Source organism: Nannobrachium achirus, assembly GCF_963921795.1.
Source record: "Nannobrachium achirus genome assembly, chromosome: 18".
NCBI classification, from domain to species: domain Eukaryota; kingdom Metazoa; phylum Chordata; class Actinopteri; order Myctophiformes; family Myctophidae; genus Nannobrachium; species Nannobrachium achirus.
In genome coordinates, this window is record NC_137825.1 from 6,298,215 (window position 1) to 6,442,393 (window position 144,179).

The 144,179-nt window shown below is 43.2% G+C and overlaps 1 protein-coding gene across 1 annotated transcript; it reads left to right on the plus strand.

The window, feature by feature from the left end:
* The first annotated feature begins 8,850 nt into the window (after nt 1-8,850).
* ccdc186 (coiled-coil domain-containing protein 186) lies at nt 8,851-105,054 on the plus strand. The gene is made up of 18 exons (XM_080748059.1): nt 8,851-8,959; nt 26,581-26,800; nt 28,339-28,923; nt 30,109-30,386; nt 33,605-33,731; nt 36,123-36,251; nt 45,539-45,751; nt 47,500-47,619; nt 51,364-51,468; nt 53,212-53,310; nt 55,137-55,223; nt 55,884-56,026; nt 59,238-59,493; nt 64,494-64,683; nt 70,416-70,538; nt 74,039-74,324; nt 93,264-93,483; nt 104,605-105,054. The coding sequence occupies exons 2-18, from the start codon at nt 26,618-26,620 to the stop codon at nt 104,686-104,688; spliced, it is 3,228 nt and encodes a 1,075-aa protein (XP_080604185.1). The 5' UTR covers nt 8,851-8,959; nt 26,581-26,617; the 3' UTR covers nt 104,689-105,054.
* Nucleotides 105,055-144,179: the final 39,125 nt, after the last annotated feature.

Sequence of the window (144,179 nt, forward strand, 5' to 3'; positions counted from 1 at the left end):
TGCGTGCGTGCGTGCGTGCGTGCGTGCGTGTGCGCGTGCGCGTGCGCGTGCGTGTGCGTGTGAGAGAGAGGCTACTTGTTTTACTTTTAAAATACCCTTTGTAAAATCTTTAAAATCTTACATTATACAGCATCTTCATATAAGATAAGATGCTCTCACTTAACAGTAAACCTATGCCTAAAAAAAAGAAAGGAAAAAATAAAAACGTTCTTCAGGTAGCCTACCATTGATTTATTGATTGAATACTTTATTAGGAGTTTGCATATAGGAAAAGCACAGCAGTTCGTATACAACAGGGTTGCCCATGTGGCGGAGAGAGTCGCAGCCCCAGCCTGAAGCCTCAACAGTCTAGTATATCTGCCCTCATTCCATTACCCTATTCGGTAGCACTTTACAATAATGACCTGTTATAAATCATTTATAAACATTTATAAGCAGTTTATAGATGAGTAATAAACATGAACAAACTGTTTATTGACATTTGTAAATGTTTAACTAAACATTTATAACTGTTTTAAACATCATTAACATGTTATTAGTAAGGTTTTAGTAAGTAGTAAACTAATCATGAATAAACCATTTATATACATTTGTAAATGCTTACTAAATCATTTATAACCAATGCTAAAATTCACATAATGTGTAGGTAGGAATGCATTTACAAATGTCTGTTAAGGTGACCTCCATGTGTTGTTCATGTTTAATATACGCTTTGTAGATGTTATCAAGAGCCCTAATGTAAAGTGAAGGCTATTCATTGCGACCGTGAGGTCGCAAGTTACTATACAAACCTCCACCGGATGTCCGTCACATCACGTCACGTCACATCACGTCACGTCACGCCACACTTTTGGCCCTACTCTTATCTCTGGAACCGTTGCCCCTATCCATGCCAAACTTTGCACACACTCCTTGGCTGCCAAACCACAACCTCCACCCCTGATTTCTCACATGCCCCTCTTCTAGCGCCACCATGAGGTTGCTTATCTCCTTACTGGTTATTTATATCTGTCTGTTAATGTGGCCTCCTTGTTTGTTCATGGTTATGCTTTGTAAAACATTCCTTAAATATCTATAAATCATTAGTAGATGTTATCAAGAGCCCTAATGTAAAGTGAAGACTATTCATTATTTACAACTGTCTGTTAATGTGGCCTCCATGTTTGTTCATGTTTAGCAGTTTGGCAAGTTTGGCATGGATAGGGGAAACGGTGCCGGAGATAAGAGTAGGGCCAAAAGTGTGACATGACGTGATGTGACGTGACGGACAGACTGACGGAGGGACTGACAGACAGCCGGGGGAGGTTTTCATAGTAACTTGCAACCTGATGGTCGCAATGAATAGTCTTCACTTTACATTAGGGCTCTTGATAACATCTACAAAGCGTATATTAAACATGAACAACACATGGAGGTCACCTTAACAGACATTTGTAAATGCATTCCTACCTACACATTATGTGAATTTTAGCATTGGTTATAAATGATTTAGTAAGCATTTACAAATGTATATAAATGGTTTATTCATGATTAGTTTACTACTTACTAATACCTTACTAATAACATGTAAATGATGTTTAAAACAGTTATAAATGTTTAGTTAAACATTTACAAATGTCAATAAACAGTTTGTTCATGTTTATTACTCATCTATAAACTGCTTATAAATGTTTATAAATGATTTATAACAGGTCATTATTGTAAAGTGCTACCGTTTGGATCACCTCCATTACATTGGTGCCGTGACCCGGATCCGGGCTTCCCCGTAGGAGGAGGTAAAAGGGGGGTGAGAGTGGCGGAGAGAGTCGCAGCCCCAGCCTGAAGCATCAAAAATCTATTATCTGCCCTCATTCCATAGGGAAATCCCTTTGGTATAACAGTTAAAATATTGGACTTTCACGCGGGAGACCCGGGTTCGAAGCTGGTTGAGGACGTTTGCATCACCTCCGTTACATCCACCTATTTTGGACTTGAGAGCTACCTTTAAAATGACCAGCTCAACATTATCTACCCATCCAAAATGTTTTGCCTGAGGGCCTAAGGGGGCTTTGGAATAGCGCCAGGTGTTATATGGAAGAAACAAACTTAAATAGTAGGGAAGAAATTTGGAAATACATGGGGAAAAGAATCTTCATCCCATTCTGTATAGAAGTGGTATTTTTATGGTTCTTTGTAATGCTACTTTAGAAGCCATGAAGGGAGCTGACAGACCCTTCTTGATGTCAATAAATCAAGTCACCTTAAATCTAGGGTATACAAATTACATTTATATTGGAGGTGATGCAAACCTCCCCAATCAGGTTTTGAACCCAGGTCTCCCACATGATAGTCCAATTTCTTACCCATTACTCTAAAGTAATAGACGGCACCCGGGAGCAGGTTGGGTTAGCGCCCCAGCCTGTGTCTTCCGTGAGGAAGAAGCCCAACAAATCCACGGTCAGGCCTTTAGGAGGGCCATTCAACTGCAGCAGCTGAATGGAATGTTTGGATTGGGGTCTGGTGCAACGCACAGGTTCTGAACCTGGTGAGAGCAGGAGAGGACCTGGTGAGACGTAGGAGGAGCCCGGCCAGGAGTCAACCCATAGAGCCTAGTTCTTCCACGCGCCAGAATAGTACCCCCAATCCCAGCAGAGTAGTTCCGGTGCAGCACATTGAGTGACCCTGTCTTTCCCTAATAGGACTGATCGTGGATAGCTACTGGGACGTAAGTCGGGACTTGATCAACCCCGGCTGGGTCACCTGGGCGAGGGTGTATGATGTTGCGAGACCCGAAACACCCGTCGACCCCAGGCTACATCACTGATGATACGTCCCAGTTGCATCCTTGTGATGTTTTTTTCATTAATAAAGGGATATATCTTTATGGAAAGGGGGAGATACTAGACTCTTTTTGACGCTTCAGGCATGGGCTGCGACACTTTCCGCCACATAATTACCGATGTATATTTTTAGGGACATGTCATGTGATCTACCTGCACAGCCTTTGTGATCTACTGGTAGATCACAATCTACCTTTTGGTCACCACGGATATTCAAGGTCAACTAAAAGTATTAAGACCCAAGAAAGCACTAGGCCTATATGGCCTGTTTTCATTGGGGTCCTTTGCACTCAATTCATAGAGACATTACATTACAGACAAATATACACAGAACTATGCAAAAACATCACATCTAGTGTGAAATGAGCAGTGCTATTTATGAGTTAATTTCATTAAGCATCCTGCAAAGCTTGCATGGCCAATGTGACCTGACCCTAAGCGTACAATGAACTTTGAGCACTTTGTGCCAAGATGTAGGCCAGATGTAGGCCAGATTTAGGCCAGATGTAGGCCAGGTGTAGGCCAGATGTAGGCCAGATTTAGGCCATTTGTAGGCCAGGTGTAGGCCAGGTGTAGGCCAGGTGTAGACCAGATGTAGGCCACACTTCAGAGCTCGGACAAAAGCCAGATGTTGGAGCTTTAATAGCTCTTTCCAGGAGCACTGCTAAAAACAAAAGGCCTATTATAACAGTCAGAAATCAGTCATTAAAACTCTGTTGCAGATCAAACATTATCATAGATTTCCTATATAGCTTCATTTACTCATCAGCATTGTGTAAATTAATGTTTTTTTTTTAAATTTAAAACGTATTATTGATTTCAGACATTTAACATTTAATCCTCTACAGAAGGCTAAACTTCACTTTCGCTTGGCTCTATACTTGCTTTGTTCCTTTATCTCCTCTATGTAACGGAGGTGATAAACCTCCCTACCTGTCTTCGAACACGGATCTCCCACATGAAAGTCCAATATCTTAACCATTACTCCAAAGGGCTATACCTATGGAATGAGGGCAGATACTAGACTTTTGATGCTTCAGGTTGGGGCTGCGACTCTCTCCGCCACATCTACACCAAACCATTTTTTCTACAGTCTCTGTTGGGGTTCAAGTAGTTAAAGTGGAGAGAAACACTCGATATGATGAGTATTACCAACAAACTGTTTGCTTTTGAACATCTCCACTTTAACCACTTGGGGGCGTCAGTGGCTCAGGTGTAGAGCGGCTGGCTACTTGGTTTCAAGTCAAGATGTAGCCAGGTGACTCACCGCAGGGGTGTCGCACCAAATCCTGGGCCCTGGGTACAAGGATTCACTGTGGGGCCCCTGCTGTGTGATGTGAATCGAGTGCCGCGATGTGAGCTTGTAGATCTGCTGTTTTTGAAAATTCGTATATTTTTTCAAATCCTTCTAACTTGTCTATGTCAGTGGTGCTTAAACTTTTTTCATGTGTATTTGGCCACGGACCCCCATCTCAATATTTAGTTCCAGGGAAGGGACCCCCTCAGAAGCAAAATTTGAGTTACAAATGTACAAATGTCTAGGCCTATTCAAAGATTTGCACACATTCTCACGACTTTTCAAAAATAGCAGATCTACAAGCTCGCAGCGCTCGACTCGGTGCCACGCTGTGAGCTTGTATATCTGTTATTTTTCAATAGCTAAAATATAAACTAATTAAGGCCCCTCCACCTTGGGCCCTAGCTAGTAACTCAGTCCCACTCCCCCCCCCCCCCCCCCTCACCGCCTGGGGGTGACGACTTCAAATCTGTACATGTCAAGGGTCTGGCGTAGTGGTTTATATGAAGGACTTTCACACGGGAGACCCGGGTTCGTATTAAGGTGCTGCGAAAGTTTATTTGAGCAAACTCTGCTTTGACTGTATTCCTCATGAACAGTTTGACTCTAAATGGAAAGGATTCTGCTCTCTTCCTCTCCTTGCAGAATAGGGCAGTAGGCTATTTTGTTTCCTTGATATGTATTTTTTTATAGATTAAACTAACTAGGTCTGTCACAGTTACAGTAAATTGTAGAAATAGCTGATAGGCCTAGGCCTAGGTATACGACTACAAGCTTGTAGATATAAATACAAATAAATAAAGTAGCCTAGGCCTATAACATTATGAAATAGCATGTGTTGTTTATTTATCTATAGACTATTTTGCATGCGTTAACTGATTTGTCATAATTACAAAGTCTATAGAAGGCAAACACCAATGCCATTTTAGGCTGTTAATTGCAATTATGTGTATGACAAATAACACAAATTAATCATCAAGCGCAAGGTCTGTGCTGTTATTTATTGTCAGGGATGGAAAGTAGGCTAATTAATTCCTAGGCTGCATTTACTCAAATAAATAATGCACTTAAGTTGAGTTAAATAATCTTTTTGATTGTCAACCTCGTCATCTCCACAATAACTAATGCCTCATTCACACTACAGATATAGGGGAGGGTGGGGCCCGTTGTGCAGTGGGGCCAGTTGATATTCTTCATTTAAACCAATAATATATCATATAAAATACTGCCAATCAGTTTTCTGACATCTTTGGACAGCCCCTTCCGGTTCATGACGATTGCAAATGTGTGCCAAGCTGATTTCATTTCATTTTGGGACCAGCTCTCAAGCAAGCAGGTCTTTTCACCAACAGCTTGTCGGCTAATTTTCGTCTAGCACTTTGAATTCAGTCGTCAAACATTCACAATATACCTCATTTTAATCATCTGTCTGTCCTCTTTTATGTCAACCCTCGGTATCAAAAAGCAATATGTTATTTTAGGTCTTACAGTGAATTTAGTCAAAAGGGGTCCGTTGTGCAGCCCCTGCAAAGGTATACAACCGACCCCACCTGTTATGGTAACAAGCTGCTGCTAATGCTAAATGATTAGCATAGAGGCTAAAGAGACTTCTCTCATCAGCTGGGCAGAGTTTTTGGTGGAATTTGTCTTTTCTCATTTTAATTTGTGTCTAATGCCTGCAAAACACTTTACTGCCACTAGTTAGTCTATAGGCCTATGATATGATCAATTATACTATGCTTATTAGGCTACATGCAGTGTCTCATGTGACATTTCAAATCTCTTAACTATTTATTAAATCATTCTAAGAAAATGAGACAGATAATTAGGCTTTTTGCAAGTATAGGCCTACTTCTTATGAATGGTGAGACGACTGCACAGTGAAGATGGTAAGAGGAAATGAGTTTTGCCTGGAAGTTGCAACAATGGCCTACCTGACTTCATGGTTAAGATTAAGAGTAAAACACAAGTTAAAGAAAACATGTCTCTGACACATACTATGAGTTAAAAAATATAATAAATGGTTAACATAACCGTTTTATTTAATTTAGAATGAGCAGAACAATTGGCCCATACAGGGTCACAATGGACCCCGCCAACGGTGTCCATTGTTCCGGTGCACATATTCTTTTTGAAGAGAAATTGTGGCTTATAGGTTTGAGATTGAATCAAATAAACACCACCAATAGTTGACAGACATCTCAAAGTTATTAACTTTGCATTTTTGTCTCAATTGAGCAAGTATTTGTTTAGTAATAGAGTAAAATGTAAAAAAGGTCACAACAGACCCCGCCCTCCCCTATAGTTGAACGTTTTGCTTGGTAATTCAATGTAATCTCAATGGAAACCAGCTTTAAAGGCTGGGCATGTCGGCTGTCCTTGGAATCCAGCCTTTAAAGCTGGTTTCCATTGAGATTACATTGAATTACCAAGCAAAACGTTCAACTATATATCTGTAGTGTGAATGAGGCATTAGATCTTATGAGGCAAGGACAGGCAAATATATTTACTTTTACTCCACTTTACAGTCGTTTTACAGCTTTGGTGTATAGAGTTACTTTGTAGCTTGATATTATTACAAATAGAGGAGGGAGAGGGTTTTAAACGTTGTGAACTCCTCCTGTAAATAGATAGCACAAGGTAATTGTTTTTCCTTCACTCTTTGGGGGGTAAAATAATTACCCCATGTCAGTGTGAAGCAGCGGCCATGTTTGTTGATGTGTCACCGTAGTGACGTCACAGATACATCATGACAGCGGACACGAGATCACAAGGGCCGGAAACCATTGTCATTCTGCTTTTCAAAATAAGAGCATTGGTTAACGCTCAGGACCTGTGGTTCTCAAAGTGGATTCCAGGGACTCTGTGGGTTCCTTTATGGGGGTCTAAATTGACCCATAAAACTCTGACAGTGTACAAATGGAACCAAATGGGCCCTAACAGGTTCATTTGGTTCCATTTGTACACTGTCAGAGTTGCAGGGAGACCTTGAAATGTGAAAGTTTGAGAAACAATGCTCAAGAGTCGCAGAGGGTTGTCAGTTGAATATTAAAGGAGCTATAGTCAACTTTTTCTTGAAAAACGGATGCTAAAAATGTTTCGAAAATATTTTATTAAAAAATAAGCTTCATATATGTGTTTCTATTCAAAAACGACCACAAAAAGTGTAAAATAATGATAAAATAATAATTTTGGCCATTGTCAGACCGACACTTTGTTTACATTTTAGTCTATAGACTAGAATGTAAACAAAGTGCCGGCCCTACAATGAAAAAGTTGACTATAGCTCCTTTAAGTAGGCTAATATCATTCACTTTATTATGATGACTATGAATATGTATCATTAAGTGGAAGCTTTTCTGAAAAGAAGGGGGATAAGTATATTTGTATATTATATTTTATTCCTGTTGAGTATTATTGATTGATTAATGATTCTTTCTTCTATGTGTAACTTTGTTCTGTGTGACTGAGTAGGCTGGATCAGTTTATTATGAGTGCACATTGTTGTCATATATTATGTCTGGTTGAAGACAGTGTCCTAGCTGCTAGAGAATGTAAACATATAGGCTGGTCTAAGGTGGATAAGCGGGGCACCTGCACCATGTTTACTGAGGAAGGAGTCTCTTCAGACAAAACAGCCTACTGCATCAGGGTTGTCTATAATATGGACGTGTGGTTCAACTTCTCACACTGTGGGTTGGGACCCCCAGGGGGGTCCCCACATGATTTTCATTTCCAGATGACAGTTAAGAAAACCTATGTAAGCCATTACATAAGCCACCATGAGAGGGAGTGGGTTGTTGGTTGATTTACCACTGTTTCAGGGTTGTGGCACGAGGCAAAGATGACAACAACCCACGACCCTCGAATGGTAAATTTCTTTTGAAAATAGCCGATCGACAAGCTCACAACGTCTCAGTTTGTAGATTTGCTACCTTCACAATATTATCCCTTTGGCCTATAGTGGTTACAATGGTGCCGTGACCCGAATCGGGTTTCCCCGTGAGAGGAGGTCAAAAGGGGGGGTGAGTGTAGCAGAGTGACTCACTGCCTCAGCCTGATGGCTTCAAAAGTCTAGTATCTCCCCTGGACCACAGAGATAACCCTTTGGACCAGTGGTTAAGAAGTCAGACTTCCATGTGGGAGACCTGGGTTCAAATCCTGGGTGTTTACACATGTGTCAAAAATACCTACCTACCATACTGGTGTACCAACCAGCACTACAGTCAACACAACCCCACTGCACGCAATGGGAGAAGCCAATCAGACCGCCAGTCGATGGGAAATCTTCATTAAAAAAAGAAGGGAAATCTTCATTAAAAAAAGAATTTTAATGAAGATTTTTAATTGAGCTCAAATATGTATATGCGATTAATCAGACAGATAACAGATAAAAATATCTCGTTCTCCAGATATCTTGAAGTGGATGGTAGATACAGATAAAAAATATAGGCTATAGGCCGATATCTGTCACAGATAAAAAAATATATCTGTGACAGATATATTTGTATCTGTATCTACCATCCACTGCAATGGAAACATATCTGGAAGATTTTTTTTTATCTGTTATCTGGCCCAGTGGGAATGGGCCTTTATATATCCCATATGTTGTATCTAAAACTCGGTTTTATTCTGAAATCCGGCTTAGCGGAAGTGCAGTGTGCTTACGCAGCGCGTGTTGTCGTGTCAGGTGTGAACGCTCCAAAACACAACATATCTGATCATCACCAGAGTGTCAGTCAGACAGAACACTGTATGGTAACTACAGTCTGTGGTTTAACACAACATCTCCTTCTCTATCTATCTATCTACCATATCTACTGACATGGAGCTGCCGAGCACGGTGAGTCAACAACACGTTTAACACCCTTCTGTTTGTTTATGTCACACACATACACACATGATAACAATATCACCACACAGCTGATGTTAGCAGACAAGCTAAAGAAGCCACAACAATGCTAACACTACAGCTGTAGAGCTACAGCTAACGTCACTAGTAGGTTACACTTGTCGTGCTGCGTGCCTGTGTGCGTGTGTGTGTGTGCGTGTGTGTGTGTGTGTGTGTGTTTGTGTTGTCGTTAAAAGGACATTATTTATCGCAATGTGATAATGTTGTGCATGGGATTGTGACACTATTGTATTTGTATAGTGAGCATAATGATGCTGTAGCTGCAGCTTCATGCTATAGCTAAAGTGACAGCTTTATGACAGGGTTTCTCAAACTGTCACATTTCAAGGTCTCCCCCTTAACTCTGACAGTGTACAAATGGACCCTCACGGGTCCATTTGGTTCCATTTGTACACTGTCAGAGTTACAGACTTGTATGGGTCAATTTAGACCCCCTTAAAGGAACCCACAGAGCCCCTGGAATCCACTTTGAGAACCATCCACTTTATGACATGCACATTTATGCCAGTGTGATAATAGTGTATGTTTAAGGGACAGTGACACACTATTATAGTGAGCATATAATGCTAGCAACATGCTATAGCTAAAGTGACAGCTTTATGTTTATGACATGCATATAGATAGATAGATGCACCTGACACAGCTCTTTATTTGTGATGATGATGATGAACAGGTCATTTCAACTTCAAATGGGCAAATTTTAAATGAGGATGGAGTGGCTAAATGTGTGTTTTGTATTGTAATTATTCAATTACTCAAAAAGTAACTGGTAACTGAAAGCAGTCAGTCAGACTAATAGCCTACGTGACAAGTGTTTCACATTATAGGCTATTATAACAGTTGCTGTTGTCACATTCAAGTCTTTAGCTGACAATGTTTCTCAACCGCTGTGCCACAGACCTTTGGTGTGCCCTTTGAGAAGCTTTGGTGTTCCCTTTGAGATGCTTTGGTGTGCCCTTTGAAATTTGACAGTGAAGTCACAATTTAAGGACTTTTAAAACCCTGTGTCCTGGGATCTTTTGGCTATGAACAGTGTGCCCTGAGATCTTTTGGCTATGAACAGTGTGCCCTGAGATCTTTTGGCTATGAACAGTGTGCCCTGAGATCTTTTGGCTATGAACAGTGTGACCTGAGATCTTTTGGCTATGAACAGTGTGTCCTGGGATCTTTTGGCTATGAACAGTGTGACCTGGGATCTTTTGGCTATGAACAGTGTGCCCTGAGATCTTTTGGCTATGAACAGTGTGCCCTGAGATCTTTTGGCTATGAACAGTGTGCCCTGAGATCTTTTGGCTATGAACAGTGTGACCTGAGATCTTTTGGCTATGAACAGTGTGCCCTGAGATCTTTTGGCTATGAACAGTGTGACCTGGGATCTTTTGGCTATGAACAGTGTGCCCTGAGATCTTTTGGCTATGAACAGTGTGCCCTGAGATCTTTTGGCTATGAACAGTGTGACCTGGGATCTTGTGGCTATGAACAGTGTGCCCTGAGATCTTTTGGCTATGAACAGTGTGCCCTGGGATCTTGTGGCTATGAACAGTGTGACCTGGGATCTTTTGGCTATGAACAGTGTACCCTGGGATCTTTTGGCTATGAACAGTGTACCCTGGGATCTTTTGGCTATGAACAGTGTGCCCTGAGATCTTTTGGCTATGAACAGTGTACCCTGGGATCTTTTGGCTATGAACAGTGTGCCCTGAGATCTTTTGGCTATGAACAGTGTGCCCTGAGATCTTGTGGCTATGAACAGTGTGACCTGGGATCTTTTGGCTATGAACAGTGTACCCTGGGATCTTTTGGCTATGAACAGTGTACCCTGGGATCTTTTGGCTATGAACAGTGTGCCCTGAGATCTTTTGGCTATGAACAGTGTACCCTGGGATCTTTTGGCTATGAACAGTGTGCCCTGAGATCTTTTGGCTATGAACAGTGTGCCCTGAGATCTTTTGGCTATGAACAGTGTGACCTGGGATCTTGTGGCTATGAACAGTGTGCCCTGAGATCTTTTGGCTATGAACAGTGTGCCCTGGGATCTTGTGGCTATGAACAGTGTGCCCTGAGATCTTTTGGCTATGAACAGTGTGCCCTAGGATCTTTTGGCTATGAACAGTGTGCCCTGGGATCTTTTGGCTATGAACAGTGTACCCTGGGATCTTGTGGCTATGAACAGTGTGACCTGGGATCTTGTGGCTATGAACAGTGTACCCTGGGATCTTGTGGCTATGAACAGTGTGACCTGGGATCTTGTGGCTATGAACAGTGTACCCTGGGATCTTTTGGCTATGAACAGTGTGTCCTGGGATCTTTTGGCTATGAACAGTGTACCCTGGGATCTTTTGGCTATGAACAGTGTGTCCTGGGATCTTTTGGCTATGAACAGTGTGCCCTGGGATCTTGTGGCTATGAACAGTGTGACCTGGGATCTTGTGGCTATGAACAGTGTACCCTGGGATCTTGTGGCTATGAACAGTGTGACCTGGGATCTTGTGGCTATGAACAGTGTACCCTGGGATCTTTTGGCTATGAACAGTGTACCCTGGGATCTTTTGGCTATGAACAGTGTACCCTGGGATCTTTTGGCTATGAACAGTGTACCCTGGGATCTTTTGGCTATGAACAGTGTGCCCTGAGATCTTTTGGCTATGAACAGTGTGCCCTGGGATCTTGTGGCTATGAACAGTGTGCCCTAGGATCTTTTGGCTATGAACAGTGTACCCTGGGATCTTGTGGCTATGAACAGTGTGTCCTGGGATCTTGTGGCTATGAACAGTGTGCCCTAGGATCTTGTGGCTATGAACAGTGTGCCCTAGGATCTTTTGGCTATGAACAGTGTGCCCTAGGATCTTGTGGCTATGAACAGTGTACCCTGGGATCTTGTGGCTATGAACAGTGTACCCTAGGATCTTTTGGCTATGAACAGTGTGACCTGGGATCTTTTGGCTATGAACAGTGTACCCTGGGATCTTTTGGCTATGAACAGTGTACCCTGGGATCTTGTGGCTATGAACAGTGTACCCTAGGATCTTTTGGCTATGAACAGTGTGCCCTAGGATCTTGTGGCTATGAACAGTGTGCCCTAGGATCTTGTGGCTATGAACAGTGTACCCTAGGATCTTTTGGCTATGAACAGTGTACCCTGGGATCTTGTGGCTATGAACAGTGTGCCCTAGGATCTTTTGGCTATGAACAGTGTGCCCTAGGATCTTGTGGCTATGAACAGTGTACCCTGGGATCTTGTGGCTATGAACAGTGTACCCTAGGATCTTTTGGCTATGAACAGTGTGACCTGGGATCTTTTGGCTATGAACAGTGTACCCTGGGATCTTTTGGCTATGAACAGTGTACCCTGGGATCTTGTGGCTATGAACAGTGTACCCTAGGATCTTTTGGCTATGAACAGTGTACCCTGGGATCTTGTGGCTATGAACAGTGTGTCCTGGGATCTTGTGGCTATGAACAGTGTGCCCTAGGATCTTGTGGCTATGAACAGTGTGTCCTGGGATCTTGTGGCTATGAACAGTGTGCCCTAGGATCTTGTGGCTATGAACAGTGTGCCCTAGGATCTTTTGGCTATGAACAGTGTGCCCTAGGATCTTGTGGCTATGAACAGTGTACCCTGGGATCTTGTGGCTATGAACAGTGTACCCTAGGATCTTTTGGCTATGAACAGTGTGACCTGGGATCTTTTGGCTATGAACAGTGTACCCTGGGATCTTTTGGCTATGAACAGTGTGACCTGGGATCTTTTGGCTATGAACAGTGTACCCTGGGATCTTGTGGCTATGAACAGTGTACCCTGGGATCTTGTGGCTATGAACAGTGTACCCTGAGATCTTGTGGCTATGAACAGTGTACCCTGGGATCTTGTGGCTATGAACAGTGTGCCCTGGGATCTTGTGGCTATGAACAGTGTACCCTGGGATCTTGTGGCTATGAACAGTGTACCCTGGGATCTTGTGGCTATGAACAGTGTACCCTGAGATCTTGTGGCTATGAACAGTGTGCACTGGGATCTTTTGGCTATGAACAGTGTACCCTGGGATCTTGTGGCTATGAACAGTGTACCCTGGGATCTTTTGGCTATGAACAGTGTACCCTGGGATCTTTTGGCTATGAACAGTGTACCCTGGGATCTTTTGGCTATGAACAGTGTACCCTGGGATCTTGTGGCTATGAACAGTGTACCCTGGGATCTTGTGGCTATGAACAGTGTACCCTGGGATCTTGTGGCTATGAACAGTGTACCCTGGGATCTTTTGGCTATGAACAGTGTACCCTGGGATCTTGTGGCTATGAACAGTGTGCCCTGGGATCTTGTGGCTATGAACAGTGTGCCCTGGGATCTTGTGGCTATGAACAGTGTGCCCTGGGATCTTTTGGCTATGAACAGTGTACCCTGGGATCTTTTGGCTATGAACAGTGTGCCCTGAGATCTTGTGGCTATGAACAGTGTGACCTGGGATCTTTTGGCTATGAACAGTGTACCCTGGGATCTTTTGGCTATGAACAGTGTACCCTGGGATCTTTTGGCTATGAACAGTGTGCCCTGAGATCTTTTGGCTATGAACAGTGTACCCTGGGATCTTTTGGCTATGAACAGTGTGCCCTGAGATCTTTTGGCTATGAACAGTGTGCCCTGAGATCTTTTGGCTATGAACAGTGTGACCTGGGATCTTGTGGCTATGAACAGTGTGCCCTGAGATCTTTTGGCTATGAACAGTGTGCCCTGGGATCTTGTGGCTATGAACAGTGTGCCCTGAGATCTTTTGGCTATGAACAGTGTACCCTGGGATCTTGTGGCTATGAACAGTGTGTCCTGGGATCTTGTGGCTATGAACAGTGTACCCTGGGATCTTTTGGCTATGAACAGTGTACCCTGGGATCTTTTGGCTATGAACAGTGTGCCCTGGGATCTTGTGGCTATGAACAGTGTGCCCTAGGATCTTTTGGCTATGAACAGTGTACCCTGGGATCTTGTGGCTATGAACAGTGTGTCCTGGGATCTTGTGGCTATGAACAGTGTGCCCTAGGATCTTGTGGCTATGAACAGTGTGTCCTGGGATCTTGTGGCTATGAACAGTGTGCCCTAGGATCTTGTGGCTATGAACAGTGTGCCCTAGGATCTTTTGGCTATGAACAGTGTGCCCTAGGATCTTGTGGCTATGAACAGTGTACCCTGGGATCTTGTGGCTATGAACAGTGTACCCTAGGATCTTTTGGCTATGAACAGTGTGACCTGGGATCTTTTGGCTATGAACAGTGTACCCTGGGATCTTTTGGCTATGAACAGTGTACCCTGGGATCTTGTGGCTATGAACAGTGTACCCTAGGATCTTTTGGCTATGAACAGTGTGCCCTAGGATCTTGTGGCTATGAACAGTGTGCCCTAGGATCTTGTGGCTATGAACAGTGTACCCTAGGATCTTTTGGCTATGAACAGTGTACCCTGGGATCTTGTGGCTATGAACAGTGTGCCCTAGGATCTTTTGGCTATGAACAGTGTGCCCTAGGATCTTGTGGCTATGAACAGTGTACCCTGGGATCTTGTGGCTATGAACAGTGTACCCTAGGATCTTTTGGCTATGAACAGTGTGACCTGGGATCTTTTGGCTATGAACAGTGTACCCTGGGATCTTTTGGCTATGAACAGTGTACCCTGGGATCTTGTGGCTATGAACAGTGTACCCTAGGATCTTTTGGCTATGAACAGTGTACCCTGGGATCTTGTGGCTATGAACAGTGTGTCCTGGGATCTTGTGGCTATGAACAGTGTGCCCTAGGATCTTGTGGCTATGAACAGTGTGTCCTGGGATCTTGTGGCTATGAACAGTGTGCCCTAGGATCTTGTGGCTATGAACAGTGTGCCCTAGGATCTTTTGGCTATGAACAGTGTGCCCTAGGATCTTGTGGCTATGAACAGTGTACCCTGGGATCTTGTGGCTATGAACAGTGTACCCTAGGATCTTTTGGCTATGAACAGTGTGACCTGGGATCTTTTGGCTATGAACAGTGTACCCTGGGATCTTGTGGCTATGAACAGTGTACCCTGGGATCTTGTGGCTATGAACAGTGTACCCTGAGATCTTGTGGCTATGAACAGTGTACCCTGGGATCTTGTGGCTATGAACAGTGTGCCCTGGGATCTTGTGGCTATGAACAGTGTACCCTGGGATCTTGTGGCTATGAACAGTGTACCCTGGGATCTTGTGGCTATGAACAGTGTACCCTGAGATCTTGTGGCTATGAACAGTGTGCACTGGGATCTTTTGGCTATGAACAGTGTACCCTGGGATCTTGTGGCTATGAACAGTGTACCCTGGGATCTTTTGGCTATGAACAGTGTACCCTGGGATCTTTTGGCTATGAACAGTGTACCCTGGGATCTTGTGGCTATGAACAGTGTGCCCTGGGATCTTGTGGCTATGAACAGTGTGCCCTGGGATCTTTTGGCTATGAACAGTGTACCCTGGGATCTTGTGGCTATGAACAGTGTGCCCTGGGATCTTGTGGCTATGAACAGTGTGCCCTGGGATCTTGTGGCTATGAACAGTGTGCCCTGGGATCTTTTGGCTATGAACAGTGTACCCTGGGATCTTTTGGCTATGAACAGTGTGCCCTGAGATCTTGTGGCTATGAACAGTGTGACCTGGGATCTTTTGGCTATGAACAGTGTGCCCTGAGATCTTTTGGCTATGAACAGTGTACCCTGGGATCTTTTGGCTATGAACAGTGTGCCCTGAGATCTTTTGGCTATGAACAGTGTACCCTGGGATCTTTTGGCTATGAACAGTGTGCCCTGAGATCTTTTGGCTATGAACAGTGTGCCCTGAGATCTTTTGGCTATGAACAGTGTGACCTGGGATCTTGTGGCTATGAACAGTGTGCCCTGAGATCTTTTGGCTATGAACAGTGTGCCCTGGGATCTTGTGGCTATGAACAGTGTGCCCTGGGATCTTGTGGCTATGAACAGTGTGCCCTGAGATCTTTTGGCTATGAACAGTGTACCCTGGGATCTTGTGGCTATGAACAGTGTGTCCTGGGATCTTGTGGCTATGAACAGTGTACCCTGGGATCTTTTGGCTATGAACAGTGTACCCTGGCAGAAAAAAGTTTGGGAAACACTGTGTAACCTGTAGCTGCAACTCTGAGTGTACAAATGGAACCAAATGGACCGAGCTTTCTTGTGGTTTAAATCCTATTAGTATAGCCCTTGTATCTAAACTGTACTGTGTTTTTCCTATGTGAACTTCTAATTATGATGAAGTATTCATTCAATCAAACCTGTAAGGGTCCATTTCTAAGGGTGTAAGGGTCCATTTGGAACCACCTCAAGGAACCCCAGGGGGTCCCTGGACCCCACTTTGAGAACCTAGGTCTAGGGCTGTCACGATTATGGCATTTTACATGACGATTAATTTTCTCTCAAATAATTGCGATTAACGATTTAATTGTGTTTTTGTCGTTGACAATTACATTTCTGTTTGGCTTTTAGGCTTTGAAGTTGCACATGGTAGATATGACACATAAACCTAAATATACAAATAAATTACTGACATATTTGACAACTTTATACTTAAAAAAGAACATTCATCGCGAGTCGACGCGTTGTGAGCTTGTAGATCTGCTATTTCCACAATTGTTTACATGGAAACGATTATGACGATTATGAAAAATAATCACGATTATGTCAAATAATCACGATTAGACGATTATGTAATAATTGTGACAGCCCTACCACTGTCCTAGATTTGTCTTGATTTCACACTGGTATGGAGACGGTACTCTGTGTATCCAATATGCAAGTTATGGGTGTCTCAAAGTAAGTATCGGTATGGGGAAGGAGGAAATGGTACATGGATACATCTCTGGTTACATTTGTTTCATGTTGTTTTATGGTTACATAACAATGTGTCATAAAATTGACACAGTAACCTGACTTTGTAAGCACTGTAGCCCAGGGGTATCAAGCTTTAGCCGAGAGGGAGAGGGAGAGTGATGAAGCAGGGACCCCCCTCTAATGCATACATTTGTCTTGCACATTTAAAAAATGTCATACATTTTATAGATAGATTCATAGACTTGTTTGACGACACTACCCTTGTGTAGCGTTGTGTTGGATTCATGTTAATGTGTATTTTCAGACAGTCAAACCACTTAAACCCTCAATACTTAGAAAGCATGTACATAACTTAGTCTGCTCTTTTCAACCGCTATTTGCAAAACCCTTCTGCCTGAAAATAGCCGATCTACAAGCTTACAACGTTGTGGGAAAAGATTTGGCTCGGAGGAGGACCTCCTGTTGAAGACCTAGGTAGCATATTTGTTCTGGCTGTGTACTGCTAGGGAAGACTATGAGTTGGCCTATATCTAGCCCCATAAAGAACCTCACCCGTCGCTGCATACTGTTGTGCTCCGAGATGAGGTCCTAAAAAGATGGCGCAGCGATCGCTGGACTGCCTCCGCCTCAAAGTTGGAAAACACACAAAACAAAACTTTATCCAAAAAGTAAAGGTAGTTCCGAGCTCCCAGACTGTGATGACCTAACCTCGGTACATAAAACATGAACTGCAGTGTTAGGAAACCGGTTTAAATCGCTTATTTAGTCTCATTAAATTCAGAAAAGCCCCCGGCGGCAGGTGCAAGTACTGCATCTTTCCCATTGTAGCAGATACAGGCAACTGCCACCGGGGGAGTTCCAGTTGAATGGGAAAACATTACAAAACTAGCGATTTAAGGGGTTGTTTCATGCCGTAGTTCATGTTTTATGTACCGAGGTTAGGTCATCAGAGTCTGGGAGCTCGGAACTACCTTTACTTTTTGGATAAAATTTTGTTTCATGTGTTTTCCAACTTTGATTTGGAGGCAGTCCAGCGATCGCTGCGCCATCTTTTTAGGACCTCATCTCGGAGCACAACAGCATGCAGCGACGGGTGAGGTTCTTTATGGGGCTAGCCTATATTGTTAGGGAGAAATTCCATGATCTAATGACTCTGTTGGCTTAATTGACTCACAGCACAAACTATGCTTGAAGGCTGCTTGGTTGATCCTTTCAAGTGAACAGAATGTGTTTTTGAACGGTGATAAGCGCTCCTACTGTACGTCTGGCTTTGTGTGTTGGTCCCTATGTCGTTTCTGTTGGATGTGCGTGTGAGACAAGAAGTTTGAACCATCAGGGGTTGACACTAAGGTCTCATAGGCACTTGTCCATCGGGCAAGTACAGGTCATGTTCTACTTGCCCAAAGGTCAAGCCCACTTGCCCGAAAAGTAAATTGTCCAATATAAAATGATAGGTAAGATTTGAATTACCGCTCAATTTAACACTTTTTTTTTTACTTTGAGGCTGTGCGATAAAAAATGTCATACCTCAATACCTCCAAATCCAAATACCTACATAGCTATGATTTAATATGGCTATGGTTTCACAATTGTTACATTCCACAGATCAGAAGACAGAGCGTGCTGGCCACGTTCTGGTGTCAGTGTTGTGTTTATAGACAGTTGCGTCTCCTCTCAAATGAGCACTTGCCCGGTCGGGCAACCTGAAAGCAAACTTCACCTGCCCGAAAGTTTTATTTACCTGCCGGGGGCAGGTGGGCAAGCCTTAGTGTCCATGCCTGACCATCATATCATGTTGTTTAGACAGATGCCAGGTTATTTAGTTTACCTGGTATATCCTATACAGCATTTTGCATAAATTCAATATACATACATATTATTTATATTTTGATATGTTTGACTTTAGACTGACACTATGTCCTTGGCTTACCCGTGAGACTAGATTACTGAGGCACCACACTGTCTCTCTGCATTGGATGTACGTGTTTACATATGGCTTACTGTAAATCGCTCTGGATTAACTCAACCTCTGCCAAAAAATACCCCTTCCCTGCCATGCCCGAGGAACCCGAAGATTTAATAAGCTTTAATAAAAAAAAATGTTTTTATCGAAGCGGAACTAAAATAGGCCGGAACTACCGGTAATGCTCCGTGATAGGTTTCTACACGGACACATTATTGAGCGGACCAGTTAACATTGAGACCGTAAACCGGAAGCGGCTGTCCGTCCTCTATCCTCTATTCGTTGGCTTTCTGTGTAAACACGGCAGCTTACAGACGGAGAACTTATTGATCAATTGAAAACAAATAAAAGGATTTGAGAAGCTGATGGAATACGTGAACACACGATGCATAGCAGTGTCCGATCACGCACGATGGGAACTGGATTAGCGGCCGCTTTAACAGGTAGGAGAAGCCAGCAGTGAAAGACATAGAAAAAACTTCGGGCTCCTCGGCCGTAAACTACGAATGAGTTAAGAGTGTCTGCCAAACGCCTAACTTTTAATTTGTAAATTAGGGTTTTCCACAATTATGACTTATTACTTGATGATAAATTGTCACCCTAAAAATTGTGGTTAATGATTTCTGTCGTTGGAAAATTATGATTGAAAAGAAAAGAAAATGTGCTATGTAAGGTGCACAGGGCATATATGAAAATTCAAATACAAATGTGTCACATCATGCCACACTTTGAGCTTGTAGATATGCGATTTCCTCTATTATTGAACATGTTGGACAATACATGAACATTTTTCAACATAGAAATGATGACGACAGTTATGCAAATAAATATTTGCAATCGTGTCAAATAATTGCTATTGGGCGATAATGTGATAATAGCGGTGGGACTAATTCCAGTACAGTCTGTCAGAAGTCAAGAGGGCCTTGAATCTGATGATGCAATAATGATTTAGCTGTAATGCTGCTGACACAGCACTTTCCTGCTCAAGGAAATGGACTTTTATATTGTAATGGTTTACTGTAGTTGGTTGTGTAGGCTCAAGACTAGTGCTGCCAGTTAACCCATTTAGGCCTGAACACATCATGACGCAATATTTTATGCTTTAAATATAAAAAATAGCAGATATACAAGCTCACAGCGCGGCACTGAGTGCCGCGCTGCGAGCTTGTAGATCTGCTATTTTTGAAAAATCGTGAAAATTAGAATTTTGACCCGATTCTATAAGTGTCTTTTGTTTTGAATCCTTCTAAGGTTTTTTGAAAAACCCTATGTTTCTATGTCAGCAATCTGGCCACCCATCGTCAAAAAAAAGGTCCTTTTCACTTAAATGGAGCTCAGTTAGTCTGTTCTTGAGAGACTACTATGTCAGTGGTTCTCAAACCTTTTCATGTGAAGGACCCCCAAAATGATATTTATTTGGCCACGGACCCCCATTTCAAAATATCTAGTTCCAGGGACCACCCAGAAGCAAAATTTGAGTTACAAACATTCGCTTTGAAAATACACACATTCAAAGATTTGCACACATTTTCACAACTTTTTCCAAAAATAGCAGATCTACAAGCTCGCAGCGCGGCACTCGGTGATCCCGACGACATTTGCCACATGTCATTCCCCATCTCTCTCCCCATTTCCTGTCAGTCTACTGTCCTGTCAAATAAAGGCATAAAAAGCCCCAAAACAAATCTTAAAAAAAGAAAAAGAAAATAAAAATCCATTATCCTGGAGCGGAAACATTTGCCAAAAAATAGCAGATCTACAAGCTCACAGGCGTTGTGAGCTTGTAGATCAGCTATTTTTTGGCAGAGACATTTGATAGAGTGAAAAAGTTAAACTGTGTCTGTAATGACATCAATCAATCATGTCCCTCCATACCAGCATTCTGAATGATTAATGGGGAAGTAAACGGAGGCATGACTCAATACGAAGGGTTAAATGAGGAAGAAATTGAAATATGCGTTGAAAAAAAAGAAAAAAAAAAACTATTTGAGAAATATATCTTGTGAAATGCAAAAATGTGAAATGGGGGCATGACTCAGTTAAATGAGGAAGAAAATGAAAATATGCGTTAAAAAAACAAATGATTGAGAAATATATCTTGTGAAATGCAAGACAGCTTTTCTTATCCCCCCCCCAAAAAAGCTTCCAGTTAAACATGTCTTGAGAAGATGGTGTTACACAGTTAGAAGAACTGTATCCCAATTGTTGCCAATTTTTCTTCAACATGTCTTCGGTTGAATGTGATAGGTGATATATGGGCCAGCACAGAAGGAATCACTTTCAATATTGAAATAAATAACAGATCAGGTTCAGAGAGAACATTGAGAGGGGGAAAAACATGATTTTCTTTTGCTGGATTATGTTTGTCGTGTTGTGGCACAACTTTGGAAAACAAGATGCATACCGGTAGGCTACTACTATTACCTCAGTAGGTCAAGTTCAAACAATCCCCTATAATGTTGTTTGGCACCCATCCTAACCTGGAAAGCATCTGTGTCATGTTAGCATATTGCGTTGGCGATAGCAGAGCTACAAGCTCACAGTGCCTCACTTCGTGCCATGCTGCGAGCTTGCACATCTGCATGCATGGCTTGACAAGGCTTACTTTACAATGCCTGATTGTGGTCGTTTCGTGATTAATATAAATGTGTTTTTAACATTACATTCAAGCACTTTTAAGACTTTGAACTCTTAACGTTATCCAGGCCAGCCAAAGGAAGGTTCAAGTGTCGATTGAAAACGGCTTCTCAAGTTGTGTGTTGTTTGTCCCTGCGTTGATTGTGTAATCTGGATTTATAGTGCTCTGGTCAAAGTATACGAACGCACGCATGCACGCATATACACACAACCCAGTCCTCCTTGGCTGGCAAACCACAACCTCCACCCCTGATTTCTCACATGCCCCTCTTCTAGCTCTTCCTTTTGCAGTGTGTATAATACATGCCTTTATCTCCCGATTAGGGAGTCTTACTGGTAGAAGAACTATGTAATAGCCTTTTGTCTTACGAGTGTCACACACACACAAGCTGAGGTTTTCTCTGAATGGACCAGAGATAGGTATACAGGTAGTGAGTATCAGAGTGCCTGGGGGTGTGTGCGTGTGTGTGTGTGTGTGTGTGTGTGTGTGTGTGTGTGTGTGTGTGTGTGTGTGTGTGTGTGTGTGTGTGTGCGTGTGCGTGTGCGTGTGTGTGTATGTGTGTCTGCCCTCTCTAACACACACCCACCAAGACTGACTTTCACTAAAGACAACACAGCAGCGCAACTAGAATTTCATCACATTTGCATCCATGTCATACGGCACCGCACCCTCTATTGTGTGTGTGTGTGTGTGTGTGTGTGTGAGCGAGAGTGAAGGATTTGACCTTTGTCGCTGTGTCTAGCTGTTAAAAGGACCGTCACTCTTCTCACATTACATAATCACCCCCCCGACGCAAGGCATTTGAGATCGTCACGATTATCTTTGCGTAAATCGTCGTAATCTTTTCCGTTGTCATCTGTATCTGTGGAAGAATCTTCATTCATAAAGTTTAAACGTTTACAAAAACAGAAATGGTGGATCATGGCGCGCTGTGAGCTTTGTAGATAGCTCACTGATTTTCTTTTTTTTACAAAGCCTAAACCCCCCCTCAATCTTGTGTATCATTATTTTGTGCTTTAACTATTGAAAAATAGCAGATATACAAGCTCACAGCGCGGCACCAAGTACCGTGCTGCGAGCTTGTAGATCTGCTATTTTTGAAAAATCTTGAAAATTAGAATTTTGACCCGATTCTATAAGTGTTTTTTGAATCCTTCTAAGGTTTTTTGAAAAACCTGTGTTTCTATGTCAGCAATCTGGCCAGCCATCGTCAAAGAAAAGGTCCTTTTCACTTAACTGGGGCTCAGTTAGTCTGTTCTTGAGAGACTACTATGTCAGTGGTTCTCAAACCTTTTCATGTGAAGGACCCCCAAAATGATATTTATTTGGCCACGGACCCGCATCTCAAAATATCTAGTTCCAGGGACCACCCAGAAGCAAAATTTGAGTTACAAATGTTCGCTTTGAAAATACATAATAGTCAAAGATTTGCACACATTTTCACAACCTTTTCAAAAATAGCAGATCTACAAGCTTGCAGCGCGGCACTCGGTGCCGCGCTGTGAGCTTGTATATCTGCTATTTTTCACTGGTTAAAGCATTCAATAATTCTAGGCCTAAATGGGTTACAATCAAATAAAATATAATACACCGCTTCCTTCGCCCCTGTTGTTTCACAGTCTGTGGTCAGTACTCAGCTCACACACATACGGGGCAGCAGTGGCTCAGGGGTAGAGTGGCCGGATGGGAACCACGAGCTTCCCAGTTCGATCCCGGGCTCCCCCCAGAGTTGGTGCGTGTGGAAGTGTCCTTGAGCAAGACTCTGAGCCCCTAATGGTTTGAATGTGTGTGTGAATGGGTGAATGTAATGCACATTCAATCTATCTAAAGCTCTTTGGATAAATATAAATGCACCATTTACCACATACAGTTGTCTGTCGATTATGATCAGTGTTTTTGTAGTTGACAATTACATTTCTGTTTGGCTTGTAGGCTTTGAAGACAAATTTCTCCCCATAGCACATTGTAGGTATGACACATAACCTAAATATACAAAGAAATGACTGACATATTTGACAACTTTATTCTTTAAGAAGAACATTGATAGTGGAAATAGACGATCTACAAGCTCACAGACACACATCATGTCGTGTTGTGAGCTTGTAGATTTGCTATTTCCAGTATTTCTGAAAATGTTTGAAAATATATGAAATTGTTGACATGGAAACAAACGATTATGACGATTATGACAAAATAATTGTGATTAGACAATGATGTACAGTAATAATTGTGACAGGCCTATGTACAGTATACAGTACAACACAGAGGACTGTAGATGTACAGTAGGTCTGCTTCTATAAAGGTCAGAGCAGTGCTAGCTGTGCTGCCCAGGATAATTAATGACAACCAGTCATGTGTTTTATCCATCAAACTAAAGCAACCATTCCATCTCTGCTCTTCTGACTCACTGACTGTTTGTCCCGTATACACACACATACGCACGCACGCACGCACGCACGCACGCACGCACGCACGCACGCACGCACGCACGCACGCACGCACGCACGCACGCACAGACACACACACACACACACACACACACACACACACACACACACACACACACACACACACACACACACACACACACACACACACACACACACACACACATAGGGCTGTCACAATTATTACATAATCGTCTAATCGTGATTATTTGACATTATCGCAATTATTTTGTCATAATCGTCATAATCGTGAATGTTGAAAAAATTCTGAAATAGTGGAAATAGCAGATCTACAAGCTCACAACGCGTCGCGACGCGTTGTGAGCTTGTAGATCGGCTATTTCCACTATCAAAGTTATTTTTTAAGTAGTAAGTTGTCAAATATGTCAGTAATTTCTTTGTATATTTAGGTTATGTGTCATATCTACCATGTACAACTTCAAAGCCTAAAAGCCAAACAGAAATGTAATTATCAACGACAAAAACACAATTAAATCGTTAATCACCAATTATTTGAGTGACAATTAATCGTCATGTAAAATGTCATATCGTGACAGCCCCACACACACACCCACACACACACACACACACACACACACACACACACACACACACACACACACACACACACACACACACACGCACACACACGCACAGTGGTAATGTAACTCTGAGAGTCGGTGTAGAAATGGAATCATGAATGAATAACAGATGTTGTACTGCGTAGAGGTCTAGAGAGGACGTGGGTAAGTGGAAGTCTGTAACAGCTGAGCTGCTTGTTTCCGTCTGCAAACATTGGCACGTTCATATCCTCCAGGATCTCACACATCTCTGTTTTTGTGAGATTATTGTCACTCAATAAATATGTGTGCAGCAGTAGTAGTTACTGTAAAAAAAGAAAAAAAATCACACCCAATGTGAAGTGAGCGGTGGTCGTGCTTGCATAACATCTTCAGACTAGGATTTGAGTCTAGGATGTACAGGCTATGCTACACACACACGTTTTGCTATGGCAAAACGCTGAGGAAAAAGGCTACAGACATACGACATATGACATCACTAGAAAAACATGATGCTACGCACACACATTTTACTATAGCAAAACGCTGAGGAAAAAGGCTACGGACACACACACAGCCACTTATAGGAGCGGTTTGCACCGCTCAAAAATCACAATGAAAGCAGGGGTAAAAAGCTTTGGAAATAAGTCTAAAGAGTCTAAAGAAATGAGTCTAAAGTCCACTATCAATACTGATCTAAATGTTTTCAGCACGTTTAGTTTTAGTCAGACTCAGAGCCTATCTATACTATAATTTTGCGAATGTCTGAGTGAGTGTCTGTCTGTCTGTCACAGCGTTTCTCCTCAGTGGCTGGAGCAATTGATCTGAAATCGCATCACCATTAGCATATGAACACACCTGACATAACTGTGAAACCCATTTGTCACTTTCACAAATCGTATGCTGTATATTAGCATTTTTATGGTGTATCTACTATCTATTCTGCATCTAGCATGAGGCACATCTATTCTGCATCTAGCTTGAGGCAAAATGTTTAACCAGCTCTGTGTGTGTGTGTGTGTGTGTGTGTGTGTGTGTGTGTGTGTGTGTGTGTGTGCGCAGGCAGGCGGGTGTGTGTGCGGGCGGGTGGGCGGGCGGGCTGGGGGGGGGGGACAGTATCTCTGTAGCCATTAAACGAAACAGGTTTCTTACATTGATGCTCCTACATCATGCAAGCACCAGTTAAAGTTACTTTCCATCCCTCATATACTGTGTGCACAGTGCACATCCCATAACCCACACACTGCACATCATTTTGGAGCTCATATCTTTGAACGGGTAAGGGCTAGTTGTCATAATTTAGTGAAATGTCTGAAATGTTATTGTCCATTTTTTTTTCACAGTTGATTTAGTCGACCAAAATGTATTTTTGGCAGGGCCATGATGCCGTCGTAATGCCTGATTTATTCTTGGCTGCATGGGGAAAAAACACGCTGTGAGCTTGCACTGTAGATCAGCTATGTTTGGAGCACGACAGACACCAGCATGTATGTTATTGTGCATCAGCTTTTTTCCAATAGTTTTGGTCTTGGGGGAGACATCTCTTTTGGATCTCCAGCAAACAAGTTTGGGAATCACTACCCTGCCCTAGAGGGGTCCCGGACCCCCTGCCTGTTGAAGGTCCCTGGGTCTACGTTGTTGTAGGTCTAAGGCAAGGGTCTTCAATGTTTTCAGGCCAAGGTTGAGAGAGAGAGATGAAGCAGGGACCCCCCCACAAGCTGTTCATAGATTCATATAGTTGCATTGTTTGACAGCACAATCATCAGTGTATTTTGGATTCATGTCAATTTGTGTTTTCAGATATTTAACCACTTGAACTGTCAATATTTAATACATTTGACCTTTCACTGTGTACTTGGTCTGCTCTTTTTCCCCTCTACACCAAACCTCTTTGCTGAAAAAGTGAAAATAGCTGATATACAAGCTCAGCTACGAGCTTGTAGATCTACTATTTTCTGCCAAAGTTCTCCGAAAATGGACACTAGGGTGGTTAATATAAAAAGGTTTCTATCACACAAAGATTTGGAGGCCCCCCTGTAGTAACTCTGAGGACCCCCCGTTGAAGACCCTTGGTCTAAGTTGTTGTTCATCTTGTGGTCCTCAGATGTGGAGGTGAGAAGGTCCGTGGCCGCTACGCTGTGATGATGGAAGGTTCCACAGAGAGGAGCTCCATGGACACCTCGTCTCTGTCTCACACACATGAAGAAGAGGAGCAGCTGGACACCTCGTCTCTGTCTCACACTCATGAAGAAGAGGAAGAGGACGTCTGTTTGGACAGTGGAGATGAGGCTGAGAGGGAGCACCCAGACCAATGTGCTCCTCAGGTACTGTAGGGTTTAAAAAGTGAGCCCGGCCCAACCCAGCCCGACAGAACGTTAGCCCGAGCTCGGCCCAAATACATACCGATACATAATTGACAATAATTGGAGACTGACACAGCCCGCAGCCCGACATTATAAACAAGCTTAATTGCTGCAGCAGCCTTTTTTCTTGTTTGGTGATTTGTTAAGAACAGAGTCCTTTTCCAACTTTATATGTATATATATAAAAGACATTGTAGCAAGTACCGTGCTAATAATGGAACAAATAAACATTGGAGCCTAATTCTTCAATCAGTCAATCAAAAAGCTTTGCTGGAAAACACAGCTGACAACCGCCGCTAAATCAGGCAGCAGGCTATTATAGCTGCAACGTTCACACAACGTCTATTATGATTATTAGGATACAAAAAGTGTCTGCGGACTGTTTCAACGATGTCCTCCGCTGGACTGTTTCAACGATGTCCTCCGCTCTGCTCTGCTCGACCAGCGCTGGCAGCGCATGCATGCACACGCCACAGCAGCCAGCCACACACAGCACAGTCACACACACTCACACATCACAGCAGCCAGCCACACACACACACACACACACACACACACACACACACACACACACACACACACACACACACACACACACACACACACACACACACACACACACACAGCACAGTCACACACACTCACACACGCTCAACTGTCAAGTTGCGCAACAGCGCAGCGGTGCAGCCATAGAGTTATGAGCGCGCAGTTTACACAGTCACAGAGACATCATGATACTGCCTACCGGATTATAAAAGTCCGACCCGACCCATAGCCCGTCATATACATGGACGTTTTAGCCCAGCCTGTGCCGCGCCGACCCGTCGGGTCCCGTCAGGCTCGAGTTGAATTTCTAAGCTGTACTTGTGCACCAGCAGAACGTGGCATGAGGTGCGCTCACCAATGGCATCACCGCCTGGGGCCATTTATAAACCAACTGGAGCGTTACATCCTGAACACTCCAAAGCGCGTCCTCTTCGTTGGTGTATTTAGAGCGGCGCTGAGGCTCGGTCCCAAAACCAGCCGCATATCAGCAGAATCAATGATGCCATCGTCCCAAAGTTTAATGCACTCGATAACTGCTATGTGGCGACAGTCACTTTGAAAGTCTGAATGAGCGCAACTGCTACTTGTAAAACGGTATAGCATTATTTGTTCTTTCATGAATAACCAATAATATTTAATGAAGACCGTTGCTTCCCCATTTAAACTTGCCCGTCGGGCAACCTGGAAGCAAACTCCACTTGCCCAAACACTTTATTTACTTGCCACAGGCAGTCAGACAACCATTGGTGTCAACCCCTGATTATTTTATACTTCGATATCGCACAGTGGTGTCATGTGAAAATAGCTTAAGATTGTAGTATTTTCATTTCTAAAGAAATAACTATCTGCAGTATTAAGCTATAATGACATGCCCAAATATCCAAAACACTTTTTCTTTTATAATCAATAAAATGGATTAGTTTGATTAACTATAATCACACCTCCCTCTACAGGTCAACAGCGACGCTACCGAGGTCTCGGTCGTAACGAAAACCCGGACGGAATCGTCACGAGTGCCGAGTCAGAGTGGGACGGAGTCTGAGGGCCGGGGTTTGACTCCTGAAGAAGAAGAAGAAGGAAAAGTAGATGGCGGTAAAGTGTCTGTCGAAGACCACCTACCGCCATCGCCCGCCGTAGCCGTAGCCGCAGGCGCTGTCAGCGCTTCGGACGAGGTGGTAGAGAGCTCTTCACCGTCTGTTCTGGAAGGGACGTTAGAAAGCTCACTGACTCTGGGGACGGGGACGGACCCTCCTTGCACTGCGGACACGAGGACAACAGACCCAGACAGAGCCGCGCTGCAGCCGCTAAGCCTAGCTGAGGGACGCGCCGCAGAGGAGCCGTCGCTAGCAAGCGACCGCGGAACGGCCGCAAACGCCATCACCACCTCCACCATCACCACCTCCACCCCCCCGCCCATGTCTTCCTCCTCTTCCTCCCCCTCGCCCCTACACTCGCCCTCTAACTCCACCTCGGGGATCTCCAACGGACCCTCCACCCCCGGCTCGGACCCCGGCCTGGCCTCCAGCCCGCTGACCAAGGTTAGTGTTAGCAGGGTTCCCACAACGGGCATGAAATTCTTGAAATGTATTTTATCTTATTTTTATTTCAAATATATTTTTTAAGGAATACAATGTCTGGTAGAGTTTGTATGGTAGATTATGTCAATACAATATAATTTATGTGATATATGATATGATATCCACCTGTTTCCGCGAGAATTCACTGTAGCATTATCTGTAAGACACTTCCGGTTAACAACAGACATACAAGCTCACGTCGCGTCGCAGATGCAACCGTTGTGAGCTTGTAGATCACACTCGGCTACGGCGCCGGAAGCTGCCGGAACACCTTCTGTGCAATGCATGATGGGACGTTGGAAAGTTGTGGATAGTACTTTATTGTCTTGCGACCCAGCAGCCACGTATGAGAAGCACATTTGACATAACGCAAAAGAACACAAAGACATGAAGACAAGAACAATGTCCACCGCTCAGCTTTCTACCCCTGGCCAAACTCCTGATTAAGCCTCAAAGTGGACTGATGGACAAAGGACCTTTTTAGTCTGACCTTATTGTATGCTGGAACACCGTATACAATAGGAGTGGTTGTGTTTAGTCTCCCTGCTCTAGAGACCTTTAGATCGTGTCTCACCTGGACACAGGATCTGACACAAAAAGATGGTCAAGATCCAATTTTATCCCCTGAGCAAGCAGCCAGACTAAATTACCTCAATGGTATAACAACATCTGCACAAGCTCATAGCAATTGCCAGGCTATGAGCTTGTAGATCTGCTATTTTTGTAAAATCATGAACATTTTTGTAAATCTTTGAATATACTTTTAAAGCAAACATTTTTGAGTGGCGCAAACCGCTCCTATGTTTCACAGACCAATCTAACGTAGGCTTGTGATTGGTTCGCCAGTTTCACATCGCATTTAACAAAAAAATTAGCATGTTCATTGGTCCGTGTTTTCACACAAACATGAGGTCAGCATGGACCGATCAAAAATGAAACTCATACGAGCTGAATATTACCTTTGATCTGAGATGGTAACCACACTTGCACAGATTGGTCACAGGTCTCAGGTAACACATAGCTCACATAAGCTTAAAACGCGTTTTCTCGTCTATAATAAAGAATTTACAGCATAAAAAACCTTATATAATCCGACCATCGGTCTCAGCTTTTAATGTTTCTCTAACTCTTCTAACCCTGCCCCAGACGCCCACCTCCACCCCCAGCGCTGTGCGTAGCGGTGTGTGTTCGTCCAGCAGTCCGTACGACACGGACTGCAGCCGCAGACTGATGTCTCACATCCAGCGCTGCGGATCCCAGGAGTCCCTGCTGGACGAGCTGGAGGCGGAGCTTCTGCAGCACGGTGGGGGGAAGCCCCCCTCCTCCTCCTCCTCCCCCTCCTCCAACGGTCTGCCTCTGGAGGACCAGGATGGGTCAGCGGTGGTCTGGGAGAAGTATGCACAGCAGGAGAAGGCCATCAAGAGGTGAGGAGGGGGGAGGGCTGCACACAGCACAGCACGGGCAGAAACCTTGTGTGGGGAGCAATTAGCATATTTAACCAAACTACTAGTAACCGAATACAGGAAAGGTCGACCTAAAACAAAGTCGACCCAAACTTGTTTCCCAACAGGTCTGTGGCCTTAAGCTAGATGCAGAATAAACCGAAATCTAATCTTTGCTTCTGGGGGGTCCCTGGAACAAAATATTTTGCGATATGGGGTCCATCCGTGGAACAAAATATTTTGAGATGGGGGTCCGCGGCCAAAAACACATTTTGGGGGTCCTTAACCACTGATAGGCACATTCTACAAATGTATTCTAAATCAGTTTTCTGAAAATAAACTTATGTTGCTATCATTTATTCTCAAACTTTGTCATGTCAAGGACCCCCAGAATGATATGTATTTGACTACGGACCCCCATCGCAAAATATTTTGTTCCAGGGACCCCCAGAAGCAAAGATTAGATTTTGGTCTATTCTGCATCTAGCTTAAAGTGATAGTTCACCTATTTTTGACATAAAGCTGTGTGAAATACTTGCCATTAAAACAGTGGTTAAAAATGTATCAATTGATTACCAGAGTCCTGTGGTCAGAGTTCTGGTCAGTTTTAGATGAATATTAAGTAGTTCCAATGGGGTGGGGGCCATTTGGCGTGGCCCAATCATTGAAAATAGATTAATCCACAAAACTAGCGTCATTTGTATTGTTGGCCTATTTCTACCATATAGAGCGAGGTTTCGTTCTGATCAGCTTACTGCAAAGCACCTTGTTTTGGGGAAATACGTTGCAGCGGCGTAGTGATACTGGACACAAAAAATAGTACCATGTGACAGAGGGGTCAAAGTTGAACGAAAGTTGGTCTATTTGGTAGAAATAGGTCAACAATACAAATGACGCTAGTTTTGTGGATTCATCAATTTTTAATGATTGGGCCATGAGCCCCTGCCAAATCACCGGAACTACTTTATATTCATCTAAAACTGACCAGAACTCTGACCACGGGACTCTGGTAATGGATTAATACATTTGTAACCACTATTTTAATGGCAAGTATTTCACACAGCTTCATGTCAAAAATAGGTGAACTATCACTTTAAGGCTACAGACTCGTTTTGAAACGAGTTTGGGTCGGCTTTGTTTTAGGTCGGCTTTTCCTGTTACCCTAGTAACCACTATCTTACCTTTTCAAGTAGTCACAGATTATGTTCCTATTTTTCAATCGATTCCCCCCCTTGTTCACGGCCACGGACATGCACACATTTTCCCTGCTTCAGTGGAAAAATAAAAACGTCAGTCCTTTGGCCGCTCCTAGCCAAAGTTATTCTCTGTAGAAGATCCCAGTAATCCCGAGATGCGACGCGATACAAGGAAGTCTAGAAATGAAAGAAATCACACTCGGCCGTGAGCACTGAGCCAGGGCGTGAAATTTCGACTGCTTTGGTCACAAATGGTCGCACCTGAAATATATTTGGGAGCACCTGTGCGACTGTCAATAAATGCTGTGGTGCGACCAAATCGGCTTGCCGAGTGAACTGAAACCAGTGCTCAATAACATTCATTCATTCGGGTACAGTTTACAATTTACAGTTTAGGCATTTAGCAGACGCTTTTAATCCAAAGCGACTTACAATAAGCAGATAATACATCACTATAATAAACAAGATAACATGTCAGAATATCAACAACAATATAACAAATGCATAATATGAATATCAATCTAGCTGCTGAGCTGGCAGCTGCAGGGACATATACAGTACACACAAAAAAGTCAAACGTTGGCACGCTCAAAAATAAACTGGAAGCGGACGGGAGGGGTCTCCCGTCCATCAATCTCTAGTTTCTTTTCCGCTGTGATTCCACTTTTTTTTAATACAATATGGGTCTGATCGCTAACTTGTGGAAAATGCAATAAAACTAAAACACGTACGTGGAGATCAGTGTCCGGTGGTCTGAGTGCAACTAAAAAACAAGTGGAAATACAAGTCTGGCAGTGAGTCTTTATCAGGGACACACATCCACGCAAAGCTGGCCTGGCCTGGAATTGTACCTGGGACAACCAGGGACTCTGGCTGTCCAGGCAGGCTCACTAACCACTCAGCCCCCTACTGTATGTGCACACTGGAGACTTGCAACCGACACCACAGATCCCTTTAAGCCAGTAAGCCCAGCAAAAATGCTAATAAACAGCTTAATAATCAGCTTCAATTTCATTCAATATCCAAACTCCACGAGGAGGAAAGTGCACCAGAACGTCCATGCAAGTCCCAGTCCTCTGAGTGCTACTGTGGGTTGGTCCCTGATTCAAGACTCTTTCAAAGGACCCCCCAAAATGATGTGTATTTGGCTGAGGATCCCCCATCTCTCTCTCTCTCTTTTTTTTAATCTACATTTTTATCACATTTTATAAATGATTTTTCACCAAGTGCCAGTAGCCTAAGCTGTAATCCTGGGCTCTGCTCTCCCTCTGCCAACCTGGGGAGAGCCCCGAACTGAGCTCATGCTTCCTTCAGTGCATGAGGAGTGAGCAGGCTTGATACCTTTACCAAGGCTATGGGCACAGATGACGCGGAGGAGAGAACACACGCCCCCCAGCGCCCACATCGTCCCCGGCGGTAATCAAACCAAGGACCTTCTAGCTGCAAGGCGACAGCGCTACCTACTGTACCCCCCATCACAATAAATATTCTTGTGCCAGGGATCTCCAGAAGAAAAGACTTTTGTTAAAATGTAGATGTAGAAATTTTTGATTTGCACAAATGTAAAAAAGAAAAATGCAGATGTAAAAGCTCATGACGCGGCACTTACGTTTTTAAAATGAATGTGACGCTACAGTATCTGAACACATTTAGCTGGGGACCCCCTGGTGGATTATTTTTCCTTTTTTTTTTCTCCTTCACATTAACCACTTCAACCCCAGCATCCCTATTCTGATGAGATCTGCAAGCTTGTAGATCGTCTTTTCTTCAGCTCTAGGCTTTACAGTTAAAAATGCCAAGTGTAAGAATGGCAATTCATATATAAAATTGTCGTCCTAAAATGTGCATGTTTGTGTGCGTGTGTGTGTGTGTGTGTGCGTGTGCGTGCGTGCGTGTGCGTGTGCTTGTGCTTGTGTGCGTGTGCGTGCGTGCGTGCGTGTGTGCGCGTGCGTGCGCGTGCGTGCGTGCACGTGCATGTGTGCGTGTGCGTGTGTGTGTGTCCAGGTTGCTGGATGAGAACAAGAAGCATCAGGAGCTGATCGTAGGAATCTGTTCAGAGAAAGACAAGATGAGAGACGAGCTGAGGAGACGAGCAGAGACTGAGAAACAACACATCAACACTGTACATAAGGTATTAGTTCGATTTTTCAATACAAATAAATAAATGAAAAAATTTTATTGGAAAAATATGGCCCCCTCACATATTAGAAGGCCAATATCAGTCACCAGAACCAGCTGAACTCACAGACAATGAAGCCACATTTTCAGTTAAATCAAATCCGCCATATTGAAGTTCCGGTCCCGGAAAGAAGGAAAAAACAGACGTGACTGCTATTGGCTGCAGCCGCAGCAAGGGCGGATCTTCACTCTCTAGAACCAGTAGAAGCCTTGAAACATATCCTACTTTATCATTCATTAAAACATTAAAAGAAAAAATATCCCTTTAATGGGACCATAATTTACTAAATGCATATGGTAATTGAAAGAAGACTTTAAACTAGAGACATAAAGCATGAAGTATTTATGACAATTTTTATTATTAAGATAATAAAACCAAGTGTAAAGTCCGACCAAAAACCCATTTGCTTGAGCATTGCAAGGGGGAAATCATGGGTGAAACAGTGACATCTGGTGGGCGATTAAAGGGAACTGCAGGCTTTAGAGTTGAAAGAAGAGGAACAAACTGAGACCTCAAAAAAGTAAAGGAGGAGCAGAGGGAGGGTGTAAAATCAAGGTACTTTATTCATTCCAAAAAGGTTCAAAAGCCTACCTGTTTGGACCCACTGGGCTTCATCAGGGCATGTATAGCATTCGTATGCAGGCTTAAGAGATTGAGGAAATGAGCTTCAAATCCAGCCTGGTTTGAACTGATAAGAGGTGTCAAAGATCACCTTACTGTAAACACACTGGACATAAGCTGTTCTCACAGAAACTGTGTTGTTTGTCTTACACTATAGCGTAGCAAGGGTTCCCAAACCTTTCTGATTGCAACGCCCTCAAAATAATCTTATTGTTTAAACTGAGGACCCACCTCCACCATACCCTGACAAGCGCTTGGAATTGTAGTCATTACATTACATTTAGTTTGACTCGGTTCCACAGATAAATATTGTGAAAATAGCTAAACTGCAAGCTCACAACAACCTTGCACTGCATGTAGATCCTCTCTTGATAATTTGGTGAATTTAAAAAGGTTAATAATCATTAAATTGTCACTTTATAAATGTGCAGATACCCTGCATACACTTATACTTTATGTTGGTTTTGTTTACTGTTGAGTGAGAAAACAATGTTGCACATTAAGCTGATCATCTGGGGTATACATTGGGGACTCCCCTGGAAGTTCCTGGCCCCCAGTTTAAATACGGTAGATAGATAGATGGATTGGTTTAGATGCAGTGGTTCCCAAACCAGAAGCCACTGCATGACAGGTCCTGTTAGGCAGGTCATAGTCTCGCGTGACCAGACTGTTGTCTCCTACAATTTGCAAATGCTCCCGTCATACAGTCTGCGAGACAGAAGATCAGATCATGAGTATCCGCCACGATAAAGAGGAAGTGAAGCCTCCTCCCCACTTCCGTTTCATTTTTACAGTTGTGCACATTTATCCTAATATAAATAAAAATCATCTAAGCATATATATTGCTGCTGATCAGAAATTACATTTTATAAATACAGTATATTTTCTCGACTGGAAATGCCAGCTTCCGTTACTCGGATTTCAGGAGGTGTAGTTCCAGACTCTAGTCTACAGTATATAGCATTTGGAGATTGTGGAATAGTCGAATGGCTACGCGAGACTAGGCAGGTTGAACCACTGATTTTAGAGACATTTATAGAATCGGGTCGATATATTCCAAGACTTGCACACATTTTTACAATTATCAAGGTCCTGTTAAACAGGTCAGCACAGGTGTGGTCACTGTACTGACCTGTTTCTATTTATAACCCTGATTGAATGAATCTGAACCACTCCTTTAACACAGTCAATGAATGACCTTTTGTGTTTCTGTTTACACCTTCTTTGTTAAACATGATCAGGAATAGAGGGTATGCACGTCCACTGGGACCCACCCCCCTAATCTAGACTGAGTGGCAAAACATTGAGCAGCTTGGAGCATTGGAGTTTGGAAGTGCTAGTTGCAAATCACTCAATGGCCCAGCATACCACCTGTTTCTAACTTTGCAGATAGAAAGAGGATAATTCAAGCTTTCAGTACAGCCACAATGATGGTGAGTTAACTTTGTTAAATACAATCAGAAAGGACGTTTCTGTTTGGATGTATGGGCTGTCAATGGCAGAAATGAGTTTTTTGCCACTCAGTAGGCGTGTTCCCACATAACTTCCTGCTACAGTGATGTCAAAAGCATTCCCTCTATTAATTCTCCTCTCCTCTCCTCTCCTCTCCTCTCCTCTCCTCTCCTCTCCTCTCCTCTCCTCTCCTCCTCTCCCCTCCCCTCCCCTCCCTTCCCCTCTCCTCTCCTCTCCTCTCCTCTCCTCCCCTCCCCTCCCCTCCCCTAGCTGGAGGGCAGGTTGGAGGACCTGTTGAAGGAGCTCAGGGAGTCCAGGGACCGGCAGGTGCTCCAGGAGCAGGCTGCCAAGGCTGCTCTGCAGCAGGTGCACAGAGACTACAGCCACCGCCTGGAGCAGGTAAAAACACCTGCTATAATAACACTTGTTTCATTGGACCTTACAGTTTTAATGCAACAAAGCGCCAATAGGAATCGAAACAGGGCTGTGTGTTTATGTAGACAACATGGGCCAGGGCCACAGTAGCCTGTGATTGGGCTACCTGGCCAGTATTCAGATGATAGACAAGCCAGTGGGCCAATCATGTGATGTCTCTCTGCTCAGTGGGCCGGTGCTACTGAAGGATTGGCCCTCTACACTTAGTGGCCGCCCAGCCTAAACATTACTGTAACTAACCTATATTAGTCTGGTTGCCCAGCAGGGCAACCACACTATAGTCCTGGGGAAACGTTATTCTCTGTTTCTAAAGTAACTAAATGTTACTACTCCTCCCACAGTTTTCGCGCCACACACTCGCCGCCATATGTCAAATCGACCGGCTTCATCAGGAATTTGGAATTTGCATTTTTCTAAGAGAAAAGTTGTATTGTTTAATTGATATAAATGTATTCGTTAATTAATTTGATTAAACCCATAGACATGTGTACACGTCTACACGGACAAGCTATGCATTTCTCATGGTAAACTGCGACCTTCGGTTGCAAATATTATTTATTAGTTTACTTTTTTTTGGGGGGGGGGGGGGGGGGGTGGGGGGGGGGGGGCACGGCCTAGCCTCGCAACTCCCAGACTCTCTTGACAACGCATTACGCGATGACGTAGTTACTCACTTTGACTGACAGGTCCCGTCAGTAGACACCAGCGCATCAAAACATCGTCGGGAGAACATCAAATACGTCTTTTCCAGACAGAAATTCCAAAGGTGCAAACTGTTCGTTTTTAAGTCCTGAGATGCCGTTGATTTCAGATAAAACTTCGCTTAATGCAGCTTTTATTCGCGATTTGTGAACTCGTGTCGGACATGGGGTCCGCCATGTTTGTTTACAAAATGTGAGAGCTGCAGCAGCCGCTCGACCAATCAGGAGCGGTGTGAGGCGGGTCGCTCCAAATGCAGCCTTTTGATTGGAAATTAGAAAGTAAGTTCTCCATAAGGAGACTCGATGGGAGGGACACCAGACCGAGAAAAGAAGCACATTGGTGATGACGTAGCTCGGGATGGCCTGCGAGGCTAGTCACAGGCCCACTTGTATAGCCGGGCATATGCCCGGTATGCCAGATGCCCAGTCCACCCCTGGCATGGGCCGTATGGGCAAGTGTATTTAATCCACTACAAACTACAACAACAGCCTTGGTAACAGAGCCTTCATTCAACATGTGTTTGACTGGTCTGTTAGAATAACTCTCCTGAAGTCAACACCAAAGACACCTGACTGTTTGTTGACTTTGGCAACGCACGCAGCGCCAGTCCAGTCCAGTGTACACGCTCTGCATTCCTCTCTGGGGTCGGACGGCGGTCTTGTAGATCTGTGGTTGTTTGGAGCATCTCCAAATGATTATTGCGACCGTAGGTCGCACTTACTACAGAAAGCTGCTCGAGGTGTCCGTCTGTCCGTCCGTCCGTCCGTCCGTCACACACGTCACACGTCACACTTTTGCCCTGCTCATATCTCCGCAACCGTTGCCCCGATCCATGCCAGATTTTGCACACACACTCCTTACCTGCCAAACTACAACCTCCAAGGACCCCCAGAGCTCCAGGGACCCCCAGCTCCCTCGGGGACCCCCAAGTGTAAAAAATGAGCACATGTGCAAAAATTACCAAATGACCACCCCAACGGGGCTGCTCACGGGGCATTCCCGGGGACCACCCACTCCTGGTGCTCCAGAACGGATGCAAAAGTGGTGGCGCCCCCAGTGGAGGACCCCCTGCCACTGCAGCTCACATAAAATGCCGTAACTCGGGCTAGGAGCGACCGGGAGAGCCGGGGCCGGTACCTATTCGTCCGCCTTGGCGGCGCGGAGACCCCACCCCTCATTTCTCACATGGCCCTCTAGCGCCACCATGAGGCCGATTCAGATTTTGCCCTAAAATCACGAAAATCACTACACAGTATGTCTACACTCATGTCATCAACATGCTCAGGAAGATTTTGGAAAAACACATTTTTGCTCTATTTGTGGAGATAAGTGACCTACGGTCGCTTATCTCCCGATTAGGGAGTCTTACTGGTTTACTTTGTTTTACTTGCTTGCATTGCGAGGCGTTGTGAGCTTGTAGATCTGCTATGTTCAAAATAGAGGGTATGTGCGTGACATCATCATCATACCCGGAAGTTATGTTAGAACGCGTACTGAGTGGCAAAACACTACTTTCTGGCCTTGACAGTCCATACATCCAAACAGAAAAGTCCTATCTGATTGCATTAAACAACATTAAAACTCACTTTGCCACTCACTTTGCCCACCAATTTACCATTCACTTTATGCATGCACATACCACCTGTATTTATCGGTTGAACCAAGTCAAACTAAATGCAATGCATCGACTCCCACAATTCCAAGGGCTTGTCAGAGTGAGATTATTTTTAATGGGGGTCCCCAGATCAAATATGATTATTTTGGGAGGGTCACAGCAGCCTGAAGAGTTTGAGAACCACAGGGTTAGACCATAGTCTTGTAAATCAAAAATAGAGAGTCTAGTGTTTCTCAACCACTGTGCCTGGGGACCTTTGGTGTGCCCCTGAGAAGGCTCACAACAGTAGTGAAAACAGCCGATCTACAAACACACAACGCGGGCAATGTGTGCTTGTAGATCTGCTGTTTTCACTACTGTTGTGCGACAGCCTCGTACGATGAAGCAGGGCTTTGCTTTGCGAAGAAACGTACACATTTGAAACTTGGAGATACAAGGTTTCTTCCCTACAGTGACGATATTTACACCCCCGTACTATGTTGGTGTGCCCATGGATTCTTGGGACATGAAAAGTGTGCCCATGCAGAAAAAAAGGTTGAGAAACACTGGTCTAGAAAGTCTTCAAGTGGTTAAGTAAGAAATAACACAAAGTCATTCCGGATTACAAAGCTCACTTTCCCCAGCACAGACCTTTTGCTTGCAAAAAGCATCATAATGTCATTCAGACGGCGTTATCTCCAAAGCTTGGAGCAGAACGGTCTCTCACACACTCTGGTTTCCTCCTTTCAACTAACGGCTTGTTCAGTGAATGGTGGAGAGACGCACACATTTTCTTTTTTTTGTACCAAATCTGTAGTGTCAACACGGCAGTGAGACGCTTTAAGCCATTTAGAACGGGTACACAGTATTGTGTATCATTATTTTATGCTTTAGCTATTGATAAATAGCAGATATACAAGCTCACTGAGCTTGTAGATCTGCTATTTTTGAAAAGTCGTGAAAATTAGAATTTTGACCCGATTCTATAAGTGTCTTTTGAATCCTTCTAAGGTTTTTTGAAAAACCCTATGTTTCTGTGTCAGCAATCTGGCCAGCCATCGTCAAAGAAAAGGTCCTTTTCACTTAACTGGAGCTCAGTTAGTCTGTTCTTGAGAGACTACTATGTCAGTGGTTCTCAAATCTTTTCATGTGAAGGACTCCCAAAATTATATTTACAGTATTTGGCCACGGACCCCATCTCAAAAATATTTAGTTCCAGGGACCCCCCAGAAGCAAAATTTGAGTTACAAACGTTCGCTTTGAAAATACATATATTCAAAGTCTTGCACACATTTTCACGACTTTTTCAAAAATAGCAGATCTACAAGCTCGCAGTGCGGCACTCGGTGAGCTGTGAGCTTGTATATCTGCTATTTTTCACTGGTTAAAGCATAAAATAATGATACTCAATAATGTGTACCCGTTTTGAATGGGTTAAGCTGCTTGCCAGCGGTCTGGTCACACTTTACAAAGTTCAATATCACTGTTCAGTGGACGACAGAAAACAGAACATGGGGTTTTTAGCTGGGGATGCTTTCTTCTTGGACAGCTCTGCCTGTAACGTCAGGCCTTCAGAACTACAGTTGGCCAGTTGGAAGCCATTGATGGGCTCTATTGTCAAATAGGGCTGTTAATGGACAACTTTGTTTTTTTTACAGCAAGGGTTCAAATTTTAGATTGTAATTAGAGAAGAGAAAAGATGAGTGTTAAAAATGTTTTATTTTTTATTCAAAAGACGCACGCTTTATATACATAAGTTATTGATCAAATCAGCCCTGTGCAAAAATGTGTTATCCTTATGTTCAATGCCAAAAAAACAACAACCCACAATTAAACCGCTATAACCAGAACATAGCAGCCAGCAGAATGAGACTATAGCAGGACACTGCCAAAGACATCCAGAACTGCCAGCCAGCAAACTGGTGCTGTGGGAACCAACACATGGGCACCGGTCACAACAAGGACACAAACTGGTGCTGTGGGAACCAACACATGGGCACCGGTCACAACAAGGACACAAACTGGTGCTGTGGGAACCAACACATGGGCACCGGTCACAACAAGGACACAAACTGGTGCTGTGGGAACCAACACATGGGCACCGGTCACAACAAGGACACAAACTGGTGCTGTGGGAACCAACACATGGGCACCGGTCACAACAAGGACACAAACTGGTGCTGTGGGAACCAACACATGGGCACCGGTCACAACAAGGACACAAACTGGTGCTGTGGGAACCAACACATGGGCACCGGTCACAACAAGGACACAAACTGGTGCTGTGGGAACCAACACATGGGCACCGGTCACAACAAGGACACAAACTGGTGCTGTGGGAACCAACACATGGGCACCGGTCACAACAAGGACACAAACTGGTGCTGTGGGAACCAACACATGGGCACCGGTCACAACAAGGACACAAACTGGTGCTGTGGGAACCAACACATGGGCACCGGTCACAACAAGGACACAAACTGGTGCTGTGGGAACCAACACATGGGCACCGGTCACAACAAGGACACAAACTGGTGCTGTGGGAACCAACACATGGGCACCGGTCACAACAAGGACACAAACTGGTGCTGTGGGAACCAACACATGGGCACCGGTCACAACAAGGACACAAACTGGTGCTGTGGGAACCAACACATGGGCACCGGTCACAACAAGGACACAAACTGGTGCTGTGGGAACCAACACATGGGCACCGGTCACAACAAGGACACAAACTGGTGCTGTGGGAACCAACACATGGGCACCGGTCACAACAAGGACACAAACTGGTGCTGTGGGAACCAACACATGGGCACCGGTCACAACAAGGACACAAACTGGTGCTGTGGGAACCAACACATGGGCACCGGTCACAACAAGGACACAAACTGGTGCTGTGGGAACCAACACATGGGCACCGGTCACAACAAGGACACAAACTGGTGCTGTGGGAACCAACACATGGGCACCGGTCACAACAAGGACACAAACTGGTGCTGTGGGAACCAACACATGGGCACCGGTCACAACAAGGACACAAACTAGTGGTGCTGTGGGAACCAACACATGGGCACCGGTCACAACAAGGACACAAACTGGTGCTGTGGGAACCAACACATGGGCACCGGTCACAACAAGGACACAAACTGGTGCTGTGGGAACCAACACATGGGCACCGGTCACAACAAGGACACAAACTGGTGCTGTGGGAACCAACACATGGGCACCGGTCACAACAAGGACACAAACTGGTGCTGTGGGAACCAACACATGGGCACCGGTCACAACAAGGACACAAACTGGTGCTGTGGGAACCAACACATGGGCACCGGTCACAACAAGGACACAAACTGGTGCTGTGGGAACCAACACATGGGCACCGGTCACAACAAGGACACAAACTGGTGCTGTGGGAACCAACACATGGGCACCGGTCACAACAAGGACACAAACTGGTGCTGTGGGAACCAACACATGGGCACCGGTCACAACAAGGACACAAACTGGTGCTGTGGGAACCAACACATGGGCACCGGTCACAACAAGGACACAAACTGGTGCTGTGGGAACCAACACATGGGCACCGGTCACAACAAGGACACAAACTGGTGCTGTGGGAACCAACACATGGGCACCGGTCACAACAAGGACACAAACTGGTGCTGTGGGAACCAACACATGGGCACCGGTCACAACAAGGACACAAACTGGTGCTGTGGGAACCAACACATGGGCACCGGTCACAACAAGGACACAAACTGGTGCTGTGGGAACCAACACATGGGCACCGGTCACAACAAGGACACAAACTGGTGCTGTGGGAACCAACACATGGGCACCGGTCACAACAAGGACACAAACTGGTGCTGTGGGAACCAACACATGGGCACCGGTCACAACAAGGACACAAACTGGTGCTGTGGGAACCAACACATGGGCACCGGTCACAACAAGGACACAAACTGGTGCTGTGGGAACCAACACATGGGCACCGGTCACAACAAGGACACAAACTGGTGCTGTGGGAACCAACACATGGGCACCGGTCACAACAAGGACACAAACTGGTGCTGTGGGAACCAACACATGGGCACCGGTCACAACAAGGACACAAACTGGTGCTGTGGGAACCAACACATGGGCACCGGTCACAACAAGGACACAAACTGGTGCTGTGGGAACCAACACATGGGCACCGGTCACAACAAGGACACAAACTGGTGCTGTGGGAACCAACACATGGGCACCGGTCACAACAAGGACACAAACTGGTGCTGTGGGAACCAACACATGGGCACCGGTCACAACAAGGACACAAACTGGTGCTGTGGGAACCAACACATGGGCACCGGTCACAACAAGGACACAAACTGGTGCTGTGGGAACCAACACATGGGCACCGGTCACAACAAGGACACAAACTGGTGCTGTGGGAACCAACACATGGGCACCGGTCACAACAAGGACACAAACTGGTGCTGTGGGAACCAACACATGGGCACCGGTCACAACAAGGACACAAACTGGTGCTGTGGGAACCAACACATGGGCACCGGTCACAACAAGGACACAAACTGGTGCTGTGGGAACCAACACATGGGCACCGGTCACAACAAGGACACAAACTGGTGCTGTGGGAACCAACACATGGGCACCGGTCACAACAAGGACACAAACTGGTGCTGTGGGAACCAACACATGGGCACCGGTCACAACAAGGACACAAACTGGTGCTGTGGGAACCAACACATGGGCACCGGTCACAACAAGGACACAAACTGGTGCTGTGGGAACCAACACATGGGCACCGGTCACAACAAGGACACAAACTGGTGCTGTGGGAACCAACACATGGGCACCGGTCACAACAAGGACACAAACTGGTGCTGTGGGAACCAACACATGGGCACCGGTCACAACAAGGACACAAACTGGTGCTGTGGGAACCAACACATGGGCACCGGTCACAACAAGGACACAAACTGGTGCTGTGGGAACCAACACATGGGCACCGGTCACAACAAGGACACAAACTGGTGCTGTGGGAACCAACACATGGGCACCGGTCACAACAAGGACACAAACTGGTGCTGTGGGAACCAACACATGGGCACCGGTCACAACAAGGACACAAACTGGTGCTGTGGGAACCAACACATGGGCACCGGTCACAACAAGGACACAAACTGGTGCTGTGGGAACCAACACATGGGCACCGGTCACAACAAGGACACAAACTGGTGCTGTGGGAACCAACACATGGGCACCGGTCACAACAAGGACGTCCCACATTCAACATAGTGAATGTACTCCAGAAAGTTGCAGGAGTACAAAGCAATGACGAGCTGGCATGATGTATGGAGAACCAGGACGAGAGGGGGGCGTGTTCTCTCCCCTGTGTCATCAGGTACGAGGGCATTCACCAAATATTAGAATATTCGAATATCAAAGTCACTATTCGACGTTGTTCCCCGAAGTCGAATATTCGCTTATTTTCTATTTATTTATTATTGTTTTCTCTTTAAAAAACGTGTAGTTTATTTAGCTTGGCGAGATAGGAAGTCATAAGAATGAGTTGTCAATGGCCCTGGTGGATGAATTTGTTAATGCTCTATACCAGGGGTTCTCAAACCTTTTTAGGCCATGATCCCCAAAATGAACATATTTGAACTGGGGACCCCCACCCTGACAAGCACTTGGAATTGTAGGTATTACATTTAATGTGACTCGGTTCCGCAAATAAATATTGTGAAAATAGCAGATCTACATGCTCACAACGCCTCGCAACGCGAGGCGTTGTGAGCATTGCTTACTTAATATTTGCTTACTTAATATTTGCTTACTGAAGGAAGCATGAGCTCAGTTCGGGGCTCTCCCCATGGGTTGGCAGAGGGAGAGCAGAGCCCAGGATTACAGCTTAGGCAAGATTTGGCATTGGGTGAAAATGTTGAACCGGGATGGAGGGCTCGTCTGAGGACAACCTAGATATCGTTAATTATTTTTGTGACAACTTAAAAATGTTAAAGTCCTGACAGCCATAGTAGCGGCAGGGTTCTGTCTGCCATGCTGTTGAACAGTGTGGGGTGATGGGGTTAGCATAGGGAGGGAACATGGATAGAGACAGAGAGCTGTCTCTTCAATGACCCGTGCTGGGAGCAGATGTACCGCCTTATTCACAAGGGCATGACGGTGGCTCACAGCAGGGCTTTTCTTTTCTGCACTCTCACTTCACTTCTCCTGTCCTGTCCCGTCCAATGCTGCTGTCTCTGTTTTATAGCTCCTATAATCTGCACACACATAATTTATACGTCATGTCCCAGTATGAGTGAACAGGGGAAAGGCTGGGGATCAACGGCATGTGTTTTTCCCTCGTTTGGCCCCGGGGAAACTCAGTATGTGTGTTTCAAAGAATGTGATTAATTGGCAGAATCGCGGAACGTTTCGAATATTTGGCGTCCAATTTTTCACAAGATCGTGGTTGTTGCAATTACCTGCACTTACCTGCACTAACTATGTGTACAGTATGTTCTGTTATGCACCTCTAGCGGTTAGAGCTGTGTTGTTTCAAAAAAGGATTCGTCCAAGCCCCGAAATACCCGTATGTTCGTCTCAAAGGATCTATACTGTACTGCTCCTATGGAATATAGGCTTTATGCACAGAATCAACCAATTGAGCCTCTTTCTTCACGTGTCAGTACTGTATGAGATGCGACGCGACCCGTTTTGAGCTTGTAGATCGTCAATATTTGAAACTTTAAGGAAATATTTCAGTCCTGATTTACTGGTACTGTAAGTTTGCTTTGACGCAAATACTTTATTTTGCACTTTTACACTCAAGTACAATTTGTCTCGTGTGTGTGTGTGTGTGTGTGTGTGTGTGTGTGTGTGTGTGTGTGCGCGTGTCCGTGTGTGTGTGTGTGTGTGTGTGCGTGTGTGCGTGTGTGTGCATGTCCAGGCCAACAGGAAGTGCGAGGAGGCGCGTCAGGAGAAGGAGAGCATGGTGATGAAGTACGTGCGAGGCGAGAAGGAGGCGTTGGACCTGCGGAGGGACAAAGAGGGGCTGGAGAAGAGGCTGAGGGAGGCCAGTAAGGAGGTGGACCGCCAGGCGCTGAGGGGGAACCAGCTGGCACAGGAGAAGGGAAGGCTGACACAGCTACTAGACGCCAAGGTACCCACACAGCAGGGCTGTCACGATATGACATTTTACATGACGATTAATTGTCACTCAAATAATTGGCGATTAACGATTTAATTGTGTTTTTGTCGTTGACAATTACATTTCTGTTTGGCTTTGAAGTTGTACATGGTAGATATGACACATAACCTAAATATACAAAGAAATTACTGACATATTTGGCGACTTACTACTTAAAAAATAGCTTTGATAGTGGAAATAGCCGATCTACGTTGTGAGCTTGTAGATCTGCTATTTCCACTATTTCGGACATTTTTCAACATTCACGATTATGACGATTATGACAAAATAATTGCGATAATGTCAAATAATCACGATTAGACGATTATGTAATAATTGTGACAGCCCTACCCACACAGTAGGGCAGGGCTGACCAAAAGGTAGATCGTGATCTACCAGTAGATCACCAAGGGTGTGCAGGTAGACCACATGACTAGGGATGAATTTATCGAGACCCGAGTATCAATAATGCCTCTAAAATACGTATATATAATTAAAATATAAAAAGAATACGTCAATATGACATCAAGAAGGGCCTGTCAGCTCCCTTCATGGCTTCTAAAGCAGGCAAACCTCCAATGCAATACTTTGTTCAAGAGTCAGTAGCATTACAAAGAACCCCAAAACCTACCACTTCCATACAGAATGGGATGAAGAGATTTCCCCCAGTATTTCCCATTTATTTCCCCCATACAGTAAGTGTGTTTGTCTAAAATGTAACACCAGTGCTGCTATTCCAAAGCCTCCCTCAGGCCCTCAGCTAAAACATTTTGGATGGGTAGATCATGTTGAGCTAGTCATTTTAAAAGTAGATCTCATGTCAAAACAGTGTGGGCGCCCCACACAGTAGGGCATTCACCAAATATTCGAATATTCAAAGTCAAAGTCACTATTCAATGTTGTTCATCGAAGTCGAATATTCGCCTTTTTTTTTATATATAGTTTTCTCTTTAAAAAATATATAGTTTATAAAGCTTGGCTAGATAGGAAGTCATAAGAATGAGTTGTCTATGCCCCTGGTGGATGAATTTGTTAATGCTCTATACCAGGGGTTCTCAAACCTTTTTAGGCTGTGACCCACAAAATAAACATATTTGAACCCCCACCCTGACAAGCACTTGGAATTGTAGGTATTACAATTAATGTGACTCGGTTCTGCAGATAAATATTGTGAAAATAGCAGATATACAGGCATGTAGATCGGCTATTTTCACAATGTTCGCCTCTTGCTTACTTAATATTTGGCCAGTCCTGTCAAATATTCGACTATTCGATTACTTTGAGGTCGAATAATTCGAATACTAAAAATCACTATTCGTGAATGCCCTACCACACTGTGCCGTCGCTACCATGACGCGCTAGCCTGGCTCCAGCCCATAGAGCAGGGGTCTTCAACGTTTTCAGGCCAAGGACCCCTTAGTTGAGAGAGAGATGAAGCAGGGACCCCCACTACATATCGTATAAAATTGTGTTGCAGATTAAAAATGGACACAACGTGGATCGGCTGTGTATCACGGTTGCTGTTACAGCGTGCAAAACACGAAAACTCAGGGCAAACAGTGGATGAAAGCAAGTTACGATTTAGTGCAACGAACAATGTTTAAAATGCTTGTGTGTGTGTGTGTGTGTGTGTGTGTGTGTGTGTGTGTGTGCGCGTGTGCGTGTGCGTGTGCGTGTGCGTGTGCGTGTGCGTGTGTGTGTGTGTGCGTGTGCGGTGTCAGGAAGGCGAGGTGAGCAGGCTGAGTCGAGATCTGGAAAAGACGAAGGAGGAGCTGAACTCACAGCTCATCAAAATCAAGTGGGCCCAAAACAAACTGAAGAGCGAGGCAGACAGCCACAAGGTGAGACACCTACACTACATTTCCCACAAGCCCCACTAGAACTACAAAACAAACTGAAGAGTGAAGCCCCATACGCTACAAAGTATCCCTGCAAGCCAAATGACGTCATGATGACGTTATGATAACGTCCTCCCATGACGATCAGAACTAGGCCAGATCACAGCTCATATGGGGATGATCTTGACGTCATTACCAGGACGTCATATGGATTATTGTTATTGTTTGTAATGTTAGTTGAAATATGAGCATGTAAGGTTATATTCTGGGATATATCTGACTAATTATGATATTTATCTGGCCTCGATCAGACCCTCTCTGATTAATCCAGGACGTCCATTTTCGTGGGCAGGATTTATGTTGGTTGAAATCAGGTGATGTTCTTGGCCAGATCTGACTGGTTATGGTTTGACTTGATCTGGCCCCAATCGAGACGTCACTGATTGGTCCAGGTCCTGACCGTGCTTGCTGATATATCAAAGCAAGTCCTTAAATCGAAACCAAACCCGGCCGTGCGCCCATATGTCCACTCACCGATCGCACAGACGAGCAGACAGAGTGGTCAGTCTTAATGTGAGACATATAGATATGTGTAGACAAAAAAAACATACTGTCTACTGTTAATTGTCTGTTTTAATGTTATCTGCTCCCTTTGTCTGCTGAATATTGCTTGTACGGACTTATACTGTTGTTCATTTCAATCTTAAGAACTCTCTCTCTCTGTTCACCATTGCTAACTGACAGACGCTTCTAGGCAATCAAGCAAATGCTCACGGCATCATGAGAAAACTGACTTAATTGCAACTTGTAATTTCACTGGATTGTAAACTCGGCACAAAAAGAAAGGAAACTTGACTTTGGTCCATTATATCTCCCCATTAATAATACCAATTTGTATTGTGCTTTAAGCTTTATATAATTTTTATCATTAATTTGTCACCTTTACAACGAGGTACAGCTTGTAAGCTGCGGGCATTCGAGGCATGAGCTACACAGCCAATCATGTGGGTAGAACCGACCAAAGTGTTGTCAAAATGGCTTGCAATATACTGTTCTGCTGGCATTTACTCTCGTTTTGGGCTTCCCTGATGCTGAACGTAAAATTATCAAATGGCCAATTTTGTGTTTGTTCTTTTCCTTATTACTGTGGGAGAGTGCAATCATTCAATGCACCAAGCAACAAAGGTGAACACCAAAAGAAGGTTATTGCTTGCCTGCCAGGCCATTTTGACAATTTTTGGAGGGGCGCTACCCACACGTTTGGCTGTGTTGCTCATTCCACAAATGCCAGATCCTTGCAGTCTGCACTTTGCTGTAAAGGTGACACATCATCGATAACAATAATATCAAACACAATACCATTTGGCAAAATTAAAGGGGGGATATAATGGACCGAATGTTGGCAAATTTTGGGTCCTTGTAAAGGTGATGAATCAACGATAAAAATGATATAAAACACAATACAAATTGGTATTATTAAAGGGGAGATATAATGGACCGAAGTCAAGTTTCCTTTCTTTATGTGCTGAGTTTATGTGGACCAATATATAGTATAATCCTAGTGTTCATTTAAAATGAGATGTTCCTCTACCCCTGGCTAGAAATGTAAAACAAACTGAGCCCTTCTGGACAACTCAGTTGCTGTCCCGCTGTAATTGTCTCTGCCCGTCCCTGATGTACTTTGTTATCTGACCTACAAAGCAGACCTGTTTCTATTAAAACCCATTCAGAACGCGTACACATTATTGTGTATCATTATTTTATGCTTTAACTATTGAAAAACAGCAGATATACAAGCTCACAGCGCGGCACCGAGTGCCGCGCTGTGAGCTTGTAGATCTGAAAATTAGAATTCTGACCCGATTCTATAAGTGTCTTTTGAATCCTTCTAAGATTTTTTGATAAACCTTTGTTTCTATGTCAGCAATCTGGCTATAGCCATCATTAAAGAAAAGGTCCTTTTCACTTATGGTGCTCAGTTAGTCTGTTCTTGAGAGACTACCATGTCAGTGGTTCTCAAACCTTTTCATGTGAAGGACCCCCAAAATTATATGTATTTGGCCACGTACCCCCAACTCAAAATATTTAGTTCCAGGGACCACCCCCAGAAGCAAAATTCGAGTTACAAACGTTCGCTTTGAAAATACATATATTCAAAAGATTTGCACACATTTTCACGACTTTTTCAAAAAGCAGATCTACAGGCTTGCAGCCGCGCTGTGAGCTTGTATATCTGCTATTTTTCACTGGTTAAAGCATTCAATAATTCCAGGCCTAAATGGGTTAAGGGCAGTTCAGTTAGAACACGGAACGTGCTTTTCAACTCAGCCACTAAATGAGAGGGAGGTCTGGGGCCCATAACGATGCCCCATCAACAGAAAACCTTCCCGTTATATTTGTATATGTTCTTTAAACGCTCTGTGGCAAAATGACATGATTGTTTATTTACTCAGACGGGTCGTAATGGGCCGCTTGAAATTGCCTCTGTGAGGAAATAGCTTTTCCTCATTACAGCCACACAGCAATTAGAGCGGAAAGTCATTTTGTCTTTGTTTTGCGTTTGTGTGAGTGTGCTTCTACCTCTTTCCTTCTTTTGAAATATTTTCTTTCACATCAGGACATTGCTATAATGATTATTAGACTCATCATTAGAGCAATAACCCATCTATCTCTCTGACTCCCTTCCCAGTCAGAGTTCAGGGTTTGAATGAATGTGGAATTGTGCTCAGGATGTAATTTCCTGCAAAATAGGGGACTTAATTGATTGACCACAACCGTCAGTTAAAAAAATATATATTTTAATTTAAACCAGAAATCCCCTGTCTCTCACCTATGCCAGTGTGCCAGTGATCACCTTCTCCTGTGCCAATGTTGGCACCGTGCCTAAGGTTGCCTAAACCCCTGGCTTAGAGTTATGCCTGATTTACACTTAGTTTTGCGCTGGTGTCAGGCACCTAAACATAGGTGATTCACAATCCCACATCACAAGTGTTGTGACTCATAGATCACTCATAGGGGGGCTTTACGTTTATGATTTAAATCGCTGTCTTAAAATGTTGATATGCTAGCAAGGGTGGTAATACAAAGCTCTGTGTGTGCGTGTGTGTGTGTGTGTGTGCGTTAGGGCATAAACGAAAAAGTCGACAAGTCGACTGAGTCGTCTTCATTACACAAGTCGTCTCCCACCAGATAAAGTCGAAATCCTTTAAAATCCTTTGTATTTTTTTCGATCATTGTTTTTGCTCCATGTGTGTGTCTGTACAGCATTCAAACAGTAGGATTGCTTATTGTCAAGAACGGAATGATCCAATATTACAGTGCTACATTACATTTAGTATAACATGGTTCTATTGTGAAAATAGCCGATCTACATGCTCACAACGCCTCACAATGTGAGGCGTTGTGAGCATGTAGAATGGCTATTTTCACAATTTCTGCTTGACAATTTGGACAATGTTTATTTTTTTCATTTTAGAGGTATTAAAAAGTAATTAATTTGGCACTTTAGAAATGTGCAGATACCCTCTATACACTTAAACGTTAAGTTGGTTTGTTTACTGTTGAGTGAGAGAACAATGTTGCACATTAAGTTAATCATCTGGGGACCCCCCAAAATAATTGGGGGGTCGTGTGTGATGTGATGACATCATCAAACGATAAAGTCGACTTCAACTCAACTTTTTACTGAGTCGAGTCGACTTGCAAAAATCACAAGTCGTTAATGCCCTGGTGTGCTTGCGTCCATAGGAGACTAAAGACAAGCTGAAGGAAACCACGGCCAAACTGACCCAGGCTAAAGAGGAGACGGAACAGATCCGGAAGAACTGCCAGGACATGATCCGTACCTACCAGGTGTGTGTGAATACCATGATCTGTACAGTACCTACCAGGTGTGTGCGTGAAAATACCATGAGCCGAACCTATCAGGTGTGTGTTGGATTTGAGTGAAAATACCAGGTGTGTGTAAATGCAGAGCGAATAAGTAAGGTATTACAATAAGTAATACATCAACATCAAAACATCAAATGCACATAAATAGTATACTTACGTAGAGCAAGAATAGAATAAAAAAACAATCCAAAGCAAACATTAATAATCTGTACATCAAAGCTATAGGCTATACAGTACACTATTTATACTGTATTCAAAGTTGAAAATGGCCTGAACATCGGTCCATATAACAAATTCTATCTAAATGACATGTATGGTCATTGAGGGAAGGCAAGTGCTATGGGTTTAGGTGGAGTCTGAAGAGGTGCGTCTTCAGACCACGGCGGAAGCCAGGGAGTGAGTCTGCTGATGTTCCACAGTTTGGGGTTGTCCTGAGTGTTTTAGCAAAGGTCTGAGGCCAAGTCCATGTCAACTTATCATGAAAAGGTTTGAGAACCACTGATCTAAAATATGTTGCAGTGTCACTTACTGTTTACTTTCTACTAGTGGTGCTACTGTAGCAGTTTTCCGTTTGACCTTTGGATGGCAGCAAAGAGTCGTCTGCAGTGGCTTTTTGTTTGGTTCTCTCAATGAGGCTTCCTCACAGAAAGTTCTGTTTCATTCACCACTACAGTCACAACACTGATCCTTCCTCACAGAAAGTCCTGTTTCATTCACCTCTGCAGTCACATCACTGCCACCATTCATAGAACAAACATCACATTGAGACACATTTCCTCAATGACAAAAGCCCTGCATGGCTTTGTTCTTACTTCTCGTTTTTATCCTAAAAGCAGGTGCTGTGATCTGTGTGGAAGAATCATCACAGGCATCTAAAATCAGGGATTAAAGCAAAAGAAAAATCACCAAGTCTTGATCTGTGATCTGTGAAACGGCATGGAAAATGTGTAAAACTACTACGACATTTAGTTGTATTCATTCTAATATGTTCTTGTTCTTTTACATACACTACAGCCAACCAGTTGAAGAAATCAAATGTATTTATTTCCTTATTCCCTGAAGTCCTTAACCTTTTCTCTTATGTAATATCTCAGCTGTGGTGACTCAGAACTTAAAAGGATAGTTCAACCCCAAAATGAATTATTTTGTATAGATTACTCACCCCATATAGACTTGAATTTTTGTAAATATTTTGTGTTTGTTTTTGTCACATTCCTAAGCCAATAATTTGATGACAGACAGCAGACCCAGATGGAGACACAAAGAGTCTCCTTTGTGTGTCCATAGCAAACTGTCCTTTAAGCCCATGCAAAATACACAGTAAAAATCCTTAGATAACTTAACTCGCAATAGTGTTCAAATATAACCACATGGACTCGTTACGATCCATTTGGTTACATTTGAACACTATTGCATTTGTTCACTTAAATTAAAGTGTAGTAGTTTACAGTGTTGAACACAACAAGGCACACATTGTAAATCTTTACATTTTTATGCAGCGTGATTAATCTTTATTAGCAGTTTATGAATTAGATGCAGGTTTTATACACAGCATTACCATCCAGATATGACAGCCGTCTTCCCAGCTTATAGAAGCTGCTGTTTGCATACAAACAGACCCCAAATTATCAGCAAAATTGGAGTCATCCTGACCGTAATGGAAATTAAATGTTTTGTTTGCGTGTTGTCCATTTCTTTTCCTAGGAGTCCGAGGAGATCAAGTCCAATGAGCTGGACGCCAAGCTGAAGGAGACCAAGGGTCAGCTGGAGAAGCACAAGCAGGAACAGACAGACATATTAGAGGTGAAACATCACTCTTTTATTACAGGAACAGACATTAGAGGTGAAATATCACTCTTTTATTACAGGAACAGACAGACATATTAGAGGTGAAACATCACTCTTTTATTACCGCCCTGCAAAGCCAAATGCAGTAAACCACCAATTAAAAACCCTGATAAATGAGTTGAACGCTTTCAACTTAGTTGGAACCACTTCAACCATTACTTTATGATTTAACTATTAAATAATAGCAGATATACAAGCTCACAGCTGCAAGTTTGTAGATCTGCTATTTTTTTTTTTTTTTTTTTTTGCAAATCTTTGAATATATCTTTTTCAAACTTCTGTAACTCAAATCTCTGCTTCTGGGGGGTCCCTGGAAGGCTGGAACAACATATTTTGAGATGGGGGGTCTGTGGTCAAATACATATAATTTTGGGGGTCTCTGACATGAAAAAGTTTGAGAACCACTGATTTAGTAGAAGGATTTAGTAGGCTTTTATAGAATCGGGTCAAAATATTCAAAGACTATTCACACACATTTTCAAGATGTTTTGGTGGGCGGGGGAATGCTTACATGTGGCTAAATATGTTTTTTTTTAGACACAATAAGCTGGCAATATCTTTATTACTATCCCCCATAAGTCATATCTGCCCATGAAAGATTGCGGTGCATCTTGGGATTGGGCCACTAGTATAGTCGGCCCACCGGGTATATGCCGGGTATGCCAGATGCCCAGTCCAGCCCTGGTGTTATGCCAATCAGACAAATTGAAACACCTGTGTTGGTCCTCAACATGGCCTGTAGGACTACATTTGGAACCCATCAGTTGTGCCTAAAACATACATATTTAGCCACTTGTATGCTTGCGAATCTGCTACTTTTGATGCTTCTGCATGTGACTTTGTAGTATGATCATGTTTGGCGTTAATTTTCAAACGGCGATATCTAGCAACAACTAAAATTACACAGAGGCGTTCCCAGCTTGAAAGCCATGAACGGGTTAAGAAAAGATAGGCATCTATGGTGCCCTCCACACTAGGTGGCGTTGCCGTCGGGGCTGCCGCTAGGATCAGCGGTGGCCGCACCGCGGTGAGACACAAACACACTCGCTCAGTGAGTAAACGCTGCGCGGTATTTCACAAAGATGAACACAATCCATCTCTCACCGCCCGTGTACACATGCACAAACGAGCACGCTCGCGGTGGATTTCACGGGACCGCGCCCGCTCGCCTCTCCGCCCCCAAAACTTCGCTGCGCGACCGAAAAAGCCGCCCGCCTCTCATTGAAGGAGGCGGTGACCGCGCCTAGTCTGGAGGGCACCTTAATCGAGTTCTGATGACCCCGATTAGGACCGTGCCCCAACAACATCCGAAAACGATGAATAAATTACAGTTTCAAATAATGTATTGCCGGCAAAAATGGCCGCACTAACGCGCATTTAAACGCACATCAGCCTAATCAATCAACAAAGTGACAGCCGGCTGCAAGTCCATTTCAGCGACATGAATAAAACAAACTGACGCCCGCTACAAAACCCACAAAATAAATCTATTTCCAGTGCCTCCAGTGGTGCAGTGAAGCATTTATCAGACCATATGCTTTTATTTCTCCATTTGCTCTCTCTACACTTCTCTCTCTCCACACTGCACAACTCATGCTTGTAATGGAGGAAAACAAACAAGTACCCTGTTTGCTTTCAAAATTAGCACTGTCAACGAGTTTGTGAAAACAACAAAATTTGCACCACCTTTTGGTCGTTTTGTAACTTCTGGCGCTGCTAGTGTGAAGTGAGATGATGCTGATGATGATGATGATGATGATGATGATGTCGTCACGTTGCAGGTTCACAAGATGAAGGCCAAAGAGTTGGAGGACCTGAAGAGAACCTACAAAGAGGGCATGGATGAACTGTGTACCCTACGCACCAAGGTAGGCTATGCTTTCACTATAGCCCCTTTTCCTCTGGCCCAACACCCCACCACTCCACCACACCGCCCACTTGTGCCAGGTTTTCCACTACAAGGACCTGGGTAGAGTGGTGTGAAAGTGGTACTAAATGTGGTTCTAAAAAGTATCCAATCTAGAGTAGGTCTGAGCTATGCCAAACAGGGCCAAAACACTTCATAATGACTGATCACTCACTGACTTTTCATTTAGACCACCAGGATATAGTTGCAATACATGATAATAGATTCTGTGTTATAACCACTATTATAATCTATATTATAGTGTATTATAATTATCATAGCAATACATTAATACTTTATAGTGTATTATAATCACAGTTATAATCCATTATAGTGTATTATAATTAGGATAGTTGCAATACAAATTTATATTGTATTATAATCACAGTTAAAAGGGTAAATTTGTTTCTTACCGATAGGGGCACTTTTGTGTAATGGAAAATGTAGATATTTTTATGTGGTGTGGTGTGGTGTGGTGTAGTGTGGTGTGGTGCTAAAGCTGCAGTCGAAAAGGGGCTTATGTGTGTGTGTGTGTGTGTGTGTGTGTGTGTGTGTGTGTGTGTGTGTGTGTGTGTGCGTGTGCGTGTGCGTGTGCGTGCATGTGTGTGTGTGCGTACTGCAGTTAAAGTGTCATGAGGAGGAGCGTCCTCGCTGGGAAGACGAGCTCTCCAAGTACAGAGAGATCATCAACAGACAGAAGACTGAGATCGGCCGGCAGAGAGAGCAGCTGGGAGAGATCAGCTCCATGAGAGACCTACATGCACGGTACCACCACACACACACACACACACACACACACACACACACACTGCTGGGAGAGATCAGCTCCATGAGAGACCTACATGCACGGTACCACCACACACACTAGGGCTGTCATGATATGATATTTTACATGACGATTAATTGTCACTCAAATAATTGGCGATTAACGATTTAATTGTGTTTTTGTCATTGAAAATTACATTTCTGTTTGGCCTTTAGGCTTTGAAGTTGCACATGGCAGATATGACACATAACCTACATTTACAAAGAAGTTATTGACATATTCGACAACGTTATACTTAAAAAAGAACATTGATAGTGGAAATAGCCGATCTACAAGCTCACAACGCGTCATCATAGAAAAAAGATGCACTTGGTAACTAGTTATTATCGGGATAATCAAAATCCATTATCCTGGGGTGGAACATTTGCAAAAAAAAAAAAAAAAGCAGATCTAACGGGTTGTGAGCTTGTAGATTGGCTATTTTTTGTCCAAGACATTTGATAGAGAGTGAAAAAAAGCCTGTATCACTCACGTATTATTATAAGTACCTTTTACCAATTATAGAGGGTTTAAGTGGTACCGGATATGCAGCTCGGCAAATAATAAAAGGTGAATTGACAGAGGACGATATCGCAATAAATTAAAATCTCCGCGATACGATTATCGTATCGCGATAACATGTTGGTAAGAGAAATGTTAATGTTTTACACTGCATTTGTGAATTTTCAGGGGTTAGCTGACATTTGGTGAGTCAAGAGTAGCCACAATCATGGTAGTTTTGTGTCCACAACTGTTCCAATTTGGGCATACATTTTAGGCGGATTTTTCCCCTGGACCCCCCTGGGGCTTAAGAGGCTTTAGAGCAGAAATGCTTCTCTCCGCTGTGGGTGAGCTGGTGACCCTGCAGATGACCCAGCTCTCTGAAACACTTGCCACACCGTTTACAGACGTACGGCTTCTCACCCGTGTGGACACGCAGGTGTCTGGTCAGGGCAAACGACTGGCTGAACGTCTTCCCGCACCGTGTACAGACGTACGGTTTCTCTCCCGTGTGGGTGCGCTGGTGCGTCTGTAGGTTCGATGAGTTACTGAAACCTTTGTCACACCGTTTACAGCCGAAGGGTCTTTCTCCAGTGTGGACGCGCTGGTGATTCTTCAGTTCACACAACTGACTGAAGCTCCTCTCGCACCGTTCACAATGGAAAGGCTTTTCTCCAGTGTGGATGAGCTGGTGTTTTGTCAGGTTACTTAAATAAGAGAAACTCTTACCGCACCGCCTACAGCCGAAGGACTTCTCTCCGGTGTGAACTTGCTGGTGACTACTCAGACTACAAGACTGACTGAAACTCTTGTCACAGAGTCGACAGCGGTACGGTTTCTCTCCACTGTGGACGCGCTGGTGCTTGGATAGGTTACCGGAGAGACTGAAACTTTTGTCACACTGTTCACAATGGAAAGGTTTTTCTCCCGTGTGGGTGCGCTGGTGTTGCGTTAGTTGACTTAATTTACTAAAACTCTTCTCACACTGATTACAGACGTGGGTTTTCTTTCCCGTGTACGTCGCCCGATGCGTATTCACGTCTCCTCCAGGCTGCGTTGAATTATTGGTAAACCGCTGATGATAGAGCGATCTCGGTGGGTCTGTGTCCGTGTGTTTCTGGCTGGTTGCAGGGCTGGTTACAGGGCTGGTTGCAGGGCTGGTTACAGGGCTGGTTACAGGGCTGGTTACAGGGCTGGTTGCAGGGCTGGTTACAGGGCTGGTTGCAGGGCTGGTTGCAGGGCTGGTTACAGGGCTGGTTACAGGGCTGGTTGCAGGGCTGGTTACAGGGCTGGTTACAGGGCTGGTTACAGGGCTGGTTGCAGGGCTGGTTACAGGGCTGGTTGCAGGGCTGGTTACAGGGCTGGTTACAGGGCTGGTTGCAGGGCTGGTTACAGGGCTGGTTACAGGGCTGGTTGCAGGGCTGGTTACAGGGCTGGTTACAGGGCTGGTTGCAGGGCTGGTTACAGGGCTGGTTGCAGGGCTGGTTGCAGGGCTGGTTGCAGGGCTGGTTACAGGGCTGGTTGCAGGGCTGGTTGCAGGGCTGGTTACAGGGCTGGTTGCAGGGCTGGTTACAGGGCTGGTTACAGGGCTGGTTGCAGGGCTGGTTGCAGGGCTGGTTACAGGGCTGGTTGCAGGGCTGGTTGCAGGGCTGGTTGTCAGCAGACAGGCTCCAGAGGACAATAATTGTCCGTTGCTCAGCATTTGGCAGTAGAGGTCATTGTGACTCTTCTTCATGTGTTCATGGAGGAAGACCTGAGACACAAAGGCGTGTGAACACATTGGAAGGCAGACCTGAGTCTGGTACGACTGAGTCCTCCTGACTCCCTCCAGGAGCCCTGGTTCATCATCAGAGCTAATGCTAGACATGGACGGAGATGTGGACGGAGTGGAGGTCCTTTGAGGATGAAACATCTCTCTCTCAAATTCCTCAGGGCCCTCCTAAGACAATGGGTCAGAGACTTGGAGAATCACAAAGCTCACGATGAATAACATTCAAACATTCATCAACAAATGTGATCCAGGAACATGTTTGGATGTGACTAGAATACTGCCTTCGCCTCTCTCAATCCTTGCTGGTCTCTTCTCTTCAACTAATGCAGTGGAAGGCTGAAAGCATTTTCACTCGGTTTTATATACTCTGAGCAGCTGTGGTCTGACGTCAACCACTAACACTGCATGCCTAACGACGTCGGTTTACGCAGGCACCGTTGCAGGTATATAGTCACGAGTAGCCCACATTGTTTCGTAGGAACAGTATTTCTAGTTTACAATTACAATTTAACTATTTAGGTATTTAGCAGACGCTCTTAATCCAGGGCGACTTACAACAAGCAAGGACTTCACAAGGTAATGGATCAATACATCAACATCAATACATCAAATGCATAGAACTAGTCATCTAAAAAATGTAGGCAGACCAAGAAACTAGAAATCAAAAACAATCTATAGCTTCTACTGTATGTACAATAGGATGCCAAGTCGAAAAAGGCCTGAATGGTTTTCATGTTCTCCCCGTGTCCCCTTGGGTTGGTACCCTACTACCCTCACTACAGACATGCAGTAATCCTGGTCTCTATACTGCTTTTTCACTGGTTAAAGCATTCAATAATTCTAGGCCTGAATGGGTCAAAGCACTAACCGTGTTGTGTCTGTGTGTTTTATTGTTCCAGGGACGAGCAGGAGATGGCGGCGCTGCGCGAGGAGGTGTCGTCGCTGAACGGCCAGCTCCTGGACCTCTCGGCGGACGTGAGCGGCTCGCGGGAGCGCGAGGCGGAGCTGCTGGGCTTCACGGAGAAGCTGAGCAGCAAGAACGCCCAGCTGCAGAACGAGAGCAACGGGCTGCAGGCGCGCCTGGACGCGCTGCAGGGCTGCAGCGCAGAGCTGCAGGCCAGGCTGGGGGAGAGCAACTCTCTGCTGGCTGACAGGGTGAGTAGTAGTAATCTATCTATAAATGTGACAAATCTCTGCGTGTGTGTCTGTCTGTATATAATCTGCGTATCTCGAGAACCGCGGTTTTCCCGAAACGGCGCGAAACGTTCGGAATCACTGTATGCGGAGATGATTGTTGACATCAGGCTGTTTCTGAGGAAACCGGCGCAAGCGCTGACTCATTGTGACATCACTTCATAAAAGGCTCTGACATCACGTACTGTACGCTACATGAGTCAACAAAAAATGCCATGGTTACGTATTGAATGTCATCAGTATGACGTGTTCTGATGTTCATATATGGGCTTAAATGGACACAGGCAAACATATGGCCTGTGTCCATATATGACAACAGGTATAATGGGGTTTGCATTAAAGGGGGAACCGGCACTGCGTCTGCAACACAGTCGGAGGCACAGACAGATACAGAGATCTCCATAATGGGAATAAAGGGACACAGACAAACAGATACAGAGATCTCCATATATGGGCATAAAATGGATGCAGACAGACAGATACAGATATCTCCATATATGAGCATAAATAGACACAGGCAAACAGATGGTCAATACGGGTCCTACAGAGATCTCCATATATGGGCATAAAATGGACGCTTAGAGACAAATAACTCCATATATGGGCATAAATGGACACAGGCAAACAGATGGTCAAAACGGGTCCTACAGAGATTTCCAAATATGGGCATAAAATGGACGTAGACAGACAGATATCTCCATATATGGGCATAAATGGACACACGCAAACAGACTAGACGCTCGGGCGGCCGAGCTTCTAGTAATAATAATAATACAAGTTTATTTGTACAGCCCCTTTCATGACATGAAATGCAGCTCAAAGCGCTTTACAGAGCAGAAAATGAAACACAAGTGCTCAACAGAAAAAATACACATGATTACAATAAAGCAGAGAAAAATAAAAACATAAAACATTGAAGAACATTTAAAACATTTTAAGAACAGTGCGGACTTCAATAGCAGCAAATTCAGCTGAAAGCAAGAGTAAAGAAATAGGTCTCGAGTTGTGCTTTAACCCTCTAAGGCCCACGGTTGTAATATTACAACGTTTGTATTTTATCCAAAAAAAGGTTTAAATCATTTTATTTTAGCTCCCCCTACCACCTAAACACCACCATTGGATTCTATTGTTTAGTATTACAATGCCATTGGCCACAATATTTGCATATAAATACCCCCCACAGGGGCTGACATTCACACCCGCCACACCCGCTGAAATTCCAGAGTTTTGACGAACAACATCTCACTTTTTCATGGAAGCTATACCTCACAAAAACATAAGTAAAATGCCTGTACTATTTTTTTTGGTGATCATTAGAATGTCTAGAACATGTACATATGTTATTATTGTGAAAAATATCCCCCATATGTAAATTAGAGCATGATTTATGATTTTTGATTTATGGCTATAAAATCTTACAAAAACATTTTTTTGAAAAAAACATTACATTTTCCTCTTAATAGGACTCCTACAACACCATCTGATTTTTTTCAATTTTTTATTTCAAGTATTTCTTAATGCGGGCCTTAGAGGGTTAAAGCTATCCACAGAGGCTGCCTGTCTTAGGTGTAGTGGGAGTTTATTCCAAGCTGTCGGTCCGTAGAAGCAGAAAGCTGCTTCACCATATTTTTGATGTCATATTAGGCACATCAAGCATCAAATCGTCTCATCCCCAGCACTGAGTAGTAGCCTGAGATTAATGCCATGTTCAGGGTTTCTGATCTGTCGGAGAAGAAATGACTTCACGTCATCAGGAACCAACAAAATGTTTGTCGACTTAACTTTTCACTAAATAAACGAAATAAAAACTAAGCTACGATAACTAAAACAGTGTCTAAATGTACTGTACACTTAGCCTGACACTCAGCCTGAATTGACATTTCGTTTCACTTCATTATTCAGTCTGAAGTCAGTTCCGCCCACAGCCTTTGCAGGGATGGGCGTTGCCAAAATGAGGCACTGTTCAGTGATTGGTTCACCGACCAACACATGACATAGTGTTGTTATGTGTGCCTGGCTGGCTAGTGGCTAACCTGTTGCTTGCTAGTGCTACTTGCTAACCAAAGAAACAGTCAGAATAGGAGCACTACGAACTAGTAATCAAACACAACATAACATGCCTGCTACTGGTGTTTCATAGCGAGATCGATACGATTGCATTTTACCGCGACACGATGTGCGGTACGGTACGGCGGCGGCGCTGGTGTACTTGGAAACACACATGAGTTCTGGGAAACCCCCACCCACGCTGATCACAAGACGCTGATTCACGACGCTGATTCGCCCGTTTGGATTTTCAACCGAGGCAGGCCTCCTCATTGAGAGCGATTCTAGACCTGAATCGCAGAAACAAAAAAAATAAAGGGGTGTGGCTAGCGATTCAGGGTCTGGAACTAGGCTACTGTACACTTGGTCAACAAATAAAAACTAGACTAAAATGTCCGGGAGGGACCAGTGGAGAAGAGATCCAGTGGAATTAAAAGACAAGTCATTTTATGTTTGAGAATAGCACGCTGAAAATTGATTGCTAGCAGATTGTGCTGCGACACGTTATGAGCTTGTAGATCGGCTATTTTCAGCATGCAACCATGTGTAAAAGCAGGCGTTACAATGCAATCAAGGCCTGCCTAAATTCATTTTTGTAGACAAAATCGACTAGTTTTAGTTGACTAAAATGTTATGTGATATTTAGTTGACTAAAATTAGACCGTTGGACTAGGTGAGTAGCCTGGGATCAATACTGTAACATATCTGAGTTTCTGATCGGGTCGGAGTGGAAATGACTTTACGTCATCAGGCGGCCCGGAACCAACGACCGGAACCTCGGGTGCCGTGCTTCTTCAAGATGATTCCCCTAGTTTAAAATGTATTCAGTTCAGGATAATTGTTTTGTTTCTTTTGGTATAATAACGGTCTTGTATTCGAACTCGTAGCGCAACTAGCGAGACTAAACTGATTTATTTGTATCACGGGGGGGGGGGAACAAAAACTATGCAACGCCAACCGGAACCAACCATCGGAACGCAATTATTAATTTATTTCCTCTAAAGCGAATCAAACGGGCCAGTTTAGAACCAATACCAGGCTTTGCTCCGCTGTGGAAAAGGGGGGACTCGAACCCATGACCCGTCAGGCTACTTTAGAGCCTACTGTAGGTACCCAGACCCCTACGGGCTGGATAAAATGTGATTTTGTCATCTGAAAAGTTTAACTTTTACTCTAGCTTTGCCTCCAAGACACACGTCTCCCGAGGGTCGAGGGATAGGAATAAATGTAACCTTGAACCTAGAGTTCACTAAATATCCATATTCCACTTAGGTTGACTAAATATACCTTTTATATACGTACGTTGTGGCTTAGTTTTTAATCACACAATCCTTATACCAGATGGGGGTCGACGGAGGGCCAAATCCATATCAGTTTGGGAGACCTTGACGTGAAAATGTTTTTTGAGAATCGCTGCACGTTTTTGTCTGAGCCCAGCGGGCTTGACCTTGCACCGTGCCAAGCTGCACAGTGGGGTGTTTTTGATGACCTGGAAATATAACACGCCAGCACTGATGGAGAGATATTTTTAGAAGTGTCACCGCTTGCAGTTGTAAATCATATCACATTATTTACTATATGATAGGGCATTCACCAAATATTCGAATATTCGAATATCAAAGTCACTATTCGACGTTGTTCACCAGTCTCGGCAAGTCGATTTTTTTTTTTTTTTTATATATAATTTATAAAGCTTGGCTAGATAGGAAGTCATAAGATGAGTTGTCAATGGTTGTCAAACATTTTTAGGCCGTGACCCCCAAAATAAACATATTTTAACTGGGGACCCCCACCCTGACAAGCAGTTGGAATTGTAGGTATTACATTTAATGTGACTCGGTTCCAAAGATAAATATTGTGAAAATAGCAGATCTACATGCTCACAACGCCTCGCAACGCCGAGGCGTTGTGAGCATGTAGATCGGCTATTTTCACAATGTTCGCCTCTTGCTTACTTAATATTTGACAGTTTGGCCAGTCCTGTCGAATATTCGACTATTCGAATGCTTTGAGGTCGAATAATTAGAATACTAAAACTCACTATTCGTGAATGCCCTACTATATGACATATTTACTTTATGACTATACGCGTCTGTAAACCAGTAGGCTACTTTGAAAGCAGTCCATGAGTAACAGTTAATAACCACATGTAAAGGATTACTTGTTTTTGTCACATTCCTGAGCCAACTATCCACTATTTGACTAATTGAAGTGAATCACTTGAACCACTTGATTCTTATTTCGAGGAGAACTCTAGCCAGAAATAGCCGATCTACAAGCTCACATCTTGCTATCTAATCAAAGCTGCTGGGTACCAGCCTGTATGCATGCAGTTGTTCTATTCTCTCCCAACTTGCTAGAAAGATCACCAATGGTTCTGGCTAGGAAACCACCTTCACAAGTGTGTCCACTTCTCACCAACATAAGTGTGTGTTTGTCTGCGTGTGTGTGTGCGCACGTTATCGCCTAATACTCTTCAGTTACATATTGCTTGTATATCAATTGACACAAACACACAGTTATAAGAGGCGTTGTGAGCATGTAGATCGGTCATGTAGGCTATTTTCACAATGTTTGCCTCTAGCTTACTTAATATTTGATAGTTTTGGAAAGTCCTGTCGAGTATTCGACTATTCGAATACTTTGAGGTCGAATAATTCGAATACTAAAAATCACTATTCGTGAATTCCCTAATAGAGAGTGTGTGCATCATCATCATACCCGCAAGTTATGACTGAACACCTACTGACTTGAGTGGCAAAAAACTACTTGCCTACTTGCCTTGACAGCCCATACATCCAAACAGAAAAGTCCTATCTGAATGCATTAAACAACGTTAAACTCACTTTGCCACTAGATTTGCCTTTCACTTTATGCATGCTTTCTGTTAATGTCTCTGTGTGTCCGCGACGCAGACGGAGCAGCTGGCGCGCGAGGAGGCTCGGCGGCAGCAGGAGGTGCGGGCTCTGCAGGAGGAGCGGCAGGCTCTGCGGACGGAGCTGGAACAGCTGCAGACCCGCGTGGAGGAGCTGAGAGATGAGCTGCTCACGCAGAAGAGGAAGCAGGCTGCCAACATCAAGGACCTCACCAAGCAGCTGACGCAAGGTTAGCAACTCTTCAATTTATAGGAGACAATTATTATTGTCTCCACCAGCCGAAGGCATGGGGGAGAGTATGTTTTCCTCTCCGTCCGTCCATGAGTGTGTGCGTCCGTCCTCCGTGTGTGCGTCCGTGTGTCCTCCAGTTTGTTACCAGCTAATCTCCGGCTCCGTTGGCTCGGTCGCTGCCAAACTGAGCACACACACTCCCTGGATGCCAATTCAGAACCTCTGCCCCACATTTTTCACATGGACCTGTTCTAGCGCCACCAGGAGGCCAATTTGTGCAAAACTACCTTTTGGCCAGTACTCCTACAGATTTTGTCCAAAAATCATGCAAATCGGTAGACAGTATCTCTACAGTCATGTGATCGGCATGGATCTGTCTGATTGTCCATATTCCATCCTTATTGGCTGAGATTGGTCAGTTTTGAACAAAATGCCTCAAATCACGAACACAGCGTGCAATTTTTGTGAAATTGTGCACACACATTCCCACTAGGCCGAGGAAGAAATGCCACTTCAAACTTCTCAAATCAGCCTCATGGGGGCGCTATAACAGGCCGCCTGGCCTGGTGGAGACCTGTGCTCGGAAGAGCACTGCTTCTAGTTTTAATCTCTTTTTCCACCAAATGATTACCTCCCCCCACACACAGCCATGAAACCTTAGGGCAAGTGGAGTTTGCTTTCAGGTTGCCCGACAGGCAAGTGCTTTCCATCTTCATATTAACTCATTGACTGCATAGGCCAGAGTTTCCCGAGTTATACCATAAGTACAGGCCGCCAGGCCCGAGTTTCCAGAGTTTGGGCCTTTTTTGATATATATATTTTTTGAATGTAGTAGGCATGATCGCAATCGCGAAATTGCATGTTTAACCCCCATTTCAACCCCAGCTTTCAAACGTGGCAGCCATGTTTGTTTACATAACAAGAAAACATAATGGCTGCTATCTCATGAATGCCTGAACGGATTTCCAAGCGGATTTTTATGTTTGAAAGCTGTGAACAGCGTGCACACACGTGGTGCATGATCTAGGCATGTGTGTGCATGATCTGTGCAATTCTGTGAATTACATGGAAGTCTATGGAGACAGAGGCATCCTGGTACCATTTTGAAAAAGGCAGCAAATTAGTTAAAATATAGGTTATTTATGAATACAACTAGCAGTTTCACTCATTCAGTTTTTTTCCAAAAGTGACTATTGGATTTAACATTCTTTTTCTACAAGTGCAAATTTGACCTATCATTTCATAATGGAAAGGTTATTTTCTGGCATGATCTTTGGGCAAGTAGAACATGACATGTACTTGCCCGACAGGCTCTGAGACCTTAGTGTCAACCCCTGCTGCAGTCCTTACCCTATACTACCAGTATACCTTTGTTTCATCCTGCAGCAGTCCTTATATAGTACCTGTATACCTTTGTTTCATCCTGCAGCAGTCCTTACCCTATAGTACCTGTATACCTTTGTTTCATCCTCACTGCGGTGCCGATACCACCGCTGAATATTCCCACCATAGCGTCTACATTCATTAGAAATGTTCACTCTAGATGTGCGTAGTCCGGAGAACTGACTTTGAATTAACCCATTCAGAAAGGGTACACATTATTGTGAGCTTGTAGATCTGCTATTTTTGAAAAATCTTGAAAATTAGAATTTTGACTTGATTCTATAAGTGTCTTTTGAATCCTTCTAAGATTTTTTTGAAAAACCTGTGTTTCTATGTCAGCAATCTGGCCAGCCATCGTCAAAGAAAAGGTCCTTTTCACTTAACTGGAGCTCAGTTAGTCTGTTCTTGAGAGACTACTATGTCAGTGGTTCTCAAATCTTTTCATGTGAAGGACCCCCAAAATGATATTTATTTGGCCACGGACCCCCATCTCAAAATATCTAGTTCCAGGGACCACCCAGAAGCAAAATTTGAGTTACAAACGTTCGCTTTGAAAATACATATATTCAAAGATTTGCACACATTTTCACTACTTTTTTCAAAAATAGCAGATCTACAAGCTCGCAGCGCGGCACTCGGTGCCGCGCTGTGAGCTTGTATATCTGCTATTTTTCACTGGTTAAAGCATTCAATAATTCTAGGCCTAAATGGGTTAAAAAAGGATGGCAGAACTAAAAAGTATAGTTGTGCAGTGATGCTGTCTGGATCCTGCCTGCGTCCAACTTTTGAGTTTGACTTTCAGGTGAGCGTTTGGTTCAAAATGAAACTCATGAATAAATGAAATAGTCATTGGGCATTTTTCTGAGTTTCCCAGCCGTCCATGCATATAAAGATCTCTAATCCACAAACCTGGTATCTCCGCATTTCAACTTTCTTATGTGGTTTTCCCTCCCCCTAAAATGAATGCCCTACTTCGTTGATCGAAGTTGATTGTAGATTTTTGGGATTGAACGTGTGGGTTTCATCCGTGATTGCCATTGGCCAGGCTACACCAAGCCGTTTTGCGCGCATCAGTGCGTATGCGGGTCGTGCGTGCTTTTTGGATAGATCCAATGTATATCAATTCAGCCGGCTACACCAGGCGTACGGATAGCGCGAACCACGGATACGCATTCCCTAAAAATAGGATTGGTTCTATTTTTTAAGCACGCGTATGCGTTTTGTACACAGACTATCTGGTCTTCCTCACATATACTCCCTCCTTGGTGTAGCCTGGAGAGTTTACGCATACGCGAGCGTCTTCACGGACAGTACGCGCGTATGTGCGCATTTTTTGGTGTAGTCCGGCCGCAATGTGTAGCGGACGTGACAAAAAGAACAGATCTACAAGCTCACAACGTGCTGCAGCATGATCCTATGCCCAATCTCAACGTGGTCTCTGTGGGTTCCTTTAGGGGGGTCTAAATCGGCCCTTACAATTACGTAACTCTTGATAGTGTACAAATGGAACCAGTAAGACCTAAATCGGGAGATAAGTGACCGTCAGGTCGCATACACAAACTTTAGAAGGCAATGGTAGCCATTCAGGAGGGAATATGGGAAACGGGACAGATCCATGTTGATGACATGACTGTAGAGATACTGTGTACCGCTTTGCGTGATTTTAGGCCAAAATCTGTGGGAGCAGTGTCCAAAAAAATTAGTTTTTAAAAAATTGGCCAGATGGTGGCGCTAGATGGGACAGATGCATTTTGATGAGATGACTGTAGAGATACTGTGTACCGCTTTGCGTGATTTTCAGGGCAAAATCTGTAGGAGCAGTGTCCAAAAATGTGTCTTGCAAGAATTGGCCTCATGGTGGCGCTAGAAGAGGCCATGTCAGAAATGAGGGGTGGGGGTTGTGGTTTGGCAGCCAAGGAGTGTGTGTGCAAAGTTTGGCATGGATCGGGGCAACGGTGGCGGAGATATGAGCAGGGGAAAAGTGTGACGTGACGGACAGACAGACTGACAGACAGACTGATGGGCGGACAGCCGGTGGAGGTTTTGATAGTAACTACACTGTCAGAGTTAAAGGAATACCTTGGCATTTTAGGATAAGTGTTGAAGCAAAGAAAATTGCACGAAATTGGAATGGAATTATACCTTTCTATATGCTATGCTTTATTTTTGATACACTGCCTGTTTTTTGGGGGTATTTCACATGCTGTAGGAGTAAAGCCTCTAACATAGTCCAGTGAAGAGCTATCCACCTCACCGCGGTGTAGTTTACCAGCTATCACCTAAAAATGTATAACAAAGCCTAGGTGATAGCTAGAAAACTCTATCTCTTCACCCTGGACTAGGTTAGAGGCTTAAGAGACTCGTTATTGAGCTGAGTGTTCGTTAGGCCTGCCCTGGAACTGTAAATATTTTGGAAACATTTTGGAAATTCATCTGTAAAAATATATGTGGGAACTTGGCCATACACAATTTCTTTAATTATTATTTTTTGCTATAATCCATGTAATAATGACTGCATTGGGTGAAAAGTTTTCCCTCTTCCTGAAAAGTAACTTTTTTTTTTTTTTTTACTTACGAGGTTTCTTACGCGACAGCGGTGATTCATAAAGCGCTGCATTAAACCCTGCTCACGCGTCAGGACTATAAATTGTCCGTCGGCTCTCTCTCTCTCTCGGCTCTCTTTCCTCCTCAATGTGGCGGCTGTCCCATTTCAGTGGAATTCAGGACATGTGTGCCATGAGACACCGACCAGAGACCCCCCCCTCTCCCACCCCCCCACCCCCCCTAAAGGGCTGGGGTCAGGGTCGGAGCGAGGGATGAAAAGACTGAGAGTTAATGAAAAAAGGAGGGAAAGAAAAGGTATCCAGGCAGCAAAGGGAAGAAAAAAAAGAAGTGGAGAGAAGTGTTCTTAAAGGGCCAGTTTCACCCCTGAGACAACTTAAGTCTTATTTTAAAGTAACACAAGAAACACAATCCTGGTTTATTTTGTTTCTTTGTGTTTAATCTGTGTTTTTAGATGTTTTAGCATTTCAAGTGTCTCAGTATTTCATTATTGTGACCGTCAGGTCGCAGTTACTATCAAAACCTCCACCAGCTGCCTGTCAGTCTGTCTGTCTGTCAGTCTGTCACACGTCACACTTTTGCCCTACTCATATCTCCGCCACCGTTGCCCCGATCCATGCCAAAATATGCACACAAACTCCTTGCCTGCCAAACCACTACCTCCAGGGACCCCCTGGCGCTGCCGCCAACAAGTGCAAAAATGACCAAATGAGCACCCCAATGGGGCTGCTCACAGGGAATTCCCGGGGACCACAGACTCCTCGTGCTCCAGAACGAATGCAAAAATGGTCACGCCCCCTAGTGGAGGACCCCCGCCACTGCAGCGCACTTAAAATGCCAATTTTTTCAAACACATTTTTGGACACTGCTCCAACACATTTTGCCCTAAAATCACGCTGCGACCTGACGGTCGCTTATCTCCCGATTAGGGAGTCTTACTGGTAAGACACTGGTCTCACTTCATTTCCTGACTACATGACTTCAGGTGACTACAGTTGTAGTTTTAATCAATGCCAACCTCCGTAGCTAAAGATCTTCATGACGCTGTGAATGTGGGAGGTGGTTTCACAATGGTGGTGCGCAAAGCATGCTGGTATTAATGCAGTCGAACACATCCCCGAGGAACATGATAAACAGCATTATTTCTTTATTTTCCGGTCATAAGGCCACTGCCGTGGGAAGTCATCCACTGAAATAGTTCAACTTTGAAATCCAGTGGCTGCTTAAACCAAGTTAGAACGGGTACACATTATTGTGTATCATTTTATGCTTTAACTATTGAAAAATAGCAGATATACAAGCTCGAGTGCCGCGCTGTGAGCTTGTAGATCTGCTATTTTTGAAAAGTCGTGAAAATTAGAATTTTGACCCGATTCTATAAGTGTCAGCATTCTGGCCAGCCATCGTCAAAGAAAAGGTCCTTTTCACTTCAACTGGAGCTCGGTTAGTCTGTTCTTGAGAGACTACTATGTCAGTGGTTCTCAAACCTTTTCACGTGAAGGACCCCCAAAATGATATTTATTTGGCCACGGACCCGCATCTCAAAATATCTAGTTCCAGGGACCCCCCCTCAGAAGCAAAATTTGAGTTACAAACGTTTGCTTTAAAAATACATATATTAAAGATTTGCACACATTTGTACGACTTTTTCAAAAATAGCAGATCTACAGGCTCGCAGCGCGGCACTCGGTGCCGCGCTGTGAGCTTGTATATCTGCTATTTTTCACTGGTTAAAAGCGTTCAATAATTCTAGGCCTTGTAATAACTGTGTTTTCTCTCCCCCAGCCCGTAAGAGACTGGAGCAGACGGAGAACGGTGACCGGGAGGTCAGCAGCATGGGCAGCCGGTCCAGCTCCTCTGGTAATTCCACACTACCTCCATCTCCACCTCACCAAAACGGCTACCATCGTAAGCAGCGTTCCTTTCGTTAAAACTAAAAACTATGACCAATTCTTTTTCATCTACTGCCTTTTTCGAGCGGGGCTCCCGGAACACAAGAGCTGGCTTTGTCGTCAGGTGAAAAGAAACGGCTTGGACTCCTCATGCACTGAAGGAAGCATGAGGTCAGTCCGTTGCTTTCCCCCATGTTGGCAGAGGGAGTGTAGCGCCCAGGATTACTGTACATTAGACCAGGGGTTCTCAAAGTGGGTGACGGGGCACCCTGGGGTGCCGCGACGGCAGTCCAGGGGTTTGAAGAAGAGGTGCCGCGAGATCATTTGATAATACTTGAACACTTGAAAAAATATTTAGTATCCCTTTAAACTTGAAGTACAAAGTTATTTTCAGTCAGTTCTAACCAAAATGGCCATTATCCCAACGCTTTCCTCGCAACATAATCACTAAAATATCGTCACTGTCAGGCAGAAACCTTGTATCTCCAAGTTTCAAATGTGTACGTCTTTTGGTAAGGCAAAGCCCTGCTTCATCATACAAGACTGTCGCTCAAAACTAGTGAAAACAGACGATCTACAAGCACACAACGCCTCGCATCGCTAGGTGTTGTGTGCTTGTAGATCGGCTGTTTTCACTAGTTTAGTAAATTTTTTAGACGTTAAATACAAAACGAATGGTTTTGGACGTACAAGGTTTCCACCCGACAACGACGATATGCTATAAATATAAGGTGCTGGGAGTGAAAATTATAATGTAGAATCCATTGTAGATCCATTTTCAACATTGCAACCAAATGTAAAATACGTTTACAAATATTACCCACTCTCAGAGTTACAGACCCCATTTGGACCCTCTGGTTGTCCCCCGGGCCAGACATTGGGAAACATGAATCATTATTCTAGGTTTAAAGGTTTACCGTTCATTCTCTGCCTCATTCTGAATCCAATTCAACCCATTCAGGCCTAGAATTATTAATTGCTTTAACTATTGAAAAATAGCAGATATACAAGCTCACAGCGCGGCACCGAGTGCCGCGCTGCGAGCTTGTAGATCTGCTATTTTTGAAAAATTGTGAAAATTTGAATTTTGACCCGATTCTATAAGTGTCTTTTGAATCCTTCTAAGGTTTTTTGAAAAACCTATGTTTCTATGTCAGCAATCTGGCTAGCCATCGTCAAAGAAAAAGGTCCTTTTCACTTAACTGGAGCTCAGTTAGTCTGTTCTTGAGAGACTACTACAGTATGTCAGTGGTTCTCAAACGTTTTCATGTGAAGGACCCCCAAACTGATATTTATTTGGCCACGGACCCCCATCTCAAAATATCTAGTTCCAGGGACCACCCAGAAGCAACATTTTAGTTACAAACTTTCGCTTTAAAAATACATATAGTATATTCAAAGATTTGCAACATTTTCACAACTTTTTCAAAAATAGCAGATATGTATATCTGCTATTTTTCAATAGTTAAAGCATAAAATAATGATACACAATAATGTGTACCCGTTCTAAATGGGTTAACGAGCACATCTAAAGATACAGTGGGATATGGGGGGGGGGGGTAGTAATCATCATCATCATCTGATTACTGCCATCATCTAAACAGGACACGAGCCGTTAGGAACGTTGTTTACCTTGTTTGGTTTTTATATTCGCTTTGATTTCCGTTTGCCGGAGATGAAAGGTAATTGTTCCTTATCGCTGTTTTTCCCCTCGTTTATTTTAGTCGTCGACTCCTTCAGCTTGGGTTTGGGTTTACATTAACGGGACGCATTTTGTACTTTACGAAAACGACCTTTAAATGAATGTAAAAAACTGAATTAAAATTGTTGTAATCAAAATGCCTCCCTACGCACGCAAGCACACGCGTGTGCACGCGCGCACACACACACACACACACACACACACACACACACACACACACACACACACACACACACACACACACACACGCAGAGTATAAAAGGTGGTTTGTTGTAAATTGGTTTCTCTAAATTGATTTGCTTCTATGCCAGGCAGGGTCACATTATAGGATACTAAATAAAGCCTTATTTTATTCTGCAGCTATTGGAGAATAGCTCATCTTCTTATTTTACTTGAACAATTTATCAACATGATGTAAGATTGTAGATCTGCTATTTTCTGCTAAAACTGCTCTAGTGCTGTGTCAACTGACACAGCATGTTTTAGCACCAAAGGTAAGGCGTTCCACAAAGTAGGAGCCACCCCTGCAAAGGCCCGGTCTCCCTTTGTCTTAAGGTTTGTCCAGAAGGCCCTTGTTTGAGGATCTGAGAGAATTAGGTTTAGGGGGCAGTAAGTCCATGATGTACAGCGGGACCCGCCCATGCAATGCTTTATACAGGGTTCCCACGGTCATGAAATTCCTGGAAATATTTTGAAATTAGAATTTCTTTTTTCCAGTACTGGAAAAGTTTGGGAATTTATCAAGGGTCCTGGAAGGTCCTGGAGAAAATGCATTGTCTTTGGTTATTGATTTTGTTAATACCTCTGAAATGACAAATTAAACATGGGCCAAAATTGTCAAATATTAGAGGCAGAAATTGTGAAAATAGCTGATCTACAAGCTCACAACGCCTTGCAATGCGAGGCGGCGTCCCCAGGTCCCAAGTCCCCAGTTAAAACATGATTATTTCGGGGGTCACGGCCTGAAAAGGTTGAGAACCACTGGCATACACTGCCTGTCTTTGGGCATTGTGCATAGGAGTAAGCGACCTGTTATTGAGCTGAATTATTTTTATATAGTCCTGGAAATTGGGTTAAATATTCTGGAAAAGTTTTGGAAATTAATTGGTAAAAATGTGTGGGAACCCTGTTTATATATGCATTTCTGGTCCACGTTACGCTGATAAAAACCTAGATGCGCGCCCAGGTCTGTACCAAATGAGCCAATCTAACCAGCGCTCCAAAACAACAGGTTTGGGGATTGGTGGGAATTGATTACACGATACAGTCACCTGTGCATTTAGTCTCAATGTTTGTAAACAAGAAATGGGTCTATAACAGGGTTCCCCAATTAGTTTTCCCCAAGGGCCAAATTATGTCTAGGGTACCAAGCCGAGGGCCACTACATTGCAGGGGTCGACGGTGGCGTTCCCGCTACTCCAGTGACAGTTCAGATATCGTCGTTGTCGGGTGAAAATCTTGTATGTCCAAAACCGTTCGTTTTGCATTTATCATTTTAAAAATGATTTAAACTAGTGAAAACAGCCGATCTACAAGCACACAACGCCTCGCACCGCGAGGCGTTGTGTGCTTGTAGATCTGCTGTTTTCACTACTTTTGTGCGACAGCCTTGTTTGATGAAGCAGAGCTTTACTTTGCGAAAGAACGTACGTACGTAGGTTTTCCACCCAACAATGACGATATACTAGTGTTGTTGCTGCCATTATTACTGGGGTTGGTGGGGGCCAGACAATAGCCCCCCACGGGCCGCAAATGGCCCGCGGGCCGCCTATTGGGGAACCCTGGTCTATAAGTGTGTGCGTGTGTCCCTCCAGGTTCTCTAAACACTCGTCACGGTGGAGGGGACAGGGGGACGGCAGACGAGCGTTCTCCCGAGGGCCAGACGGCGACGTTGACGTCGTCCTCATCGTCGTCGTCCTCGGCCCCCTCGGGCCCCGGGGGGCCCGGTGGGCCGGTGGACAGCTTCCCCGAGGTGGACAAGGCGGTGCTGGTGGAACGGGTGGTGCGGCTGCAGAAGGCCCTGGCCCGCAAGCAGGAGAAGATGGAGTTCATGGAGGACCACATCAAGCAGCTGGTGGAGGAGATCCGCAAGAAGACCAAGTGAGTTGGAGATGAAACAAACACCTCCAACGCTCCTCTCTGCCTCCTTCCTAGCCTCGGGATCCGGGCATTTAACCCATTTAGGCCTAGAATTATTGAATGCTTTAACTCTGGGGTCTTCAACGTTTTCAGGCCAAGGCCCCCTTAGTTGAGAGAGAGATGAAGCAGGGACCCCCACAACCTTTTCAGAGATTCCATATAGTTTATGTTATTATTTATGTTATTATTTATATATTATATTATATTATTTATTTATTGGGGCTGGTGCCAGCAAAAAGCAGCTTACCTTTGCGATGTTATAGAAAAAGATCTATTGATTATTTCCAAACTTTTGTTTCTCATTGGACCTATTATATGTGTACTTTAGCCAAGCTGGCGGCAGAGGGCCGCCTTATGCAAAGAATGGATGTGAAATGGCCCTCCCCTCTTTCCATCGTTCAGAGCGTAGAAATGCATAATCTAGATCAGGTCCACAGAGAACAGCCAGGAAGTGAATTGGACATCATTGATGTTTACGTGTGGTGGAGATTTGAAAGCAGCATTACGGGAGATGTTTTTACTGTACACACCCGAGCGACATCTCATCAGCTTACAGTCATCAGACAAGGCAGGGACATTATCGTGGCCCTGCGTATTAAAGGGACATCATCTTATGGTCGAAAAGGACCTTTTGACCGAAATCTTCGGTTTCGGTCAAAGTATGAACAGCCCTTAACTCTCTGGCGTCTGGCATAGTATACTGCAATGTATTGTAACACAGTAACTCCCTACATGTGGGCACGCTCTCTCACGCACGCACGCACGCACGCACGCACGCACACACACACAGGCAGAAGTAATTCCATCCGTGGCTCATTCTTTGGCGTATGCTTAGGTGTCTGTCTGCATGCCTGTCACCACCTAACACTCATCACCAAGCTACACCTTTTCATTTCTCTCACCCTTTTTTTATTTTTTACTAACTAAACACGGTTGCGATGGAGCCTGGGGTCCTCCCGAGGACCCCCTACCAGGGTAGTTTAGAGGTAAGTGTCCTTCATGTTGGCCTCATGCTTTTATGATGTGCATGTGAAAATCCTTACTGTTGATCTTTAGCCACTTTAAGCCTGGTGTCTGAATTTTACTGTACGTCATTGTAGGCAAACTTTCAAAAAAAATAGCAGATCTACAAGCTCGCAGTGCCATACGGTGGATTCTAAAACGGTTAGTTCCAATACTTGATTCTGATTGGCTGGTTTCTGATTAAACCAGTGTCTAAATCACACGATAATCCACACCTTGAAGGCATGTAGTATCTTTTTTTTATTGGCCAGTTGTGACTTTGTGAGTTTGTGGCTGACCACCATCTATGAAGATGACAAAAGTAACACATATCATCATTAAATATCAATATCAATTGAATCAGTTTATATCAAACCCAGGTGTGCTATTTCTTTCTACAGTGTTGTGAAGCTCAACTAGAGAAGGGAGCACTTGATTTTCTCTCTAATCCTGCCGTGCGGGGCTTCTAAGCACCGCCCTTTGCACATAGGACGGTAACTGAGTGACTTTGGGCGGGGCTTGTAAAAACAAAACTATTCCCCTGTTGTTTCTGCAGCCTGGCCAGGAACTACTTTCTTGCAGACCTTGTAGTCAATTAATTAGTGAAATAGAACAGTTTTAATTGGTACATGTCTTTGATTTTTCATGTTGCCGTGGCATGTGGTTACCTGTATTTTATAACGGCTGAGAGGGTTGGAGACACTCGGCTTCGCCTCGTGTCTCACCACGCCTCTCAGCCGTTATAAAATACCAGGTAACCAGGTTATTGCTTCAGTACATCAGGCTTAAGTGGTTGAATGACTGCTAAAGGGTTTTTCTATGTGTGGATGTTCGTACTGTACGTGGCTTCTTATTCTTCTTGGAGTGCTAATAGCTTTGTTACTTACTGCCTAGGGCAGCACTATAGCTTTGTGCCATAGATATAGTTGTTGGTTTAGATGTCTTTAAGGGCCATTCACACTGTGAGCACTACTGTATGACTCCTAGGGGCTCTATTATGATCCAGGTCTTATGCCTTGTGCCTTAACTTCTTTGCCTTTTTTTACTATCAATACATATTTTTTTTAATATTTCAAATAGCTGATCTGCAAGCTCACAACATGCAGATGTAGATCAGCATTTGAAGTATTTAAAAATGTTTTTCAAAATAGTAAAAAAAGGCAAAGAAGTTAAGGCATAAGGCATAAGACCTGGATCATAATAGAGCCCCCCAGTAGTTTTAAAATGTGTTATACTGCAAGTAGGGATGGAGCTCGTTATTTTGTATTGATAATGAGCACCTTATCGATCCTGCTAATTGAGCCAGGCTTTTATCCAGCCCACTATGGAAAGACGTGAGACGACAAATTCTGAACAGAACTGGTATCTTTTTTGTATTGGCCAGTTGTTGTGACTGTGAGTTTGTGGCTGACCACCATCTATGAAGTAACAAAAAGTAACAAATACCAGTAAGACTCCCTAATCGGGAGATAAGCGACCGTCAGGTCGCTGCGTGATTTTAGGGCAAAATGTGTAGGAGCAGTGTTCAAAAATGTGGTTCAAAAAATCGGCCAAAAAGTAACAAATATTATCATTAAATATCACTAAAACAATCATTAATTAGTGTACAATAAGTGTTAACTGGCTTTATATTATGAATAGTACTGTAATAATTTCTTGGTCGCCTCTTGTCTTGATTGTTTAAACATGACGTCATGGGCCGCTATGCTCGATATAACAAGCTTGATAAGCCCATATATTATTGATTTGATTTGGATATTGATACCAGGTACTCAATAAATGTGTTATGGAGTTTGTAGCGGGCCATAGTTTCGAGCTCCATCCCTGGTTAAAAGTCAAGTGGATGACAGAGTTCACGCAGAATATAAAGAAATACAATGGTGAACGATATAGTTGCGACCGTCAGGTCGCAGTTACTGTCAAAACCTCGACCATCAATTCTCACATGACCCTGTTCTAGCGCCACCATGAGGCCGAATCTTGCAAAACACATTTTTGGACACTGCTCCTACAAATTCTGACCTAATATCACGCAAATCGGTACACACTTGGTCTACACTCATCTACATGGATCTGTCCCATATAGTGCCACCATCAGGATGATTTTTTTCAAACACATTTTTGGACACTTCTCCAAATGATTTTGGCCTAAAATCATTCAGATCGCTACACAGTATGTCTACACTCATCTCATCCAGGAGGTGTCTAAAAAAGACAGAAGTGGCCGCACACACTATAGCCAAGTGCCAAAGGTTTTATTAGGACAGAGTAATAAACCGACGTTTCGGCAGCACAGCTGCCTTCTTCAGGGTATGACACCTCATCTCATCACCATGGATCTGTCCCATATCGCGCCACCATCAGGCCGATTCTTTGGACACTGCTCCAACACATTTTGCTCTCAAATCACGCTGTGACCTGATGGTCGCTTATCTTCCGATTAGGGAGTCTTACTGGTCATAGATATCTTTATAGTTACAGTGCTCAGTGTGAATGGAACTTTAGTTTGATACAGTAAAATCAACATGTTTTTGCTCTCTTGGTCTTGTATGTGAGCTGTGGGCTGAAACCCTCGCACAGCAAAACTCCAGATAATGAGAAGCATCATTAACCCATTTAGGCCTAGAATTATTGAATGCTTTAACCGGTGAAAAATAGCAGATATACAAGCTCACAGCGCGGCACCGAGTGCCGCGCTGCGAGCTTGTAGATCTGCTATTTTTGAAAAAGTCGTGAAAATGTGTGCAAATCTTTGAATATTATGTATTTTTAAAGCGAACGTCTGTAACTCAAATTTTGCTTCTGGGTGGTCCCCGGAACAAAATATTTTGAGATGGGGGTCTGTGGCCAAATAAATATCATTTTGGGGGTCCTTCACATGAAAAGGTTTGAGAACCACTGACATAGTAGTCTCTCAAGAACAGACTAAGGACCTTTTTTTTTTTTACGATGGCTGGCCAGATTACTGACACAGAAACATAGGTTTTTCAAAAAACCTTAGAAGGATTTAAAAGACACTTATAGAATTGGGTCCAAATTCAAATTTTCAAGATTTTTCAAAAATAGAAGATCTACAAGCTCGCAGCGCGGTACTCGGTGCCACGCTATGAGCTTGTATAACTGCTATTTTTCAATAGTTAAAGCATAAAATAATGATACACAATAATGTGTACCCGTTCTGAATGGGTTAATCTGATGCTTGATATTCTTATTATTCTCATTTACTATTATAATCATCGTCATCATCAATGCATGGCATGATCCCTATCCTTGCACCTGTCACAGACGTCACCTGCAGAATGACTGTTGACCAGTTTGAAGCTTTTCTTTGGAGCATTTTCACTTTGATACCGTGATATGATATTATAAGAGGCTGTTGTTCTCTGAAATGTGATAGGTACAAATAGGTACCTATCATAGGACTTATTCTGACATAAACAATGACTCCTGAAAGACTCCATGTCTTTAAGTATCAATGATCAAAGTGAAAATGGTCAACAAAATGTTGTCTGTGTTGTCCACAGACATGATGTACTCTATCCTAGTGGTTCTCAACCTGTGGGTTTTTGAGCGGTGGTCACAACGCTCCTATACGTGGCCGTGTGTGTGGGTCTGTCTGTCTGTCTGCGTGCGTGTCTGTCTGTCTGTAGCCTGCAGTAACCTTTTCTGACCACACATGTTAAGGAAGGGGCGCTGTTGTTCAGGCCAGGCCAGACCAGGCACACACACACATACACACGCACACACACACACACACACACACACACACACAGGGGGGAAGGGGGGGGACCACCGCTCAGTTCACACGGGTGTGATTTTATTCTTTTTTCAACAGTTCTTCACGTAAGCTCAGATCAGACTAAATGTGGTGAATCCTGGTCACCAGAATGACAGGGGGAATGATCACGTAATAGACAGAAAATAAAAGAGGAAAATAAGTGCTACAATAATTATGTAACTAGGATACAAGCCAGGTAATATTCTAACTGAGCATCGGACCAAAACCCAGGTCATTACGCGGTTTGGGAGCCAGGAAGGCTAAGGGTCTAGGTCAGGAGTCTTCACCGTTTTGCTTATTTTATTTTATATTTATTTTATCCATTAAGACCTGCTTTACCTTTGAACCACTTTAATCATTATTTTATACTATGACTATTCAAAAATAGCAGATATACAAGCTCATAGCGCAGGCACCGAGTGCCATTTCAAGTGAGTTCAAGGGGAGGCACGCACATCCCAAAAAATATTAACAGGTGCTGGACCAAAATACATACACAAGAAGAAGAAGAAGAAGAGGAGGATGTTCGCACACTGACATTTCCCTCTCAGAGGCAATTTATTTGAAGGCATCGACAACCGTTTTGGCGATGCCTTAAAATAAATTGCCTCTGGGAGTGAAAAGTCAGTGTGCAGACATCCTCTTCTACTTCTTGTCTTATATGTAACGCCATGTTTTTTGGGTTGGGTAGATCTGTGTTTCTCAAATGGAGGTACGTGTACCCCTAGGGGTACGCAGAGGCACTACAGGGGGTACTTGAGAGAAAATGGAGATTGTAAACATTTATTTTGTTCAATGATAAAACATTGGTTTAAAGCTCTGTAAAGCTTTAAACCCAATTAAGTAAGAATGTTGACTTTTACTGAATGGAAAACTGTCCCTTATTTTCAACATAATATTGACGTAAAAACTGGACTTTTGATGTATTTTCAAATCAAAATTGTTGTCGATTTAAAGGGGGTACTTGGAATCAGCAATCAGGAAAAAGGGATACTGAAGCCCAAAAAGATTGAGAAACACTGGGGTAGATCATGTTGAGCATTTTGAAAGTAGTTCTTCTCAAGTCAAAAAAGTGCGGGCACCCGTGAGCTAAATTCTAAAATGACATGAACACTTTCCCGGTTTTTGTTGGGTTATTAACTCATTCGGAGTTTACGGCCGTGAAGCCCGTAAATTTCTCTATGTCTTTCACTGCTGGCTTCTCCTACCTGTTAACGTAGGCTCTCATCCAGTTCCCATCGTGCGTGATCGGACACTGCTATGCGTCGTGTGTTCGCGTATTTCCATCAGCTTCTCAAATCCTTTTAGATTTTTACAATTGATCAATAAGTTCTCCGTCTGTAAGCCGCGGAGTTTAAACAGTAAGGTAACGGGCCAAAATAGACGACGGACCATCGGCTTCCGGTTTAGGGGCTCAATGCTAACGGGTCCGCCCAATAATGTGTCCGTGTAGAAACCGATCACGGAGCATTAGTTCCGGCCTATTTTAGTTTCGCTTCGATAAAAAAATGTTTTTTAATTAATTTTTATTACATTTACGGGTTCTACGGGCATGGCAGAGAAGGGGTACAAAGGGGTATTTTGAGGGCAGAGTTTGAGTTAAAGATGATCCAATACCACTGTTTTCCTTCCCAACTACGACACCTTCTCCATTCTTTCTGTCTTTGAAGCAGTCATACTGCTTCAAATGACAATTTTCCCATTTCTTTACACAGTCCTTTACATTGTTATAGAGGGTAGGCACATGCATAAAGTGAATGGCAAACCGAGTGGCAAAGTGAGTTTAACGTTGTTTAACCCTGCAAGGCCCAGCGTTGCTTTTTGGCAACATTTTTTAAATCATTTAAAAAAAAATGTTATAGTTAGTTTTCCTGTTCTTTTTTCACATTAACATCACCATTAAATCCTATTGTTTAGTATTACAATGCCATTGGCCTCATATTTGCATATAAATACCCCCCACAGAGGCTGACATTCACACCTCCCAGAGAAGTTGAAATTCTCACTCTTTAACTGAAGCTATTCCTCACTAAAACAGAAGTAAAATGCCTGTAATATATGTTTTCATGATCATTAGAATGTCTAGAACATGTACATATGATATTATTGTGAAAAATATCCCCAAAATGCAAATTAGAGCATGATTTATGATTTATGGCTATAAAACCTTACAAAAACATTATTAATTTTTTAACATTACATTTTCCCAACAGCATCTGATTATTATTATTATTATTATTATTATTTTGGCCAGTAGAAATTAATTCGGGTCTTGCAGGGTTAATGCAATCAGATTTTTTGGATGTACAGTGTGGGCTGTCAAGGCCAGAAAGTAGTTTTTTTTTTTGCCACTCAGTAGGTGTTCCCGCATAACTTCCGGGTATGATGATGATATCACGCGCATACCCTCTATTGAACTAGTAGGGGTCAGACAAGGCAGTGCTGCAATTCCATTACCTGAAGCTGTGCACCAGCCAGACGATACGCAGAGCAGCACAGGCAGTAAGTGGGGCATTCACCATGCTGATATGAAGCTGTGCACCAGCCAGACGATACGCAGAGCAGCACAGGCAGTAAGTGGGGCATTCACCATGCTGATATGAAGCTGTGCACCAGCCAGACGATACGCAGAGCAGCACAGGCAGTAAGTGGGGCTTTCACCATGCTGATATGAAGCTGTGCACCAGCCAGACGATACGCAGAGCAGCACAGGCAGTAAGTGGGGCTTTCACCATGCTGATATGAAGCTGTGCACCAGCCAGGCCATACGCAGAGCAGCACAGGCAGTAAGTGGGGCTTTCACCATGCTGATATGAAGCTGTGCACCAGCCAGGCCATACGCAGAGCAGCACAGGCAGTAAGTGGGGCTTTCACCATGCTGATATGAAGCTGTGCACCAGCCAGGCCATACGCAGAGCAGCACAGGCAGTAAGTGGGGCTTTCACCATGCTGATATGAAGCTGTGCACCAGCCAGGCCATACGCAGAGCAGCACAGGCAGTAAGTGGGGCTTTCACCATGCTGATATGAAGCTGTGCACCAGCCAGGCCATACGCAGAGCAGCACAGGCAGTAAGTGGGGCTTTCACCATGCTGATATGAAGCTGTGCACCAGCCAGGCGATACGCAGAGCAGCACAGGCAGTAAGCGGGGCATTCACCATGCTGATATGAAGCTGTGCACCAGCCAGGCGATGCCCAGAGCAGCACAGGCAGTAAGTGGGGCTTTCACCATGCTGATATGAAGCTGTGCACCAGCCAGGCGATATGCAGAGCAGCACAGGCAGTAAGTGGGGCATTCACCATGCTGATATGAAGCTGTGCACCAGCCAGGCGATACGCAGAGCAGCACAGGCAGTAAGCGGGGCTTTCACCATGCTGATATGAAGCTGTGCACCAGCCAGGCGATACGCAGAGCAGCACAGGCAGTAAAGCCGGTTTTCCATACCACTTTTTAGCCCGACACTACACGACACGGCACGACACCGCACCGCATTTTTTATGTAGGTTTTCCACTACAGTACCCCCCCTCCTCTCCTCCTCCCCTCTCCCCCTCCGCTCCCGAAATATATCGACGCCCCTTTCAACATACGGATACTCGTTCTCAGTCTGTAAACACAACGGAGATGCTAACTTGCGCTAATTATTTTTAGAGATGTGGTGGACAATGTTTTAGATGCCACACACTCACACAGGTCTTCATCGAGTCTTTACAACTATAGCGACGACTAACGTCGGGGTGAACATAGTCAAATAATAACTTTATTGGCCAAACCACACAAAGAAGAGTAGAGGCTAGTTGCGCTAGCATACATGCTAAGCTACAGTACAGTACATGTAGGCTACTGTAGATTATTTTCCCCATTCAACACGGAGATGTGGTGGTGGACAATGTTTTAGATGCCACACACTCACACAGGTCTTCATCAAGTCTTAACAACTATAGCGACAACTAACGTTGGGATGTTCATGGTCAAATTATAACTTTATTGGCCAAACTCCCCAAAAGAAGTAAGCTAATGTAGAGGCTATGCTAGTGCAGCAACAGGACAGTACATGTCATGTAGGCTACTGTAGATTCGTTCAACACATGCAGTTACAAATACAAACAGGAGACATCTCACTGAGATCTATATAAAATAACGGATTGCCGACGCATTTGCCGTTGATAATTGCGACTCGCGACGATATAGCCTATGTCCACTGTTTGTGTTGATTAATGTTCTTGGTGCTTCGTGGTATCTCAACTGCAGGGCTGGGGAACACAATTCTGCCTAATCGTCCTCTTTATAAACAGATATATAAAACAAATAGGCTTTGCTTTTATATTTGATTTGCAGCCGTGACTGCATACTAAAATCTGTCTCAAGTTGTTGTGTTGAAAGACACAGCTCAGCCGTGAGACTCTGTCTCTGACCAATCAGTATCAGCAGCGTGTATACGTCACTGATTTGGCCTCATTTAGCCCAGGCCGGGTCCACTCGAGAGTGGAGCTGTTTAAGTACCCCGTTAAGTACCACTTTCACACCACTCTACCCAGTTCCTTGTAGTGGAAAACCTGACACAAGTGGGCGGTGTGGTGTGGAGTGGTGTGTAGTTGGGCCTGTGGAAAACCGGCTTAAGTGGGGCATTCACCATGCTGATATGGGTACGGTAACGACTCTTATGAGGGTTTACTGTATCAGCTTATCTGGGAAGTCATGACCCCATTATAAGTGCGGCGTGTGCAGATTATATTTCCTGTTCATCCGCTGCTATTGAGCGTACGTTGAGCTTAGGTTTTGTGCAGCGGCGTATAACCTGTTTCCACCTGAAATTATTAATTTTTAGCTAATGAAATATACAGTAGCAGACATACAAGCTCACAGCGCAGCACCGAGTGCCGTGCTGCGAGCTTATAGATCTGCTATTTTTTTTAAATCGTGCAAATCTTTGCTCTTGAAAAATAGCAAATATACAAGCTCACAGCGCGGCACCGAGTGCCGAGCTGCAAGCTTGTAGATGTGCCATTTTTGAAAAATCGTGCAAATTTGAATATATATTTTTTCAAAGCATGCTTTTTTAACTCACATCTCTGCTTCTGGGGGGTCCCTGGATCAACATATTTTGAGATGGGGACCAAATACATGAAATTTTGAGGGTCCTCTGACATGAAAAAGTTTGAGAACCACTGATTTAGAATAATAATAATAAACACTATTTATATACGTAGCACCTTTCATACATAAAATTTTGCTCAAATTGCTTTCCAGAGCAAAGATTTGTACACATAAGACATAAAAGAAAGAGGAAAGATTTAGAAGACAGAATACAGAATCGGGTCAAAAATATTAAAAAGACTTGCAAATATTTTCACGGTTATTTCAAAAATAGCAGATCTACAAGCTCACAGCGCGGCATTCGGTGCCGTACTGTGAGCTTGTATATCTGCTATTTTTCAATAGTTAAAGCATAAAATAACTGAGTAAATGTAATAATGCGTTCCCGGGCTAAGAGGGATAATATCACGGTGTGACCTTGCCAGCGCTGTAAAGGCAGAGCCACTGCAGCAGACTTTCTGCATGGTCACTACTATATAATACACAGTACAGTAGAGCTGGGAGGAGATGCATGGTCACTATACTATATAATACACAGTACAGTAGAGCTGGGAGGAGATGCATGGTCACTATACTATATAATACACAGTACAGTAGAGCTGGGAGGAGATGCATGGTCACTATACTATATAATACACAGTACAGTAGAGCTGGGAGGAGATGCATGGTCACTACTATATAATACACAGTACAGTAGAGCTGGGAGGAGATGCATGGTCACTATACTATATAATACACAGTACAGTAGAGCTGGGAGGAGATGCATGGTCACTATACTATATAATACACAGTACAGTAGAGCTGGGAGGAGATGCATGGTCACTATACTATATAATACACAGTACAGTAGAGCTGGGAGGAGATGCATGGTCACTATACTATATAATACACAGTACAGTAGAGCTGGGAGGAGATGCATGGTCACTACTATATAATACACAGTACAGTAGAGCTGGGAGGAGATGCATGGTCACTATACTATATAATACACAGTACAGTAGAGCTGGGAGGAGATGCATGGTCACTATACTATATAATACACAGTACAGTAGAGCTGGGAGGAGATGCATGGTCACTACTATATAATACACAGTACAGTAGAGCTGGGAGGAGATGCATGGTCACTATACTATATAATACACAGTACAGTAGAGCTGGGAGGAGATACATGGTCACTATACTATATAATACACAGTACAGTAGAGCTGGGAGGAGATGCATGGTCACTATACTATATAATACACAGTACAGTAGAGCTGGGAGGAGATGCATGGTCACTATACTATATAATACACAGTACAGTAGAGCTGGGAGGAGATGCATGGTCACTATACTATATAATACACAGTACAGTAGAGCTGGGAGGAGATGCATGGTCACTACTATATAATACACAGTACAGTAGAGCTGGGAGGAGATGCATGGTCACTATACTATATAATACACAGTACAGTAGAGCTGGGAGGAGATGCATGGTCACTATACTATATAATACACAGTACAGTAGAGCTGGGAGGAGATGCATGGTCACTACTATATAATACACAGTACAGTAGAGCTGGGAGGAGATGCATGGTCACTACTATATAATACACAGTACAGTAGAGCTGGGAGGAGATGAAATGCGGTTACATTAAGAACGTTCCACGTCGTTAATACTTATGTGCTGTATGCCCTTGTTAACCCTTGTTTTAAGTCCCTGGCATCCCGGAAAGGTTTTTCTTTGCCTTTTTTATATCGTGGTCTTGTATTCAGCATTCGTGCCATCTTCGTCAGAGTCGTGACTTAAAAGGTCAACAGAGGTTTAGCCAGTGTTTAAATCTGACTGCAAATTTTGAGGTGGTTTTACTCAGATTTTGAATAAAATTCTGTTTAGTTTTGCCCTCATGGAATATAGTTTCAGTCTTGTCGGCAGCTTGTAGATCAGCTATTTGTTGTACAACAAAATGTGCAGGGCCTAAGAAGGTGTTAAACGTTGAAGCCTGCCCCAGTGGCTTTGCTCTAGTTCAGGGGTGCCCAAAAGGTAATAATAATAATAATAAAGCTTTATTTGTATAGCACCTTTCATGACATGAAATGCAGCTCAAAGTGCTTTACAGAGCAGAAAATGAAGCACAGTTACTTAACAGAAAAAAATAAAATACACATGAATACAATAAAGCAGAACAATAAAAACATAAAACATTGAAGAACAATTTCAGAACAGTGTGGACGTCAATAGCATCAAAGAGATAAAAAAATAATTCAGCTAAAAGCAAGAGTAAAGAAATAGGTCTTGAGCTGTGCTTTAAAGCTATCCACAGAGGCTGCCTGTCTTAGGTGTAGTGGGAGTTTATTCCAAACTGTCGGTCCGTAGAAGCAGAAAGCTGCTTCACCATATTTTTTATATTTCATTTTAGGCACATCGAGTAGGTCAGCACTAGAAGACCTGAGTGGGCGGTTTGGAACGTATCTATGCAGGCAGTCATAGAGGTACGAAGGTGCCAGACCATTTAGAGCTTTATAAACAAGTAAAATAATTTTAAAATCAATCCTAAAAACAACCGGGAGCCAGTGTAGCGACGCTAAGACTGGAGTAATATGTTCTCTCATCTTAGCTTTAGTTAAAACTCTGGCTGCCGCATTTTGAACAAGTTGCAAACTGTCAGTTGTTTTCTTTGGCAGACCAGAGAGAAGTGCGTTGCAGTAATCAAGCCGAGAGAAAACAAAAGCCTGGATCAGCGTTTTTGCATCGTCCAATGTTAGATAGGCTCTAATTCGCGCAATATTTCTAAGGTGAAAGAAGGCAATCTTGGTGACATGATTAATGTGTGTATTAAAATTCAATTCAGCGTCAATGATCACTCCCAGGTTCTTTACAGAAGTGTTACTTTCTTTAGACAGGTTACCAAGTCTACTTATTATTGATTCTCTCTGCGCAGTAGAACCAATTATGAGAACTTCTGTCTTGTCCTCATTTAGTTTGAGAAAGTTCTCACTCATCCAGCATTTTATGCTAGACACACACGTCAGCAATGGGTCTAGAGCACAGGGGTCGTCCGGAGCTACCGAAAGGTACAGCTGGGTGTCATCAGCATAGAAATGGAAATTCACACCGTGAGCGGAAATAAGTTCTCCCAGCGGCAGTATATAGAGGGAGAATAATAAAGGACCAAGAATTGAGCCCTGTGGAATACCAGAGCAGATGTTGTGTTTGTTTGACTCAAAGTCAGCTAGATTAACAAAGTAGCTTCTGCCTGTTAGGTAGGAGTAAAACCAGGACAAAGCTGTGCCTGACAGCCCTACCCAGTGTTCAAGACGTTGTATTAGAATTGTATGGTCAATTGTGTCAAAAGCCGCCGTTTGATCCAGCAGTAGGAGAACGGATACATTTTTGTTATCAGCAGACACCCTAAGATCATTAATTACTTTTAAAAGTGCAGTTTCTGTGCTGTGTCCTTTCCTGAAGCCGGATTGGAATTTGTTGTGCACCTTATTGTTCTGCAGAAATACATCCAATTGATGAAAGATAATTTTTTCTAGGACCTTGCCCAGAAAAGGCAAATTGGAAATGGGTCTATAATTACACAGCATGGACGGGTCGAGGTTGTGTTTCTTGAGTAAGGGCTTAACTACGGCCGTTTTCAGTGTTTCTGGAAAGACACCTGATTGTATAGAGTTATTTACTATTTTTAGGATATCTCCAATCACACAGTCTACAACCTCTTTGAGAAATGGCGTGGGTATTGCATCCAGCGAGCAAGAAGACGATGTCATTTGCGATATGGTTTTACGAAGTTCCTCTTCATCAATTTCACAAAATGATACTAGGCTGCCCCTAGATTTATCTACACTTTTACACATGGCACCATTAACCGCATTTGCATTTGTGACAGTATTGGTGATCTACCAGTAGATCACAAAGGCTGTGCAAGTAGACCACATGACATGCTCTCTCTAGGTCGTCCTCAGACGAGCCTTCCATCGCCGCTTCCAGTCATCCCGGTTCTCCATACATCTGGCCAGCTCGCTGGTGCTTTGCGCTCCTGCTTCTTTCTTGAGTACATCCACATATGTTAGTGTGGGACGTCCTCGTGAGTGACCGGTGCCCATGTGTTGGTTCCTAAACATATATAATTAAAATCACAAAACCCCTCTTTTTGACATCTGTCAATTAAGGTGAATTGATTGACATGAAGAAGGGCCTGTCATCTCCCTTCATGGCTTCTAAAGTAGGCAAATTGGGGGGTTCTTTGCAATGCTACGAAAACAATGCATTGCAAAGAACCCGAAAACCTACCACTTCCATACAGAATGGAATGAAGACTTTTCCCCCCCCACTATTTCCCATTCCATGTGTGTGCAATGCTATTCCAAAGCCCCCTCACGTACATGTTTTGGGGTGGGTAGATCACGTTGAGCTGGTCATTCTAAAAGTAGCTCTCAAGTCAAAGAAGTGTGGGCACCCCCTGCTCTAGTTGTTGAGGTTTGCCAGCTCAATGTGGCCTCAGAGAAGCCTGAACCTCTGGTATTTTATAAGTGACCTTCAGTAAGGAAACGTACTCAGGGACTTGACAGTTCCATCTCCTCTCCTTCCCTCTTCCCTATCGGTTCAGTCTAATCAGGCTGGCAGGAGCACAGTGGCTTTAACCCTATAAGTGCCTATCCCGAACAAGTTCGGCTTTATTTCAATCCAATACAATATTTTATTTGCTATTTTACTTACCCCGAGCTGCTTGGAGCAACGTGGGTGGTCCTTGCTCGTCCAGCGCTTACCAACGAGAGACGCTAGATGGTCCGACGATTTATTCCATTGAAAATGGTTTAAAATAAAGTTTAGAGCCCCCCAAAAAAAACTCAATCTATACTGTCGGCGGCGCGACGTATTCCGGGGTGCCTATCCCGAACTAGTTCGGGATATTTAATAAAATGAATTATTTAATCGGAGGCCTCAACGAAGCCCCGGTCTAAACGTCCATCCATGGTCCAGGCCAACACTCGGCCATACACGGGCCGTAGTCGTGCTAACAGCCGCATTGCGCCGCCCACTCCAATAATAAATCACATCTTTAGACAGGATTTTCTCCGGATTGTGTTCCCAGACCCAAAGAGAACGTTTTTTTTGCGACTGAAATAGCTTTAGATCGGGCTTCTAAAGGGGTTAGCATTTTGGCTACGTGTCAGCTAGCTTCCTCCTCTCGTTCCACATAGCATTGGCTGGAGTGAAATCCCAAGGCACTTGGGACAGTGTCGACGGAAGCTAGAGCGAAGGTCTATAGAGAGATTTCTGGCACTCTAGCGGCCACTTGTGGCCCGGGGCACTGTATGAGTTAAAAATACAGAAACATCCAGCTGGACTGGAGTGCATTTCTCCTTGCAGAAAGAGAAGAAAAGCTATTCTTAATTTAAATGAAGAGGAGCGTCTCTCAGCAGAGCACCAGAAGGTGTCTTATTTTTAATTGTACCTAAATGAAGACGCTCCCCGCTGAATCCACCTTTTTATAGCAGCTGGGATCTCTGTGGTAAGTAGAGCCGAGACTGAAACCTGGTGAGATCTCTTCTCTTTGGCCTGTAGGCCAGTAGGTCCCAAACCTTTTCTGTGACAATGGCCGCGGACCCCCCGTCTGAAAATGTTTTGTGCCAGGGACCCCCAGAAGAGAGTATTTGTACCTGGAATTAGATATGCAAACTCACAGTGCGACACAGAGTGCTGCGCCGCGAGCTTTTAGATCTGCTATATATATATTTTTTTTTTCTATCGTGAACATCTGTGCAAATCTTTGAATATATATTTTTTCAAAGCAAACTTTTGTAACTCAAAACTCTGCTACTGGGGTGGTCCCTGGAACAACATATTCTGAGATGGGGGTCCGTGGCCAAATACATGTAGGCCTAATTTTGGTTTAGAAGAAGGATTTATTTAGAAGACATTTATAGAATCGGGTCAAAGACTTGAACACATTTTCACGATTTTTCAAAAATAGCAGATCGACAAGCTCGCAATGCGGCACTCAGTGCCGCGCTGTGAGCTTGTATATCTGCTATTTTTTTTATAGTTTAAGCGTAAAATAAGTGACACAGATTTGCATTGATGACATTTTCCCGGGCAACCCCTTTAGAACCCGCTTTCAGATCCACATTCCATTCTGTGTTGAACACTTTTTTATCGTCCTGAAAATGCATCGCCTCATTTTTCAAAACATTGCGGGCAGTTGTGACCGCCAGTGTGACCACACGGTCTCTCTCTCTCTCTCTCTCTCTCTCTCTCTCTCTCTCTCTCTCTGTGTGTGTATCTGTAACGTAACCTTGACATCAACCCATTTTCCATTTTAGTGCCTCCGTGTAGCAAACAAAATGATGCTTGTACCTGTTAGGCTGTTACAACGCTTTTATTGAAACATGTTTTCAGAGAAACATGCCCTCTCTCTCTCTCTCTCTCTCTCTCTCTCTCTCTCTCTCTCTCTCTCTCTCTCTCTCTCTGTGCACTGTAATGCATTGACCTTCATTATAGTAGATATGGCTTTCAACTATGTCTCACCGTATGGCAGCATACTATACTGTACTGTACTGTAGTGTCCATATTTGCTCACACTAATGACTTCAGCTCATCAATCACAAGTTAATTAACTCAACACCTGCCCTGGGAAACCACTACTGAAGCCACCGCAACAACATGTTAGGCTTTGTGTGCGTGCGTGCGTGCGTGCGTGCGTGCGAGCTTTAATCGGGCCTAAATATCTGAGCCCGAGCCCAACACAGCCCCACATTTTTCTAAACAAGCTTAATCATTCTAACCTTTTCCAACTGTCTTCAGTATAAGAAACAGCTTGTAGCAAACAGGGCTAACCGTCCAAATAAGGAACAGATAAACATCAGACAGAGCCTCGCTCTGTCTGAAAACACAGGCTGGAGACCTCCGCAGCAGGCAGCAGGCCTACAGGCAAAGTTCACAGTCACACAACGACTCTAATATTAGGTTATACAAAAGTGACTGTGAACAGTTTCCAAACCCATTCAGAACAGGTACACATTATTTATTGTCTATCATTATTTTATGCTTTAACTATTGAAAAATAGCAGATATACAAGCTCACAGCGCGGCACCGAGTGCCGCGCTGCGAGCTTGTAGATCTGCTATTTTTTTGAAAAATCATGAAAATTAGAATTTTGACCCCGATTCTATAAGTGTCTTTTGAATCCTTCTAAGGTTTTTTTTGAAAAACCTATGTTTCTATGTCAGCAATCTGGCTAGCCATCGTCAAAGAAAAGGTCCTTTTCACTTAACTGGAACTCAGTTAGTCTGTTCTTGAGAGACTACTATGTCAGTGGTTCTCAAACTTTTTCACATGAAGGACCCCCAAAATGATATGTATTTGGCGACGGACCCCATCTCAAAATATCTAGTTCCAGGGACCCCCCAGAAGCAAAATTTGAGTTACAAACGTTCACTTTAAAAATGCATATATTCAAAGATTTGCACACATTTTCACGACTTTTTCAAAAATTGCAGATCTACAAGCTCGCAGCGCGGCACTCTTGTGCCGCGCTGTGAGCTTGTATAACTGCTATTTTTCAATTGCTAAAGCATTCAATAATTCTTGGCCAAATTAAACGATGTCCCCCGCTCAGCAGTGCACGCATGCACACACACACACACACACACACACACACACACACACACACACACACACACAGTCACTCACACAGTCACTCACACACACTCAAGTTGTGCGGCAGCACAGCAGAGCAGTCTCTCAGTCTCTCCGGGAGTCTGTGAGAGGCGGCTCACGTTAGGCAAAACAGCTCACGAGTGCAGCTTCAAAGACCGTTCATACTCACAGCCCAACAAATACGCAGACAGGTCTGCGTGGGCTCGGGCTGAAATCTTTAAGCTTACTGACACGTGCCTCATTTGAGCCTTGCAATCCATAGTTATCGCCGATTGATACATGCACTTGTGTGTTTTGACCAGAGGCCCAGTTGTCCGGATTTAACATGAAGCCAGCCCAGAACTATATGTTCCTATGATTGGCCGCTAGTTGCGCTGTTCTGGTACCAAAAGCTAAATGTTCTCCATAGGACTCCTTCATTTTCACCCCAACTTTTACATTTGATTTTCTTTTTTTTAATACTGTATGGTTCGCTAGTTTAAATCACGATATGCGTTTTGGGAAAATATGTTCCCATTAATGTTATAATTGATGTTAAAGCAGGGTGTGCTTTAGGAGGGGCTTGGTTATCTTGTGATGATTCTGATCCAATGCTTATTCTTTGTGTGCTTTATTTTTGGCAAGCTCAAGACATTCTCCCAAGTATCCCTGCGGTTGCACGTGACCGTTGGCAGCCAATAGCATTCCCTGGGTTCCATTAATAAAATGATGGCGACAGCCATACAAGGGCAAAAAAAAGCTTAATTTTTGCTCTGATAGAAACCAATATTTTTTACGTTCTATGGTTTTGACTAACACGGAGCGACAACACAGAAGCAGAGAACCGGGTTCCCACGGTCATGAAATTCCTGGAAATATTTTGAAATTAGAAAAATATTTTTCCAGTACTGGAAAAGTTTTGGAATTGATCAAGGGTCCTGGAAGGTCCTGGAAAAGAATAGCTATGCATTGTCTTTGGTTATTGATTTTGCTAATACCTCTGAAATGACAAATTAAACATTGGCCACATTGTAAAATATTAGATGCAGAAATTGTGAAAATAAGACACAATGTCACAATAAAACGGTGTTATACAAAATTCCTCAACTCTTAGTGCTCGTCAGGGTGCCGGGGTCCCCAGTTCAAATATGATTTCGGGGGTCACGGCCTGAAAAGGTTTAGAACCACTGGCATACACTACCTGTCTTTGGGCATTGCACATAGGAGTAAGTGACTCGTTATTGAGCTGAATTATTGTTATATAGTCCTGGGAATTGGGTTAAATATTCTGGAAAAGTTTTGGAAATAAATTGGTAAAAATGTGTGGGAACCCTGAGAGAAATGAACAATTCTGAGTAGAGATCATTGATTGTATTTGTTATGTTTGTGTCCATAGAATCCTGCAGAGCTACGTGCTCCGAGAGGAGACGGGCGCTCTGTCCTCGGAGGCCTCAGACTTCAACAAGGCCCACCTGTCGCGGCGGGGGGGCATCATGGCGTCGCTCTACTCCTCCCACCCCGCCGACAGCGGCCTGACCCTTGACCTCTCGCTGGAGATCAACAGGAAGCTGCAGGCCGTGCTGGAGGACACGCTGCTCAAGAACATCACCCTCAAAGTAAGACCGTATTCCTTTGTTGAAGACATTAGTTCAATAGTTCCCCCAAAATTACTTTTTTTCCCCTATTGGTTACTTAAACCCATGGAGGAGATGCAATGCGGTTAGAAGAACGTTCAACATCATTTATACTTAACTCATATGCTGCTATGGCTGAAAATCCCGGAAAAATCACGTTGTACCGCTCTGCCACGCCCGTAGAACCCGGAAATTTCCCGTTTTTGAAAAAAAAAATCAAAAAAATGTTTTTTGACCCCAAAAACTTTAGTAGGCATGATAGCAATCGCGAAATTGCATGTTTAACCCCCATAGCAACCCCATCTTTCAAACATGGCAGCCATCTTTGTTTACATTTTAGGAAAACATAATGGCTGTTATCTCATGAATGCCTGAACGGATTTCCATTCGGATTTTTTAGTTTGAAAGCTGTGAGCAATGTGGACACACGTGGTGCATTATCTAGGCATGGGTGTGCATGATCCGTGCACTATGAATTACATGGAAGTCTATGGAGACAGGGGCATATGAGAGTACGAAGGTATTGTTAAATGGCAGCAATTGAGTTAATATGCTTTATGCCCTGGTAACCCTTGTTTTAATTCCTGGCATTCGGAAAGGTTTTCTTTGCCTTTTATCGTGGTCTTGTTTTTTGGAGGAATGTTTTAATGTGCTGGCAGACCGTCGTTTCAGCATTCATGCCATCTTTGCCAGAGTCGAAACTTTTGATTTGGTTTTACTCGGATTTTGAATAAAATTCAATTTAGTCGTAGTTAATAATTCAGAATCAGCTTCATTGTCACATCACAGGTTTAATTCGTTGTCGTGCATAGATCCCATCATACATTTTTTTGAAGAAAAAAAATGAAAGGGAAGAAGAATAAAGTGTGGCGGGGGGGGGGGGGGGCAAGGGGAAAGGAGATTAAAAAAACAAGAACATTGTATCAATAAAGTGTGAATATTATATTGTATCCTGGTGTTCAGACTCTGCTATTCATTACTCCCTGCTCAGCACTTTAGAAGACAACCATATTAGACATCTATACCCCCCCCCCCCCCCCCCCTCAATTTGAAAAAACTCAAATCCAAAATGGGTGAAAGTGTCAGTTTTCAGATGTTTTGGCCATTATTTATGTAAGTTCAGAGCTTGCCGGATGCGTGACTTTGAGAACATTAATAAGCACATAATGACACCTTTTTCTTTTACGGTAATAAGGTAATTGTTCGGACATAATGACACCTTTTTTCTTTTACGGTAATAAGGTAATTATTCGGACATAATGACACCTTTTTTCTTTTACGGTAATAAGGTAATTGTTCGGACATAATGACACCTTTTTTCTTTTACGGTAATAAGGTAATTGTTCGGACATAATGACACCTTTTTTCTTTTACGGTAATAAGGTAATTATTCGGACATAATGACACCTTTTTTCTTTTACGGTAATAAGGTAATTGTTCGGACATAATGACACCTTTTTTCTTTTACGGTAATAAGGTAATTGTTCGGACCGAGACATCATTTTCAAGCCCGTTGAGAACTCTCTAACGCGAGCTACGCAGTCTCTCCTCATGTGACAGTGCATGCGTCACAATGAGCATCCGTAGTGCAACGTGCACCGTTTCTCAAATGTGTTCTGGTTTCTATTGAAGCACTGTTTGTTTAATGTAGCGGGCCTTTCCCATCTGTCTGGCCGTGCATTGACGTAAAGACGCTGCCAGTGAGTTAGAATAAAGCAACGAAAGAAAGTTTCTTGCTGAAAAGTTAAAAGCTTTATTTTCAGATAGTAATATATTGATATGGATTTCTTGATTCTAGAGTGTTTGTTTTCCGTAACTGCTGGGGTCTGAAAATAGGTTTTCAGGCGAGGTTTTCAAATCTCATCTAATCAGAGAGACTGAACCCCACAAGACATCTGTTATCAGCTTGTGTTCCACTTCTAACAGTCTATAATACTCCCATCACTTTCAATCTCACCTGTTTATGCTTTGTCCTGTGTGAATTCTCTCTCTGCTGGATTGGATGAAATTGCTATCCCAACCTGAAGGCCGAGGTTGTGCTGAAATATAGAGCTTCTTAATAAGGCACAGTTAAGATGCAGGAGTTAAACTATTAGTAAGACACCTCAGGGTGACTTGCGACCTCAGGGTGACATGCAACCTCGCCCTAAAGGGCGAGGTTGCGCCAATTCTTGGCCATCTGGCCAGTGATGTATATGGGACCAGTTACTCATATATGGTCATCATTGCATCTGTCATCACATGCAATCAACTTCAGAGCAGTGATGTGGCACAGGGTGACAGTGAGTCACAGTGATGTGGTACAGAATGACTCATATATGGGCATAAAAGGGATGTCTCGTGACATCACTTCCTGTACTGAAAGACACGTGGCATCACTTCCTGTACTGACAGTCAGACAAGCGTGACATCACTTCTTGTCATTACCAAATATGGGCATTCCCATATGTGTCCTTAATATTGATAACATAATATCCTTAATAATGTCCTTAATATTGACAATATAGGAATCTCCATATATGGGCATAAAATGTACGTTAATTTGTTATGCCACGCAGGGCCTTGGTGAGTTAGGGCCTTGGTTTGATGCCTGTGGATCTCCATGTATGGGCATAAGAGGGTACCCTAACATTCTCATTTTCGACCTGGGCATAAAACGTTCGACGGACGGCCGAACGTACATGATCTGCAGGTTTTCATACTAGATGCGACCTATGGTTACTGATAGGATGGGAATATAGAGGTATTGTAACATAACTAGAAGTTTCGGGCCGCAAAAGTCTAGAGTTCAGGCCGCTGCGCGGCCCTCACCGCCATGTTGCGGCAGTGTGGTGTGTGTAATGGCCAAATATGTTTTTTTTTTGAGAAAAAAATAGTTTTTTGAGAAAAAAATATTTTTTGAAAAAATAGTTTTTTGAGAAAAAAATATTTTTTGAGAAACAAATAATTTGAGAAAAAAAAAATTTGAGAAAAAAAAATTTGAGAAAAATAATTTTTGAGAAAAAAAAAATTTAGAAAAAAAAAATAAAATAAAAAAATTGGGGAAAAAAAAGGTGATGCGATGACGTGGTGTATACGGATGTTACTGCGATTGAGGTGAAAGAGAAAAGTGGAAATTTGTGAGCTAACTATTAGCTATTTTGTGTGTGTGTGTGTGTGTGTGTGTGTGTGTGTGTTCTGGCTACGCCCCCCTCGGTTGAAATTGGATCCGCCGGTCCCATAGCTGGGAATACGAGCCAATGGACGGCGGTCACCGGTCACCATGGCAACGGGGGGCCAATGATAGAGTTAGGGCGGTATTCTGTGAGTTCTACCGACCTACTACGGACCTACATCTGATCTACATCTGATCTAGCTATGAGTTGAGGTGGATGTGAAGTGGGTGTGAATGGGCTTGGAAGTGGGATGCGGCAATAGGAGGAATGTAAGTATAGATACCTCCTCTATATTGTGGAATCAGCCTCAGGTCACAATGGGTTAATAACCTCATCAAACCTGATCACAGTCTTTCCTTGACATTGCTAGACGGAGATATTTTTATCCAGGGTCATTTTCTTCTCACGTTCAACTTAGAATTCTGCTCAGGGCGTTCCATAGGTTCAACCCTCCATGAGAGAGGTGTCCGTCAAGTGGCTCAACACGTCCAAGCTCATATCCTCTCAATGCTATTGATTCCCTGTGCGTGCGTGCGCTCGGACTCATTAACCCATTTAGAGCCTAGAATTATTGAATGCTTTAACTATTGAAAAATAGCAGATCTACAAGCTCACACACGCTGCGAGCTTGTAGATCTACTATTTTTGAAAAATCGTCTTTTGTGTGACTTTTGTAACTCAAATATTTGCTTCTGGGTGGTCCCTGGAACAACATATTTTGAGATTGGGGGTCCGCTGCCAAAATACCTGTAATTTTGGGGGTCCTTGACATGAATACGTTTGAGAACCACTGATTTAGTAGAAGGATTTAGAAAACACTTATAGAATCGGGTCAAAAATATTCAAAGACTTGCAGGGGTCCCTAGATGTTTAGCTTAAAGTTAACATTGTTTTCTCACTCAACAGTAAACAGAGCAACACACAGTATAGTATAAGTGTATACATGGTATCTGCACATTTTCTAAAGACCTTTTTAGTACCTCTGGTCAATCATTGGCCAAATTGTCAAATATACCAGAGGCCAGAATTGTGAAAATAGTAGATCTGCTATTTTCACAATGGCGTCAAACTAATGTAATGCCAACTAAATTCCAAGAGCTTGTCAGGGTGGGGACAGCCTGCCTGAAAAGGCTGAGAACCACTGCTCTAGTAAACGTATCGGTAGATCCCCCGAGTGTGGATCTAATCCATTCTATTTTATGAATGTACTTGACCTACCAAAGGAAGGTCATGTACAACTTGTTTCCTTTTTTTTAACCGATTTAAGAGATTCCGTCGCCTTGCCCAGTAGGGCAGAGTAGGCTATGCTGTCCGGGTAGCTTAGTCGGTAGAGCCCCTGCCTTTGGACCACAAAGTCATGGGTTCGATCCTGGGCACCGCCAACTCAGCGTATGAGTAGAACGGCTTCGTTGGCGGCAAGTTGTTTGGCAAGTACTGGGACCTGATGGTAGGGGTGGCGCTAGCCTGATTTCAGACTCTGCATGAGTCTGACATTGTCCCCATTGTAAGAGATTTCAAAGGGGAGGGGATTTAAAATGAAATTGAAATTCCCAATCACAAGACATCTGGTGGGAGGGGTTGTGTTTGACTTGTGTACACAAAACATTCTCCCCTCACTCTCCCCTCTATGACAGGCATTGTCTTTGATGTTTCATTGATTAGAGAGAATCACTAACGAGCGAGTATGGCTCAATCACTGACTGCAGTTCAGAACCCTTTTGAAGTTCAAAGGGAGCAATTAAGAACTCTGGTGAGTCACCCCCCCTCCACTGTTTCTGTTGATTTTCAAAAGTTAGACCCACCCCTCCCCGGTCTTGCATTGATTTCATTGGTTGGTGCGCCAGATCGGCAGGACACCGACAGAAAGACACTCGTCATATGACACCTCCAGACCAAGAGAAACAGTCCACTCAGAGAGTGGGCGGGTCTATTGGCTGGAGCCAGGCAAGTGTGGCGCTCCACCTCAGCAGTCCATCTCCCAGGGTTATAGAGCATTGTAACGGAGACAGACCTCCCGCATGGTAAATGGTAAATGGTGCATTTATATAGCGCTTTTAATCCAAAGCGCTTTACATAGATTGTGCATTACATTCACCCATTCACACACACATTCATACACCGGTGGCGGAGGAAACCATGCAAGGCACCAACCAGCTCACCGGGAGCAATGTTGTAACGGAGACAGACCTCCCGCATGGTAAATGGTAAATGGTGCATTTATATAGCGCTTTTAATCCAAAGCGCTTTACATAGATTGTGCATTACATTCACCCATTCACACACACATTCATACACCGGTGGCGGAGGAAACCATGCAAGGCACCAACCTACTCACCGGGAGCAACTAGGGGTTCAGAGTCTTGCCCAAGGACCCTTCGACATTAACTCAGGGGAGCCCGGATTCGAACTGGGAACCCTTCGGGATTTATACCCTTCGTGCTCTAATACCAGTTTCTCTATCCCTGAGCTATGCTGCCCCACATGTTACCGGCTGATACCGACAAAAAAAAAATACTCCCGACCTACTTTATCCCCACACAAGCCTAGGTTCTCTCATGGTACGCCGAAAAGACCAAGCAAGGTCCAACTGCTGTGATACTAGTCTGTCAGTCTGTCACGTCCCGTCACACTTTTGCCCTACTCATATCTCCGCCACCGTTGCCCCTATCCATGCCAAACTTTGCACACACACTCCTTGGCTGCCAAAACAACCCCTCATTTCTCACATGGCCCTCTTCTAGCGCCACCATGAGGCCGGTTCTTGCAAAACACATTTTTGGACACTGCTCCTACAGATTTTGCCCTAAAATCACGCAAAGCGGTACACAGTATGTCTATACACTCATGTCATCAACAGGCCCATTTTTTCTAACACATTTTTGGACTCTGCATGTGACCTGACAGTCGCTTATCTCCCGATTAGGGAGTCTTACTGGTACAGTATATGAATAGCTGATGCTTCTATTTGTGTGTGTATGTGGTGTGTGTGTTGTTATGTCAGAAAATAAATTATTTTGCTTTATCACCATGTTTTGTTTGCGCTCTGTGTGGATGTACCCATTACACACACGTCAGTTTAAATTAACTGTAAATGAATTGCACGGAATTAACTGCGCAAGACCAGATTTAGTGTCTTGTAAGACGCGCTGGTCCTTCAGGTGTGATGGAGACTTGGAGAGGAGGCAGTGAGTGATGCTTTGACTTTCCCTGTCCTTCTCCTCTCTTTTAGAACAACGCTACGCTTCTGTAGGAGGAACAGGGACGCCAGGGTTCGCTTGGTTAACTCATTGAATGCCCTTTTCAAGATGGCCGCCAAGTACCAGGATGCCACGTTCTTAAATTTCTAGTGCACGGATCAATTTTTAGTGCACGGATCGTGCACGCCCATGCACCATATATGCATATGTGTAGTACTTTTTAACAGCTTTCAAACAAAAAAATCCGCTTGGAAATCCGTTCAGGCATTCATGAGATAGAAGCCTTCAAAGTCAGACAAAACAAACACTGCCACCTTCCTAAATTTCTAGTGCACGGATCAATTTTTAGTGCACGGATCGTGCACGCCCATGCACCATATATGCACCATATGTGTAGTACTTTTTAACAGCTTTCAAACAAAAAAATCCGCTTGGAAATCCGTTCAGGCATTCATGAGATACAAGCCTTCAAAGTCAGACAAAACAGCCAGTTGGAAGCCATTTTTTTTCAAAATGGCTTCCAACTTGGGAAACTCGGGCTGTGGCAGCCTGGAACTACTGTAATAACTCGGGAAACTCGGGCCTTGGCAGTCAATGAGTTAACAGGACTGAACAATGTCCTTGTTGTGTAGAGTCTTAAGCCCTTTGCACACAGGCGCGTTTATCCGCACGGATAAAACGGACAATTTCATTTTTTTAAAAGAAAACAATGATTCTCTACGACCTCATGCACACCGGATCCAAATTAGCTGTGCGACGAGTGGCTGCGGCCGTGCGTTTTCTTCTCGATCGAACCCAGTTCGATTTGTGCGTCTTGTCACATGCGGTAAAAAACTTGTCACTCCTTTTATGACTCCTTTTTGGATCCGCAGCATTGCACACCAAATCCAATGTGTTTTATTCATGCAGCAAACGAAAAAAACGCAACTGTCTGCAAAGGGCTTTAGTCGGGTCTGAAAGAGGTTCAAATGTCAATACTATGTAATGGTAATATAATCAGAACATTACTAACATAGCAAAGTCCTGCTGCGTGCGTGCGTCTGTGTGATCGTGGAGTGCAGTTCATTTGACATTAACCTTTTAAGACCTTGAACGTATCTGCGTCGCGTTAGACTTGAACCGTCATTTTACGCTTTAACTATTGAAAATAGCAGATATACAATGCAAGCTTGTAGATGTGCAAGTCTCTAACTCTGTATAAGGTTTTTTTTAAAAAAGGCATGTTTCTATGTCAGTGGTTCTCAAACTTTTTCATGTCAAGGACACCTAGAATTATATGTATTTGGCCGCTGCGAGCTTGTAGATCTGCTGTTTTTGAAAAATCTTGAAAATTTGTGTAAGTCTTTGAATATTTTGACCCGATTTCTATAAAAGTCTTCTAAATCTTTCAAAGGTTTTTGAAAAACGCATGTTTCTCTGTCAGCGGTTCTCAAACCTTTTCATGTCAAGGACCCCCTAGAATTATATGTATTTGGCCGCCGAGCCCCATCTCAAAATATTTTGTATCAAGGACCCCCCCAGAAGCAAATATTTGAGTTACAAATGTTCGCTTTAAATAAGATGTATTCAAAGATTTGCAAAGAAGAATCTTGATTTTTCAAAAATAGCAGATCTACAAGCTCGCAGCGCGGCACTCGGTGCCGCGCTGTGAGCTTGTATATCTGCTATTTTTCAATAGTTAAAGCATACAATAATGGTTAAAGAGGTTAAAATCTAGATGCAGATGCGTTCCAGATCTAAATGCATTAATTGTCAGTTGAGTTCTCATCCAGAACTGAAGCTCCTTGCGTGTTATTTTTACATGACATTTGGGTCATGTCTCCTGGAAGTCGTGGAAAGTAAGCCAACAGTGTGCAAAATGTGGTTTCCAGGGAACGCTACCGGACTCGGAGAACGTACAAAAGGAACCAAATGGACCCTTAAAACAGCCACAGCACAATTGGTTCCATTTGTTAAAGGTGATACACCATGAAATGTCACTTTTCCTATTATAAAACCTTTTTTTGGGGTCCCACTAGCACCTTCTATCCTCACAAAGTCCCATTTCTGACCGTTGTGTCTTTCTCTGGTTTTGGGAAGGCGAAGGTTAAAAGCATCCCACGGGTTCTCAAAACAGGCTATCCAGATTTTTTTTTCTCAATTTTTTTTGCGCAGTTCAGGAGTGGTAATTTAGCCTCAAACCTTTTGAAAAACGTTTTTGGGACATAAACAATATGACATAAATACTTTTTAAATGCATGGTGTACTGTATCACCTTTAAACGAACGCCAATGATTTTTACCATGGTCATCATCGTTCATTTTTATGCATTACATTTTTCCATCCCGCTTATCTGTCCTTATTCCTTATCGATGCTACTATCGATCTTTTTTTCTATTATTGTGTTGCTGTAGGCAAATTGGTTCTAGTCTGGGGGCCACGACATGACATCATTTAAATTCCACAGACATTCTGAGGTAGAGAGAGTCGTCTTCAACTGACGCAAAACACTGAAGCAATGCGTGACATTAAATTCATGTTCCTCAATTTTGATTTAGTTTTTATTCCGAGTTTTGAATACATTTCCATTTAGTTTTAGTCATATTTTAGTCATCTGAAAAGTGATTGATTTTGTCAACAGAAAAATATATTTTGGCGGGCTTTGATGGCGTCGTAAGGATTGATTTTACATTTGCATGATGAAAATAGCTGCTCACAACGTATTGCGCTGCGAGCTTGTAGATCTGCTATTTTACAGAGTGCAACACCCGAGACCAACCGCAACCAGACATGAAACGACTTTTAGTTCTAATGGTTCTAATCTCTTCTCCACTTCCTTGTCATTTAGTGTATTGACAAAATAATAATGATAATCATTAGAAGTCGAACGCCTTTTTAGAATGGGATGCTGACAGAACCATGACAGAAAGGGATGCTGACAGAACCCTCGCTAAAACCCCAGGACAAAAATACACTCGTCCTTGACCTTTAGACAATTCACCCTCCTGGCCCCCAAACTGTGGAATAAACTCCCTGTCGCACTTAGAACAACAGACTCACTCCCTAGCTTCCATTAGAACTACAGACTCACTCCCTAGCTTCCATTAGAACTACAGACTCACTCCCTAGCTTCCATTAGAACTACAGACTCACTCCCTAGCTTCCATTAGAACTAAAGCACTCACTCCCTAGCTTCCATTAGAACTACAGACTCACTCCCTAGCTTCCATTAGAACTAAAGCACTCACTCCCTAGCTTCCATTAGAACTACAGACTCACTCCCTAGCTTCCATTAGAACTAAAGCACTCACTCCCTAGCTTCCATTAGAACTAGAGACTCACTCTCTAGCTTCCGCCGTGGACTGAAGACTCACCTCTTCAGACTCCACCTAAACCCATAGCACTACTGTAACACTCCCCTTCCCTCGATGACCACACACGAAGCTAGATAGCATTTTTAGGTTTTGGATTTTTTTTTTTTTACTGAGTAAGTGCTTGGTCTATGTTATTGTTTTTCTAGATTGATATTCCTATGCATTTGTTGTATTGTTGTTGATGTACTGACATATTATCTTGTTTATTATATTGATGTATTTATTACCTGCTTATAGTCGCTTTGGATTAAAAGCGTCTGCTAAATGCCTAAATTGTAGAATGACATGTTTGGGAGCGATTTTCATTTCAATGACATGACTCTTGTCTCTCTTGACATGACGTCACATACCGCTAGAATCGATAAGAGAATTGATGAGAGGATCAATAATAGAATTGATAAGACAGAACCTTATTGCATTTGCATTCTCAATAACTTCAAATCAATTCATTCCAATTCTCTGACCAGTGTGCGTAGTTTTTATTATGTTTTGAAACTTGCCTTGGCAATGTAAACGTATGTTTTCTCATGCCAATAAAGCTCCTTTAAATTGAATTGAATTGAATCCCATAGCCTGGAGGGGACAGCTGACGCTGTGATTGGTTAAACCAAAACACACCCCTGTTTCTGAGCCCCCCCCAAAAAAGCCATTTCATGAAGTAAACAGTGCAAAGTTAAATGTTATGTCCTTGACAATGTGACACCTTGCACAGCCAGCCGTGTAAAATGCTTTCACAGTAGCTCTAGTGGGAGCTTTATTTTATTTTCATTATTAGTTTTCATAAAAAGTTTATATGAATTATAAACCCCTTAACGCAGAAGATGCTGTCTTGTGTGTGTGTGCGCGTGTGTGCGTGTGTGTGTGTGTGCGTGCGTGCGTGCGTGCGTGTGTGTGTGTGTGTGTGTGTGTGCGCGCGTGTGCGTAAGTGTGTACAGTTCCTCCTTCCTGTTTGACTTTCTTAAATCATTGGTCAAATTCAGTCAATAAAAATAAAAAAAGTTCATTCAATAAAAATAAAAAAGTTCAGTCAATAAAAATAAAAAGAGAAATAGGAAGCCAAGCGGTGAATCAATCCCCCCTACGCGCGCATATCACACGCACACGCACACGCACGCACACACGCATGCACGCACGCACACACACACACACACACACACACACACACACACACACTTCTTTTTCTCCTTCTCAAACATTACAGGCCCAATCAAGTTTCCCAAGACAGATCTGTGATATCCCTATAGGCAAAAATGTTCCATATGGCATGTTCTAACTGTGTGCCAAATGTCATGCTTCTATCATAAAGTGCACGATTCCATCTAAATACTGCCCCGAAATGCCCGGACATTTACTGGTACACTTGTGACATGTCTTCTTTGTTTGTGTCTCGGCTTGCAGGACAACCTCCAGACACTAGGGGCAGAGATCGAGAGACTCATAAAAGAGCAACGCCCTGCCGAGGACCGGGCGCGCAGGAAGTGATGTCGCCGAGACAACAGGAAGGAAGGAAGGAACGGCGGAGAAACCTTGAACCGAAAAAGCGGAGGTTCAAACTGCGGTCCGGGGACTCAGACTCTCCCTCCCTCCAGGGGGTCCCCAGGGGGTCCCCAGCTAAATGGACGATGGTTAGGGAACCAATCCGACGCTTACAGGTCCGTAACTCTGAGAGTTCTCAGAGTTATGGGGGAAACGATGGTGGAACAGCCAAACCTTAAAGGACAACTTTGTTTTTTTTTTACAACAAGGGTTCATATTTTAGATTGTTATTAGAGAAAAGAAAAGATGAGAGTTAAAATGTTTTCATTTACTTCTTCTTTCTATCGTTTTAGCGATTTTAACGATTCTGATTCCAGTGGGTGGGGGCATGCGTACGAGTGTCTTTTTAGACACAATAAACCCATTCCCAAGATGATGTGACTTATGGGGGCCGGCAGTGTTGCTGTTAATAGTAATAAAGAGATGTCCGGCTTGTTGTGTCTAAAAAGACATATTTAGCCACTTGTACGCATGTCCCCACCAAGTGAAATCAAAATAGCTAAAGTGATAGAAAGCAGTAAATGAAAAACGTCTTTTCTCTTTCTTATTACAATCTAAAATATGAACAATTGTTGTAAAAAAAAAAAACGAAAGGGGAACACACACCGGACGCGGAAGCGGCGCGTCAGTGGTGCGTCAAAACATTATTATTTTCAATGAACTAACCCACACCGGCGGTGTCAGACGCGCGCAGCTGCGGGTCTGCCGCCTCGCCTGCCGCGCCGATACGCTGCTGTTCTATTTTTGCCACGCGTTGAACATGTTCTCCCATGGTTCTCCCCAACCGGGGGAAATGGATGTGCTGTGTGGCAGCGTGCCGCATCCAGTTGGGGTTACCGCGCGGCACTTTACGTGCGTCGATATTGCGACGTGTCCAGTGTGTGCTCCCCTTACGTTGTCCTTTAAGTCACACACATCAATCAGTCGACCATGCCAACATCTCTTCGCTGTCGGGAGGAAACCTCTTCCAGTCCAAAATCCTAACTTTTTCCGTAAATGTAAAAATGGATCCTATTATTATTATTATTACAAGCTCTTGTTGATAATTTTCATTTGTTCAATATTCATAAGAACCCACCCACCCACTTTCAAGAACTGTTTCGAAAGAACTGTTTTCAGAAAAGTAGACGATCTACAAGCACTCTGCTTTTTTGTTTCTTGTCGAGGACTGGGGGAAAATTTGTCCTCGCGATGTCTATTATTAATTTCTCGACGTTGTGAGCTTTTAGATCTGCCATTATTCCTTGACTTGTTTTTCCGCGACGCGTCAGTACGACAAAGCAGGGCATTAATCTGCGAAAAAGGAAACGGAAATGACGAAGATACGAGGTTTCTCTCCGACACCGAGGAATGTATGAACCAACCCCGCCATAAATGAAGGAGTCATGTGAATGTCAGAAGTGCCAGTCTGTGTTTTATTTTATTATTATTTTTATTTTTATTTTCTTTGAACGGGGGGACAGATTTCTGGACGCACTTGAACTTTGACCCCTCCGTCGGTCCATCCGTCCACTCCTCTCCTCCCATTCCCGGAAGGTCACGGCGATGCCTTGAAGGTCACGTTGTTAATTAATGTCCGCTGCTCCGTTTGATCCCAAGTCCACGTCCGTCCCGCCCTCCTGTACGCTACTCCAGTGGTCCCCAAACTGGGGGGCGAGAGTCCCCAAATATATATATTTTTTTTTGGGGGGACACTATGAATCCGTGGCTTCATCGGGTGTGTAGTTGATTTAAAATACGTATATATTTATTTTTGGGTGGGGATTGACGTACTCCTTTAAGAGGTAAAAAGAAAACCGTTAGTGTGTCCACACACACACACACACACGCACACACACACACACACACACACACACACACACACACACACACACAGTGTGTCCACAGCTCGCTCTGGTGCCAAATCAACCCAATGTATTTTGTGAAAGAACGAACATTCCTTCAGCCAAACGCGCCCACTCATTCTAGGAGCCGGGACGAGAAAAGAAACATAGATCTACAGTACAAATGCAATGAATATACATCTACAAAACACATCCTATAAACCAGGGGTCTTCAACAGGGGGTCCGGGACCCCTAGGGGGTCCTCAGAGTTACTACAGGGGGTCCTCCAAATCTTTGAGTGATAGAAACTTTTTTCTCCTTTTTTATATTAACCACTTGAATCCTAGCGTCCATATTTGGAGAAGTTTAGCCAAAAATAGCAGATCTACAAGCTCACAACGCCTCGCGCTGCGTGGCGTTGTGAGCTTGTACAGTAGATTGGCTATTTTCGGCAAAGAGCTTTGGTGTAGAGGGGGAAAAGAGCAGACTAAGTACAGCGCGAAAGGTCAAGTTTTCTAAGTATTGACGGTTCAAGTGGTTAAATATCTGAAAACACAAATTGACATGAATCCAAAATACACTGATGATTGTGCAGCCTGTCAAACAATGAAACTATATGGAATCTATGAACAGGTTGTGGGGGTCCCTGCTTCATCTCTCTCTCAACTAAGGGGTCCTTGGCCTGAAAACGTTGAAGACCCCTGCTGTAAACGTTGACAGAAGAGAAACCCTCCCCCCATGAGACCAAACAGCTCATATTGCCGTCTAGAGGCCAGCGCCGCAGTTTTCACCCTCGACTGCTCGGGCAAAGCACTTTAACGAGCATGGCAGAGCAGGCTCCCCCACCCCACCCCCACCCAGCATCTGCAGCCAAACCCCCCCTCTCTCTCTCTGTCTCTGCTTGACATTGGTGCTATATATAGGAGGCCATAATGCTTCTTTATCTGTGCCTGGCGCGGACTCAAACCCCAGCCCAGTGAAGCACTGAGGAGAGGAGGAGGAGGAGTGCAGGTGGCCCTGAATGACTGACTGACTGACAGGGACATCCAGACAGGGAGAAGAGAGAATCTACCATACATATAAAGTTTAACCTTCTTGAACCCCCGTTATGGCTGAGCGGAGACCCCCAGGGCTCTGTACTGGTCTATGAGTGTCTTTTCTGTTTTCTTATGGTGGGGGAAAGCTGTGTATGGATGGTGGAAGGATATACAGTATATTCAATAGAGGGTATGCGTGCGCGTGCATAAAGTGAGTGGCAAATCGAGTGGCAAAGTGAGTTCAACTTCGTTTAACGTCGTATTGCCACCCTCGTAAAGCCCTTTGCACACAGATGCGTTTTTCTTGCACGGAAAAAAAAACACGATTTCATTATTTAAAAGAAAACAATGATTCTCTATGACCTCATGCACACCAGCTCTGAATTTGCCATGCGGCGGGTGGCTGCGGCCGTGTGTTTTTTTCCCGATCGAACCCAGTTCGATTTGTGTGTCTTGTCGCATTAGGTAAAAACTCATTGACTCCTTTTATGACTCCTCTTCGGATCCGCAGTGAGGATTCCGCACAGCCTTGCACACCAAATCCAATGTGTTTTATTCATGCAGCAAACGGAAAGAAACGCAACGGTCCTGTGTGCAAAGACCTTAAGCGGGAACGCCTACTGAGCATAACTTCCCGATAATTCGGGCTCAAAGAGAATGTTTTAGACATAGTTTTTGCTCTTGTTAAGATTGGTCTCCTATCAACTTCAATTAGTCACATATTGCAGTATTGGCTGAGGAATGCGACAAAAACTAAACAAAATCTAATTTGGGGGCGAAATATTTCTTAAATCTGAATCTAAGGCTGGTTGGTGTTAGTCCATTTTGAATGTGATTCCTTTTTTTTTTCTCTTTAATTTATTTTTTTATCTGTTCTTTTTGGACGAAATTTGTATTTGTTATTTTTTTAAACCCTTTCCATTGTTCCAGTCTCCAGAGCTCAGAATCCATGTGATGATAAAAAAGGGAATGATCCTGCTGTTGCTGAGCGGACGTGATTTAGAAAGCGTTAGAAAGTCGGCCTTTTGTTTTTAGAGTCGTGTTTCGAGTTGACATGTCGGATTTAGTGGCTTCGCTCCACTAGAGCAGTGGTTCTCAAACCTTGAATTTCAAGGTCACCCCCCCTCCATAACTCTGAGAGGGTACAAACGGGATCAAATGGACCCGTACGGGTCAATTTGGTCCTGTTTGTACCCTCTCAGAGTTTCAGACGTGTAAAGCAGGCCTTGACACTAAGGCTTGCCCACCTGCCCCTGGCAGGTAACTAAAACATTCGGGCAGGTGGGCTTTGCTTTCAGGTTGCCCGACCAGGCAAGTGCTCATTTGAGAGGGGACGCAACAACCGTCTATAAACACAACACCAGATATCTGTCTAAACACCTGAACGTGGCCAGAATGTCCATCTTCTGGTCTGTGGGATGTAAAATAAGAGCACTGTTGACCTATAATGTGCTGTTTTGCAATAATAAATAAATAAAATCCCATAGGCATATTCATAGCAACAGTATGTAGCCTACTGTATTGTAGGTATTTGGCATAAACATGTATGTATGATTTTTGGTAGCACTTTATAATGAAGTACCTCAATAAAGGCTAATTAACAGCTAATAAGGCACTTATTAACAATGAATTAACAGCTAATAAGGCACATTAAGTCCTAATAGTGCATTTATAAACCCTTTACTATGCACTTATTATGAGATCAATTAACACTAACAAATCCTTAATAAAATCTCTATTATAACAGTATAAACAATTAATTAAGCCTTTATTAACACTTTATTAGGCAATTTAAAGCCACCTATTCTAAAGTGGGAACACATCGGGTACACCCGCCACTCTGACATGTCGGTTGAGTCCTAATTGTGCATTTAGAAACCCTTTACTATGCACTTATTATGAGATCAATTAACACTAACAAATCCTTAATAAAATCTTTATTATAACAGTATAAACAACAACAAGTCATTAATTAAGCCTTTATTAACACTTTATTAGGCAATTTAAAGCCACCTATTCTAAAGTGGGAACACATCGGGTACACCCGCCACTCTGACATGTCTCCTTTCCGACATGTCAGAGTGGCGGGTGTACCCGATGTGTTCCCACTTTAGAATAGGTGGCTTTAAATTGCCTAATAAAGTGTTAATAAAGGCTTAATTAATTGTTTATACTGTTATAATAAAGATTTTATTAAGGATTTGTTAGTGTTAATTGATCTCATAATAAGTGCATAGTAAAGGGTTTATAAATGCACTATTAGGACTTAATGTGCCTTATTAGCTGTTAATTCATTGTTAATAAGTGCCTTATTAGCTGTTAATTAGCCTTTATTGAGGTACTTCATTATAAAGTGCTACCTGATTTTTTTATCGCCAAGCTCCAGAAGGTAAAACAATACGTGTTAAATTGAACGGTAATTATATTTCGACCTATCATTCTATAATGGACTACTTACCTTACGGGCAAGTAGAACGTGACCTGTACTTGCCTCTGAGACCTTATTGTCAACTCCTGCTTACTGTAAGGGTCAGAACCACTGCTCTATAGCGTCAAGTCCTGTTGTCTGCGTTGTGTATTTATATGGAGATAAAATGTAAAGATCTGAAGATGTTTGGCCAGTGAAATTGTGGTGGTGGTGGGAGAAAACAGTTTGTAAATATTAACATCCTCTGGGTTTCCCTGATTTAAAATGACTTAAAATCAGTGGTTCTATATACATCAGATATTTGAGGGAAATGAAAAATACACAAATCTTGTATTGGGGGTCCCTCCACGGTACAACATATGTCCCAATTTGCGGGGTCTTTGAGGACAACTCATTGAAATAAACGACATCCCAGGCGTTTGTTTTTTCTTTTTTTTTCGTGACACAAAGTGCCTGGTGAGGACAACAACACGTACAACTAAAGCTATTTCCCGGTAGCTCACTCTTTTAGTTTTGTTTAGTTTTGTGCGTCGTCATTGCATTCTCTGCAGCGTCTGCTGTAGGATCCGTAAGCATCTGGCATTAATACGCTCCACTAGAAGTAGAAGAGCTGCTGGTGTTGACGTCAACGTTTCATGCCGTTTTCCCCCTTAGATTCATTCATTTAAATTTAGAATGGGTACACATTATTGTGTATTGTTATTTTATGCTTTAACTATTGAAAAATGGCAGATCTTTGCGAGCTTGTAGGTCTGCTATTTTTGAAAAATCGTGAAAATTAGAATTTTTATAAGTGTCTTTTGAATCCTTCTAAGGTTTTTGGAAAAAACCCTATGTTTCTATGTCAGCAATCTGGCCAGCCATCGTCAAAGAAAAGGTCCTTTTCACTTAACTGGAGCTCAGTTAGTCTGTTCTTGAGAGACTACTATGTCAGTGGTTCTCAAACCTTTTCTTGTGAAGGACCCCCAAAATGATATGTATTTGGCCACGGACTCCCATCTCAAAGTATTTTGTATCAGGGACCCCCCAGAAGCAAATATTTGAGTTACAAATGTCCACTTTAAAAATGAGATATTCAAAGATTTGCAGATATACAAGCTCGCAGCTGCTATTTTTCAATAGTTAAAGCATTCAATAATTTTGGGCCTAAATGGGTTAAATAGTACCTTGTCTTCTTTTGTCCTGAATGTTGGCTGTGTATGTGCGTGCGTATGTGCCTGTGCTGGTGATGTATATAAACCTCCACGACTGCCGGTCACGTCACACTTTTCCCCTACTCATATCTCTGCCACCGTTGCCCCTACCCATGCCAAACTTTGCACACACACTCCTTGGCTGCCAAACCACAACCTCCACCCCTCATTTCTCACATGGCCCTCTTCTAGCGCCACCATGAGGCCGATTCTTGCAAAACACATTTTTGGACAGTGCCCCTGTAGATTTCGCCCTAAAATCACGCAAAGCGGCACACAGTATGTCTACAGTCATGTCATCAACATGGATCTGTCCCATTTTGCCCTAAAATCACGCAAAGCGGTGTATACATGCGACCTGGCGGTCGCTTATCTCCCGATTAGGGAGTCTTACTGGTTTATTATCAATGAATATTTTGTGTGTGTGTGTGTGTGTGTGTGTGTGTGTGTGTGTGTGTGTGTGTGTGTGTGTGTGTGTGTGTGTGTGTGTGTGTGTGTGTGTGTGTGTGTGTGTGTGTGTGTGTGTGTGTGTGTGTGTGTGTGTGTGTGTGTGTGTGTGTGGGGCGTGCATGCATGTATGCGAGAGGGAGGACTGTCTGTGTATGTTTGCGTGTGAGGATGTCTGCGAGGTGTGTGTGTGTGTGTTTGTGTGTGCGTGCACGTTGTGATATCCATGTCTGTGTTTAAGCGCGTTGACCCAAGAGCTTATCCGTGTTCAGAGAGGGTAAACATTACCATTTAGCCTGGAGCTCGACATGCGCACGCACACACACACACACTAGGGATAGGACGATACGCAATATCGTTTATCGTGATAAAAAACAATCACGATAATCGTATCGTGGAGGTGTAATTTATCGTGATATCGTCCTCCGTCATGCACTGGGATCAATTCACCTTTTATTTGCCGTGCTGCATATCCGGTACCACTTAAACCATCTATAATTAGCCAGTAGCTATGCCACTCCCAAAAAGCTTTTGTCCAATGCTAGCTTAGAATAACTTCCTGCTTGCCGATGTTTGCCTTGGCAACAGCCTTGGCAAGCTGCCGGTTGCTAAGCTAGCATTGGACAAAAGCTTTTAGGGGAGGGGCATAGCTACTGGCTAATTGGTAAAAGGTACTTGACGTCTTTTTTCCCCCCATTCTCTATCAAATGTCTTTGCCAAAAATTTGCGACGCGTTGTGAGCTTGTAGATCTGCTATTTTTTGGCTAAATGTTCCGCTCTCAGGATAATGGATTTTTATTATGGCGATAATATCGTAAAATCGCGATTTCTTTGGTCACAATAATCGTGATATGAAAGTTTCATATTGTCCCATCCCTGGCACACATGCACGCGCACACACACACACACACGCACACACACACACACACGCACGCGCATACACACAGAATGATGGTGTTGTGTAGACACTGCTGGTGTTCAGTGTGTTTATCCTTTCCTCTATTTATTGAGCGGGTCTCAAAGCCACCAGACCGGTTTGAACACATTATAGAGCTACAGTATAACTAAGGCCCTTTCTACAAACGACTTCTAGTTTTTTTGAAAAACGTATGTTTCTATCATCCGTGGCTCTCAGTGGCTTTTTCTTCAAGTCAAGGACTCCCAAAATTACGTGTATTTGCCCCACGGACCCCCGTCTCAAAATATGTTGTCCCAGGGACCCCCCCCCCCCCCCCCCCCCCCCCAGTTGCAAAGATTTGAATTACAAAAGTTCCCTTTAAAATATATATATTCAAGATCCTCACACATTTTCGTGTTTTTTTCATGAAAATGGCCCGTCACCGCCGGCTTATTGGTCGATAACGATATAGCGTCCAATGGATTCTAACAGGTTTGTAACTCTTAGTGTACAAATGAACCAAATGGACCGCTTCAACGATATCCTCGCAGCCCCCGGACCCACAGCTTGAGAACCACGTGATTTAATGTTTAGATGGATCGTGAAGCTCTTGTTTCGGCTGATGAAGGAATTACGTTCTTTATGCTTGAATGTTGACACCGTCATTACAGTGGACACGTCTGTCGTTGGCTATGTGTGTCCGTCTGTCTCTGACCGCCCGTCCGTCCGTCTGTCTGCCTGTCTGCCTGTCCGTCTGTCTGTCTGTCCGTCTGTCCTCCCTTTGAACTGTGACCGTCACTCACACCTGTACATAATTATACTATTCTGTAAAAACAAAACAATGATCAGACGTTAGAAAAATGAAATAATCAAGTTGCTGATTATGTTTATATTATATGTACATGTGTATATGGTATTTCCAGGGAATAAAAAAAGGAGATTAATCTTACTTTTATTGTGTAAATCTTTTTTTTTTTTTCCTCTCTCTCTTTGCCTTTTTAATTTGAGTTTTTATTGTGGTGTTTCATGTTATTGAGTGCATTTCCATGCACATTCAGTACTGCACACAATAATCCAGCTACTCTGAATAAACCTGTTTGGTTTGCCCGCGTGCATTAGCTGCGTTATGCTTAAAATCTTGAACATAAGCAGGCTAACGCCCAATTTATACTGTATCACAGAGCAGAGGCCACATAGTGTACGAAGAACTAGTTCATTGATTGATTGAAGAATGTATTAGAAGTTTGCATAGGAAAAGGTACAGTTTCATGACTGTACCGTTCACTGGTACAAGGTCAACTAAAAGGAAAAGCTCAGGAAAGCACATGGCTTATTTACATTGAGATCCTCTTTGTAACTCATATATCCAATATATGGGCATAAACGTGACACAAGTGGACAGACATCTCCATATATGGGCACAAAAGAGACCCAGGCAGGCGGGTGTAGCGTGAACACTACATGTGAGGGCCGAACCTCTAGTGTGGATCTGATACTTCATGCTGAGCCTGTGACATCAGGCCATATCGATATACTGTAGAAGTCTGGGTAAGGTGTCAAGTTCAAATATTAAAAAAATAATCATGCCATATCGAGGACTAGAAGTTAAAGGAGCTATAGTCAACTTTTTCTTGAAAAACGGATGCTAAAATAAAAATAATGTTTCGAAAATATTTTATAAAAAATAAGCTTCATATATGTGTTTCTATTCAAAGATGACCACAAAACGCGTAAAATAATGATAAAATAATCATTTTGGCCATTGTCAGACCGACACTTTTGTTTACATACTAGTCTAGACTAGGATGTAAACAAAGTGTCGGCCCTACAATGAAAAAGTTGACTATAGCTCCTTTAAGGTTTCAGAATTCAATTTTTCAGTAATAAGTTAGCCCACTGTCGGTGTGTGAAGACATTTGGCGCTCCAGACAAACATTGCTGTTTAGAAAACATGGAAACACAAGGGGCGTCTCCTGTGCGTGTTAGGGTTAGGGTTAGGTGTGCGTGTCAGAGTCTCGGCGGCAACATGACAAGGTCTGTGTGACCTGAAGGTCAGTCACAACACCTGCGTCACTCAGAGCACCGTGCAGGTGCTCCTCACACGCCTACGCCTGCCTGCACCAGAACACGATGCCTCCTTAAAGCCAGTGTCGTTCTGACCCGTATCAGAGCCTCCTGTGTTGACTGTGACCTGCATGTCTGCACGCTGCATTAAGCACCGCTCACAACACCTGTAGGGCTGTTGACTTGTTGGTGGATCTGGAAACCCGAGGAACCTGATTCCAGGGAATCAGATCAATTACTTCCATCATGTTTGGAACTGTTTAAATATATATATTTTTTTTAAGCGGTGATCTATAGCTCCAACATCTGGCTTTGTCCGGTCAAAATGCAATGGGAAAACACGTTCAAAAATGTCCATGGCTTTAAAGGAGTCATTCAGACCAAAACACATATAGGGTTAAATCTGCCTTTTATCATACCCCTTCATACCTGCTTTAGTTGCTTTTTTTCATAGCTGCCCCTGTTGCTAGATTTGCAGGCCCTCTCATAACTAACAGAGTAGATAGTCTTTCTAGTCTAGTCTGTCTACTCTGTTAGTTATGAGAGGGCCCGCGAAATCTAGCAACAGGGGCAGCCGAAATCTAGCAACAGGGGCAGCTATGAAAAAAATCAACTAAAGCATGAAGGGGTATGATAAAAGGCAGAATTAACCCTATACTGTATGATCTCTTGGATCATCTGATCTGATCAAGACCAAGACGTATGAGTGTGATTAGAGTTATTGTTCAGATCCTATTCCAGCTGGCTATTGGCTAACATTACAAAGTTTGAGGACCCAGGCTGCATGGCGGAGATCTGAAAAATACACTTTCATAGTCTTTCTGTCTTCCCCTCTCTCTCTCTGTCTCTCTGTGTGTCTCTCTGTGTGTCTCTCTCTCTCTCTCTCTCTCTCTCTCTCTCTCTCTCTCTCTCTCTCTCTCTCTCTACTCTCTCTCCCTGTCTCTCTCCCTCAGTCTCTCTCTCCTCTCTTTCTGTCTCTCTCTCACACTGTTCTTTCGCTCTGTCTATATCTCTATCATTCTGCCGGTCTCTCTGTTTCTCTCGTTCGTCTTTCTCTGTCTCTTTCCCTGTCTCTCTGTCTGTCTGTCTGTCACTCACACACACACACACACACACACACACACACACACACACACACACACACACACACACACAGTTTCCCTGAAGCCATTTGGGTGTATTTTGGTGTCATTGCAGACTGTGCTGTTCTTTGGGGTCATGCTGGCTGACACAGTGTCCCTTTAAGGCCACTAGCTGCTGTGTGGCCTCTTCTGATGGCCTATTTATAGCAGGCTGATAACAACACATTCCATCCATCCATCCATCTGTCCATCCATCCATCCATCCATCCATCGGTCCATAGCAGCACCCTGCATGTTAACAAGCATCCCCTATATCAGTGGTTCTCAATATTTCAGTAAAAACAAGAAAAAGTCGGCACACCAAATTTGATGTTCCCAATACTTGGTTTTTACTCAGGTGACGTTTCGAGCCTGGTGGCTCTTCTTCAGACCTTCCTGGTCTGAAGAAGAGCCACCAGGCCACCAGGGAGAAGATCTGAAAAATACTCCTCCCACCCCCTCCATCTAGAGATCACCAGTTACTGGAGTAAGAGAGGAAACGACCGCTTTACCTACGCAGTACGGAGATGTGAGAGATTAGGAAAATCTTTTGTACCGGCTGCCCTTAAGCTGTACAACGAGACACATAACGGACGCTTGAAAAGGTCTCCCTTGTCCCTTCCTAACTTAGACTTACGGAACCATTGCTGTATTGACTTTGACCTCTAAGGAACTATTGCTGTATTGACTTTGACCTCTTAAGGACCTTCCAGCAAGAGTGCTCATGTGCGCCTTGCGGTGACACGCTTTCCTAGTTTCTTCTTTTTTCGCACTGACTTTTGACACTGCACTATTAGGTTGTTAGTGTTGGTAGTTTCTGAGTATTTTTGCTTTGTTTAACAATGACAGTGAGATACTTGTTTGCACTAACTAGCATTGACTGCTATGGTCTCTTTTGCAAGACACTTTATGTATATATTCTTATATATTATTCGCCCCCTCTATTGATGCACCTTCTCTTTATTGGTACTGTACTGCTCTTGTCTTTGTTTTTTGTTTTTTTCCCTCTTATCTATCTTTTCTTACGTCTCTGTAACTTTGTAAATAACTGTATACTGCTGTGCTACTTCTGGACAACTGAATTTCCCCCTTGGGATAATAAAGGTATCTATCTATCTATCTATGAGCTTGTAGATTTTAGGAAAACCGTGAAAATATCTGCAAATCTTTGAATATATATTTTGTAAAGCGGACATCTGTAATACAAATCTTTGCCTCTGGGAGGGGGGGTGGTCCCTGGAACAAATTATTTGAAATGAGGATCCGTGCCCAAATACATATCATTTTGGGGGTCCTTGACATGGAAAATGTTTGAGAATCACTGATCGTAGAAACATAAGTTTTTATTTTGTCATTCTTTTTTTATTTTTTCTAAAACCTTGTAAGGATTTATAAGGGATTTGTTTGGGGTTGAATCTGGGTGAAAGCCGTTGTTATGGCTACAGTGTGTTAACACAGTGACCTGCCGTGCTGACCCACTTCTCCTTCTGCTTCAACTGACAACAAATTATGATACAAACAAAATACATATAAAGAAATGTATAACGTGGATCACAATGGAACCAGGCCTCTGGCTTTGTTGTCAAACAATCCATTTGGCTTCCGTCATTCCATGTTTCTCTAGACTAGTGTTTCTCAACCTTTTTTCTGCATGGGCACACTTTTCATGTCTCAAGAATCCATGGGCACACCAACATAATACGGGGGTGTAAATATCGTCACTGTCGGGAAGAAACCTTGTATCTCCAGGTTTCAAATGTGTACGTTTCTTCGCAAAGTAAAGCCCTGTTTCATCATACAAGGCTGTCGCGCAACAGTAGTGAAACCAGCCGATCTACAAGCACACAACGCCTCGCACCGCGAGGCTTTGTGTGCTTGTAGATCGGCTGTTTTCACTAGTTTAAATCCTTTTTAAAATGATAAATACAATACTGGCTTTCAAGCAGTTTCAAGAGGCACACTTGACCCTTCTCAGGGGCACACCAAAGGTCCCCAGGCACAGTGGTTGAGAAACACTGATCTAGACGGCTCAATGAGTTTGTATCACGAATACATTTGGAGAGGCTGCGTTGCAATAAACGGGACATTCTAGCGACATTTCATCTGGGGTCATCTCGACTCAATGTTAAAAAAAAGAATCCATTCGGCTTTTGGTTGCACAGTAATTAGGCTACACTGGTTCACTGGGTTAAGGTGTTCTCTACAGGGTCCTGGGTTCAAATCCTAGAAATAACACATCTTTATTTTATTTTTTTCTGGATATTTGTGAAACACAAATCTTTTTGTTTGCCCCTCCCTCCCCAGCACAACATCTTTTCAAAAGGGAAAACTATGATGTTTATAGGGGTCGCCATAACTGAAATGATATAGAACCACTGTCATGTTTAAGTAGGCCTAGAATTATTGACTGCTTTAACTGTTGAAAAATAGCAGATATACAAGCTCAGCGCGGCTGAGTGCCGCGCTGCGAGCTTGTAGATCTGCTATTTTTGGAAAAGTTGTGAAAATGTGTGCAAATCTTTGAATACCGGTATATGTATTTTTAGAGCGAACGTTTGTAACCCAGATTCTGCTTCTGGGTGGTCCTTGGAACTATAATATTTTGAGATATGAATATTTTTTTACAGGGGTCCTTCACATGAAAAGGTTTGAGAACCACTGACATAGTAGTCTCTCAAGAACAGACTAACTGAGCTCCAGTTCAAGTGAAAAGGACCTTTTCTTTGACGATGGCTAAGCCAGATTGCCGACATAAAAACATAGGTTTTTTTTTTAAAAACCTTAGAAGGATTCAAAAGACACTTATAGAATCGGGTCAAAATTCAAAAATAGATCTACAAGCTCACAGTGCGGCACTCGGTGCTGCGCTGTGAGCTTGTATATCTGCTATTTCTCAATAGTTAAAGCAGTCAATAATCCTAGGCCTAAATGGGTTAAAGGGACTGCCATGGCTGAATGCAGAGATAACCCACCTAGAAAGCAGAAGATCCTAGGTATGACTCCTGGCTTTGGTCATCATTCTAGATCAGGGGTCATCATCTAGATCAGGGGTCATCATCTAGATCAGGGGTCATCATCTAGATCAGGGGTCATCATCTAGATCTTAGATCAGGGGTCATCATCTAGATCAGGGGTCATCATCTAGATCTTAGATCAGGGGTCATCATCTAGATCAGGGGTCATCATCTAGATCTTAGATCAGGGGTCATCATCTAGATCAGGGGTCATCATCTAGATCAGGGGTTCCCAAACCTTTTTGGCTCAGGGCACCCCTATAAATATATTTTTCATTAGAGGCACCCATACAATATATTCATAATTTTCACTCCCAGCACCTTATAGTTTATAGCATATTTTAGCGATTATGTTGCGAGGAAAAAGTTGAGATAATAGCCAGTTTGGTTAGAACTGACTGAAAATAAGTTTGTACTTCAAGTTTAAAATGATGCTAAATATGTTTTTAAGTGTTCAAATAAATTCCAAATATTATCAAATTATCTCGCGGCACCCCTGGACTGCCGTCGCGGCACCCCAGGGTGCCCCGTCACTCACTTTGAAAACCCTTGATCTAGATGATTAGTAAGACATTAAACCCCCAACTGTGGAATAGGCAATCATCTACGTCTAAATATTATCAGAAGGGTGGAGTGCAGTAATGGTTCTTTGTATTCCCCTAACTGCACAGGACAGCCGTTTTATGTGTATGTTTACTTCACTGGATCATTTTATTATCAGTTTTCTTGATGAATTGAATACACATGTCCACAATGGAAACAGGTCCCCTCGACTTTGTATAGGCCTACTTTTAGCTTTAATGTCTGACTGTAACTTTTGCTCTTTCTTTCTCCGTCTAATAAAGTATTCAGTTATTCAATCAATCAATCTTGATTCAAACCGTACAGACATTTGAGTATTTGTACTTTAGTCGATTATTTTGGCTCATTCTATACTACTAGACAAAATATTGTACTTTTTACTCCAATACATTATGAACACCACTTAAGCCCTATTTCAAACATAGTGAAATTAGCAGATCTAATATGTTGACACTAGCAGGTCTGCAAGCTAGCGTTGCACCGTGTTTCGTTGAGAGCTTGTAGATCTCCTATTCCTGCTACTTTAACCCATTTAGGCCTAACATTATTTTACGCTTTAACTATTGAAAAATAGCAGATCTGCTATAGTAGTCTCTATGTCAGTGGTCAGTATGCTCCAGTTAAGTGAAAAGGACCTTTTCTTTGACGATGGCTCGCCAGATTGCTGACATAGAAACATTGTTTTTTCAAAAAGTCGGGGCGTTAGGGAGATGACATGGTAATTTCGTGCTAATTAGTCTAAAAGCGCACAATTTTGCACATATTAGCCCAGGGCATGCTCTATTGATTTAGCTAGGGCGCCCGAGTCGGCGACCTTCGGGGTCGCCACAGCAGCCAAATCAAGTTGGGCTCCCATCGACTTTCAATACAGGAGGAAAATACCCAGAAAAACACATTTTTTCTGGATATTTAAGTAGGATGTGCCCCCGACTACAAGGATTCAAAAGACACTTATAGAATTGGGTCAAAATTTTAATGTTCACGATTTTTCAAAAATAGCAGATCTACAAGCTCGCAGCGCGGCACTCGAGCTTGTATATCTGCTATTTTTCACTGGTTAAAGCATAACATAATAATACACAGTGTACCCGTTTTGAATGGGTTAAGCAACATTCTTTCCTGCAGCAAGTTGTGCCCTATAATGCCAAGGAACCACACCATGCAGCCAGTTGACAGTGCCCTAGATTGAACCCACAACCTTGTGGATGAGAGGTATGAGCTCTCCTGACTGAGCTACCCGGACACAATGACATGCAAGGCTAAACAGGGTGATTAATAGCGCATGCTGATATGTGTTCATCATAACACTGATTTGTGCAGGTGACATTACAGTAAATCTTTCACCCTGTTTACTGCTCAGAGAGCGTGTTTCATTGTGTTGTGTCCTGGTGGCAGCTCGGTCTATTTACCACTAGGTTATGGGTTCAATCCAGGGCAGCGTCAACTCAAGCCATAGTGCAGAAACTACGAACATGTTGGTATGAAAAATAATGGGTTTAAAAGTGTTTCAACTGATCAGCCAAATGAGATATCGGCTTATAAGTAACATTACACTGATTGTATGTCTGTTCTTGAGTTAAAGGATTATCCTTCAAAATCGTGAAGGCTAATAGAGCATCGCAGCAGAAGTGGTTTACTGGTGCCACTTAAAAATCGTCATTCATTTTCCCCATAGACTTAGAAGATAGAAGATATTTATAACAATTATGTTAAGCCTAGAACCAAGCCATCCAGGATGGCAGTGAATCATGACCATAAAACCTTTGATCCACAAGCGTAATTTGGCAGGGTTTTTGGGTTCTAAAAACCCAAGGGCCCACCCTAGTGGCAAATTTTTATTTTGTTTTTAATAGGCCTAAATAAAGAAATGCGCCCATATCTACATAAATTCATACTAGTATATTATATATATTTTGTAATTTCCAATATATTAGGGGTCCCAGGGCCCTACTTTCCTAATCTGTGGATTAATCATTGTAGTTTGCGCTTAAATCGCGCAAAGACAACAGACCCGGGCCCCATTGATCAGGGCCCCCTTGATCTGAAAACCCATGGGGAATAAGGTCTAATTTCGCCACTGCTTTGATCCTATGTGAAAATATATTTTAAATTATTATTATTATTTGATATACTACATTTAATAACTACCCTTTGTTTAGCGATTTTCTAAATGTTCTTTTCATAGAAACAAAGGTTGTATGGTCATGATTCACTGCCATCCTGGATGGCTTGGTTCTAGGCTTAACATAATTGTATAAGTCTATGTGGAAAATGAATGAGGATTTTTAAGTGGCACCAGTAAACCACTTACGCTGCGATGCTCTATTTGACCTTTGGGATACACAAATAAGTCTGTGTGTCCAAAATCGCAGTTCCGGCTCTCTGGCTTTGTCAGGGTATTATACGTGGCACCATATATCTTTGTCATGTACACCACGGTTATTATAGTAATTTAATTTTCAGAAAAGAGCCTCAAATCAATTAGTATCACTTTTTTTTTAGAGTAGCCAATTCCTTTTTACCCAATTTAGAATCTACCCAATTTTCAGAATGGATCAATGGATCCTGTCCTTCTGCTGCAGGTAAATTCAGATGCCAAAGTCAGATGTACCATGATGGAATTAAACCCACAACCTCTATGATGGCAGTCAGGGACTGCACTGCCTGAGCACCATGTGGCTGATGGCCCCCACTGACTATACCCAGTGGCCTCCTTGGCACTCAGCATCAAGGGTTGGATTGGGGGTCCCTGGAACATACATCAAGGGTTGGATTGGGGGTCCCTGGAACATACATCAAGGGTTGGACTGGGGGTCCCTGGAACATACATCAAGGGTTGGATTGGGGGTCCCTGGAACATTCATCGAGGGTTGGATTGGGGGTCCCTGGAACATACATCAAGCTGCCTCACGCTACAGAAACAGGACATAGGCTCCTGCCACCCGCTTCTAATGATATCATGTCATACAATGGCCACTTATTAGTATCACTGGTAACAATATGTTAACTGTGCAGAGAGCCTAACAACAGTGTGCGCACAACATGGATACTGTGCACATTCTGTGGTTATTTTATTTTACCAGAATGGAGTGTGATGTGCAAATAAATGATCCAAATCCTTGTTGTTGTATCATCTGTGGTAAACATTTAGAATATTTTAAGAAACCAGATCCATGATGTCAAAAAGCCCACAGCATAAGACCTTCGCACATACTAAACTCACGCACGCACGCACGCACGCACGCACGCACGCACGCACGCACGCACACACACACACACACACACACACACACACACACACACACACAGAGAGAGAGCTTTGACTCTGCAGGTGTAAATCATTAGTGTTGATTGATGATTAGGTATAAAAGGCAGGTGAGAGAAGCCAGTCGATCTCTTGACTTCAGAATGGAGCCACTGCAGGTAAATACAATCTGTTTGAATTATTTGTCTATCTCTGAATATTTAACTTTCCATATCAAGGACTCCCATCTGACAGGGACCCCAAAGGCTTTACGGTTTGTGTTGTATTCCAACAATTCCGGAAGTGTGAGCTTTTAGAACTGCTATTTTCAAAACTTCTGGAAAATAGTTTTGAAATATTAAAGGAGTAGTTCACCCCAATGTTTTCTCTATTGACTACTCATGTGATGGAGACTTGAGTTCAATTATATTAGTTTTGTGTTGCATTTCTAAGAAAATAATTTGATTACAATAAATGTACCCCCATTGATTCCTGACTCCCCATCTGGAATCAATGGGGGTAAATGTACTGTGGGTCCCTGGCACATGCATTTTCAGATGCAGGTCTGTGGCCAAACACATTAATTTGGGGGTCCTTGACATGAAAATGTTTGACAACCACTAGGTGTCAAACTAGTTGATTTGTATTTCTGAAACTGTATCAAATGCTAAACATGGTGGTGAAGGCTTCCAAACTGTGTCCCTGTAAGCCTAGACAACTGAACATTTTATTTCCCTGAAGTTGACCAGCAGACATCTTGAGGACATGCAGATGGTTGGAGTGAGCGAGAGGCAGATGGAAGCTGATGATCCGCTGTGACGACCCCCTCTGTGCTGCTGTTGAAGGTAGGAACTCTATGCTGTTGCTGCAGCGAGTGCAGTGAAGATGGCTGGAAGGTAAAGGGACCTTTTATTTCAATGCTGCTTCTTGTCGCCGCATTTACTGATTCGTGCTTTAGTCGTGTTCCGTGCCATTCGCATTGGGTCATTTACATTGCGTCACTGGTCATGGGTCATTTTCATTGCGTCATTGGTCATTTTCCTGCCATTTACGGAAGAATATGAAGAGAAGAACATGAAGTAAAGAAGAGAAGACTGCTCAAGGTAAGTATGTTTTTAATTCTTGTTGGCTGCTGGTTAGGGTAGGGAGGTCAGGGAGGATGGCTACGGCCATCAAAACAAACAAAACAAAGGCACTGGTCTGGACTCGTGGTTTTCACCATGACGGGGTTCGAATCCCTGTGGCGCCCTGTTCATTGTTTGTTGCATTTTTATTTACCAAATTAAGTTGATTGCTTACATTGGGGGGGGGGGGGGGGGGGGGGGGGATGCTGCATGTTTAGAGGGAGTGCCACACCCTGTACTTTATCCCTGTTGGCTTTGACTTGAACGGATTTATGTTATATGCATCACTTATTTAATTACAAACCCCTTAGTGATGAGACCCATTGTGCCTTTAATTGCCTTAACATTTAATTATTAATTATATATTTAATAATTCAGCAGTATTTAATTGAGAAACTAGTTAAACTTAAAGTTTCTAAATGTTTCTTAATGGTGTGATGATACTTGTATTATGCCTACTGTAGCACTTTGAGATTGTCACGAATGTAAAGTGCATTATAAATATAAATATTATTGTTAAAGCCCTTTTTTAATGTAACTGTCTAAAGTGAAGGGCAAAACAAGAAAGACTTGTGGCTGAAACTGCTATAGTTTTGATCATCTGAAACTAAGAAATCCATATATGACAAAAAGGGTATGAATTTTAATGACATTACTTGGGCTAAAATGAAACATCTCTGTTTGCTTTAAAGTGCTTTCAAGTGTAAATGCAGGTGCAGACTCAGTAAAAGTACAAATGGTGTTAAACAATAACCTGGAATAGAACTCACTTTTGTCAAAATGAACCCTGGTCATCAGGGGATGATCTAGTAGATTCAGTCATTCTATCAGGGGTAGAGGTGTTTGCAGTGGATTTTCTTTTGACCTGTCATCCCTCCTTTCAACTTTAAATATAACCTCCAAAATGTATTAAGTGTGAAAGGCTTGGTGGTGCAAGAGTAAAGCATATGCCTCACAACCAGAAGGTTGAGGGTTTGAATCTTGGTCAGGGAATGTCTTCATTTTTCTTGTTTTTAAGGCATTGAGGGCGGAGAGAGCCCAGCTCCCTCCTCACACCCTCTTTTAGCCCCGGTGGAAGAGGGAGGAGTTTGCAGGTGCCACACCTCCAGGGGGAGGAGCTTTTGAAATTTACATATTAAGTTAAATTATTATTATTAAACATTTTCTTCTTTTTTTTGTGTATTTATGGTTCTTTTTTTATTTTATTTATTTTCAGTTCATGTATTAGAGATCTTGCCCATTACCAGTTTTATTTGAATCTTTCATTTGGATATTTGAGATCATTGTACTGCACTTTTGGGTTGTTTTTATTGGCTTTTGATGTTGTTTAGAGTTTTGAGATATTTCAGTTTTGTTTGGGGTTTGAACTTGGAACCATTGACTTATTAGACCTTGGTTTTAACCATTGAGCCACGCTGGCATGAATGATACAATGGCGGACGTAATATTTAACCCAACTTTCAGAATATAGATGGACAGTGAAAAGTTCCAATGGGGAATTGAACCCCTCAACTTTGGTTTGTTAATCCTGTGTTCATCTTTTGAGCCATACCGGCATGGATGGCACAACGGCGGACGTAATACTTAAACCAACTTTTAGAATTTAGATAGACAGCGAAAAGTTCCAGTGGGGAATTGAACATCTCACCTGTGGTTTATTAAACCTGTGCTTTTTTCTTGAGCCACACTGGCATGAATGATACTGGGGCGAACGTAATACTTAACCCAACTTTTAGAATTTAGATGGACAACAACATTTCCAGAGGGGAATTGAACACCTCACGTTAGGCTTATTAAACCTGTGTTCATCTCTTAAGCCAACTGACATGATGAATGTTTTAATGAATGATTTAATGGTGAACGTAATACTTAACTCAACTTTTAGGATTTAGATAGACAGCAAAATTTCAAGTGGGGAGTTGATCACCTCACCTTCAGTTTATTAAACCTGTACTTATCTCTTGAGCCACACTGGCATGAGTGATACTGGGGCGAACGTAATAATTAACCCAACTTTTAGAATTTAGATAGACACCAAAATGTTCCAGGGTGGAATTGAACTATTTACCTTTGGTTTGTTAAACCTGCATTCATCTCTTGCGCCACACTGGCATGGTCAATTGAATGGCGGACGTAATACATAAACCAACTTTTACAATTTAGATAGACAGTGAAAAGTTCCTGTGGGGAATTGATCTCCTCACCTGTGGTTTATTAAATTTATACTTATTTCTTGAGCCACACTGGCATGATTGATACTGGGGCGAACATAATACTTAACCCAACTTTTAGAATTTAGATAGGCAGTGAAAATTTTCAGTGGGGAATTGAACACCTCCTCTTTGGCTTATTAAACCTGTGTTCATCTCTTAAGCCACATTGCCATGGATGATATAAAGACCAACGTAATAGATAACCCAACTTTTAGAATTTAGATAGACAGTGCAAAATTTAAAGTGGTGAATTGAACACCTAACCTACAGTTTATTAAACCTGTGCTTATCGCTTGAGCCACACTGGCATGAGTGATGCTGGAGCGAACGTAATAATTAACCCAACTTTTAGAATTTAGATGGACAATGAAAATTTCCAGTGGGGATTTGAACACCTCACCTTTGGTTTGTTATTCCTGTGTTCATCTCTTAAGCCACATTGCCATGGATGATATAAAGACCAACGTAATACTTAACCCAACTTTTAGAATTTAGATAGACAGTGCAAATTTAAAGTGGTGAATTGAACACCTAACCTACAGTTTATTAAACCTGTGCTTATCGCTTGAGCCACACTGGCATGAGTGATGCTGGAGCGAACGTAATAATTAACCCAACTTTTAGAATTTAGATGGACAATGAAAATTTCCAGTGGGGAATTGAACACCTCACATTTGGTTTGTTATTCCTGTGTTCATCTCTTAAGCCACATTGCCATGGATGATATAAAGACCAACGTAATACTTAACCCAACTTTTAGAATTTAGATAGACAGCAAATTATCCAGTGGGGAATTGAACACCTCCTCTTTGGCTTATTAAACCTGTGTTCATCTCTTAAGCCACATTGCCATGGATGATATAAAGACCAACGTAATAGTTAACCCAACTTTTAGAATTTAGATAGACAGTGCAAATTTAAAGTGGTGAATTGAACACCTAACCTACAGTTTATTAAACCTGTGCTTATCGCTTGAGCCACACTGGCATGAGTGATGCTGGAGCGAACGTAATAATTAACCCAACTTTTAGAATTTAGATGGACAATGAAAATTTCCAGTGGGGAATTGAACACCTCACCTTTGGTTTGTTATTCCTGTGTTCATCTCTTAAGCCACATTGCCATGGATGATATAAAGACCAACGTAATACTTAACCCAACTTTTAGAATTTAGATAGACAGCAAATTATCCAGTGGGAATTGAACACCTCATCTTTGGTTTATTAATCTTGTGTTTATCTCTTGAGCCACACTGGCATGGGTGATGCAATATCGTACAAAATACTTAACCCAACTTTTTGAATTTAGATGGACAGCGAAAATATTCAGTGGGGAATTTAACTCCTCACCTTTAGTTTGTCAAACCTGTGTTCATCTCCTGAGCTACATTGGCATGGATGATGCAAAGGCAAACGTAATTTTTAACCCAACTTTGAGAATTTAGGTGGACAGTGAAAACATCCGGTAGGGGTGGGGGCAATGCATGCAAGAAAGATCATACAGATATTCACTTAAGTAAGGATCACAAGAATAAACATAGGGCCTATATTGAGACCACTAAATCGTAGCTACTGCTACTAAACACTGTAAGCATTTAACTACTGGCAGAGAGCTCAAGAAACTGAGGGTTTAAATACTCACAGGGTTAACCAGACACAGGTGAACACAACTGACAATCAACACAGGGATTGGCTAAAGCCCGGATCAGAGTCTACGGTGGAGAGCTATCCACCGCAAATTTCCACCTCAAGTCAGAAAATACAGTAAGTGCAGGCCATCATAGTCACGGCCCACGGTGAAGTCCTTTACCCCGTCTAGACCGGTTCAGGTCGACCAATCAGTGAACGGGGTGTAGAGCCTGTCTGTCTGATAGTAAAAACAGAGAGATGTGTTGGGACTCGCGGTGGAAAGCTCTCCACCGCGAGGAATGATGTAACGTAGTTTCATGACTCAAAAAGACTCGAAAAGACTACACACCGCGGACCCGACTATGATCCGGGCTTTAGAGACTTAAGGCGACATCATAGTTCCCTGGGCGGTGGAAGGCTTTACACCGCTGTGTAGTCTTTTCGAGTCTTTTTGAGTCATGAAACTACAGCGTTACGTCATTCCTCGCGGTGGAGAGCTTTACACCGCAAGTCCCAACACATCTCTCTGTTTTTACTATCAGACAGACAGGCTCTACACCTCGTTCACTGATTGGTCGACCTGGTCGGAGTTTGCGTCTGAACCAGAGGGAGGCGGAGGAGGTCTTCACCGTGGGCCCCGTGACTATGATGTCCTGCACTTATTTTCTGACTTGCGGTGGAAAGCTCTCCACCGGCGGATAGCTCTCCACCATACACTCTGATACGGCCTTAACAGGACACAGGTGGAGAAAACTAGCAAGCACAGGGAGGTGAGATAAGACAGTAACAGGAACAATAATACCTACAGAATGAAAGGTAGAGATGCAACGTTCGCGAACGAATCGAATCTTTTGAACGGCTCTTTGAAGTGAATGATGGGATCCGGTTCGCGGAGTAGGGAGCCGTTCATTTGGCTGAATTGGCTCGCGACGCGGGCCTTTTTTTAAGGTGTTGCTGCATGAATAACATTAGTCAAGGTAGCTTAATTTACACACACATGTTTTATAAAAAGGGTAAATACAAAATTGTGATCTCAACTGTCAGCAGAGGAATGTGGTGCCAGACCGTGCCACCTTGTGGATTCATGTTTCAATAAATATATATAAATATGCAATGAGCCAAAAGAGCCAAATGAGCCATTCTTTTGAACGGCTCTTTCAAGTGAGCCAGATGGCTCTGGCTCACTTCAAAGAGCCATGAATTGCATCTCTGATGAAAGGAACACACGAACACGAAATAATGCTACAAAATAAAACACAAGGATTTTTAACAACACTAGCCAAATGTAAAATTTCTCTAACAGATAGCATCCATATCAACTGTTATATTATCAAGGCCTGTGTGCTGTGCCATGTTACTGACTAACTAATATGGTGATGGTTGATGACAAAGCTTTTCAGACCTATGTCAGTGGTTTGTAGGCTCACGGTTTGCGGTTCTAGACCACATTTGTCTTTGATACTATGGCGCCATGCTAATCTTTTCCGTATCGTTCCAATATTAGCATGGCACCATACTTATCTTCTCTTTATCGTTCCAATTTTAGTACCACTTTACCTCATGGTTCCACCTCATGTAGGCCTAGTCTCAATAAAATATAGCCTCCCAAAAAGTACCGCCCCCTTCTCGAGGGAGTCCAATAGGAAATGGGCCCTGGTGTGACATCACACCAGTCCCCTTTTCAGGAGAGAACTGTTCGGACACACTCACTCAGAAAATCACAGAAATGAAAACCAAGGCTTAAAGTTAATGAATTGTATTTTTGGGGGTGGAAAAATAAAAATACACTGGGAATAATAAAAATAAGACATTTTTGGGCATAAAACGACAAGGGCGGAATTCAAGTGTGACTCGCATCACGGCAACCACACTTCTTCTTTCTAGTCTATTCATGAAATTACTGAGAAAAATATCAGAGCCTGCTTACACCGTCCAGAATATGATGAAGTACTGTAGGTCTGTAGCGGTGATGAACAGGCAGTAGAGCAGTTTGTGATTTGAGGCATTTTGTCCAAAATGGACCAATCTTACAAACCTAGAAAGCCAATCTCAGCCAATCAGGATGGAATATGGACAATCAGACAGATCCATGTCGATCACATGACTGTAGAGATACTGTCATGCTTTGCGTGATTTTTGGACAAAATCTGTAGGAGTAGTGTACAGAAATGTGTTTTGCAAACATCGGCCTCATGGTGGCGCTAGAACAGGGCCATTTGAAAAATGTGGGGCAGAGGTTCTGAATTGGCAACCAGGGAGTGTGTGTGCTCATTTTGGCAGCGACCGGGCAGCCGGCGCCGGAGATTAGCTGGTAACAAACTTGGAGGACGGACGGACGGACGGACGGACGGACGGACGGACGGACGGACGCACGGACGGACGCACGGACGGACGCACGGACAGGGGCGAAAACATACTCTCCCCCTGCCTCGGCTGGTGGAGACAAAAAAGTACTTGGTTGGAATTGCTATAGTTTTGCTATAGCTTTATTGAGGCTTTTGAGTTTTTGTTGTAGTTTTGAGTTTTTTGTTGAGCTTTGGTTTTGTTTGAGATTTGAACTTGCAACCTTTGGTATATGAACCTTTGACTGATCTTTTGAGCCATGCTGGCATGAAGGAATCATAGGGAATGTAATATTTAACCCACTTTTTAGAATTCAAATGGACAGTGAAAATGTTCATCATGAGTTTTGGTTGAGCTTTGAACTTGCAACCTTTGGCATATGAACCTTTGACTGATCTCTTAAGCCATGCTGGCATGAAGGAATCATAGGAAATGTAATATTTAACCCACTTTTTAGAATTCAAATGGACAGTGAAAATATTCATCATGAGTTTTGGTTGAGCTTTGAACTCGCAACCTTTGGTATATGAACCTTTGACTGATCTTTTGAGCCATGCTGGCATGAAGGAGTCATAGGGAATGTAATATTTAACCCACATTTTAGAATTCAAATGGACAGTGAAAATGTTCATCATGAGTTTTGGTTGAGCTTTGAACTTGCAACCTTTGGTATATGAACCTTTGACTGATCTTTTGAGCCGTGCTGTCATGGAGGAATCACAGGGAATGCAATATTTAACCCACTTTTTAGAATTCAAATGGACAGTGAAAATGTTCATCATGAATTTTGGTTGAGCTTTGAACTTGCAACCTTTGGTATATGAACCTTTGACTGATCTTTTGAGCCATGCTAGCATGGAGGAATCACAGGGAATGTAATATTTAACCCACTTTTTAGAATTCAAATGGACAGTGAAAATGTTCATCATGAGTTTTGGTTGAGCTTTGAACTTGCAGGAAAATCCAGGAGATTTATTTTTTAGGGGGTGCGCGGAACTCCCCAACCGGGGTCTGGTGGTCCTCCCCCCAAAACTTCTTAACAGATATACATTTTCCTGTGTTCTGTTGAATTTTGTGCACGTTTGATACTTTAATCAGACTTGCTTTACTAGCATGGGTACAATTTCAGCCTTAAAATGCCAAATGTAGGTTTACAGATTTGATGACTGAAACAAAGTAAGACATCCTTAAAAATGACTTTGGGGGTCCTCCCCCAGAAATAATTTAACATAGTAGATGTAATTGCCAATCATCCTGGCAAATCCAAGAGCATTGACAAGCCTGCCCAATGAGCGTGGACAATTTGGCGAGTTGGATTTTTGTCGAAGTGACCGGATACCAATAATGGACTCCATTGGGATCAATAGAAGTACGAAAATTAGCCTAGATGTTAGGCCCGAGTTGACCTTTAACATAAACTTAACAATCATGTCATGTTAAACAGAAAAGGCTGAACAGGATAGACTGTATAGGGCTGTAATAGGCCTGAACGCAAAACACAAGTGTCTCGGGGTCTCTGGACATGGCTGATGGAGGAGGGTGCAGTACATTTCTTGCTGGTGAGCGGTGGCGACTGGTGGAATGAAGATTAGGGAACCAAACAAACTCAAGTGCATGCAGTAATGCATACACATTTAACATGAGTTTCCCCCCTTAATGAAAGTCATCAACATAGTTCAAAAAGTGCAACAAACAATGAACAGGGCACCAAAGGGATTCGAACCCCGTCCTGGTAAAACCAAGAGTCCAGACGAGTGCCTTTGTTTTGTTTGTTTTGATGGCCGTAGCCATCCTCCCTGACCTCCCTACCCTAACCAGCAGCCAACAAGAATTAAAAACATCCTCCCTGACCTCCATACCCTAACCAGCAGCCAACAAGAATTAAAAACAATACTTACCTTGAGCAGTCTTCTCTTCTTTACTTCATATTCTTCTCTTCATATTCTTCCATAAATGAGCATGGCACGAAAATGACCAATGACGCAATGAAAATGACCCACGAAAATGACCAATAAAGCAATGAAAATGACGCAATGCAAATGGCAGCATTGGCAGGAAAATTACCAGTGACGCAATGCAAATGACCCAATGCGAATGGCACGGAACACGACTAAAGCACGAATCAGTAAATGCGGCAACAAGAAGCAGCATTGAAATAAAAAGGTCCCTTTACCTTCCAGCCATCTTCACTGCACTCGCTGCAGCAACAGCATAGAGTCCCTACCTTCAACAGCAGCACAGAGGGGGTCGTCACAGCGGATCATCAGCTTCCATCTGCCTCTCGCTCACTCCAACCATCTGCATGTCCTCAAGATGTCTGCTGGTCAACTTCACTCCAACCATCTGCATGTCCTCAAGATGTCTGCTGGTCAACTTCACTCCAACCATCTGCATGTCCTCAAGATGTCTGCTGGTCAACTTCACTCCAACCATCTGCATGTCCTCAAGATGTCTGCTGGTCAACTTCAGATTCTGGAAAAGGGAAATAAAATGTTCAGTTGTGTAGGCTTACAGGGACACAGTTTGGAAGCCTTCAGCACCATGTTTAGCATTTGATACCGTGTCGGAAATAAAAATCAATTAAGACACCTAGTGGTTGTCAAACCTTTTCATGTCGAGGACCCCCAAATTAATGTTTGGTGGGCCACAGACCTGAATCTGAAAACATGTGCCAGGGACCCACATACAGGAGTTTGTGAAATTTTGAAAATAGCAGAGCTATAAGCTCACACTTCTGGAATACAACACAAATCATATGTAGCCTTTGGGGTCAAGTCCTTGATATGGAAAGTTTTGAAAACTACCAATTTTAGTTTAGTGGTTTAGTTGTAGGTTAGTATAAGTTCAGTCTGAAAACCCATATAAATAATGATGTTAAATATTCAGGGCTTAAAAGAGAAAGAACTGTTAAAATAATTCAAACAGATTGTATTTACCTGCAGAGAGACAGGCTCCATTCTGAAGTCAAGAGATCGACTGTCATCTCTCAACTGCCTTTTATACCTAATCATCAATCAACACTAATGATTTACACCCGCAGAGTCAAAGCTGTGTGTGTGTGTGTGTGTGTGTGTGTGTGTGTGTGTGTGTGTGTGTGTGTGTGTGTGTGTGTGTGTGTGTGTGTGTGTGTGTGTGTGTGTGTTCTGCCTAACAGTAACTTGTGACATCCAATGTGCGTTAGCCCACTCATCTTGTGACATCCGTTTGACTTGTGACAGCCAAAATGTGGATGCCACAAGTTTTCTTTGTTTAAATCAAGGTATTTTACTCCCATGGTGCTCTGGTGTGATTTTTAGGGTTGGATGTCATAAGTGACATTTTCTTAGATTTGTGTGTGTGTGTGTGTGTGTGGGTTTGTGCTCGTGGACTCCCCTTGGAGGCTGGACCATGCTACTTTTAAAAATGTGGATTTTCCATCATTTAAACAGATTTTTGTCAAATCTGATAGTTAATAATGACACCTGATTTTTTTTGGAGCTGTACGAGCCCTGGAAAGGGTTTTAAAAATGTGGATTTTCCATCATTTAAACAGATTTTTGTCAAATCTGATAGTTGCTAATGACACCTGATTTTTGATTGGAGCTGTACGAGCCCTGGAAAGGGTGGTTGCCGAAAGTGAGTATACAGCCTCGCATGCAATTTATCGGATGTCGGATGTCACAAGTCATGTCAAGGCAGGCTGTGTGTGTGTGTGTGCGTGCGTGCGTGCGTGCGTGCGTGTGTGTGCATTTTCTGGAGAGACAGGTTACTGATCACTCTACTGTAGCAACGATTACGATCAGAATATATAGAATATATCTTTTCTACTGGTCATAAAAGTATTGGTTTAGGAATGCGAGACAAAAAAAATAAATCCATGAAAGTCTCCATGGGTTGAGTAATGGATAGCAAAAATCTTAAGAATGATAATTTACACATTTATGTTTATCTCCTTTTACCCCCCTCTCCATAAACTATTATTTTTGTTTGGAACAAAATGTGAAGCTACTGTAAATGTTGTTCTGGGTGTCCTCTGTCTGTACATCTGTCCTCTAGAGAGCATGGCGAGATGAACATAATTCATTCTGCTCTGAAGGGTCAATTACAATGACCTTAACACATTGGCCGCCATTTTAACATTGACTGTTTGGCTCCCCTGCCATTTTGTTTAATGAAAAAATTTATATATATTTTTTATATTGACATTTTTCCTAAATTCTGTATTCTGTATTTTGTGTCATACAGTACCTGAAATGAAACAAGACCACCTCTAGTCTCACCAAAAAATAAAAAAATAAAATAAAAAGCTTTTTTTTCTATAGTTGCAGCCATCTCAAAATAGCCATTTTTGACCAAAATCCAGCTATAATTGAAAAAACTGGAGTTATTGACCTTTTTGTGAAAAATATATTTTCAAGCGAATAACTCACTTGATATTTGTCTTTATGGCTTCAGGCATTATCAGATAAGTGTACTAATGTAATTATGTAATAGGATTTTTTTTTAGAATTTTCTGTTTAGAAAAATGCAGAGAAAAATATTTTTATTGGCTATGTCTGACCATAAAACTCAGCAATTTCAGATACTGTTTTGCAGTATTTGTGTGAGTATTTGTGTGAGCCCCCACTTGGGGGCGCTTTCTCTCTGTCTCTGTATGTCTGCTTTGGTCTCAGCTGTTTTTGGGTCTGTACAGGTGCACACACACAAATAGACATCAAAGGGGGCATGAGTCTTTTTTCTAACATGTGCTAGAATGTGAAAATAGCAGATCTACAAGCTCTACAAGCTCAACACATCGCTCTGTGACACATTGAGAGCTTGTAGAGCTTGTAGATCTGCTATTTTCACATTCTGGGACATGTTAGAAAAATGTCTCCCCCTGCCCCAAAAAAATCCTCTGCACTGCCCTGCAAGAGCAGGGCAGACGCATTTTGCTAACGAGGCGAGGCTGTTGACGTTGATCGATCGCTTGTTGGCTGTAGTTGATCGCTTGTTTTGGTGGAGCGTGGGCCAGGGACCCCCAGTCCCCCACCTGGTTCCCTAAGTGTTGGCTGGAGACCAGGGACCCCTTTGTGAGACCCCATCGACAGGGACCACTTGTCCCTGCAACTGGATCATATGAACTTTATGTAACAAATGATCGGCTTATTGATTGATTTTACAATGTTATGTAACTCTGCACTGCTCTGCGGAGGTCGGCGAAGCGTTGGACCCGCGGACCCCTTATTGGTTGTTAGAAAGGCGACCAGGGACCCCCACCTTTGCAAAGGCGATCATGGCTTGTTTGTGGACTGAAGTTTGTGGACTAAATACCATTATAAAACTAATATTATAGCCTGGATATATGGGTGTGGATTCAAATCAACCATCATCATTATCAGGTACGTTTTAGAAGCATTTATATGGCAAATTGGCGATAATTGTGTGTTTTGTGTCTTGAGAGAGAGAGAGAGAGAGGCAGAGGCAGATCTCACTATAGCACTGTTTTTTATGGGACTGAACACCATCAGGGGGTCCAACAGGGACCACTGAAACAGAGATACAGTGGAGGGAAGCACACACACACACACACACACACACACACACACACACACACACACACACACACACACACACACACACACACACACACACACACAGCTGTTCTCACACTTTTTTTTCTTCTCTTTTTTTTTCCGGCAGCCAGCCTTTTGAGCTCAAATGCGTCTTTTGCCAATTAACTGTGGTTGGGGAGATTTATACATTTGTATTGCAATTTATACATTATTACAGTCTTTTTTTCAAACACACTTACTTTGATGTGTGATATGTGTGAGACAGAAGGCTCAAATTTTGTCACGGGCTGGAGAAAAGTGTAATTAAACATTACATTATATAAAAGCAAATTCTCGGGACTATCGGGCCTGGCGGGGAACGACATTTAAAATTTCTCGGGACTATCGGGGGAGGCGGGGAATGAGTTAAGTAGGCTACTGTAGAAGAGTTAGGTCAGAACTCCAGTTCCCATGAGCCCCTTCACCCCCTTTGCACCTGTTTGCTTTAGGGCACAGCAGAGGTGGCCATTGCGTGAGGCCACAGATAAAAGACCCGTTCGTTTAAAGTGAGCAGGCGGGCAGAGGGCAGAGGGCTGGCAGGCAGGCAGGCTGTGGAGAAGAGTTTGAGTTGAAGGTTGGAACACAGGAGCAAACCGCTATACTAGGAACACAAGGAGAAACTCGAGGGAAAACTTTGAATCAACAGAGACCAGTCACTTCACTAGAAAACACAACTGGTGAGAATCGTGCTACAGTAACTGCAATGACAATAACTTCAATAACTACGAATTTCAACCACCACTTGTAATGGGATTTGTCAATAAAGATTGATTCAGATTCTGAGTACTAGTACCGAGGAAGGCTGTGCAATGATCTGGCGATGAGTGGAATCAAAGTCCAAATACAGGCTACTGTGAGCTGATGGCCGGCAGGCGGCAGGTGGGTTAACTGATGAAGATGACCATAGACCAAGACGGAAATAGCAAGACTTGCCATTTCCGGTTTACTTCCCTTATCTGTGTGGAGTGGGAGGACGCCTTTTTTAAGAGACACGAAGCAGGTTGGAGTCAGAGAGAGAATGTGAACACATCTTCTGAACCATTCTTTAGCTCCATGGTCACTGAACTAAAAATCTCGCTTTTGCGAAGGCCCATCATTTCGACCGGAGGGTTAGCGAATCACTCCACAGAGGTTAAGGTTAGGGTGAGGGTTAGAGTCGGGTGTCGAAAAGATGACATGTAGTAACAGCGACACGCTCCCACTGAACTAAATATTGGACCGGATCGTCACAAGCCGCACAATATTCCCAAAATGTTCATACTAAAATGGCTTTTCTCAGTGACACAAGGATTGCAGTGTTGGGGAATCATGGGGTGTGGGACTGAAAAAGACAGGCAGAGAACTGTACTGTCGTGAAACTCTACCTTTTCCTATGCAAACCATAAAACTATACCATTTCCTATACAAACTTCTAATAAAGCTTTCAACCAATCAATCAAAACAGAAAGGGGATGGGGGGCTTTCACCAGCTACAGTGCCTCTACGTCAGGGGTCTTCAACGTTTTCAGACCTAGGACCCCTTAGTTGAGAGAGAGAGATGAAGCAGGGACCCCCACAACCTTTTCATAGATTCCATATAGTTTCATCATTTGACAGCACAATCATCAGTGTATTTTGGATTCATGTGTGTTTTCAGATATTTAACCACAACAAAAAAACTGGAACTTTCACTCTGCTCTTTTTCCCCTCTACACCAAAGCCCTTTGCCGAAAATAGCCGATCTACCGTTGTGATACCTGCAGATCGGCTATTTTTGGTTGGCTCTCACAATAAGGACACTAGGGTTCAAGATTTGGAGGACCCCATATAGTAACTCTGAGGACCCCCTGTTGAAGACCCTTGCTCTAAGTGGTTTCGTCGCACTTGTTTTTTACTAACTTTTAAGTTTGAAAGTCAAAGTGTTCAGGCTCACAGAGAACATTACCCTGGCTGCATGGTGTAACAGCAGTACTATGTGGCTCAGTGGGTTATGATGGAGGAGCTCGCTGCTGTCCAAGGTCAACCCTGCTCTGGTTCAGGGGAAAGTTGTTCTTTTCAGAGCAAAGTCTTAGAGGACTCCTTCTGTGAGCTAAAAACTAAAATAAACTATTTTTAAAAAAGGCCAAGAAAGAGTTAACTGCTAGGGAAGTGGTGGTGGGGGTACCTCAGCTGATTAGTAGCTGAGGGACCCCTCTTAAAATTGCCAAATACAAGGCACAAATACTTGGTTTCCATACAATCAATTATTTGCATTGCAAAAACGATTCGATACCGATTACCGCATTTTAAAATGATACAAAGCCAAAACGGCAGGCTACTATATTTTGCTTTTGCGAACGATATAGTAGATCTTTGCAAATTAAAATATTTTTATTTATTTCGATTTATCGTTACACCCCTAACTTTTAGCTTGATGTGCACCGTTGTTTTCTCTCACAAATACATTTTCAGGTGGGTTGCAAAATGTCAGTCAATCAGGAGACAGTACGGTACCCATCTATCAGCTTGACGTTTGTAATCTATCCAGTTCCAATTTAGTGTTTTGGTCATATCGCCCAGCCCTAGTGTCATCACTTCCTTCCAATTCCTCTTGTTTATCCTGTGTCCAGAGTGAGTTCTCTATCCCAGGGGTTTTCAAAGTGGGTGACGGGGCACCCTGGGGTGCCATGACGGCAGTCCAGGGGTGCCGCGAGATCATTTGATAATATTTGGAATTTATTTGGACACTTGAAAAAATATTTAGTATCATTTTAAACTTGAAGTACAAAGTTATTCTCAGTCAGTTCTAACCAAAATGGCTATTATCTCAACGTTTTCCTCAACATAATCACTAAAATATCGTCACGGTCGGGCAGAAACCTTGTATCTCCAAGTTTCAAATGTGATCGTCTTTTGGTAAAGCGAAGCCCAAGACTGTCTCACAAACGCGAGGCGTTGTGTGCTTGTAGATCTGCGGTTTTCACTAGTTTTGTACATTTTATAGATGATAAATACAAAACGAACGGTTTTGGACATACAAGGTTTCCACCCGACAACGACGATATGCTATAAATACCAGTAAGACTCCCTAATCGGGAGATAAGCGACCGTTGGTCGCTTATCTCCACAAATAGGCCAAAAGTTTGTTTTACCAATTATTACACTCTATGTGAACATTTACATCAACAAATCCCAAGTACTATGCAGAACGACCCATTTCAAGTTTTTAATGTACAACAATATTTAGAAAATAGGTCTACAAGCTGACAGTCCTCGTCCCTTATATTCCCATAGGTTATATGGAGATCTCAGTGTTTGTCAGTCCTTGTTCATTTATGCCCATATATGGACATCTCTATATCTACTGTAACAGTCCTTGTCCCTTTATGCCCATATATGGAGATCTCTTAACTGTAAGTCCTTGTCCCTTTTATGCCCATATATGGATATTCCTGATGTCATCAGTATATGAACATATATGGGCTTTCTGATATGCCCATATATGGAGATCTCTTAACTGTAAGCCCTTGTCCCTTTTATGCCCATATATGGATATCCCTGATGTCATCCGTATATGCCCATATATGGGCTTTCTAATATGCCCATATATGGAGATCTCTGTATCTCCATATATGGGTATAAAAGGATACTTCAGGTCTGACATCAGGTTTGTTTATATTGGGTTGCTAGGTTTGACATCACAAACTCTATGGGCCATCTGACCTAGAAATCTATATTTGGGCATAGATGACTCATCGTGACCTCATCACACGTCGACCGCACGTGTGACGTGCGGTCGACCGCACGTGTGACCGACGGACGGCCGGTGGAGGTTTTCATACTAAACTGCGACCTTACGGTCGCAATAAGGTGCTGGGAGTGAAAATTATAATGTAGGGGTGCCTCGGATTAAAACAAAGACAGAGAGAGACAAAAAAGTTTGGGAACCCTTGGTCTCTCCTGATTGGATAAACTTGGTATCCTGCACTGAGCATGTATTTTCTGTTTGTTATTATAAGAGCTGGAGAGACAAAAATAGCAGATCTACAAGCTCACAACGCCTCGCGCTGCGAGGCGCTGTGAGCTTGTAGATCGGCTATTTTCGGCAAAGAGGTTTGGTGTAGAGGGGGAGAAGTATTGACGGTTCAAGTCGTTAAATATACTGAAAACACAAATTGACATGAATCCAAAATACACTGACGATTGTGCTGTAAAACAATGAAACTATATGGAATCTATGAACAGGTTGTGGGGGACCCTGCTTCATCTCTCTCTCTCAACTAAGGGGTCCTTGGCCTGAAAACGATGAAGACCCCTGCTCTATGGCAATATACTGTAGGCACTCGCACGATAGATCTATTCATCATGTTTTAATTAAACCATATCACCCTACCTTTACCTCCCTTTCTATTCTGCTAAATTATTCTGCTAAGTCTATTCTGCTAAGTTATGCTTGAGTATAGCTTTTTTGTGTGTGTGACGTGTCACTTATGAGCGTTGAATGTTTCGTGCATGGTCACTTTATGTATATATTCTTCTTCTCTTTTTGCAATAGCTTTCGACACTTCATGTTTTATTTATCTTTTTGTTGTGCTTGCTCTTTGGACTGTATACTACTCTTTTTCTTTTTCTTAAGTATCTGTAACTTGTAACCTTAACTGCTGTGCTGCCTCTGGGCAACTGAATTTCCCCTGTGGGATAATAAAGGTATCTATCTATCTATCTATCTATCTATCTATCTATCTATCTATTCTCTGCTAAAGCACAGACAATAACCCTTGGTTTATAAGGCCGTGGTTCTCAACCTTTCTACACTACCACCTCAGAAAATATCTGTCCCTCCACGTACAGTACCAGCATAATATCTGATGTTAAGCCTCCCCCTGGCCAGCCGGGGCGCCTGATGGAAAGGAACTGGTTGGAATAACGTGTTCCTTCCATGCGCTACTGTACGTCCAAACCGGGGAAACTCCCCCCTGTCAGGTGAAAAGAAGCAACTTGGACTCCTCATGCATAGAAGGAAGCATGAGGTCAGTCCGTTGTCTCCCCAGGCGCGGCAGAGGGAGAGCAGATTCTATTACATAGACAATTGGCACAGGGTGAAAATGCCTGGGTTACAAAATCGTGGGATTCAAAAATATTTCTACCACTTTTTGTGGTCACATGTTCAGATACTGGATTCTGATTGGCTTAAAACAGTGGTAAATCAGTCAACAACCTTGAGTTGGCTCATGGACCCCGCCCACTGTTGTGTTGCAGTTGTATAACTAAATAACCTTGCAAGTTACAACTGTGTTTTCTTTCATTTATATATGGTAGAAGCGGTAGAAAAGCAATTTACAATTCGAGGGTCGTGGGTTTTCGCCTCGTGCCACAACCCTGAAACAGTGGTAAATTAGCCAACAACCCACAACCCTCGAATGGTAAATGGCTTACATAATAAAATTATGTTAAAGGAGTAGTTCACCCCCAAAATGACTTTTTTTCTATTGATTAGTCACGCCATGGAGAGTAGTGTTCAATAATATTTTTTTGGTTTTTGTCACATTCCTAAGACATAAATGTGATAACAATAAATTTACCCCCATTGATTCCGGAATCAATGGGGGTAAATTTACTCGAATCAAATTTTTGTCTTAGGAATGTGACAAAAACCAAAAAAATATTATTGAACACTACTCTCCATGGCGTGACTAATCAATAGAAAAAAAGTCATTTTGGGGGTGAACTACTCCTTTAAAATACAGTTGTTTTTTAGGGCCAAAATGTATGTAAAACATGGGGAAGCAGCGTTTAGTTTTTATGCAGCACATTATGTGGAACGAACTCCCTGAAAACTGCAACTCTTAGTTATTTTAAAACACAACTAAATATGTCTCTGTTTGCCACTGCCGTTGATTGAGTCATTTCTCTTATGTACTCTTGTCTTTTCTCTTCTGCTCCGTAACGCTCTCTATTCAATTATTTTTGTATTCCTTTGTTCTATGCATCCCAATGTCATTTATAATTGTGTTTTCCTGGGCTCGATGCCCTGTGTATGAAGCGCTTTGAATTACCGTGTTGTCGTTGAATCGTGCCGTAGCAAATTAAAACCTGCCTTGTCTAGGATGACAGAGAGCCAGAGGTACAGAATACACTGCACTGTGATGTACAGTACCAGATGGTTGGGTCACCGTGCCAAGTGCACACACACACACACACGCACGCACGCACGCACGCAAGCGCGCACGCACGCACACACACGCACGCACGCACGCACGCACACACACGCACGCACGCACGCACGCACGCACGCAAGCGCGCATGCACGCACACACACACACACGCGCACGCACGCACTTGGATGGAAATCACCACCAGCTTGGTGTCTTCCTGAAGCAATATCAGCACCTTAACCAATTAAGACCTGAGGCCGGTGCTATAAATAATGTCTTCTGAATCCTCTATAAGACAGGGGTCTTCAATGTTTTCAGACCAGGGACCCCTTGGCTGAGAGAGAGATGAAGCAGGGACCCCTTAGCTGAGAGAGAGATGAAGCAGGGTCCCCTTAGCTGAGAGAGAGAGAGAGATGAAGCAGGGACCCCTTAGCTGAGAGAGAGATGAAGCAGGGACCCCTTAGCTGAGAGAGAGATGAAGCAGGGTCCCCTTAGCTGAGAGAGAGAGATGAAGCAGGGACCCCTTAGCTGAGAGAGAGATGAAGCAGGGACCCCTTAGCTGAGAGAGAGATGAAGCAGGGTCCCCTTAGCTGAGAGAGAGAGAGATGAAGCAGGGACCCCTTAGCTGAGAGAGAGATGAAGCAGGGACCCCTTAGCAGAGAGAAAGATGAAGCAGGGACCCCTTAGCTGAGAGATAGATGAACTAGGGACCCCTTAGCTGAGAGAGAGATGAAGCAGGGACCCCTTGGCTGAGAGAGAGATGAAGCAGGGACCCCTTAGCTGAGAGAGAGATGAAGCAGGGACCTCTTGGCTGAGAGAGAGATGAAGCAGGGACCCCTTAGCTGAGAGAGAGATGAAGCAGGGACCCCTTGGCTGAGAGAGAGATGAAGCAGGGACCCCCTCTACATATTGTATAAATATATGATGCAGATTTTCATCGATTTCATTGATTCATAGACTTGTTTGACAGCACTGTCATCAGTCTAATGTTGGATTCATGTTAATGTGCATTTGACCACTTAAGTTGTTGCTATTTTGTAAACTTGACCTTTCACTCTGTACTTGGTCTGCTCTTTTTTACCTCTACACCAAACCTATTTGCCGAACATAGCCGATCTACAAGCTCTGAGAGCTTGTAGATCTGCTATTTTTGGCTAAAGTTCTCCTCAGAGTATAGGGATGCGAGGGTTCAAGTTGTTAATTTAAAAGAATGATCCTACCACGCAAGGATTTGGTGGACCCCTTGTAGTAACTCTGAGGACCCCCTAGGGGTCCCGGACCCCCTGTTGAAGACAGGGGCTCTAGGTTTTTATGATCAGTGGTTCTCAAACCTTTCTAATGTCAAGGACCCCTAGAATTATATGCATTTGACCATCTCAAAATATGTTGTTACAGGGACCCCAAGAAAGAGTTAAAAATGTCCCCTTATGATATACTGTATATACCAGGCCTGGAATTTCGTCATTTTAGGGCCAAGGCCACTTGGCCTTTGGTGTTGTCCATAAGGCCAACTGCCAGGGCAAGACGGCCATCAAATAAAACAAGATTTGAGTCCATTGAAATAATTTGTTTTGTATTTAAGGGTTAGGGATGATAACCTAATCTGCATTCAGCACTGAAATAGATAAATGATGGTATTTACAATCTGATCCATGCCCAGCCCTGCACCAATCAAAGTCAATGGATTGGTATAGAGATGGGGACTTGGGGAAGTTAAGATTTCAGAATCTCAACAAAAGACACTGGTGCATGTCTACATGACAAGAAAGAGACCCCAGTGTCGACTCTACTGTCTACACATTGACAAGAAAGAGACAAAAGTAATACAGTGAGTCAGTTGGGGCATTAAGGCCAATGTGGCCTCAGGTCATGCCATTGGTTTGAGGGGCACAAGGCCAAACTGAGGGGCAACGGCGGCTATGGCCTTCATGGCCTCCATGAAATTCCTGACCTGGTATATACTGTCTAGTGCAGGGGTTCCCAAACTTTTTTGTCTTAGGGCACCCCATAAATATTTTTTTAATCCGAGGCACCCCTACATTATAATTTTCACTCCCAGCACCTTATATTTATAGCATATCGTCATTGTCCAAAACCGTTTGTTTTGTATTTATCATCTATAAAATGATCTAAACTAGTGAAAACAGCAGATCTACAAGCACACAACGCCTCGCATCGTTGTGTGCTTGTAGATCGGCTGTTTTCACTAGTTTTGTGCGACAGTTTTGTATGATGAAGCAGGGCTTTGCTCTACCAAAAGACGTACACATTTGAAACTTGGAGATACGAGGTTTCTGCCCAACAGTGACGATGTTTTAGTGATTATGTTGCGAGGAAAACGTTGAGATAACAGCCATTTTGGTTAGAACTGACAGAAAATAACTTTGTATTCAAGTTTTAAATGATACTAAATATATTTTCAAGTGTCCAAATTAATTCCAAATATTATCAAATGATCTCGCGGCACCCCTGGACTGCCGTCACGGCACCCCAGGGTGCCCCGTCACCCACTTTGAAAACCCCTGGTCTAGTGTCTGCGTATGTTCCCGCACGTACGCACACACGTACACGCACAAGCACGCAGGCACACA

Coding starts and splice junctions, on each gene's coding strand:
- ccdc186 (XM_080748059.1), top strand. CDS start 26,618: ATGATGGAAGGTTCCACAGAGAGGAGCTCCATGGACACCTCGTCTCTG. Junction 56,027..59,237: donor ATGAGAGACCTACATGCACG/GTACCACCACAC, acceptor TTATTGTTCCAG/GGACGAGCAGGAGATGGCGG. Junction 93,484..104,604: donor TCAAGAACATCACCCTCAAA/GTAAGACCGTAT, acceptor CTCGGCTTGCAG/GACAACCTCCAGACACTAGG.